At 42.1% G+C, this 144179-nt stretch overlaps 3 protein-coding genes across 3 annotated transcripts; all 3 read right to left on the reverse strand.

Moving 5' to 3' along the window:
- Positions 1–9466: 9466 nt before the first annotated feature.
- On the reverse strand, positions 9467–11068 carry LOC127214459 (speckle-type POZ protein-like). The gene is given in 2 exon segments (XM_051174851.1): positions 9467–10589; positions 11007–11068. Coding segments are annotated over 2 exon segments (1185 nt in total).
- Positions 11069–14355: 3287 nt separating this feature from the next.
- LOC127214460 (speckle-type POZ protein-like) lies at positions 14356–15942 on the reverse strand. The gene is given in 3 exon segments (XM_051174852.1): positions 14356–14834; positions 14837–15477; positions 15881–15942. Coding segments are annotated over 3 exon segments (1182 nt in total).
- Positions 15943–19227: 3285 nt separating this feature from the next.
- Positions 19228–102245, reverse strand: LOC127214461 (speckle-type POZ protein-like). The gene is made up of 4 exons (XM_051174853.1): positions 102161–102245; positions 101806–101964; positions 22189–22471; positions 19228–20350 (listed from the first exon to the last, which is right to left on the reverse strand). Exons 1-4 carry the CDS (start codon positions 102243–102245, stop codon positions 19228–19230), a joined length of 1650 nt encoding a protein of 549 aa, XP_051030810.1.
- Positions 102246–144179: the final 41934 nt, after the last annotated feature.

Raw genomic sequence — 144179 nt, forward strand, 5'->3', positions numbered from 1 at the left:
CTACATTCAGATGTGGTAAGGCTTTCCATGGGAATCAAGAAAGCATGACATATCAAACTGAGGCAGGAACAAGCTCCTTCACACTTCCTCAAGGCTAAAGAAGGTATCCTACTATAGGGAATAGGTTCTAAATTACCAGCTAATTCACCAGGAACAGGTCCAGTCTTGCTGCTAGTGGCCTTGCAAAAGATCAACCCAGATGCAGAGGGCATAGGATGGTCACACCTGGCTCCCTAGCTCTTCCTGCAGTTTCTGTGAGCTCCCACAGACTTTGATCCCCCTTGCTCATATATCCCCTATCCCAGACTCCCAGAGCTCAGCACCAGTCCTTGGCTATGGTTCTCTGTATCTGCTTCTATTAGGTTCAGGAGGAAGGCTTTACAATGACAATTTGAGTAGTCATGAATCTGATTATAGGTGAAGGCCAGTTCAGACACCCTCTCCACTAATGTTAGCAGTCTTAGCTAGGGTCATCTTTGTGGATCACGGGAACTGTCTGTGGCACCAGCTTTTTTTTTTTCTCTCCCAAACCCATAATAGCCTCCCTATCAAGATATCTCTTTCAACTCTTCGCCTTCATTCCATCCCTAAATGGACCATAATGATCCCTCATAGTCTCATTCTCCTGTCTCCTCCCTTATACTCCTCAACCCCTAGTTTACCCAGGAAGTCTCATATATTTTTTCTCTTTCCAGTGAGATCCATGTGTCAAGAGGCATCTATGTTGTTTCATGTTCTGGCTATTACAAATAATTATGCTATGAACATATTTGAGCAAGTGTCTTTTGGTCTGATTGAGCATCCTTTGGGTATATGCCCAAGAGTTGTATCACTGTGTCTTGAGTTATATTGATTCCCAATTTGTGAGAAAATGTCCATACCGATTTGCAAAGTAGCTGTATAAATTTGCCCTCCCACCAGCAGTGTAGTAGTGTTACTCTTACTCTATATCCTCTCCAACATAGGCTGTCATTAGCATTTTTTAATCTGTCAATTATGAGAGGTATAAAATGGAAACTCAGAGCCATTTTGATTTGCAATTTCATGACAACTAAGGATGTTAACACTTCTTTAAGTGTATCTTGGTCATTCATGATTCTTCTGTAGAAAATTATCTATTCACATCTGTGCCCCATATGTAACATGAATATTTGGTATTTTGATGTCTAGGTTCATGAATTCTTTATGTAGTTTGGATATCAGTCTTCTGTCAGGTGTGATGCTGTTTAAGATCCTTTCCCTTCTGTAGGCTGTTATTTTGTCTTACTAAGTGTGTCCTTTGCCTTATGGAGGTTTTTCGGATTCAGAGGCCTCACCAATGTGTTTCTGTAGGAAACACTTTGCTTGATTTTTTGCAGATTGTTATTCTTCCTGTCTGGAGTCCTCAAGCTGTGATTTGAAAGACTGAATAGATGTTCATATAGGACCTCAAAAATAAGCTTCAGTTATTAAACACACAGGTATTTGAAAATCAGCTCTCTAGTGGGCTTACTTTCTTCCTTCTGATTTTTTCATTTTATTTTATTTTTTATTTTCATGCATTGGTGATTTTCCTGCATGTATATCTGTATGAGGATGTTGGTACCCTGGAATTGGAGTGACAGGCAATTGTGAGCTGCCATATGGATTCAGGGAATTGAACCCAGACTGGTGCTCTTGAAGAACAGCATGTGCTCTTCACTGCTGATCATCCCTCTACCCCCTTTCTTTTACAGTTGTCATGTGTTTGTGTGTGTGCTCATATGTGTACATGGGTGAAGTTCTAAGGACAGGGATAGAAATCTGTTCTGTTCATTCACTGTGTGTCCCTGGAATCGAAGCCTTGTCATCAGTGTTGGCAGCAAGCACATTTACCCACTGTCTTTATTAGGGTTTCTATTGGTGTGATGAAACACTATGACCCAAAGCGACTTGTGCAGGCAAGGATTTATTTTTCTTATATGCAGATTCACAGTCCATTGAGGGAAGCCAAGGCAGGAACTCTAACTGGGAAGAACTCTTGAGTCAACAAGTGAGGCAGAGGCCATGGAGGAGTGATGCTTACTGATTTACCCCTCATTCTTGTTCTTTCTGTGTTCTTACAGAACCTGGGACAAAAAGCCCAGGAGTGACATCAGGCACAATGAGCTGGGCCCTCCGATATCAATAACTACTTAAGAAAATGTTCTGCATATTTGCCTTCAACCTGACCTTCTGGAGGTATTTTATTGATTGGCACCTCACTTTCCCCTGCTCTCAGTTAACTTTAACTCATGTCAAGGTGACAGAAAACTAGCCAATGCGCCTACAGACACATCTCGCTGCCATGACATCATGTCTACAGAAACAAGGACAGTATTCTCGCAGTGGAAGTGTGTGGCTGTGGCAATTCATGTCATGGCTGAGCAGGAAAAACCGACTGGCAAGACCTATGTGTGGGCTATAAACTTAAATGCCACTCCAAATTATTCACTCTGCCAAGATGTCTGAACTATTTGCAGGTATCATAGCCTTCCAAATAGTACCACAAATTAGGGAACAATTGCTCAAAGGCTGAGCCTGTTTTGCAGATTGCAGATTCAAATCATGTGTTCCATTAAATGAACGAGATCCATTTGACTAATGAATTCTGGTGACAGTGGGAATTACTTTATTTTCTACTGGAGTTCCCTGTTATGAACACTTTCTATGTATTAGATATAAAGCTGTTGGTCTGTTACTGGCCGTTCTTATTGGCTAGTTATGTTTTAAATATTAACCAATTTCTATGAATCTAAGTATTTCCATGTGGTCTTATCCTACCAGAGAGTGGATCTGGAGTTCTACCCTGTTTGATCCTACATGTTGAAACTCCTACAACCTCTGCCTGAAACCTCCCTGTCTTCTAGTCCTGCCTTTATTGCTTTCTTATTGGGCAGCAGTGTTTTATTCATTAAGCAATAAGGGGAACATATTTCCAGAATGACATATCTCATCAATTTCCTGTCACCACTTACAAAATTACTTGTTAGAATGGAATCATCTCCAAGTCTGCAATTAGAACCAAAGGGGTGATGAGAGTTGTACTCTACTAAGTTTTATCACTCTTTTATTTCATTCGTTGTATGAAAGGTGTAAACACACATGCACACATGTTCCACAGTCTGTGCAGTGAAGGGATTATAAGAGATCACTACCAGTCCAGTTCTGGTACTTTTCAATGGATACATGGATGTGAGAGATGCAGGTCATTTTTTTTTCCCACAAGAGAGCTCTGTGTATAACAACATGAGAACAGCAGAGGGTGAGTATGTCTTATCTTATCCAAAAAGATTGGGCATGGTTTTTTTGATTGAACAATCCTAATGTAAAAACTTAAAGCTGGAATTGATCGGATCTGAAGGTTTTTCTGGTTGTTTTGTTTCCTTTCTTTTTTTTTTTTTTTTTTTTTTTTTTTTTTGAGACAAGATTTTTCTGTGGTTTCAGAGGCTGTTCTGGAACTAGCTATTGGTGATCAGGCTGGACTTGAACTCATAGAGATCCTCTTGCTTCTGCTTTCTGAGTGATGGGATAAAGTTGTGCACCACCAATGCCTGTCCTGCAAGATTTCAAGACACTTTGGATTCTGTTTTTTTTTTTTTTTTTTTTCAGATCTTGGAGTGTGGATTCTCCTGTGCTTGCTTCACACGATGACTTTGAGTACTTCACAAGATAGCACTGCTTAACAGATGATACCAGCTTCATCCCTGCCCTCAAAAATACAAGACACAGATTATGAACTTTTTGGCTGTGATTTTGCACTAGATTCAAACACTGGCCTCAGAACAGAGAGGACTGGTGAGCAGAGCTGGAGGAATTTGATTGAGGAGAACATGGATACAGTGGCAGCAGCATCTGTCAGGTTGGTTGGTTTAATTAATGTGTTTGGGTATATGCATTTGTTGTAACCATGTCATGTATTTGGAGGTCAGAAGAGAACTTGTAATAGTTGCTTCTTTCCATCTCTCATTGAGTTTAAGACATTAAGCTCTGGTTATCAATCTTTGTGCCTAGCTCCCTTACCCACTCACTCATTGTGCTGTCTCCATTCTTTTACTTTAGCAATGACACCAGAAGCCATTTGAAAACAGAGTCTGACATGAGAACTTATTTCCCTCAATTTATTTTATTATGCCCCACAATGTTGTGGATGGAACCCAGGTTTCCCACTTGATGGGCAACAGATGTACTGTTGAGATTGAGCTCTCCTGCAGCTCAATACTGGGCAGTCTACTGGGAAAACCCTTCCAGCATTGAAGAAGTAGACACACAGGGAATAGAAATTGCATGCTAGGTCACATGCATTGCTTTGGTCAGTAGGTGACACTACATTTAGTATTTAGAGTCATCAAAAGTAGAGGCTTTTACATATGTAATGCATAGCCTAAGGTCCGTTTTTCTAATTCTGTAGCCTTTAAACCTGAGGAAGTCACTTTTCAGGCTGTCCTGAACCCATGTTGTCTACAAAAGAGCTTCATGAGATTGTTTTTTCCTAGACTGTGTCTCATTATATGGTTCAGATTGTCCTGGATCTCACTATGTGTAGACCGGAATAGTTTGAACTCAAAGCGATCCACCTGACTCTACCACAATACCAGTTTTTTTTTTTTAAGTCAATATTTTAAATTACCTGGTATCTTTCTTTGGGTTGACCCTATTGAGTGAAATTGGTTTTGTTTTCTATGATAGGCTCACATAAATTTGAATCTTTTTGGCTTTGGTAGTCATTCCTGAGACACCAGAGTAGTTTCCAAGGGGTCTCATATAGGCTGCAAGGGCATGCATTCATTTCATTCTTGTATCCCTATTTCTGAGAAGCTCAGTTTCAGAGAAGTAGATGCTGGCTGCAGGCCTCACATTTCCCTGTGCATCCTTTCTTGGTGGTTAATGATATTGGCAAATGAGAGAGAAAGGAGTAGAAGCACAAACTAAACTTTTCCTGTGTTGCTTGGGTCCTGACACCTAGCTGTAATGAAGATAGATAGGCACCCCCTTTCAGGTTCAGAAGACCAGGAGCTACTTTAGTCCACCTCTGTTCGGAAAAGAGGCCTCAGCACAGGTGCTTGCAACAGTTTATAAGGCACATGCTTTCTGAGAGGCAGGGATAATTTTGGATTCTCCTACACTCCCTGTCCTTTAATGTGGAACATGCAAACTACTATATAACAAGGATTATAGAACATATCCAAAAGCAATATAGATGAAAATGTACAGATGCAGGAAACTTCATGCTAGACTAGGAGAAGACAGTACCATGAGAGTCAGGATACTGCAGATTAGACCAGGATGGGACAAGCTATGAGACACAGGAAACCACAGATTGGACAAAGGGAGAACAGAATCATCAGATGCAGGAAACTGCAGTCTAGACCAGGAGAGACAGAACCATAAAATGTGGGAAACTTCAGGTTAGATCAGGAGAGGACAGAACTGTGGATGACCTAGCTTTCTGACCTTGAATAAAGTCCCATAAGTTTCTATGACAGACACTTCAAACTACTTAGAGGAAAAAAATGGCTCAGTGGGTGAACACACGATCCTCAAAATGGGCTAAAACCATGGTCTTTCTTTTTACTGGGAGCCACAAAAATAAAGGAAGCACATGATGATTGCTGAGCATAAAACCACCCCAGTATCACAGCAAACGTCCTGCTTAGTTGTCTAATAAGCAGTGGACTGTGAGATTAACTCTAGCAACTTTCAATGTACTAGGAATGTGTTCTGTCACAAGCTCACTTCCTTCTCTCCTTTTTGCCTTTTATTTGGAGGCCAGAGTAGGGTGTCCAGTCTAGCCTTGAAGTTGAAATCTCCCTGCCTCTGTCTATCATGTAGGTGGCATATCAGGTCTACTTCACCAGGCCTCGCAGCAATTATCTTCCAGCAGCTCTGAGATCTTTCCCCGAAGATGTTGCACATGGAAGTTGCCACCTCTGAGTAATACTAACCATCAAAGCTTCAAGGGTCTTAAGGATGATACTTCAGTAGACTACTAGAGGGCAATGTAGAATCAAAACTGACCGAGTGGTTGGTGCCTTCTTCCTGAGTCAGGGATAACTTCCCTGCCTGTTCATATCAGGATGACCCACTATTATTGAGCATCACAGCTGGTTCTTGTGAGAAGGAGATTTTGATTTAATGCCTCAATAGAACCAGATGGCTTGAATGAGACATAGGGAAAAAGGAGAGGGAAAGGAGAATAGATATGGTTATAGATAATATATGATGGGAGATGTCATTCTGTATATATGTTTCTCATACTGGTAAATGAATAAAGCACTGTTGGCCAATAGGAAAGGAAGATAGGAGGGGCTAGGAGACAAGAAGGAAATAGGAAGTAGAGAGAAGAGCCAAGATGGAGAGTCTGGAGTAAGCAGTATGCTGGCAGGCTCCCCGATAAGAGAAATACATAGATCAGCAGAAATGGGTTAATACTTAAGATAGAGCTAGTCGATAAGAAACTAGTAATGGGCCAACAGATTATATCAAATACAGAGTCTCAGTGTGTGTTAATTGGGGCAGGCATGGCAGTGGGACAAGACCAGGTGGCAGGCAGGAAAAACCCATACTCGTCACAATATTCAGGAATTTGTGGCTGCTCAAGAGAGTGGGAAGACAGTCGGCAAGCCACCAGAGGAGACGATGCACATGTAGATTTTAGTGAATCCAGCAAAGGGCTGCTCTGATGAACACAAGTGGCTTGTCTTGGCATTACTCAGTAAGGTAGGATAGACCTACCTTGTCTGCTGGTCTTCAGTATTAGCAGGAATTCAGAAAATTAGTAGCTAATGCCAGTGAAGGAACAGACTTACTTCAAGGCGAAGTCCAGTGGGCAAAGAGGAAGACTTTTCTCATGTGTACGTGCCTTTATTGGCTCCTGCCAGAGGGTGTGGCCTCACTAGAGATCAAGGAGAGGACTGAAGGTGTGTTGGTCTTCTGGCCTCAAGGTCAGGGTTAGGGTGGGTCCATCCCTCTGTCTCCAATGTTCCTGCTGCAAGTTGAGCTAAGTAGTTCAAGTGGAGCGGAATATTTCCCACTGCAGTGTTCTGAATGTCAAGATGTTTTTTTACAACACAAGAAGCAGGTCAGGAACCAGGATTGTCTTGTGCTTATTGTGCTAAGAGAAGAAGAGATTATCCGAAATTCTTATCGTTCCGGTCACGCTGACAGAGTAGATTCCCAGTTTCTCAATTACTGGCCAATTACTTGGCTTTTTCTCGTTTTCCTCTAATTTATTGCTCTCGTTTCATCTTTAAAATTGTTACAGTGACATGATTTTACATCCCAATCCCAGTTCCCTTTCAATCTGGCGGGAATGCCCACATTCTGCCAACCCCACTCCCAATTCACTCATCAGGATGACAAACTCCCATGTGGGGAATCAGCATAGTAAGTGACATCACTTGAGACCAGATAAAAAGCTTCCCTACTGTACCTAGGCTTAGCAAGGGATCTCTCCACAGGAGATGGCCTCTGTTTCTGCTGGTTGTGGTCCCCAAAACTGCCCAAGCCACCCGACTGTCACCCACAGTCCCTGAGGCCGAGTTCAGTCTCATGAAGCTCTCCAGCTGTCAGCCTTTAGGCACTGAGCTCCCACTCGAATCTTGCTTGGGTCTGCTGTTTCTGTGGGTTTCCCCACCAAGGTCTTTACCTCCTTGCTCACTTTCTCACTCTTCCTCCTTCTGTAAGACTGGGTGACTGCAGGAGATTGGCCAGTGCTTAGCTGTGCGTCCATCTCTTCATCAGATTCCATCAGGTACTGGATGAAGATTCGACATTGACAATGAAGCTGATGGCATCAAGGTGATGACAAGGCAAGGGTAGTTAACACACCCCCTCTCCCCTGAGGCTTAGGTTCTGAGCAGGGCTCTCCATGTTGGATTCACTGGAACTTTCCTAGAGCCTGGGCTCGGTTTTCCCTGAAACAACTCCCTCTATCAAGGTATCCCTTCCCTTGCTCAGTTTCCTTTCCCCCAAGTTAACCTTCCCAGAACCCTCCTGGTCTACACTCAGTTTCCCCTTTCCCCTGTGCCCTCCCATAACACCCAGGAGCCTAATTCACTCAGGAGATCTTGTCCATTTCCACATTCTGGACAGGGCCTGTCCAAGTAGCGCTGTCTTAATGCCCTCCTACTTTCCTGGGGTCTCTTGACTTTGTGGAGGACAAGCTGCTTGCTTGACCTTGGCTTTATGTGGAATGTCCTCTTGTGAGTGAATTCACGAGATACAGAGCTAAGCAGAGAATTCCAAGACAAGGACCTCAGAGGGCCACTAGGCCAATAAGGAAGCGATCAAGATCCAAGATCCTGAGCCATCAGAGAAATTCAAATCCAAAGTCCTCTCAGATATCATCTTCCACTTATGGTGGAGAGGTTTTGGAGTAAGGGGAGCACTGCTCCAGGGCTGGTGGGAGCACAAACAAACTTGTACTGCCACTGTGGAAGTCTGGATAAGCATTTCTCAGAAAAAGTGGAAGTGGATCCACCTCAAGGCATAGCAGGAACACTCTCAGGCATATACCCACAGGATGCACAGACATGCCAGAGGGCAAGGGCATTTGCCAAAGCCAGAAGCCGAAAACGACCTAGTTGCCCCTCGGGTGAAGAACGGATTGGGAAAATGTGGTACATGTAAACGATGGAGTAAGCCTCAGTGGGAAACTTTAAGTGCAACGGAAGGGGAATGGGGACTATGGGGCCTTGGGTGGCCCTGAGGATGCTGCCCAATCCGCCACTGCCTACCAGAATAGGAAGGACTAACATGGCCTTCTTCTAACAGAAACAGCACGGGATCCACATACTGATTGTACAATTTTTATTCACAAAGTCTATTGCCTTTGATGAACAGAGATGCAAGCACCCACACAGATAGAAAGAGGGCTTCCATCCTCTGGGTCTCCAGGTGGAGACCATTGAGAAGTCACCCATGTATACTGAGAGCTGAACTCATGAACTGTTCCTCTGAAGGAGCAACAATTGTTTGGCCCACTGACTCAACCCTCTAGTCCCATCACCTGAATTTAAATGAGAACAAAAACAAACCAACCAACAAACAAAATGTCTTCTTGCTCGTCCAGGTCTGTTGTAAGCAAGCATTCACGTGTGCTTCCTCCTTTTCTCTAAATCCTTGATCATATGTTCTCTCCAGTGTAGGCCTCACAGGTGTATTCCCAGGACACAGATTGGCATGGGTGTGGGTTCAGGAACTCAACAAAAGCCCAGTATCCAAATGATGGAGAAAAAGAAAGGCGGTACAGCCAGTGTGTAGAATATGCCAGAATACTGTGCTTCCCCCTTACCCAACCTGCTATTCGAATCACGGAGGGCCAGTATTGACGGCCTGAGCCCCCAAGCTGTTTTTCCCGAGATCCTCAGTAAATGCTCCAGATGTCCCAGGGTCAACCCGGTTGCCCTTGGTACCGATGCTGGCTGCTGCTTCTGGAATGCACCTGTGGGTCACTGCTGAGAGGATCCTAAGTTTGCTTGAGGCGTTTCGGAGGGGGTTCCAGTGAAGAACAGTGAGCAGAAGCCAGGGAGCTGTATGCTTCAGCCACCAAGTGGGGAAATGAGCCCACCAATGTCTTCCAGCTTGACGTCTCAGAGACCTCGGAAGCATGCGCTGTAATGAAATCCAGTGCCTGGGTTTTCAGCTGCCCTGCAGTGTGCAGGTCAGCCAGGACGAGAGTGTGGGCAGCATTCTCCACACAGAGGTCCCTGCACAAGGCATCCTCGCACATGACCTTCAAACGCGCCAGGCCGTACTTGTCAGCAGCTGGCAGCACAGCATCTGCCATGCTGTGGAGGGCTGGTGCCTTCCCGGTGTAAATGAAGCCCATCATTGCCTCGAAGACTTGGGGCTCCAGATCATGGATCTCAAGGCGGTTTGTTCTACTCTCCTCCGAGTCACGTTGAAGCATGGCTCTGAAAACCGCAGAGCGAGCTGCTAAGATGGCCTTGTGAGCCCGGAACTCCTGGCCAGCTACCACCAGGCAGCAGTCTGTGAAGAGGGACTTCTCCCACAGCTCTCCTAGCTCTTCTGCCAAGGTGCACCTCGGCATCTGGACCTCTGGCTTCGTGCCCTCGCCAGGGATGTCGAAGGAGTCTTGGACCACAGTCACCTGGCATCAGAGGCTCAGCTCATTGTCTTCAAGGAGCCAAGGCTCCCAGGACAGGAGGAAATCTCGAAGGATGAACTTTTTGAATCCCCAGTGTTGATTTTGCAGGAACCTCAAGAATCTTGGGCTCTTCATGCCTTGGGTTTGCTCTCCTGCAGAATTGATGATCCAGAAGTGGAATTTTGCCCATACGGGGCTCTTTGGGCAGCTGAGCAATGCTAGGTAAACCGACAAGTATCCCTCGCTTTCTTCATCGACCCCGTTCAGGTGTAATTTCAGACACCATCGCTCTTTGTCACTGGCCGCCGGTGAGAAGGTTGGGCTTTTAACGGCTTCGATGTTTTCCCGCAAGAAAGAATGGAAGTTGCTTATGGTCCAACTGTAGCAGAATTCCTGGAAGCTGATTTCTGTGTAGCCCCAGCTCTGGCACTGGGCTGCCATGTCCCCGGACCTCTCTGCTTGTGGTCCTTTGAAGGTTAACCTGCATCAAAAATGAAAAGGAAGGACATTTGTCTTCCAGCTGGGGGATCACAATTACAGATATCAATAACAACACACACACACACACACACACAAGCACACACAAACACACAGACAGACACACGAAATAAATAAATAAATAAATAAATAAATAAATAAATAAATAAAATACAGGAGCGAGACACTGATATTGGGGTATGAACTTCAAGCTGAAAACAGGAGAGACAAAGCCACCAAGCCGCTATCTCTTGCATACCCCAGTGCCCATGAGCTCTCCCCAAGCATCAGAAGGCTTCCTCTCCTCAGCTCCTGGAGATAATCCTGAGACTGAGACGGAGACTCTTACTGACTACACAAGACCTGGCTCCTATCTTTTCTACATCTCTAGTTCTAAGATCAAGCCCAAGATCTCGCTTACCCTTTTAGACTCCTTCCTTCTCGGGTGTAGCCCTGCTTGTACTTGAATATAGAGAGAACCATGTGTGTTTGTCACCCCAGTGCACAGATGAAAAGTTGTCTGCTTGGCTTCCATGTATCACTAGTACTGCTGATTTGCCATTTGGATGGCTCTAGGATATCTTAAACTATTTACAAGGCTTTAATAAATCTGAAACTATGTATCACCACAGATAGATTTCAGACTTCTATTTTCTGCTTTCCTCTTTCTCCCCACCACTATGGGGCTAGAGACTCTGCCGTCTCCGAAATTTTCTCTCCGGATGCCAATATTTTTTTCTAGAGAAGACATTTTAAGATACTTGGGAGGGTTACATCCCTCCATTTTCTTGTCTAGCTTGAATCTTAGGTCATACACTCAGCTGTTGAATGGTTTCCAGCATGTTATAAATCAAATTTGTTGTACGGAGCTTCTCTATAGCAGAAATATATATATATATGTATGTATGTATGTATGTATGTATGTATATGTATATATCCAACCTCTCCTGTATGAAGGAAAGGGATTTATGAGAAGGACTCTGGGATACAAGTCTAAAATGCAATACTTACTCAGAAAGGTGGCATAGACCTACCTTGTCTGCTGGTCTTCAGTATTAGCAGGAATTCAGACAATTAGGAGCTAATGCCAGTGAAGGAACAGACTTACTTCAAGGCGAAGTCCAGTGGGCAAAGAGGAAGACTTTTCTCATGTGTTCGTGCCTTTATTGGCTCCTGCCAGAGGGTGTGGCCTCACTAGAGATCAAGGAGAGGACTGAAGGTGTGTTGGTCTTCTGGCCTCAAGGTCAGGGTTAGGGTGGGTCCATCCCTCTGTCTCCAATGTTCCTCCTGCAAGTTGAGCTAAGTAGTTCAAGTGGAGCGGAATATTTCCCACTGCAGTGCTCTGAATGTCAAGATGTTTTTTTACAACACAAGAAGTCAGGTCAGGAACCAGGATTGTCTTGTGCTTATTGTGCTAAGAGAAGAAGAGATTATCCGAAATTCTTATCGTTCCGGTCACGCTGACAGAGTAGATTCCCAGTTTCTCAATTACTGGCCAATTACTTGGCTTTTTCTCGTTTTCCTCTAATTTATTGCTCTTGTTTCATCTTTAAAATTGTTACAGCGAGATGATTTTACATCCCAATCCCAGTTCCCTTTCAATCTGGCGGGAATGCCCACATTCTGCCAACCCCACTCCCAATTCACTCATCAGGATGACAAACTCCCCATGTGGGGAATCAGCATAGTAAGTGACATCACTTGAGACCAGATAAAGAGCTTCCCTACTGTACCTAGGCTTAGCAAGGGATCTCTCCACAGGAGATACCCTCTGTTTCTGCTGGTTGTGGTCCCCAAAACTGCCCAAGCCACCCGACTGTCACCCACAGTCCCTGAGGCCGAGTTCAGTCTCATGAAGCTCTCCAGCTGTCAGCCTTTAGGCACTGAGCTCCCACTCGAATCTTGCTTGGGTCTGCTGTTTCTGTGGGTTTCCCCACCAAGGTCTTTACCTCCTTGCTCACTTTCTCACTCCTCCTCCTTCTGTAAGACTGGGTGACTGCAGGAGATTGGCCAGTGCTTAGCTGTGCGTCCATCTCTTCATCAGATTCCATCAGGTACTGGATGAAGATTCGACATTGACAATGAAGCTGATGGCATCAAGCTGATGACAAGGCAAGGGTAGTTAACACACCCCCTCTCCCCTGAGGCTTAGGTTCTGAGCAGGGCTCTCCATGTTGGATTCACTGGAACTTTCCTAGAGCCTGGGCTCGGTTTTCCCTGAAACAACTCCCTCTATCAAGGTATCCCTTCCCTTGCTCAGTTTCCTTTCCCCCAAGTTAACCTTCCCAGAACCCTCCTGGTCTACACTCAGTTTCCCCTTTCCCCTGTGCCCTCCCATAACACCCAGGAGCCTAATTCACTCAGGAGATCTTGTCCATTTCCACATTCTGGACAGGGCCTGTCCAAGTAGCGCTGTCTTAATGCCCTCCTACTTTCCTGGGGTCTCTTGACTTTGTGGAGGACAAGCTGCTTGCTTGACCTTGGCTTTATGTGGAATGTCCTCTTGTGAGTGAATTCACGAGATACAGAGCTAAGCAGAGAATTCCAAGACAAGGACCTCAGAGGGCCACTAGGCCAATAAGGAAGCGATCAAGATCCAAGATCCTGAGCCATCAGAGAAATTCAAATCCAAAGTCCTCTCAGATATCATCTTCCACTTATGGTGGAGAGGTTTTGGAGTAAGGGGAGCACTGCTCCAGGGCTGGTGGGAGCACAAACAAACTTGTACTGCCACTGTGGAAGTCTGGATAAGCATTTCTCAGAAAAAGTGGAAGTGGATCCACCTCAAGGCATAGCAGGAACACTCTCGGGCATATACCCACAGGATGCACAGACATGCCAGAGGGCAAGGGCATTTGCCAAAGCCAGAAGCCGAAAACGACCTAGTTGCCCCTCGGGTGAAGAACGGATTGGGAAAATGTGGTACATGTAAACGATGGAGTAAGCCTCAGTGGGAAACTTTAAGTGCAACGGAAGGGGAATGGGGACTATGGGGCCTTGGGTGGCCCTGAGGATGCTGCCCAAACCGCCACTGCCTACCAGAGTAGGATGGACTAACATGGCCTTCTTCTAACAGAAACAGCACGGGATCCACATACTGATTGTACAATTTTTATTCACAAAGTCTATTGCCTTTGGTGAACAGAGATGCAAGCACCCACACAGATAGAAAGAGGGCTTCCATCCTCTGGGTCTCCAGGTGGAGACCATTGAGAAGTCACCCATGTATACTGAGAGCTGAACTCATGAACTGTTCCTCTGAAGGAGCAACAATTGTTTGGCCCACTGACTCAACACTCTAGTCCCATCACCTGAATTTAAATGAGAACAAAAACAAACCAACCAACAAACAAAATGTCTTCTTGCTCGTCCAGGTCTGTTGTAAGCAAACATTCACGTGTGCTTCCTCCTTTTCTCTAAATCCTTGATCATATGTTCTGTCCAGTGTAGGCCTCACAGGTGTATTCCCAGGATACACATTGGCATGGGTGTGGGTTCAGGAACTCAACAAAAGCCCAGTATCCAAATGATGGAGAAAAAGAAAGGCGGTACAGCCAGTGTGTAGAATATGCCAGAATACTGTGCTTCCCCCTTACCCAACCTGCTATTCGAATCACGGAGGGCCGGTATTGACGGCCTGAGCCCCCAAGCTGTTTTTCCCGAGATCCTCAGTAAATGCTCCAGATGTCCCAGGTTCAACCCGGTTGCCCTTGGTACCGATGCTGGCTGCTGCTTCTGGAATGCACCTGTGGGTCACTGCTGAGAGGATCCTAAGTTTGCTTGAGGCGTTTCAGAGGGGGTTCCAGTGAAGAACAGTGAGCAGAAGCCAGGGAGCTGTATGCTTCAGCCACCAAGTGGGGAAATGAGCCCACCAATGTCTTCCAGCTTGACGTCTCAGAGACCTCGGAAGCATGCGCTGTAATGAAATCCAGTGCCTGGGTTTTCAGCTGCCCTGCAGTGTGCAGGTCAGCCAGGACGAGAGTGTGGGCAGCATTCTCCACACAGAGGTCCCTGCACAAGGCATCCTCGCACATGACCTTCAAACGCGCCAGGCCGTACTTGTCAGCAGCTGGCAGCACAGCATCTGCCATGCTGTGGAGGGCTGGTGCCTTCCCGGTGTAAATGAAGCCCATCATTGCCTCGAAGACTTGGGGCTCCAGATCATGGATCTCAAGGCGGTTTGTTCTACTCTCCTCCGAGTCACGTTGAAGCATGGCACTGAAAACCGCAGAGCGAGCTGCTAAGATGGCTTGTGAGCCCGGAACTCCTGGCCAGCTACCACCAGGCAGCAGTCTGTGAAGAGGGACTTCTCCCTCAGCTCTCCTAGCTCATCTGCCAACGTGCACCTCGGCATCTGGACCTCTGGCTTCGTGCCCTCGCCAGGGATGTCGAAGGAGTCTTGGACCACAGTCACCTGGCATCGGAGGCTCAGCTCATTGTCTTCAAGGAGCCAAGGCTCCCAGGACAGGAGGAAATCTCGAAGGATGAACTTTTTGAATCCCCAGTGTTGATTTTGCAGGAACCTCAAGAATCTTGGGCTCTTCATGCCTTGGGTTTGCTCTCCTTCGGAATTGATGATCCAGAAGTAGAATTTTGCCCATACGGGGCTCTTTGGGCAGCTGAGCAATGCTAGGTAAACCGACAAGTATCTCTCGCTTTCTTCATCGACCCCGTTCAGGTGTAATTTCAGACACCATCGCTCTTTGTCACTGGCCGCCGGTGAGAAGGTTGGGCTTTTAACGGCTTCGATGCTTTCCCGGAGGAAAGAAGGGAAGTTGCTTATGGTCCAACTGTAGCAGAATTCCTGGAAGCTGATTTCTGTGTAGCCCCAGCTCTGGCACTGGGCTGCCATGTCCCCGGACCTCTCTGCTTGTGGTCCTTTGAAGGTTAACCTGCATCCAAAATGAAAAAGAAGGACATTTGTCTTCCAGCTGGGGGATCACAATTACAGATATCAATAACAACAACAACACACACACACAAACACACAGACACACGAAATAAATAAATAAATAAATAAATATATAAATAAATATATAAATAAAATACAGGAGCTAGACACTGATATTGGGGTATGAACTTCAAGCTGAAAACAGGAGAGACAAAGCCACCAAGCCGCTATCTCTTGCATACCCCAGTGCCCATGAGCTCTCCCCAAGCATCAGAAGGCTTCCTCTCCTCAGCTCCTGGAGATAATCCTGAGACTGAGACTGAGACTCTTACTGACTACACAAGACCTGGCTCCTATCTTTTCTACAACTCTAGTTCTAAGATCAAGCCCAAGATCTCGCTTACCCTTTTAGACTCCTTCCTTCTCGGGTGTAGCCCTGCTTGTACTTGAATATAGAGAGAACCATGTGTGTTTGTCTCCCCAGTTTACAGATGAAAAGTTGTCTGCTTGGCTTCCATGTATCACTAGTACTGCTGATTTGCCATTTGGATGGCTCTAGGATATCTTAAACTATTTACAAGGCTTTAATAAATCTGAAACTATGTATCACCACAGATAGATTTCAGACTTCTATTTTCTGCTTTCCTCTTTCTCCCCACCACTATGGGGCTAGAGACTCTGCCATCTCCGAAATTTTCTCTCCGGATGCCAATATTTTTTTCTAGAGAAGACATTTTAAGATACTTGGGAGGGTTACATCCCTCCATTTTCTTGTCTAGCTTGAATCTTAGGTCATACACTCAGCTGTTGAATGGTTTCCAGCATGTTATAAATCAAATTTGTTGTACGGAGCTTCTCTATAGCAGAAATATATATATATGTATGTATTATGTATGTATGTATGTATGTATGTATATATCCAACCTCTCCTGTATGAAGGAAAGGGATTTATGAGAAGGACTCTGGGATACAAGTCTAAAATGCAATACTTACTCAGAAAGGTGGCATAGACCTACCTTGTCTGCTGGTCTTCAGTATTAGCAGGAATTCAGAAAATTAGTAGCTAATGCCAGTGAAGGAACAGACTTGATTCAAGGCGAAGTCCAGTGGGCAAAGAGGAAGACCTTTCTCATGTGTATGTGCCTTTATTGGCTCCTGCCAGAGGGTGTGGCCTCACTAGATTTCAAGGAGAGGACTGAAGGTGTGTTGGTCTTCTGGCCTCAAGGTCAGGGTTAGGGTGGGTCCATCCCTCTGTCTCCAATGTTCCTGCTGCAAGTTGAGCTACCTAGTTCAAGTGGAGCGGAATATTTCCCACTGCAGTGCTCTGAATGTCAAGATGTTTTTTTACAACACAAGAAGTCAGGTCAGGAACCAGGATTGTCTTGTGCTTATTGTGCTAAGAGAAGAAGAGATTATCCGAAATTCTTATCGTTCCGGTCACGCTGACAGAGTAGATTCCCAGTTTCTCAATTACTGGCCAATTACTTGGCTTTTTCTCGTTTTCCTCTAATTTATTGAACTCGTTTTATCTTTAAAATTGTTACACCGACATGATTTTACATCCCAATCCCAGTTCCCTTTCAATCTGGCGGGAATGCCCACATTCTGCCAATCCCACTCCCAATTCACTCATCAGGATGACAAACTCCCATGTGGGGAATCAGCATTGTAAGTGACATCACTTGAGACCAGATAATGAGCTTCCCTACTGTACCTAGGCTTAGCAAGGGATCTCTCCACAGGAGATGGACTCTGTTTCTGCTGGTTGTGGTCCCCAAAACTGCCCAAGCCACCCGACTGTCACCCACAGTCCCTGAGGCCGAGTTCAGTCTCATGAAGCTCTCCAGCTGTCAGCCTTTAGGCACTGAGCTCCCACTCGAATCTTGCTTGGGTCTGCTGTTTCTGTGGGTTTCCCCACCAAGGTCTTTACCTCCTTGCTCACTTTCTCACTCCTCCTCCTCCTGTAAGACTGGGTGACTGCAGGAGATTGGCCAGTGCTTAGCTGTGCGTCCATCTCTTCATCAGATTCCATCAGGTACTGGATGAAGATTCGACATTGACAATGAAGCTGATGGCATCAAGCTGATGACAAGGCAAGGGTAGTTAACACACCCCCTCTCCCCTGAGGCTTAGGTTCTGAGCAGGGCTCTCCATGTTGGATTCACTGGAACTTTCCTAGAGCCTGGGCTCGGTTTTCCCTGAAACAACTCCCTCTATCAAGGTATCCCTTCCCTTGCTCAGTTTCCTTTCCCCCAAGTTAACCTTCCCAGAACCCTCCTGGTCTACACTCAGTTTCCCCTTTCCCCTGTGCCCTCCCATAACACCCAGGAGCCTAATTCACTCAGGAGATCTTGTCCATTTCCACATTCTGGACAGGGCCTGTCCAAGTAGCGCTGTCTTAATGCCCTCCTACTTTACTGGGGTCTCTTGACTTTGTGGAGGACAAGCTGCTTGCTTGACCTTGGCTTTATGTGGAATGTCCTCTTGTGAGTGAATTCACGAGATACAGAGCTAAGCAGAGAATTCCAAGACAAGGACCTCAGAGGGCCACTAGGCCAATAAGGAAGCGATCAAGATCCAAGATCCTGAGCCATCAGAGAAATTCAAATCCAAAGTCCTCTCAGATATCATCTTCCACTTATGGTGGAGAGGTTTTGGAGTAAGGGGAGCACTGCTCCAGGGCTGGTGGGAGCACAAACAAACTTGTACTGCCACTGTGGAAGTCTGGATAAGCATTTCTCAGAAAAAGTGGAAGTGGATCCACCTCAAGGCATAGCAGGAACACTCTCGGGCATATACCCACAGGATGCACAGACATGCCAGAGGGCAAGGGCATTTGCCAAAGCCAGAAGCCGAAAACGACCTAGTTGCCCCTCGGGTGAAGAACGGATTGGGAAAATGTGGTACATGTAAACGATGGAGTAAGCCTCAGTGGGAAACTTTAAGTGCAACGGAAGGGGAATGGGGACTATGGGGCCTTGGGTGGCCCTGAGGATGCTGCCCAAACCGCCACTGCCTACCAGAGTAGGATGGACTAACATGGCCTTCTTCTAACAGAAACAGCACGGGATCCACATACTGATTGTACAATTTTTATTCACAAAGTCTATTGCCTTTGGTGAACAGAGATGCAAGCACCCACACAGATAGAAAGAGGGCTTCCATCCTCTGGGTCTCCAGGTGGAGAACATTGAGAAGTCACCCATGTATACTGAGAGCTGAACTCATGAACTGTTCCTCTGAAGGAGCAACAATTGTTTGGCCCACTGACTCAACACTCTAGTCCCATCACCTGAATTTAAATGAGAACAAAAACAAACCAACCAACAAACAAAATGTCTTCTTGCTCGTCCAGGTCTGTTGTAAGCAAACATTCACGTGTGCTTCCTCCTTTTCTCTAAATCCTTGATCATATGTTCTGTCCAGTGTAGGCCTCACAGGTGTATTCCCAGGACACACATTGGCATGGGTGTGGGTTCAGGAACTCAACAAAAGCCCAGTATCCAAATGATGGAGAAAAAGAAAGGCGGTACAGCCAGTGTGTAGAATATGCCAGAATACTGTGCTTCCCCCTTACCCAACCTGCTATTCGAATCACGGAGGGCCGGTATTGACGGCCTGAGCCCCCAAGCTGTCTTTCCCGAGATCCTCAGTAAATGCTCCAGATGTCCCAGGGTCAACCCGGTTGCCCTTGGTACCGACGCTGGCTGCTGCTTCTGGAATGCACCTGTGGGTCACTGCTGAGAGGATCCTAAGTTTGCTTGAGGCGTTTCGGAGGGGGTTCCAGTGAAGAACAGTGAGCAGAAGCCAGGGAGCTGTATGCTTCAGCCACCAAGTGGGGAAATGAGCCCACCAATGTCTTCCAGCTTGACGTCTCAGAGACCTCGGAAGCATGCGCTGTAATGAAATCCAGTGCCTGGGTTTTCAGCTGCCCTGCAGTGTGCAGGTCAGCCAGGACGAGAGTGTGGGCAGCATTCTCCACACAGAGGTCCCTGCACAAGGCATCCTCGCACATGACCTTCAAACGCGCCAGGCCGTACTTGTCAGCAGCTGGCAGCACAGCATCTGCCATGCTGTGGAGGGCTGGTGCCTTCCCGGTGTAAATGAAGCCCATCATTGCCTCGAAGACTTGGGGCCCCAGATCATGGATCTCAAGGCGGTTTGTTCTACTCTCCTCCGAGTCACATTGAAGCATGGCTCTGAAAACTGCAGAGCGAGCTGCTAAGATGGCCTTGTGAGCCCGGAACTCCTGGCCAGCTACCACCAGGCAGCAGTCTGTGAAGAGGGACTTCTCCCACAGCTCTCCTAGCTCTTCTGCCAAGGTGCACCTCGGCATCTGGACCTCTGGCTTCGTGCCCTCGCCAGGGATGTCGAAGGAGTCTTGGACCACAGTCACCTGGCATCGGAGGCTCAGCTCATTGTCTTCAAGGAGCCAAGGCTCCCAGGACAGGAGGAAATCTCGAAGGATGAACTTTTTGAATCCCCAGTGTTGATTTTGCAGGAACCTCAAGAATTTTGGGCTCTTCATGCCTTGGCTTTGCTCTCCTTCGGAATTGATGATCCAGAAGTGGAATTTTGCCCATATGGGGCTCTTTGGGCAGCTGAGCAATGCTAGGTAAACCGACAAGTATCCCTCGCTTTCTTCATCGACCCCGTTCAGGTGTAATTTCAGACACCATCGCTCTTTGTCACTGGCCGCAGGTGAGAAGGTTGGGCTTTTTACGGCTTCGATGCTTTCCCGGAGGAAAGAAGGGAAGTTGCTTATGGTCCAACTGTAGCAGAATTCCTGGAAGCTGATTTCTGTGTAGCCCCAGCTCTGGCACTGGGCTGCCATGTCCCCGGACCTCTCTGCTTGTGGTCCTTTGAAGGTTAACCTGCATCAAAAATGAAAAAGAAGGACATTTGTCTTCCAGCTGGGGCATCACAATTACAGATATCAATAACAACAACACACACACACACAAGCACACACAAACACACAGACAGACACACGAAATAAGTAAATAAATAAATAAATAAATAAGTAAATAAATAAATAAAATGCAGGAGCTAGACACTGATATTGGGGTATGAACTTCAAGCTGAAAACAGGAGAGACAAAGCCACCAAGCCGCTATCTCTTGCATACCCCAGTGCCCATGAGCTCTCCCCAAGCATCAGAAGGCTTCCTCTCCTCAGCTCCTGGAGATAATCCTGAGACTGAGACAGAGACTCTTACTGACTACACAAGACCTGGCTCCTATCTTTTCTACATCTCTAGTTCTAAGATCAAGCCCAAGATATTAATTACCCTTTTAGACTCCTTCGGTCTAACCATGTGTGTTTGTCTCCCCAGTGCTCAGAAGAAAAGTTGTCTGCTTGGCTTCCATGTATCACTAGTACTGCTGATTTGCCATTTGGATGGCTCTAGGATATCTTAAACTATTTACAAGGCTTTAATAAATCTGAAACTATGTATCACCACAGATAGATTTCAGACTTCTATTTTCTGCTTTCCTCTTTCTCCCCACCACTATGGGGCTAGAGACTCTGCCGTCTCCGAAATTTTCTCTCCGGATGCCAATATTTTTTTCTAGAGAAGACATTTTAAGATACTTGGGAGGGTTACATCCCTCCATTTTCTTGTCTAGCTTGAATCTTAAGTCATACACTCAGCTGTTGAATGGTTTCCAGCATTTTATAAATCAAATTTGTTGTATGGAGCTTCACTAGAGAAGAAATATATATATATATATATATATATATATATATATATATATATATATATCTCCAACCTCTGCCTGTATGAAGGAAAGGGATTCATGAGAAGGCTCTGGGATACAAGTCTAAAATACAGTACTTACTTAGTAAGGTGGGATAGACCTACCTTGTCTGCTGGTCTTCAGTATTAGCAGGAATTCAGAAAATAAGTAGCTAATGCCAGTGAAGGAACAGACTTGCTTCAAGGCAAGGCCTGTGGGCAAAGAGGAAGACCTTTCTCTGTGTATGTGCATTTATTGGCTCATCCTTGAGGGTGTGGCCTCACTAAAGATCAAGGAGAGGACTAAGGTGTGTTGGTCTTCTGGCCTCAAGGTCAGGGTTAGGGTGGGTCCATCCCTCTGTCTCAAATGTTCCTGCTGCAAGTTGAGCTACCTAATTCAACTGGAGCAGAATATTTCCCACTGCAGTGCTCTGAATGTCAAGATGTTAGTTTACAACACAAGAAGTCAGGTCAGGAACCAGGATTGTCTTGTGCTTATTGTGCTAAGAGAAGAAAAGAGGATCCTAAATTCTTCTCGCTCCAGTCATGCTGACAGAGTAGATTCCCTGTTTCTCAATTACTGGCCAATTACTTGGCTTTTTCTCGTTTTCCTCTAATTTATTGCTCTTGTTTTATCTTTAAAATTTTTACACCGACATGATTTTACATCCCAATCCCAGTTCCCTTTCAATCTGGCGGGAATGCCCACATTCTGCCAACCCCACTCCCAATTCACTCCTCAGGATGACAAACTCCCACATGGGGAATCAGCATAGTAAGTGACATCACTTGAGACCAGATAATGAGCTTCCCTACTGTACCTAGGCTTAGCAAGGGATCTCTCCACAGGAGATGGACTCTGTTTCTGCTGGTTGTGGTCCCCACAACTGCCCAAGCCACCCGAATGTCAGCCACAGTCCCTGAGGCCGAGTTCAGTCTCATGAATCTCTCCAGCTGTCAGCCTTTAGGCACTGAGCTCCTACTCGAATCTTGCTTGGGTCTGCTGTTTCTGTGGGTTTCCCCACCAAGGTCTTTACCTCCTTGCTCACTTTCTCACTCCTCCTCCTTCTGTAAGACTGGGTGACTGCAGGAGATTGGCCAGTGCTCAGCTGTGCATCTATCTCTACATCAGATTCCATCAAGTACTGGATGAAGATTCGACAGTGACAATGAACCAGAAAGCACATGAGGAAGCGCCACACTTTGTTTCGTGTAGGGGTTTCCTTTCCAGGCTGGTCCCACTGCCAAAACACCCCTAAATACCACAAAGTGACACTCTGTTAGATATAAAGCTGTAGGCCAGTTAATGTTGGTTATCAGCTAGATCTGTCTTAAATAATAACATATTTATATCAATCTTTGTATTTCCATGTAGTCTCATTTTACTGGAAAGGGAGGCTCGTGTTTTCTCTCTATCCTCTACTTTGGATCTCCTCCCCTTTGCTACCTCTTTCCTCCTTGTCTCCTAGTCCCACCTATCTGTCTTTCCTATTGTCCAACAGTGCTCTATTCATTTAAATGTAGGAGAAACATATTTGCAGAATGACATCTCCCATTATCTCCTCTTTTCTGTCTAAAATAAAAAGAAGGGTTTTAACCTTAGCATAGCAAAGTACATCATACAACATTTGTCACATAAGAATCACAGTTAACAATATTTTGTACATTAACATTTAGCAAGATTTATATATTTTATCATCTATCCTATCTTTGTTAATCTACAGTCCTATATGTAAATTAACTCTTTTCTCAAATGAAGGAATCTATAACCATAAATATCTCTCTCCAAGTCCATCAAAGATCACAGAACGATAATGCATAAACTCTAGAAATGACAGAGTCAACTTGCTTCCTGGTTAGTCACCTGAATTTCTTCTGTAATGTTCTATCTTCAGCCTATCGGCCACAGTGTGTCTGGCAGACTCCTCAGCAAAGCAGAAAACTTTATACAGTCCACCTGTATTGGCAGTTTGTCTGTCATTTTTCTCTTTGTTCTGCAATGTGTCTGGCAGAATCTTCCATGAAGCAGGAACCCTGAGGCACTGTCCACCTTCTATCAACAGTCACTTTCCTGTGGGTCCTGCATGTCTGTTTATACAGGATAAATATGAACAGTTCAGACAGGAGCAGTATTTTGCCCAAATGGCAAAACTTGCCATTTGGGAGTAAACACCATAATGATTTACTTTGATGTCCATCTGTAGGTCTTTGAAAGTTTTGAAGAATTCCTATTTATCTTAGATACATCTCTGTATATCTAGAAATCCTAACTCACATAAGTTTTGACAATTATAGTTTACTGAAAGACTTTCAGTTGCAGAGCAATGATGTAGGAAATGGACAAAAGAGTAGTTCTTGCAAACAGAATATAGAAAATCACAAGGAAAGGATGTTGCCATGGGTGGAAAGATCAGGATGTATGAAAACCCAATGCACTAAGAGCCCAAGATTCTTTAGATTCATTCAAAATCAAAGCAGAGAACTAAAAAAAAAATAAAAATAAAAATAAAAATATCATTCTTTGTTATTTCCACTTGTTCCAGGAGCCTCGGCTTCTCCCAAAAAATGAGCACACTCTCCTCTGTAATGTGGCCTTGATCAAACATTCCTTCACTCTCACTGAATAGAGAACGATGACAGAGATCCAGGTTCCAATATGCATGATGGCAGATGAGCTAGGAGAGATGTGGGACAATTCCCTCTTCACTGACATCTGCCTAATGGTAGCTGGCCAGGAATTCCATGATGACAACACCATTATAGCAACTCTGAGGAGAGCAGAACAAATTGTGTTGAGATCAATGATCAGGAATTGCAAGGTTTCAAGGAAATGATGGGATTCATTTACACCAGAAAGGCACCAAACCTCCACAGCATGGCAGACACTGTGCTGGCAGCTGCTGACAAGTATGGCCTGGAGCCTTTAAAGATCATGTGTGTGGATAGCCTGTGCAGGGACCTCTCCATGGAGAATTCTGCCAACACTCTCATCCTGGCTAACATGCTCAATGCATGGCAGCTGAAAACCCAGGCATTGGATTTCGTTACACCTCATGTTTCAGAGGTCTCTGAAACTTCATGTTGGAAGACAATGGTGGGCTCAGATTTCCATTTGGTGGCTAAAGCATACAGATCCCTGGCTTCTACTCACTGCTCTTTACTGGAGCCCTATTCCAAATGCCTGAGGCAATTTTCGGACTCTCTCAGCTCTGACCTACAGGTATATTCAAGAAGCATCAGCTACAATTGTTACCAAGGACACCTTGATAGAATGGGGGGCTTATTTAGCATTTACAGAGAATCTAGAAAGATACCCTGGGGACTCAGGACTTTAATACCACTGTAAATGAGTTGAATGACATTTAGGGATAGGGGGAGTACTATATTTTTATCATAAAATACTCAGTTGGTGTACTCTTTTGCTTTCTGTCCAATTATTTAAATAGTGGGATTTTGCTTAGTTCTTGACCCCATGCTGCTCATCACAACAGGGTTCTTGGGGGAACCAATGTGGACTAAACTAAGGAGAACATATGATCAAGGATTTAGAGAAAAGGAGGACACAAACATAAATTTGCTTACAAGAGACTCACACAAGAATGAACACATTTTGATTCCTCCAAACTCAGTGTGTTGGAATTGGAGGGCTGACTCATTTTTCCGAAGCAATTGTTATTACTGTAGAGAACCAGTTTAAGAGTTCAGATCCCAGTGTATGTGGGTGACTTATCTATTATCACTAACTGGAGATCCAGAGGATCAAAACCTCTTATTATCTTTGTGGGTACATTCATCTCTGTTAAGCAAAGATAATATGAAGTGAAGAAAAAATTTACAGTCAATTTGGTGATTCTGTGGTGTTTCTGTTTGAATAAAAACATTGTAGTCCATTAACCTCTGCTCAGATGTGGTTGTTTGGGCAGCTCAGTCCTCAGGCCTACCACAGTCCCAAAAGCCCTCACCCCTCTTTCTTTGCACTTATGCTTGCAGAGCAGATGACATAACTGTCATGCTTTCGTGGAAAATGAGATGAGGATTCCAAAAGGGAAAAAGACAGCTGCATCTGGCAGAGTCTTTTGATAGTCTTGTCTTTGCAAAAGACTTTGTTGGTTATGAAAAAGGAGAATGATGTAGATTAACTGAGAATCCTTACTTTTTCCACCTGTACTATTGGTCTGTCTTTACATATTGGGAAAATAATTCTTCCTACCACACAATGGTCAAAATTGTATTATTTCTCTGGAGATAGATTCAATGGTTGTGTCTTTGCTCTTATCACTTGTCCTCCTCTGTTGATTTTTGTTTGTCCTTGACAACTCTTTCCTAATTAGACTGGAGTCATATAGGTACAGGTTAATCCCAACCAAGCTCCCCATTGCATGAGGTTTCAAAGATTGAATATAACATATCCATGTATATGTTGTAGCCAGGATTTGGCTACCCCACTTTGCAGAAAGAAATTGTTTTCCTTTTGCTATATTGGTAAGTTGCTTTATGGGAGATCAAGATTATTTATTTCTAAAATGTTCAGTTAAACCAAAATCAGAGATTTGTGTAAATTGTTTTCTTTTAAAAAGCAAAAAGAAATTATATCATTATACCCTTGTGACAGACAATTCACTTCCTACAATCTACAACTCCAGAGAACCTATTATACATGGAGGTCTTTAAGAGAGACATAAATGTATCATCCATGAAGGACAAAGGAACAAATTCTTCTGAGTCATTTGGGAGCTTTGGGAAAAGGTGATAGAGGTAGGAGAAAGTACTGGAGGTGGGGAGGGGAAAAAGAAATTGAGGGTTCAGAGAAGATGAGGTGGAGAGGAACAGTGTAAGAGACCCAGGAAAGGGGTACTTAATAGAGATACCCTTTATGAACATAAATAGAAGTATGGCACTTAGCAAATGTTCAGGAATCCACAAGGAAAAACAAAACTAAGAAACTACATAACAGTAGAGAGCCTACCTTAAAAGCCCTTCCTGTAATGATATTGATGCCTACCTTAAATGCCATCCTAGAGCCTTCTTCCAGTAGCTGATGAAAGTAGAAGCAGAGAAGTACTGAAGTGAACTGTGGAATCCAGTTGTAGGGAGGGAGGAATGATGAGCAAAGGGATCAAGGCCATTCTGGGGAAACACACAGAAACAGTTGATTTTAGCAAGTCAGAGCTCATGAATCCCAGTCTGACAGATGGGGCACCTGCATAAGATTAAACCAGGACCTCTGAACATGGGTGCCATTTGGAGGGCTGTAGCACTCTATGTAACCTCTTGCAGTGTCACCAGTATTTCCCTCCAGTGCATGAATGGACTTTGAGAGCCTACTCCCTATGTAGGGCTACTCTCTCAACCTATATTCTCAGAAGAAGAGCCTGCTCCAAATGTTGTGACAAATTTTGATGACCTTCCATGGAAGATCTCAGCCTCATTGAGAAGTAGATGGAGGGGTAGGCTCAGCAAAGGTGGGGGCAGTGGGAGGACAGAAGGGAGGAAAAGGAAAATGGAATTGCTATGTAAAATAATATTTTTTTAAATTAAATAAAAGTTTAATTTTAAAAAGAAGAACTTTCTGAGACATCCCTTTAGGGGGACTGAGCAAGAACAGGAGAAACTTGCTGGGATGTTTTCTTATGTGGACCTTGCAAAGCTGTAGCAGAGAAAAGAAGAACTTTTCAACAGAGCAGGGTGGGAGGTTGTTTTTAGAAGACTGTACCTGAAGAAGTGATGAGCCAAGGAAAAAAATCAGTTGGCTCTACTGGGATGCTCCGTTGAAGGGACAGAGCAGAACTCAGCTTCAACGGCTCTCAGGGAGAGGTCCAGGATTGCTATATCCTTCAGGGAGATCATACCCTACCTCACCCCATATTCAGGTGGTCTGAAAATTCAGAACACATTACTTTTCAGGGCTGAGCTGACCTGGGTTGCCTGGATTCCCTAAAATTAGGTCACTTTTCCTATCATGGCTGAGCAGAGCTCTTCTTGGTAGCCTGAATTCCCCATAAGTCAGGACACTTTTACAGCTCCAGAGCTGAAATGCTCACATTTTGATGCCAATACCTGGTACTCACATTGGCTTACAAGTAGAACCTTCAGAAATGTAGGGTAGCGAACAGAGATTAATGCTGAGACATAGATTTGAACCAATAGAAACTCTGTCTTACTAGGCTGACAATTGTACTGGATGTTCAGAAACCCAGTATAACATGGAACATTTCTGGGGTGAGCAGTTAATCACAGATACCATATGCTGGGTTCACATTATTCTCTTAATAAGAAGTGTTATCCAGAAGCCAAAGTATGATGCCAAACAATAAAGGTAGAACATTTACACTTTCCTCATCACTATGGACATGGTGTTTTGTTTTATTTTTTGGTGGCTGGTGCTATAAGAGTTTTGGATATTTTTGGACTGAGTGGTACTTCCACCATGGAATCTGGTGACATTTCACAATATTCTGGACATGGACGTGCCAGGGCCAACTTCTCCTATATTTCCAAACAGAATGTTTCAATCTTATTACTCATGCAGAGCTGAAACAACAAGCATAGGTGTCATATTCCTCCATAGCATTAGGAAGAAACCAATCAGAGGGACTCTTTGGGATCCAGAATGCATGTTGTGTTATTTCTAGACTTCATTGACAACACATTCTTTCTTCTGACTTCCTCCAAGAATCTTACTTCTTGAATCTCAGTGGAAACTGCAAAACTATTGTAGGGTACCTTGAAAATTTCAGGTGTTGAAGGTACTTTAAAGGTCAAAAGAAACTATACAGACGTGAAGCAAATCCTAATAGATCACACATGTATACACAGAATAATATAACCAACAAAACTTTCAATTATTAACATATTCCAAAATAAAACATAGTTTAAGCAATATCCATTGTCAAATCCAGGCCTAAAGAAAGTGTTTGATGGAAAACTCCAAACTAAGGAGATTCACTACACCCATAAATAATACAAGGAATAAATAATCTCAATGTAATTAAGGCAAAACTAGGGAAACACGCACTAATACCACTAATATCAAACCATTAACAACACAACATAAGAATCAATCATCATTGTTCATTGATATACCTCATTAACTGTGGTCTTGGTTACCTAGTGAAAGATTAAGAGTGGATGTGAAGAGTTTCCATTATTTGCTGCAACCAGGAACCCACATGATCAAAATTAGTAAGGATTAGCTCACAATAAACGATTTGAAATTTATATTCCAAACATAAAAAATGTATACTCACATATATATCAAAAATATTTTCACCCTAAAGCTATTCCGAAGGAAAAGCTATTCAAACCTATTCAAAGGAACAGGGCACCTAGACTCAGAAAATCAGAAACAATAGTTCTCACTTACCAAAAAGAAATAAAGAGCAGATAAATATTTTAAGCAGTTATACACCCTAGAAAAAAAAAAGCATAATCACTGAAGTCTCCCTATCAAAAAGTAACCCAAATGTCAGACAGTTTTGGACAGCAATCTAGCTGCCATTTAAAGAGGAGTTAATGTCCATACTCTTCAAAATATTCCAGAAATGTACAGTAATGCATTATTTTTGATTTAATAAAACTTGCCTGAGAATTCAGATGGCAATGTCAGCCACAAGCCACAGAAGCTAAACACATAATTTTAATTCCTGCAGCCAGAAGGTAGGAAGTGGGGATATACACCTTTAATCCTAGGACTCAGGATCTTATTTATTTATTTGCATGTGAATAAATGTTGTTTTACATGTCAATCCCAGTTCCCCCATCCTCCCATCCTCCCCTACCACCCACACAAACCCCAGCCCATCCCCTTTCTGCTCCCCAGGGAGGGTAATCTTCCATGGGGAGTCCACAGTGTCTGTCAGATCATTTGGGGCAGGGAACCCTACAAGGTCACATCTAACAATATGAGCAACAGTGGAGAGGCTACCTTAAATGTCATTTCCTGATAATGAGTTTGATAATTAAGTTATATGCCATCCTAGAGCCATCATCTAGTGGCTGATGGGAGGAAAAGTAGATACCCACAGCTACACAATGAGCCAAACTCCTGAAATCCAGTTGCAAGGAGGTGGGAGTGATAAGCAAAGGGGTCAAGAACAGACTACAGAAAACAAAGTGACAGCTGACCTGAACAAGGGGGAGCTTATGGATCCCTACACTGATAGCTGGGGTACTCTCTCATTGCTTTTAATCATAGGACAATGTGGAACCAAAGTAATCTTAAAGTACTTCCTGACCAACAGCCATAAACTTTCTTTCCTCTATTGTGGAGGGGCAATCCAAATTCCTGTTGGTTACCTTGAACTTTCTCTCCTCATTGCACTGTTATTTCCTTCTCAAACTGTTGTATTAAGGACATAAGCTCAAAGTGGTCTGGGAGAACTCTCAGATTCCACTTCAATGGAATATTTGTTGTGGCTTCAGTCAGGAGTACTGACCTCACACCAGCAGTCACCCTGGAACCAAAATGTCTTTGCTTGAAGAACTTAAGTTAATGGGAACAGGAAACCAATTTTTCCCACAGGAAGTCACTAGGCATGACAGAGGGAGGCACAATTCCCTTTTCTACCACTTGGTGCCTGAACCTATGCATCTGTGCTATAGATAAAGCAGGCTCCTGGAGAACACTGCCACAGTCGTCCTGGCTGATGACATGTCATTGGCTTTTTAACCGTGTCCTCGAAAGTCCAGCCTATCTTTCGGTCATGACAGCTGCTTCAGAATGTTAGTGAATATGGTAAGAGCAGTGAACTACAAGATGTGTGAGGCAGTTGCAGCTCTCTGTGAATTTATTGCCATGGACAGAAGGTATACTGTGTGGAATACCATGATGGTTGACAAGGCATTCTGTTAGTCCTTTTATAATATATTTGATAAATCACTGCATGCAAGAAAGGCAAATCCATAACTAGAAAATATATAATTGGGTAAGAACAAAGCATTGTCCCTTATGCAGTTGAAGTGGTTTAATATAGTATTCCTATCACCAAGTTGTTGGCTGATCAGCCAGGGGGATGGTGAAATACAGGTTTCTTTATTGGTCACTGTTGTAAGATCTGGCATTCAATAGCACCTAAAATCAGGGGAGTCTCGAGTAGATGTCCATGTTATTGTTCCCATTGATAACCCGCATCTCAGCTACCATGGCTACATTGAGCTTAGACCCATCACGCAATAATAAGCATGAATTGGGAAAAGAGCTGATTGTCCACAGAATGTATAATCCTATCTACTTGATACTGACCTCCTCTGCTGGAATTACCTTTTCATGGGCATTTACATGGAAAACAGGGATCTTCATATTTTTGTTCCTTTGTATATCTGTCCAAATATTTCATCAAACGTTTTCCCAGTTATTCTTTATTTTTTTTTCCATGTTTCTTTTTATTTATCTTTCTCTTATAGTCTTCCCTCCTTCCACTCTACCTAGATGTACTTACTTCTTTTTCCTTTCAAAAAGGAGCAGGCCCTTTGGGCAAATTAAATAAATATAGCATAATGAGATGCAATAAGAATTAGCACAATCCCTCCAGAAGGGAATGTGCTATCAAGGCAGGAGCCAACCCAGTAGGAAGATAAAGTTCACAAGATCAGACATATAAATCAGAGTCTCATCACACTCCCACTATTAGCGGTCTCTCTCTCTCTCTCTCTCTCTCTCTCTCTCTCTCTCTCTCTCACACACACACACACACACACACACACACACACACACACACACGTATGTTAAACACACACAGCATATATAGAGCATAGTACAGATCAAGAAGGCCCATTGATAGCCCCTTAAGGTTATGTGATTCACCATTAGCTCCCTTTGGTTGATTCTGTGGGCTCTTTTCTCCTGATATAGTTGATGTCCCTACAATCCTTCCTCCCTTCTCCTTTGGGCTTCCTTAGATCTTTCTAATGTTCAACTGTGGATCTCACTATCTGCTCCCATCAGCTGCTGGAGAAAGTCTAACTAATGAAGACTGCTGGGCTGGACAGCAGTCTCTGAGTGGAACAGAATTTCATTACTGTCATTTCATTGACTTTTGTGTATGATGGTGAGAACCCTGCCCAAATATCCACATATGAGAGAATCTGGCTGAACTAATGGGGTGTTCTTCAATAAGAAACACCACTGGAATCCACAGAATTGAACGAAGTCCAATGCAAGAGCAACAAATGTGTTTGCCACCTGAGTCAATGCTCCAGTTCCTACATACCGAGTTTAGAAGAAAAATGTCTTCTTTCTCTTTCCACTTCTCTTATAAGGAAACATTCATTTTTTTTTTTTTTTTTTTTTTTTTTTTTTTGCTTTTGTTCTGAGCCCTTGATGATATGTTCTGCTTATTTAAATTCAGAAAGGCTTTATCTGAGGAAACACTGTTGATATATGCTTCATGCAATAACTAAACTGAATTCCAGTAAACAAACCAAACCAGTATAGCAACAGGGTAGAAGTTGGGAAGAATATGTCAAAATCCAGCTTTCCCGTTCCCCAATATGCCATTCAACTCGCTTATGATGGTATAAAAGGCCTAAGCCCCAGGTTGTTTTTCCCCAGATTCTTTGTAAATGCTACACATGTCCCGATCTACCAGGAATCCTTGGTAACAACACTGGCTACTGCTTCTAGACTATAACTGTAGGTCACAGCTGAGAGAATTCTAAGACTGCCTCAGTCATTACAGAGTGCAATCAAGTAAGAATGGTGAGCAGAACCCAGGGAGCTGTATGCTTCAGCCACCAAGTAAGGATGTGAGCCCACCATTGTCTTCCAACTTGAGAACTCAGAGACGTCTGAAGCATGAGGTGTAATGAAATCCAATGTCTGGTGTTTCAGCTGCTCTACTCTGAACAGGTCAACCAGGATGAGAGTTTGGGTGGTATTATCCACAGAGATGTTACTTCAGAGGGCTCTCTGGCTCATGACTATCAAACTTATAAGGCCATACTTGTTTTCAGCTGCCATCACAGCATTTGCCATGGTGTAGATTTCTAGTCCTGCCCTATAAATGAATCCTATCATTCCTTTGAAGATTTTGGGATGCAGATCACATCTCAACGTGGTTTGGTTTGCACTGCTCTCCTTCATGTCATGTTCAAACATGGCACTGAAAACTGAAAGTGAGCTGCTAAGATGTCCTTGTGAACCCAGAACTCCTAGCCAGCTACCAACCGGCAGCAGACTGTGAAGAGGGAATTCTCCCACAACTCTCCTTGATCATCTGCCATCGTGGACCTTGGAAGCTATATCCATGGAATCATGCTCAGGTCAGACATGCTGAAGAAGTCTTGGGACATGATCCCCATGTTGAGGGTTGTGAACATGTTTTCTGGGATAATCTGATGAGCATTGGACAAGATGAAATCTGGAAGGATGACCCTTCTGAAAACTTTCCCATAGACTGGCAGGGAGGTAAAAGCTTTTGGGCTTATTCCAGTTTCAGGTTTTTCTACGTGGGTGTTGATGATCCAAAACTGGAACTGTGCCCCAATGCAACATTTTAGAGAGCTGAGCAACTCTAGGTTAACTGACAAATAATCTCTGCTTCATTCTTCTACCCTGTTATGGTGTAATCTCAAATGCCACTTGTCATTATCCTTTGTTGAGAAAGTTGGGCTTTTAATGCTGTCCCGCATTTCCTCTATAGAAAATGGAAGATGCTGATGGGCCACTTGTAGAAGAAATTCTGAGCTCGGAAATGTTTGCAGACCCAGCTCTGGGCCACCTTGTCCTTTGACATTTCTCCTGGAGGTACTATGAATGTAAACTGGCTCAAAAATGGAGAACAATGATTAGTTTTCTTGACCCTGTGAGAAACAACTATAGTAATGGTTTAGACATTTAGTTTTTGTCTCTCCAATGTTCCCTCTTCTATGAGGCTGGAAATGTGGATCTCTGAAATTCTTTATCCAGATTTCATTAGTAGCCTCAGTGTAGATACTCAAGGATACTAGGGACTGTTACATCACGTCATTTTTTTTTTTTTGTAGATGGATTTTTCGGTCAATAGGTGACTAATTTTGACAATCATACACAAGTGTTGAAAATTTGGAACATTTTCTACATTTTATATAAAAAATGTTGTTCTCTAGAGTAACAGAACATACACAATGACTCTCTATCTCTCTGTTTATGAACGAAGGGTAATCATGAGAATGACTTTGAGCTGCAGTCTTGCTAAATCCACAAGGTCTAGCTTGTTTAAGGGCGAGTCCAAATATTCTGTGCTTACTCAGTCCAGGATGTTGAACATTTTGGCTGGTCTTCAGTAGATACTGGAATTACAGAAACTATTCTCTAGCTCTAGTGAAGGTATGAACTTGCTGCAAGGTGAGGGCAAGCAGTCAGAGAGCAAAATCTTCCTTCTTCCATGTTCTTTTAATGCTCCCAGCAGAAGGTGTGTCCAAATTTAGGGTGTGTCTCCTAGCATCAATATCTAGATTAAAGTTGTGTACATTTGGGCCTTGATATGTAGCTTAAATGTTTTTGTCTTTCTGCCTCCCAAGTCTGTATTTGAAGTGGATCTACCCTACCTTCTTCAACTTATGTAAAACATTTCTCAGAGACAAATCTCTGTGAGTCAGAGCCTGTCCAGTCTATACAGGTAGTTCCACGACAGCCAGAATTGTTACCAGAAAAACCCTGTCTTTAAAAAAAAATGAAGTGAAACAGAACAACAACAGCACAAAGGAGTATTCCTTTCATTAACAAGGTCAAGGAAGAGGTGTTTTTCTCCCCTCAGGAGTCTCAGTTTTTAAATATGTAGGACAATGTGGAAGAATTCATATATGGTGGCAGGAAGCAGTGGCCGACAGGATGCTCTGAAAGTGGCTGTCTTCTTTCTGGCCTTTTATTCCTTCCAGACTCACAGTCCCAGATATGGCTCCACCAAATTTCCTTGGCGGTCTTACCCCTCCTCCTCTGTCAATACTCCTTGAACACATTCTTAATGCTGCACTTAAGGTTGTGCATCATTCCATCATGCTGACTACAATGATTCAACTTCTCATTGGCTCATTATCTTTAATCATTAATTGGTGAGTTCTTTTCTCATTAAACTTTTTATTTCCATGTGCACTCTGCTGGGCTTAAAAATGAGGAATCATTCTTGCTTTGAAAGGGTGCAGAATATGTTCAAGAGTTAGTGATTGGGGGGAGGGCTTTTGAGATGATTGATTGTCCTTAGGATGTGATCTGTAAATGCTCCACTTCTATCATCTCCTTATATTTTATGATGTCTTCAGGGATTCACTAGGGCTAGAGGACATGAAAATAATGTCTGTGATTCAATCCACTCAGTAATCCCCAGACTAGCTCTCCTGAAATTCTGGTTCCAATGGTGTTCCTCCCTCCATACACATAAATCAATCAATTGGTTTGGATCTCTGAATGTTTTGTTCCTCACTTAGGATAGGAATCTATTATAGGTGGCTCTCTAGTATCATCAGTGACTCTTCTCTATGCGGGATTACAGTCAGCATGACTGAAGAGACCACACCATCATCCAGCCTCCTGATGTAGCAGTCATGATAGGGAGCAAAAAAGACATATAGGACTCTGATTCAGAACATGTCACAAAGAAACTCCAGGACTGACTAAACTCAACATGCTTAGTTCCTGGTTAATATTTGGAATATGCCACCTGCAAGAGATATACAAAACCACAGTAACCACTCCCTTCTATAGCCAGCCCATTAAATTACCGGGAATATGTATTTCATGCCAAACAGAAAATTTTTTAAATTTCCCTTAATTTTTCCCAAATGTCAACCAATCAGAAACTTACTCATTCCTCTCCCCACCCATTGATGTAACCCTGCCTTTTTGCCTTCAATACCCAGCCGTAGACACTGTGGTGGATGGGGTCACTTTCTCTCATGGCTCCCTCCTCAGTTAACTAATCAAGGTTTCTGCCAAGCCAGATAGAGCAGTAATCTTTGCTTCTGCTGTTTAGTGAGTCTGTCTCCCTGGTTGTCTTTGAGGGTCCTTGGAACTTGGCATAGCATGGCAGGTACCCATTCCCTCAATTGTGTCATTTGAAATGAACATCAATAGACAATGGAGGACCCATCATTTGCAATAGTAACGCTTTACATTGCTAGCTCAGAGCTCCCATGAGCAAGATCCTGGAAAATAAAGCAGCTTTTTCTGGGGGAACTGGACCTCCCCCAAGTCTGCAATACAGAAAAAGTTCATAGAGTCTGCCATTCCTGGAATGGGACAGGTAGAGCTTTAATTTCAGGGAGGTGGTTCTCTGGGGGAACTGGCACAGAGAAAAGGATCCAGGTTTACAACAGGAGGACAAACAAGTCTTAATTAGCACAAGTGTCCACATTACCAGGGAAAGTCATTGCTTATTACAGGAAAACAAAGTGATTGAAACACATACAAACATACACAAATGCAAAAGAACATGTAACAGAGAGAGGGGAGAGAGAGTAAGAAAGTCAGACAGAAAGACAGAGTAAATGGTTTGCTGCTTGACCACTGATTTAAGCCAATATAAAGTCTTTATTAGACAGCTGCCAACTAAATGGGGTGTTTTGGATTCTAGTGAAGTAACTATTCTTCCTCAGGGTGAGCTTTTAAGACAAAAAAAAAAAAAAAACATATTCTGGGTTGACATACTCCGGTTAACAGGAACAGTTAGCCAGAAGTGGCACTACAAAAGCCAAAATATTAGTACATGTTGAGTAATATTTGAGCATTTAGAGATATTCACAGAGATATGGACTTTGGTGGATTAAGCTTTTGTTTTTGTTATGTCAGGGTTTCCTATTTTGTGCACAAGGGCTGGGTACTAACATCATGGAGACATTCGTGCTTAGGTATGGATTCCTACTAATGTGTACCTCTGTTACACAGCTTAGTGTATGCATCAGGAGCCTATGGTGCAGAGGCAGAAAAGGGTTTTGGATGCCCTGGATAACTGGAAATATTGATGATGTCAGCTGTCCGGTGAATGCAGAGCATTGGATGCAAGTCCTCTGGAAAGGTATACATCACATTTCTAAAAACTAAAACACTTCTGATTTTGTTGATTTGAATGTTCTCTCTCTCTCTGCCTTTTAGTTAGTTTGGATAAAGGTTTGTATATCTTATCAATAATCTCAAAGAAGCAACTCTTTGTTTCATTTATTCTTTGTCTTGTTTTCCTTTTATCTACTTTATTGATTTCAATTTAGTTATTTCCTGGCCTCTATGCCTCTGATGATGGGAGATGTCATTCTGTTTATGTTCCTCATACTCGATAATGAATAAAGCACTGTTGGCCAATAGAAAAGGAAGATATGAGGGACTAGGAGACAAGGATGAAATAGGAAGGAGGAGCCAAGATGGAGAGTCTGGAGTGACCAGAACTGCCATACCTCCGCTCTCGGTAAGACCACGTGGAAATACATAGAAATGGGTTAATAATTAAGACAGAGCTAGCCGATAAGAAACTAGTAATGGGCCAACAGAGTTATATCAAATTCAGAGTCTCAGTGTGTTAATTGGGGCTGGCTTGGTGGCAGGAACAGACCAGCAGTGTGAGGAAAAACCGTACTCGTTACAAATGGCACCCAACATGGGGCTACTAAGAACTTCCCCTTAAAATTTAAAAAAAGCTTAAAAAAGGGGTGTTACAAAGCAAAGAACAGAGACAAGGAAGGCTTCTTACTAACAGCATTTTTCTCGGTTGGACTCTGATTTGGAAGAGACAAGCAGATATTTGCTAGGCTCCTTTAAGGGAATTCTCCTGACTCAGCATAAGCGGCAAAAAACTATACAGCTTTTAAATAACTCTGCTAACAATTTATTGGTGTGTATGAGAGCTTGCAATGGCAGTGACCACATCAGACTGAGGCAGTGAGCACAGCTTTCAGTGCTGGTGGTAAAATAGCCACCGCCATCTTTTATAAACTGCTGAAGATACAACAAAGACTTTCATTTTAGCAATGTTGTTGTTTACCAGATAAAAGACTTGGGGCCAGAAAAAGATAAAGATTTACAGGAAAGACAGATTCATATTAAGAAAAACTTCTAAAGGTTTACAGTGTGCTTTAAAATATACGTAGACATGGAAAAAAATAAAATGGTTTTAAAGATACAAAGAGGAACTGGGTGTGGTGGCACACACCTTTAATCCCAACACTCAGGAGACAGAGGCAAGCAGATCTCTGTGATTTCAAAGTAAACCTGGTATACAAAGTGAATTCCAGGACAGATAAGAGTTACACAGAGAAACCCTGTCTCAAAAAAATAAAAAATAAAAAGTAAAATAAACAGAGTAATAATAAAGCCACTTAAAGATGAAAAGCTCAGAGAGAATCTGGTTACTGTAGGCTATTGTGTTGTCTCTGCATTTTTTGCCTACTGATAAAATAACAACAACTGATAAAGGAAATACTGCTGCATTAATTCAATTTATATATTTTAAAAATGCTTTGACTCCAAAATTTAAGTCTAAGGACAAGTTACTGGGGAAAAGGATTTCTATTTTTGTTTCCACAGAAAGTAAAAAGCTGTGGATTCCTTCCAGACTAATGTGGTTTGAGCAAGCCAGACCCCCTGAAATAGAGTACCAGGTGATCCTACATTCAAAACAGCTGAACAAAGCAGCCTTGCAGACACAGCCAAGATTTCTGCGTCTTCTCAGGATCTCTAATGACAGCACCCCCTATCAGCAGGAAGTAGTTTGGAAAGAATGACGCCCAAATTCCCAAATATTGTTTATAAATGTTTGTTTTCATTTAAATTGACTTGGTTATAAATGGTTAATGATCACAGCCAATTCTTTGTAAAGGTAAAAAGGGGATTATGGTATAGATATGAATACATTGTTTTGGAATGTATTTTAATTTATTGATACAATTTAAGGTCAATTTTATGATATGTATATTTCTCCTGTTATTTAGGTATTGTGTTTCTATAGCTCAGAAAAGTAATGTATAATTTAATGCATATTATAGATAGTTACCAATAATAGTCAAAACTTATAGTTAAGTTAGCTAAGGTTTCTAGATATATAGACATGTATTTGAGATAAACAGGCATTCTTCAAACCTTTCAAAAATCTACAGAATATGGCATTTAAAATGGTTTAGGGTTTTTCTTGACAGTGAGACATAAATGCTCCTGGCAACACAACCTGAGTCAGAAAGGAAGATGAAGATGAACATCGAAGAAACGTGTTATGAAGTTTGCTTTCAATATAGCAAGACTGGCCATTTGGACAAGATACTGCTCTTGTCTGGACTGTTTGACTTTGTGATATATAAACTGGACATGCAGGACCCACAGAAAAGTGACTGCTGATTCAAGATGGACATTGCTACAGAGTTCCTGCTTCTTGAAAGAGTCTGCCAGACAGTCTGCAGGACACAGAGAAAAGTGACTGACAAACTGCCAATACAAGAAGTCAGTTTAACGTTTCCTGCTTTGCTGAAGAGTCTGCCAGACACACTATGGCCTATGGGCTGAAGATGGAAGATTACAAAAGAACCTCGGGTGACCAGGCAGTGAGATGTCTCTGACATTTCTAGAGTTTATATGTTGAAGACAGATAGTTATAGTTTGTTTTCCTTAGTTAAGCTTAAAGGTAAGTTACATATAGGACATTAGACTCACAAATATAAGATAGATAATAGAATAGTTTCTTTTAATCTTGCTAAATGTTAATGGACTAAATATTGTTAACTGTGATACTTACTTGATAACTATTGTGTGATATATTTTGCTATGTTAAGGTTAAAACCCTTCTTTTTATTTAGACAGAAAAAAAGGAGATGATGGGAGATGTCATCTTGTATATGTTTCTCATACTGGTTAATGAATAAAGCACTGTTGGCCAATAGGAAAGGAAGATAGGAGGGACTAGGAGAAAAGGAGGAAATAGGAAGGAGGAGCCAAGATGGAGAGTCTGGAGTGAAGAGAACTGCCATTTCTCCACTCTCAGTAAGACCACATGGGAATACATAGAATGGGTTAATAATTAAGACAGATCTAGCCGATAAGAAATTAGTAACAGGCCAACAGAGTTATATCAAATACAGTCTCAGTGTGTTAATTGCGGCTGGCTTGGTGGCAGGAACAGACAAGCAGTGGGAGGAAAAACTCCTTACAATCTGAGGTGAGTTTTTTTTTTTTTTTTTTTTGTTCTAGAGCTTTCAGTCTTTCAGTTGTGCTGTTAAGTCACTAGTATAACTATTTTCCAGTTTCTTCATGTGAGCACTTAGTGCTTTGAATTTTCCTCTTAGCACAGCTTTCCAAGTGTCCCATAATTATGGGTATTCTGTGTTTTCATTCTCATTGAATTCTAGGAAGTCTTTAATTTCTTCATTTCTTCCATGACTTAGGAATGGTGGAATAGCATGTTGCTCGATTTCCATGAGTTCATAAACTTTCTGTAATTTGTGTTGTTGTTGAATTCTAACTTTAAAACTGAGGGAGGGAGAAAAGGAGGTAGGGAGAGGGAACTTCAATCAATGTTAAAAAAATAAATAAAAATAAACCTTGGTGAGCCAATAAGATAGAAGGGGTATTCCATTTCTTTCTTTCTTTCTTCATTTCTGTTAAGGCTTGCTATATTGCCAAATATGTGGTCCATTTTATAGAAGGTTCCATGTGGCACTTAGACAAAGGTATATTCTTTTGTGTTTGGATGGAAAGTTTTATAGATGTCTGTTAAGCCTAATTGGGTCATAATTTTTGTTAGTTCCTTTGTTTCTTTGTTAAGTTTCTATCTTGTGGTCATTTCTAGTGGTGAGAATGTGATGCTGAAGTCTCCCAATCTAAGTGTATGAGATTTTATGTGAAACTTCAATTTTAGCCATGTTTCTGTTACCAGTGTGGGTGGCTTTTGTTGGGGCATAGATGTTCAGAATTCAGACTTCGTCCTGATGGATTTTTCCTGTGATGAATACAAAATGACCTTCTTCATATATTTTGATTGATTTTAGTTTGAAGTCTAATATTTTTAGATATTGGGATAGCTACACTTGCTTATACCATGGGTGCATTTGATTGGAAAATCTCTTCCAAAGCCTTTACTCTGAGGTAGTATCTGTCCTTGATGTTATAGTGGTTGTGTGTGTGTGTGTGTGTGTGTGTGTGTGTGTGTGTGTGTATGTGTGTGTGTTTGTGCAGCAGAGGGATGGGTTCTGTCTTCATATTCATTGTTAGCCTGTGTCATATATATATATATATATATATATATGTGTGTGTGTGTGTGTGTGTGTGTGTGTTTGTATGTATGTGTATGGATATATATATATATATATATACATATATATATATATATATAATTTTACAAGATTCCATTGGGTTTTTTTTTCTGCTGAATTGTATTTCATGGTGTAAATATCCCACATCTTCTTTATCCATTCTTAGGTTGAGGGGCATCTATGTTGCTCCCAGCTTCTTGTTATTACACATAATGCTGCTATGAACATAGTTAAACACATGTCTTTGTTACATGGATGTGGATCATATGGGTATATGCCTAAGAGTGAAATTGCCAAGTCCTGTGGTAGATTGATTCCCATTTTCCTGAGGAACCACCATACAGATCTCAAAAATAGCTGTACGAGTTTGCACTCCCACCAGCAGTGGAGGAGTGTTCCCCTTTCTCTACATCCTCTCCAGCATGAGTCGTCATTGGTGTTTCTAATTTTAGCTATTCTGGCAGGAGTAAGATTGTATCTCAGAGGTGTTTGATTTGATGGATAAGGTTTTCTTTTATGGATAAGGATGTTGATCACTTTCTTAAGGATCTTTTAGCCATGTTGGATTCCTCTATTGAGATTTCTCTATTCAGTTATGTAACCTAATTTTTAATATGTTTATTTAGTGTTTTGGTGAAGCGTTTCTGGGGTTCTTTTTATATTTTGGAGATCAGCCTTCTGTCAAATGTTGGGTTCGTGAAGAATTGTTCTTGTCAGTTGTGTATTTTGTGTTCCAGAAGCGTCTCAATCTCAGGAGATCTCATGTATTACTTTTTGATCTATGTGTCTATGCTACTGGTGTTATGTACAGGAAGCAGTCTCTGTACCAATCTGTTCAAGGGTACCCCAACTTTCTCTTCTAAGAGGTTCATTGTATCTGGATTTATGTTGAGCTTTGATCCATTTGGACTTTGTGCATGGATATAGACATGAGTCTATCTACAGTCTTCTACACACCATCATCCAATAGTGCCAGCACCATTTGTTAAAGATACTTTCCTTCTTCCATTGCATACTTTTACCTGTTTTGTCAAAAAATAAGGTGTTTGTAGGTGTGTGTATTAATATCAGGATTTTCGATTCAATTCCATTTATCTACCTGTTTATTTTTGTGCCAATACCAATCTGTTTTCAGTACTATAGCTCTATAGTAGAACTTGAAGCCAGGGATGGTGATGCATATCACATTTCCTTTATTGTACAGGGTTGTTTTGTCTATCTTGGCTTTTTTGTTTTTCCATATAAAGTTGAGTATTATTTTTTAAAGGTCAGTGAAAAATAGTGCTGAGATTTTAATTAGGATTTCCTTAGTGTCCGTTGTTATATCACCCTTATCATTTCTGATTATATTGATTTGCATGTTCTCTCTTCTGTTTGGTTAGTTTAGATAAAGGTTTGCCTATATCATTGATTTTCCCAAAGAACTAACTCTTTGTTACATATAATTCTTTGTACTGTTTTCCTAGTCTCTATATTATTGATTTCAGACCTCAAATTGATTATTTCCTGGTGTCTTCACTACTGTGGTGAGTTTGATTCTTTTTGTTATAGAGCTTTCAGTTGCACTGTTAATTATTTATTGTGTTTATTCTCCAGCTTATTCATGTGGGCACTGAGTGCAATAAACTTTCCTCATACCACTGCTTTCAATGTGTCCCACAAGTTTTGGTATACTGTTTCTTCATTCTCTATAAACTCTAGGAAGCTTTTCATTTCTTTCTTTATTCCTTGATGGAGGAATGGTGCAATTGCTCATTGTTCCGTTTCCATGAAATTATAGGGTTTCTGAAATTCGTTGTTGAATTCCATTTTTCCATCTTTAAATCATGATGGTCAGATAAGATACATGGGGCAGATATATATATATATATATGTTGAGATTTGCTATGTTGCCAAGTATGTGGTCGATTTTACAGGAGATTGTATGTGGAGCTGTGAAGGAGTTATATTTGTTTGTTTTTGGATGAAATATTCTATAGATGTCATTAAACCCAATTGGGACATAACTTTAGTTAGTTATTTTGTTTCTTTCTTAAGTATTTTCCTGGTGGCCCTGTGTAGTGGTGAGAGTGGGGTGTTGAAGTCCTCCAGTATGAGTGTGTTAGGTTTTATGTGAACTTTAAATTTTAGTAACATTTCTTTTACGAATGTATGTGCCTATGCGTTTGGGAAATACATGTTCAGAACTGTGACTTTATTCTGTTGGGTTAATCCTGTGATGTATATGACCTGACCTACTTCATTTCTTTCTCCTTCTTCCTGTCTTAGGGGCTATAGGGGTAGGAAAATCTCTGTCTCTCCTCTTTGCCCGTCATTGGAAAATCAGCCCTGATCACCAAGGACAGGATGACTCCATTTTGTCAACACACAGGTTACCTGTGTATTGGCTAGAGTTTATCATAGCTGTCTCCCATATCAGCCATTTCAAGGTGATGATAATGTACCTGTATGGGTTGCATTTTTATAGCATTTGATTTTTAATGAGGCACATTAGTTTGTTAACAGAAAAGGTCCTAGCGATAAAAGACTAAGTAGGCTAAGGATGGGACCTAGCAGGGGAAGGAGGTAAAGCAGGAGTCCGTTCTAGGTATTCCAGATGGTTGATCAAACAGCCATCTGCAAAGTTTCTCCGGCTCTTCTTGATGTTCCTTGATTCTGCATAGAACTATTCCGGATTTGTTAGCATAAAGCAGAATTTAGCTGCAAAGTCAAATAACTCATTTGTCAGCAGTGAATAAGTCTAGCCCTCTTCTATTTTGTAGGTACACCACTGCTAGAGAGTCAACTTGGTCCTGGAGGTCCTGGACTGACACTTAGATGGTCTGTACATCATCAGTAGCTGTTGAGACAGCTTGGAGTATGATTTTATTGCTATTCCCATTGTTGTTCTTTTGATGCAACTTATGCCTAAGAAACACAAACACGAGACTCAACACCTACGTGGAGTTTATTGAGAGAGGGGAGAGAAAGAGGGGGTAGCTGGTGGCCAACCGAAAGCAGGAGAGAGAGAGGGAACAGAGAGAGAGGAATGAGAGAGCAAAGGAGCAGAGAGAGGCAGAGACAGAGAGAGGCAGAGCAGCAGAGAGTGAGAGGGGTGTGGGCCACTTGCTTTTAAAGGGGACTTGCTCATGCATAACTGAATCCTCTGGCTGCCAGGTAAAGCTGACATAGGGATGACACTGCCATGAGCCTCCTGCCCATCGTTGGGGCGGGGGTCAGCTGGCTGCTAGTTCCTAACACCCATACCTGCAGAACTGTGGCTAGGTCTCCTGAAATACCAAGTCCAACCAATATTGGAATGGATTAGACTGCTCTCTTGTGCCTCAGAGTGAAATAGTCTATGCTGCATACTGGGATGGGCACATCAGGTATTATTTCTATATCTGGAAGGAGGGTAGTCAGGACACCCAATCCTGTCCAATTAGCTGGAAGCAAGGAATAAGCTAAATCATTGCACAAAGTAGGACTTGTCCAGAACCAGCACATAGAGCTGTGGAGACATTAATCACTGAAAAGCAAGAGGTAAAGGAGGCTTGTCCTACATCTCTATCAAAGCTGTCATTCATTCTTAAAATGTTTGTAAAACCATGAGGATTTATCTGGATTTTAAAAGAGACTCTAAGTGTGAAGTTATCCTTCCGCATGAATTCATAATTAGGCAACAAGGAATCATTAAGCACAGGTAATGCTATGGACCAGGAGGTTCCCAAGGTCAAGCATAGCTGGCAGTCTTTTGCTAGGCTGGGGTTGGTAATGTTTAAAGCATAATGGGTAGCAGACTGAATATCTGACGTTTGTGAGTTGCTGTTTGTACCGCTGGGTTTGGGAAGTAATAATGTATAATAATCCATATGAGGAATCAGAGAGTCAATCATGGTTTGCATTTTTTCTGGACTATGATTTCTCTGCCCTGATCTCTCAGCCCACCATCAGAAACACGGATGGGTGCTATCTTATCACAACAGGCTGGTTTTCCAGGTGGAGCAAAGTGTGAAGCCTGAGCATATTTGTTGGAGTAGAGATCTTGAGGGATAGTTCCCTCGTCTCCTCCAAATTACCCTTCATAGTTTTAAAAGGGGAATGCTGTAAAGTATGATCGATTTTTATGAATGCACTCTTGAGAGGTGCCATAATACCTGGCATTTATTTTATCTACAAAGTTGCACTCCATTGGACAAAGGTCTGGCTCTCCATTAATGATGGGAAGGGACTAAGGTTTGTTAACACGTATCCAGTCTTGAGTGACTCCCCTGTTAAGGGCAGACTGCATGGATAGATAAGCAGTTTTATCTCCTCAATCAACATATCCAGTGAAGGAACCAGTAGTAAGGTACTTTCCTCCCCTGCAATCACATGGGGCTCCATATAATGCTTTTATCAATTCACTGTCATCAATGAGCTGATCAAATCCTTGCTCTGAGAAAGGGAGCAACAGGAAGGATGCCCAAAATATAAAGTATGTCTTCATCTCTGGAAAACAGAAAAGAATAAATATTCGAAAGCAGGATAATTCCAGTTGAAAGAATTCATGTTAACATCTATTTGTTTAACTAATCTCGCAGAGAGCCATTATCTGGCTGAGTTCATTTCTTTGAAGTAAACCTACACTGATCCTTGGCTCCACATTGGGAATGGGTTGGGGCCATGGCATGTGTTATTTGGGGGGGTCTATCCACATGAACGTGGTGAATGTTTTCTGCGTATTAGAGAGACAGAATAGCATGATAGCAGATTTTCCAACTTTATAACGATTTTAAAATTAATAATGAAGAATGCATGTGTTAGGATATTTCTTAGGATGCCTTTGGTGGGATACCAGGTTCTCCCCTTTTAATTTATTAACAGGGAAGTTAAGCATGAGTTTAGTTGCTGTGCAGCTGTGAGCTTTTCAGTGTTAAGAAGTATTAATCGACCCATGCTGCCTCATCGGACAACCATGTAATTGTGTTCTCTCTGCCTATTGCCTGTCATGTTTTCTGTCACACTGTGCACTTCTTGCCATGATGGCAGAAGCTATGAACTAAATAATGTCTTCCTCATAATATTCATGTCAGTTATTTTATCACAGGAACAAAAAGTCTAACATGTAGGATGGGGAGAATCTAATCCCAGCCAGGGTCTGAACCATCATATAGAACCCAGGAAATCAAAGCAAGGACTTGGAGGTCTGCCTACTGTGCTCCCTGCCATACAAAGACATGGTAAGGGTATTGGTCTCGAACCCATAAAAGATGCCTTGGGTTGCACCCACCTCATTGATGGGGAAGAGATGACAGGAACATGTAACTTTCTAAAGCACAGACCAGGATACAGAATTTTGATCTGTAGTGAGATAGTCCTTTTGTGGCACTGGCCACGCCCATTGGGGGTGGAGCCATGGCTGGAAGTAACCTGTGGAAGGAAGTCGGAGGAAGAGCCTGGAAAAGCTCTCTTGCTGGTGGGACTCGGACAGGAGAACATCCGGTGGAAATTGCTGGTGTTCATCTGTCTACTCTGTAAGTTATTTTTCCCTGAATAAACATCTGTTCGTCCTATTTGTTTATCCTGATCCTTATTTAACCGCAATATTGATCAGTTCATAATCACCTGTCAAGGGGGACATCCTGACAGGCTCTTAGATCAGGCTCCTGGGATTCCTGAACTGGATTGAACAGGCACATGTCACAGCAGTGGATCCAAGCTGTTCTTCAGCCATTCTGAGTAAGAATCCAGGAGGGGAACTCTTATCCAGTGTAAATATGTGGAGATGGGATGACACATTCCAGATGGAATCTAGGGCTCATTCATTCCTGATGCCTAATTTAGCATTCAGAATGCACAGGGTCCTAAGGGTTCAACATTCTGTGTGCCACAAAATTTTGACAAATATAGCACTCAGGAGCAAATGCCTCAGACTTTATATGCACTCACAGAAAATATTTCTGTATTTGTACTCCATTGGGCAGAGATCCCAGGAGGGGATAAGTGTGGAAGGGAAGAAGACAAGAACAAAGAAAGAGATTAAGAGAGAAAAGCATTAAAAATGAGCTGAGGGTTGTGACGTTGAGCTATGGACTGGACACTTTGGGACTGACTCCGATAAGGCGGTTTGGTTGGGATGGTGAATGGAATGGGATGAGATGTAAACACTACATTGTTTCTTCCTCCAGCAAGCAAACACCAACTCATGCTTTGATGCATCTTTGCAAAGCATAAGACTGACTTCATATTTATCTGTTTTGACATCCCTCCAGTCATCCTTAGCATGAGTAACAATTCCTCACCTCTATAACCCCCACCATGCTAACTTTCTAACCTTCCTGGTTAAGACATATGCATATTAATAAACAATAGACTTTTTTAATGCATCTGAAGCTTCACTATCAAGAAGAAGGAGGAGATGGTAGAAGAACAACAATAACCACAAGTAAGGCTTCTAATTGCAAGCTTAGCAGCTAGAAGAACCATGATTAAGGCTACTAGCCAGGAGGTAGTGGCCCAGTCCTCTAATCCCAGCATTTGGGAGGCAGAGGCAGGAAGACCTCTGTGGTGAGTGCATGGCCAGCATGGTCTACAAGAGTAAGTTCCAAGAGAGTTTCTAAAGCCACAGAGAAACCCTGTCTCAAAAAACCAAAGGGGGTGCGAGGAGGGGGCTACTAAATGCAAGCTTTGCAGTTATCTGAAGTAATGTGAGCATCACCCTAGTAATCTTATCCCACAAAAGAGGATCCAGACTACTAAGGGACTTTGCCTAAAAATGCAGTATGTTAACAAAAACAGTATTTTATTATCTCCTGCCACCTCATAAAACACCCCTTACAACTCTACCCTAGACCTTTGGAAAACAGGTGTGGTTGCCTTGAATCTGCTGGAACCCCTCATAGGTACAGCACAATTCAATGAGTAAGGCAGTGACTACTGTAAGAGTGATGTCAGATGTCTAAAATAGAGTAAGTCAGGCAAGAAAACTGGCATAGACTATGACCCAGGAGCTACCAAGATCAGTTGCATTTGGAAGCTATAGGCTATAAGTGGTCTGGGAAGATGTCAGGAAAAATGGGAAAGAGTGGAGGGGTAGACCAGAGAGACCAGGATAAGTACCATAAGACCAGTGAGGAGGTAGCCATGGCCTGTGAGGAAAATCTCTAGTCTAGACCAGGGTTATCTTTGCAGGTTGCCTTAGTTAGGGTTTGTTTTCTGTGATAAAACACCATGAACAAATGTCACTAGGGAAGGAAAGGGTAAATTTGGCTTATATTTCCACTTTGCTATTCATCACTGAAGGAAGTCAGGACAGGAATCAAACAGGGCAATTGCCTGCAGGCAGGAGCTGATGCAGACTCTTTAGACCTGTGCTGCTAACTGACCTCTTTTCTTAACAGAATCCTACTCCACAAGGCCAGGGACGGCCCCACACACAAAGGTCTGGGCCATCCCAAATTGATCCTAACTGAGAAAATGCTTTGGAGCCAGATTTCAAGGAGGCATTTTTCAGCCTAGGCCCCTTCCTCTCCAATGACTATCTTGTGTCAAGTTGACACACAAAACCAGCCTTTCCAGAAAGACACAAACATGGTTTTCTATGTTGTTTCCAATACTGGGAACTAAACCCCACCCTTGAACCAGCAAGGAGAACTCTGTACTGATGACCTATATTACCACACTTTTTAAAAGTTTTCCTTGTTTGCTTGGATGATTGGCTTTGATTATTATTTTTTTTCCTTACAATGTAATTTCAACCTTGATAGCTCAGCTGGTCGGGAAATGCCAGTTTTCTCTGCCTCAGCCTCACAAATGCTAACATTATAGACATAATATAGGCATGTTCCACCATGGCCTCTCAGAGAATTATTGGGCGTGAAAATACCACACATGAGAAAGGTTTAAGTAGCAGCCTCTGACACTTCAAACCTCTATGAACTCACAGCCAGGTCGACCAAAGAAGGATGGGCTAACAAGGACACACATGCATTGGAGGCTGGTTAGATGGAGAAGCTGGGTCCTGCTGCTAGCAGGACTAAACAGGTGGGGACCAGCCTGCAAGCACAGGCTCAGAGAAAAGGGAAGTGGGAAGGGAGGCGGGAGAAGCCTGTTAGCTCCCAAATAACAGAGGCAAGGTTGGCACAGTTGAGTACCAGAAATGTGGTTGCTTGCCTTCTTGGTTTTTTTGACCTTACATAAACCACCATCATCCTCCTGGTACCTCAGGGTCATTTTTAAAATAAAAATTATGAGTGAAATATATGAGGCATAAAGTTGTTATGTGTGGCTTCACCCAGAGTTGTGGATCTCTAGCACTGTCTTCCAAACCAGGTACCAGGCACTTCCCAAGGCTGTTCCTACCACAGCAAACTCCAGCTAGCCCTAAAAAGTATACACTGTCAGCCCATTGGCTAGCTGAGGACACAGTCCGACCTACCTAGAACTAATGCTTCTGTAGGTGGGTCACAAGGCTGGACCTCCCTCCTCCAAATTATTTGTGTCTTCTGAACTTAAAATCACCCTGAGCTTAAACCCACATGAAAAAGAAAGAAGCATGAATACTTTCTGCCAGGCAGGAACCCCTGCCAGTTCCACACTTCTTCCTGTGTTTCCTACAGGATTGAGAGACTGCAATAACCATCCAAAGCACTTTTATCTGAGTCCCACATTTTTCTCTGAAAACTTGGTTGTGGTGCTGTGATTTAATTTCTGTTGGTCTTAAGAGTTTTGAATATTTGCAATTATATTGTTAAAATAAACACCTTTATACCTTTATTTAGTTAAAAGACTGAAGCACACACCATCAACCCAAAGCCCTTCATCTCCCACACATCAGAGGCTCCCTCTGAGGTCCTGGCTGGCCTGAAACTATGTATGTAGCCCAGGTTATGATCATACCTCAATCTCCTCAGTGCTGGGATTACAGGTCTGAACCACCATTCCTAGATATTCTTTTACCCAACTGTGTCCTCATCACCACTTTAAGAGTTTTCCCTCCTGCTAGGAGGTGTTAGCACACACCTTCATCCCAGCACTCCTGGGGCAGAGGCACGCAAATCTTTGAGTACGAGGGCAGCCTGGTCTACAGGGTGAGCTCTATGACAGCCAGGATTACACTGAGAAACCTTGTCTAGAAAAACCAAAGAAATGATTTTCCTCTGGTAGTGGCTGTCCTGTGCATATCAGATGCACTATATGTAAAGTGAATAGACACAAGAGTAAGAGAATGTTAAATTGCATTCTCCACTCAAAAACTTCAAGGGAAAGAGGCACCATGCACAGTATGCCCATTTAAACTCAGAACCAAAGCACCTCATGAACGGAGCAAATATACATAAAACTTCAGGCAGAATTATCCTTGTTTGTATCAGAATATCATTCATTGACTAGCTCTCCTGTAATCCCAAATGGAAACTTAATTCAAATTTCATAAAACAGTTTCATAAACTATTATAATACTACGGGCATGCATAATGGGAACCAAACCAATGTCTGTCTGTTCTTCCGTTGCAGTCACAACAGTAGCTGAGCCAGAAAGAAAACTGTGATGCTGAGCAGTGGAGCGGTCACGGGCTCAGCCCTGGATGCTGTGGGAACATAAAGAACAGAAGTGTTTCTAACTGGCCTGTCAGACAAGAAACAACTTGGTAAGTGTAGAGAAGGCTGCCATTCCAGCCTTCTCGGCTGACAACTTGTCAACCGTGTATAAAATCCCTGAGAGGCAGCTTCAAAGCTGAGAAATGGGTGAGATTCTGAAAAAAAAGTTCATACATGCACCCCCGTTTAGTCAGGGGGAGCTATGCAATTGAGAACTTCTGTACCATGCACTAGGTAATATTCAGGGAAAATAGAAATGCAGTGAGATTTAGTATCTGGCCCTTAACCAAGTAGAACTGTCTGGAATGGGAATGGCAGAATAGGGAATTCAGGAGAGTTATAATACCTTCCCAGGACTCTTCCTCGGTGCAGGCACTCAGAAAAACCTACCTGTTTCTTCCTTTTTCCATCTTGTTTTCTTTCTGGTGCTGCCCACTGCCTTGGCATGGGTGGTAGTCTGAAGCCCATATAGAGTGGCACTCTTAGGACATCTGACTTTGTTGTAGTGGGTATGACTTGTTAGGGGAATTATCTCACTATGGGTTGCGCTCTGCTGCTTCCTATGCTCAAGATACTGCCCAGTGCATCTCAGTCAATTTCTTTTTTCCTGCAAGCCAAGATGTACCCAAGTACCATGTCTCCTTTCATGCCACCATGCTTCCCACAATGCTCCTTATCATTGTGATATTGGACTGAGCCTCTGAAAGTGTAAGTTACCACCTTGTTAAGAATTGATGTGGTCATGGTTTCTCTTCACAGTAATAGAAACCCTAACTAAGACAGTATGATTTCCTGGATACTTTGGGCTTTCTCACTCTTTTTCTTAGAATCCCCCTCCCTTCCCTCCACCCCCCATGCAGCTGTTTATTTCCCATGTCACTGCTTACGAACAATATGGCTCTCTTTCTTCCTCCTCTATTTCCCTTCACCAGGCAGTTGCCAAAATTTACAGCTTGCCTGTCCTGTTGTTTTCATTTCAAACTACATTAAAATTGTGCACAAGCTCGCCTCTGAGTCTATTTCTGAATTATTTTACTAACAAGACTAAAGACTGCAATGTGTAAGTCACAGTGTCGTAGTTAGGATTTCTATTGCTGTGACCAAACTCAATCTGGGTAAGAAAGGGTCAATTTCTCTGGTCACACTACTGAGGAAAGTCAGGGCATAGAGTCTAGCAACAACATGGAGACAGAACCTGAAGAAGCTGTGGAGTGGTACAGCTTACGGGTTCACTCATCATGGCTTTCTCAGCCTGCTATTTTATAAAGCCCAGGACCACCATCCTAGGGATGACCACAATCATTGTGGGCTGGGCCTGCCCCCATGAATACTTAACCAAGAAAATGCCCAACAGACTTTCCTACACACCAGATGGAGGTATTTTCTCAAGTCAAGTTCCTCTTCCCAAATAACTACATTGTGTTGACAATCTAACCAACTAGGATACTCAACTTCCCCAGTAACAAAAATCAATACCTTCACCCATTTTTCTACTTTTTGGTAATTAAAATGTATATGTGAGTTTTCTCCTTAGGTTTTCTTTTTGTTCTGCCAGTGTACACACACACACACACACACACACACACACACACACACACACACACACACACACACACACCATATGCATGCTTAGTGAATGAGTATTCCAAAAGCAGGCGTTAGAGCCCCTGGAACTGGATTACAGATGGTTGTTAGCCACCATGTGGGTGATGGGAATCTAACCTAGGTGCTCTGGAACAGTGACCAAAGCTCTTTACCACTCGCCATCTCTCTTGCCCCATGCAATCTTACTTCCTTGGATGCTTTCTTTGGAAAGAAGTTTTGGTTTCTTTGATTCATTACTTTGGTTTTCTTGATACAAGTCAAGTACAGTAGCCTCAAGCTCATGTCCTCTTGTCTGTGTCCTTATTATTCTGATCCCATGTATGAGCCCTGCTATGAAAGATTTGGCAAGCTATTTTGCCCTTGATATCATGTGAAAATATCTCTACCAACTCTGTGTTTCCTTTTGTTGGTTTTCCTTGATTACTTTTGGTGTGGAAGATTGGGAGTGGAACATTGTTTGGAAGGTATGTATTGTTTGAGGAGGTTTTTTTGTATGTTTGCCTTTGACTTTGCTGATTTGTTTATCTTACTTATTCATAGTTCTGATTGTTATGGTTTGTGGGAAGGGGACTCCAGTTATAGAAATTCTGCCTAGTAGCTTTGGAAAAGAAGGACATGCTTACCACCACTTAGTGAATAGAAGCAGGTAGATCTCAGTGAGTTCAAGGCCAGCCTGGTCTACAGAGCAAGTTCCAGAACAGAGAAACTCTGTCTCAAAAAAGAAAGAGAGAAGGAAGTAAGTGCTGACCCCTGCTGACTCAAGGTTGTTAAGGAATATCCCTAGGATAGACCAAGAAGAACTTTAGGTTTACAGCATGTGAGGAGAGACTTTCAAACAAGGAAAAACTGTGTTCTTTTATGGTGATATTGCCCCTCTCTTATCCATCACACTTCAGGACTCCTGAACTATGGACTTGAGTGTGAATGGAACTCTGTTTCTCTGAACAGTGTGACCCACAGAACAATCTCCTTTCTCTACTCTTCACAATTACTTGTCTCTCTAAACAGCCCACTGAGGAAAGATGGCTAACCTTTGCTTGTAAGGATTGTGATGAATTGAGATCTACAGACTGGATGACTTAGGAGGACTCTGTGACTACAAAGGGATGCAACCCAGTAGGCCAAAAACCAAATGATCTTGCTCTGACCATGACCAAAAGCAAGAAGAACATGTAAACTTATTTTTGCTTACAGTTCCAGAGAGAGCAAACCATAATGGCAGAGGCTGAATGGCAGCCAGTGGCTGGAGCATGAGGCTGAGAGACCACACTATACCCTCACATAGCAAGCAGACACTAAACTGGAATGGGTCAAGTTTGTAAATTATCAAAGCCCACCCCATGATATAATTTCTCTCTATAGCCTTGTCCCTATTAGTTTCATGACCTCTCCAAAACTGCTGCCAACTGGGAAAAAGTATTATAAGGAATGAGTCTATGGGAGAAGTCAATGTCATTTAAGCATTATGTAAGTCAAAGCACTTGCCACCAAATCTGAAGACCTGAGAATGATCCTTGAAACCTGTTCTGGAGGAGAAAATTGCTTCCTGCAAGTTATCGGCTAACCTCCACATGCTCATACACATGCACATGTGCAAACATACATATAATAAATATCTAAAAAAGAAAATGGTAGACAAAGCAATTTTGGAAAGCAGAGAGAAGAGATTTATTCAACATGGCTACACTAGGAAGAATAGATGAAGGGGTCCAGTAATGTAGCATCCATCTTTAGCATGTGAATGTGAGCCTTAGTCTTAAACACAGGAAGAACTGAGGGGGAGGATTAGAGATGCACATGATTAATTGGTCCAGGGAGGGTGCAGTCTGGTGGATCCTTGCCTCAGCTCTGTATATATTTAAGGTTGAAATGCGGAGGGATCACACTGAACAGAAACCTCCATCTTTAATCATACATAAACTATGTGCCAAAGATGATGAGAATCTCAATTAGTAACAATGTCCTTAAGGGATTTCAGCTCCCTCTCTCTGAATCCTACATGTCACAGGAAAATGATGCTTGCAACTTAAATTCCTGAGTATGTGGTCACATATAATGCACATTAGTGACCACATATATCATGTGTAGTGCACAGACACTCTGCAGATATGAATGCCCCCCCCCCCCTGAGAATAACAAGATAGCAGGAAAGAAAATTCTTTCAAAAATTAGGAAAAAATAATATCAAAAATAAGTAATGAATGGATAAGACAAAGCCAGAGTGCCAAGACAATCCCTTTGTGTTCATCAGGGCAGTCCTGTCCTGCACTCACTAAAATCAACATGTGCATCCTGTCCTCTGGGGTGGCTTGCCAACTGTCTTTCCACTCTCTTGAGCAGCCACAAATTCCTGAATATTGTAACGAGTATGGGTTTTTCCTGCCCACCACCTGGTCTTGTCCCGCCGCCATGCCTGCCCCAATTAACGCACACTGAGACTCTGTATTTGATATAATCTGTTGGCCCATTACTAGTTTCTTATCGACTAGCTCTATCTTAAGTATTAACCCATTTCTGCTGATCTATGTATTTCTCTTATCGGGGAGCCGGCCAGAATACTGCTTTCTCCAGACTCTCCATCTTGGCTCTTCTCTCTACTTCCTATTTCCTTCTTGTCTCCTAGCCCCTCCTTCTTCATTTCCTATTGGCCAACAATGCTTTATTCATTGACCAGTATGAGAAACATATATACAGAATGACATCTCCCATCATATATTATCTATAACCATATCTATTCTCCTTTCCCTCTCCTTTTTCCCTATGTCTCATTCAAGCCATCTGGTTCTTTGAGGCATTAAATCAAAATTCATCTGAAGTATTGACACAGAAATATCTGTGATCTGAAGTCCCACATCTCCTTCTCACAAGAACCAGCTGTGATGCTCAGAAATAGTGGGTCATCCTGATATGAACAGGCAGGGAAGTTATCCCTGACTCAGGAAGAAGGCACCAACCACTCAGTCATTTTTGATTCTACATTGTCCTCTAGTGGTCTACTGAAGTATCATCCTTAAGACCCTTGAAGCTTTGATGGTTAATATTACTCAGAGGTGGCAACTTCCATGTGCAACATCTTCAGGGAAAGATCTCAGAGCTGCCAGAAGATAATTATTGCTAGACCTGGTGATGCAGACCTGTTATGCCACCTACATGATAGACAGAGGCAGGGATATTTCATCTTCAAGGCTAGACTGGACACTCTACCCTGGCCTCCAAATAAAAGGCAAAAAGGAGAGAAGGAAGTGAGCTTGTGACAGAACACATTCCGAGTACATTGAAAGTTGCTAGAGTTAATCTCACAGACCACTGCTTATCTGGCAACTAAGCAGGACGTTTGCTTTGATACTGGGGTGGTTTTATGCACAGCAATTATCATGTGCTTCCTTTATATGTGTGGCCCCAAGTGAAAAGAAAGACCATGGTTTTAGCCGATTTTGAGGATCGTGTGTTCACCCACTGAGCCATTTTTTCCTCTAAGTAGTTTGAGGTGTCTGTCATAGAAACTTATGGGACTTTATTCCAGGTCAGAAAGCTAGGTCATCCACAGTTCTGTCCTCTCCTGATCTAACCTGAAAATTCCTATATTTTATGATTCTGTCTCTCCTGGTCTAGACTTCAGTTTCCTGCATCTAATGATTCTGTTCTCCCTTTGTCTAATCTGTGGTTTCCTGTGTCTCATAGCTTGTCCCATCCTGGTCTAATCTGCAGTATCCTGCCTCTCATCGTACTGTCTTCTCCTAGACTAGCATGAAGTTTCCTGCATCTGTATATTTTCATCTATATTGCTTTTGGATATGTTCTATAATCCTTGTTATATAGTAGGTTGCATGTTCCACATTAAAGGACAGGGAGTGTAGGAGAATCTAAAATTATCCCTGCCTCTCAGAAAGCATGTGCCTTATAAACTGTTGCAAGCAGCTGTGCTGAGGCCTCTTTTCCAAACAGAGGTAGACTAAAGAAGCTCCTGGTCTTCTGAACCTGAAGGGGGGGGGCTATCTGTCTTCATTCCAGCTAGGTGTCAGGACACAAGCAACACAGTAAAAGTTTAGTTTGTGCTTCTACTCCTTTCTCTCTCATTTGCCAATATCATGAACCACCAAGAAAGGATGCACAGGGAAATGTGAGGCCTGCAGCCAGCATCTACTTCTCTGAAACTGAGCTTCTCAGAAATGGGGATGCAAGTATGAAATGAGTGCATGCCCTTGCAGCCTATATGAGACCCCTTGGAAACTACTCTGGTGTCTCAGGAATGACTACCAAAGCCAAAAAGATTCAAATTTATGTGAGCCTATCGTAGAAAACAAAACCAATTTCACTCAATAGGGTCAACCAAAAGAAAGACACCAGGTAATTTAAAATATTGACTTTAAAAAAAAAAAAACCTGGTATTGTGGTAGAGGCAGGTGGATCGCTTTGAGTTCAAACTATTCCGGTCTACACATAGTGAGTTCCAGGACAATCTGAACTATATAATGAGACACAGTCTAGGAAAAAACAATCTCCTGAGAGACTGCAATAACCATCCAATGCACTATTTTCCAACAGCATAGTGAATGTAGCAGATACCTATCATCCTCTCACTGAAGCTGCCTCTTTCCAGGAGTTTTTTTTTTTTAACTGGCAGCCCCTCCTTGGATGTGTTGAGTGAGACATAAGCATAAATAATGGAAGCAGAGAGGCTCAGGGCTCCTGGAGTAGGACAGATGAATCTGAGTCTGGAATCTTGGGGAAGCTCAGTACTATGCTAGAACTTTCCTTTCTGATGCAGTCTCAGCTGCTGCTTAAAATACATGTGGCCATGTTCAGAGGCATCCGTGTGGGGCACACAAAGGAAGTGCTTATCCCTCAAATCCCACTATTTCCTCACACCTGCCTCTGTGCCTTCTCTGCCCTACTCATCCAGGGTTCCATTTGTGCTTTGGCTCATATGAAGCTGATGAACTGTTCAGTGTTACCAGAGTCCTGAATCAACCAGAGTGACTAGTCTCTGTACTTCAGCTTGTTTCCAGACATGAGCCTGGAATGTCTTCCTGCCATGGGTCTACATCATCACCTGTCCATGCTGCTGTCACAAAATCAACACACATCAGGAGTCTGCAATCACAAAACAACCTCACATCAGGTAACTTATAAAAGCCTTGAGAGGATTGGGTTTTGACATGCCAAAGTCAGAGTTTCAAAAGCTTTAATAATAAGTAGGGCATGATTCTACAAGATACCTGTCTGGCTGAGACATGGCCAAGAGTGAATTCATCTCTGGTGGTTCTTTCAAATGAGTCTATATTCTTTTATTACCACAGCCTTCACAAATCATTCAGCTCTGAAAGGCTGTGGTGAATGTAGGGCATCCTTATAATCCCAAAGCTTGATAGACTGAGACAGGAAGAACATGCATTCAAGGCCAGCCTAGGCTACATAGTGAGATGCTGTCTCTGAAAACCAAAGGTTGGAAATGTGCCAAGACTCTGGGTTCCACCCCCAGCACACAGGAAGATAAAGAGAGGAAGACTACTAGGGACAGGAAGGAAAGAGGGTCAAGCCCAAGTAAATGCTCATTATATTTTCTCTGTCTTGTTTCATGTTTTTTAATGGATTCCTTACTCCAAGACTTGAATTTTGAGAAGAGTCATGCTTTGCCATTTTATGTATGTCCCCTAGCTCCCCAAGATAACTGCAGCCACACACTGTGGAGGTGGCTAATCCAGCCCAGAGGTCGCTTTAAACAAATCCCAGATAGTAGGGGTTTAGATGTTTCATGACCTGCCATCAAATGTCCGAGACTTTGAACACTGAGAATTCTAACAGAGTCTTAGAGCTTAGAACAAAGGATAGTTCTGCTGGTGTTTAGTGGAAGTTCACAATGCTGGTATGATCACACACTTTTAGGTCACCTCACAGGCCACCATTTGGTCAATCTGTCCTTCAAAGAAGTTTCACTGATCATCCCACCAAAATCTGTCTGTCTAAGCAGTTCTTGATGTGAGAGTGTCATGGGCTAATGCCTCCAAACTAGGTATCCTGACTTCACCATGTCTTGTCATTAAGATAGCAGCGATGGGAGTTGGAGAGATGACTCCATGGTTAAGAGCACTTGCTGTTCTTTCAGAAGACTCAAGTCCAGTTTTCAGCATTCAGCTACTGAGTGTGTTACAACTACATGTGATTCCGTTTCCAGGGCATCGAACACCATTTTCTGACTTTATTTTTTTTTTCATGTATATACAAAACATAATTTCTTGAAGGTATACATGGAAAGCTTCAGAAATTAAAAAAACATTTTAAGTAAAAGATACCAGGGGCAACATCTTTTTTTTTTTTTTTTTTTTTTTTTTAGAAATGAGATAGACTATGTAATAAAATACCAAATTCCTGCCAGGCAGTGGTGGTACCCACCTTTAATCCCAGCAGAGAGGTGGCAGATGTAAGAAATACTGTATCTTCAGGGAAAGACCAGGCTTTTGTAAGGACACTAGAGTGTGGCCCAAGGAGAGGCACCCTCCCAAAAGTTGCCACCATAGCTGTCTTATACCTGCACCGGGTCTTGTGGAAGCAAAGATGTGGCCCCACTTACACACAAGGTCAACAGGAACTGTGGGTGCCAAGAACTCAGAGTTGCTACAATGGTGATTGCTTGCTTTTCAAACAGCTGCAGTCACAGATGAGCGGCAGTGGGCCATCCCAGGCATAGAGAGCCAAGGCAGTACTACAACTAAATGGCTCCTGCTTTAGGAGCTGCTGTGGAAAGACCCGTAGAGCGTGGACCTTCATGCTCCCACTCAGGAAAGGCGCCCCCCCCCAATCACTCATGAGAAGCCGTCTTGATGTAAAAGCATGAGGTCTTTATATTCCAAGTTCACTGGGGTCCATTGTCATGTGTCACACAGGGGCAGAGGACTATGGACCACGAGCAAGGAAGTAAGATAGCTTTTATAGAATTACAACAAAGCCCGAGCGTCTTAGACCAATCATCTCATAGCATCTAGACACTGCTCAGAGCAGACCAATCAACTTAAACCATACAAGCCCATGTTTTATAGACCAATGAGTTTCGTAATGCCCCAGAGGTTTGCATTCACACAGGTTCCTGGGTGGGATGACAAAGCTCATGTACTCACAGTTCCTGTGAGTACAGCAAACAATGTGACCTTTCGCCTATTTACTAGCTGAGGGCAAGGTCTGGAATTTAAGGTTTAAACTTCTAGCTTCCTGGGGTCATTGGGGGAGTTAGGCTGTATTTTTCCATTCTTACATAGCCATGGCTTACATCTAGCCAAGTGTATGAAAAAAAAAAAATGTAGCCTGTTAGAAAGTGTTTTAAGGACTCATTAAAAAAAAAAAAAAAAAAAAAAAAAAAAAACAGTGAAAAAAGGTGACATATATTGGGGTTTGTTCAGATTTTGGATGTTCATATTTCAAAGTTTAGCTTCAACAGCTGTATTACAAGAGATTTTAATCAAATATGTTCCATTCCAACAAACTAGTCTTGTTCTAAAAAAAAAGAGAGCTGAAAATGTATGTATGTTCTGTATGTATGATGTGGACACACATGAGTGTCTGAAATGTGATTGTGAATGTGTGAATTCCAACAATAGGTACTACTTAAATTGCTTGGGATATAGAAAGAAAAAGAAGAGAGAGAGAGAGAGAGAGAGAGAGAGAGAGAGAGAGATCAGGTCACTGTCTTAATTGAAAGGGTTGGAGCTCTGAGTCTCCCATGACCGTCTTGCAGAGTGAAACAGCAGGAAATGTTTAAAGCCAGAATGGCCTGAAAGCCATAGAAATCTGTATGTATGGTTCAAAAGAGTTTAGCAGAGGGGAGAATAACGAAATCTAAATTTTGGTGGTTAAAAAATGAATTGAAAGTATGGCGGTTAATATAAGATTTGAGAGAAGCTATTGAAAGGAGGCCTCAGGTAATTGCATCCCTGTTAGGCCCCACCTAAAAAGGTGTCAGTGAGGATGCAAATGAGAACATGTCAGCTATTGAGAAAAAGCTTCAGGGAACTACAGCCCTTTTAAGCCCCCACCTAAAAAGGTGTCAGTGAAAATTCAAATGATCTTATGATCATTGAATGATATTCAGATGTTATTAGGAAATGTTCCAATGATTATGTCCTGTTTTAAAAAGAACCTACTGGTGATTTGGAACCTTTAAGCAACATCCTGAAAGGAGATAGTGATCCCAATTCACCTAGACAACTAACTGAAGAGAGTAGACAAGTTCTCTTACAGTTGGAGAATGCAACCCAGCATCAGTAGATTTGCTATATTGACTATGCAAAACCATGGGAGGGTTATGTGCTTCTCACACAGCATAGTAGGACTTCGGTCTTATGGCAAGGAAGATCATTGTTATGGTTGCATTTACCTATTTCCCCAGCCAAAGTGCTAAATCCTTGTTTTGAAGCATTAGCTTATGTGGTACAAAATGCCATATGGAGTCTAGGAGATATTTTGGCATGGAACCAAATGTAATACATGTTTCCTATAACAAACAAAAAGTTGATTGATTATTTCAAAACAGTGATTCATGTACAATTGCTTTTACTCAGTTTTTGGGAAAAATTGATAATTAGTTTCCAGCTTATAGGCTGTTGCAATTTGTGATCATGCCTCCTTCTGTATATCCTAAAAATTGTAAGGAGTAATCCTGTTAAAAATGCTATATAAGTTTTTCTAATGGAAAAGAAGCTTATGTTACTGATGGAAAAAATATGTAGTACAGTCAGATCCAGCTTCAGCTCAGAGAGCTGAATAGCGAGCTGTTGTGGTGGTTTTTCGGCTTCTGGTGAATGATTCCTTTAACTCATATTCTGATAGTCATTATGTTTTCAGAGCTCTTCATGTTATAGAGACAGTTACATACATTGGAACTAATAATAATTATGTTAAATTACTGTTTGAGCAAATTCAAAGAGTCATTCATCAAAGGAAGGTACTGTGCTTTGACCCCAGGTAGTACACAGTCCTCTGGTCCCTGTGTAGCTAACTTCTTTCTTGACCAAACAATATGCTACAGGATTAAGAGAAGAGCAATCAGGTCTCTGCCATACATAGGAATAAGTCTGTGACTGGATGCCTGGCCAGAGATAGAGCAGTTGACACACATCAATGCAGACACATCCTCTTCACATGCCAACTCTTTCAACTAAAATGAGGGCCATGTGGAAACATGTTAATGAACTATCATGATTTCCCTTATTTGTGGTTCTCCTGTCTTTGAATAGCAAGGAAAATATTTGTGTGAGCCGCCATAAATCTGACTGAAAGACGTCTTTTCAAGCTCTGTAAAGTCAGCAGAGGTGAGAAGCATGAAGAGGAAGACAGGCTTATACCCTCTCAGCATGTGTTTGATGAGTCTGTGAAGGGCTCTCACCCACTGCAGAAGAAGAGTGAGCAGAAAACTGGCATCCCCTGAAACTTCAGCTGAACCAGCAGCTCCGTGCTTTAATAGTTCAGAGATTGTTACACTTTAGCCTCTGACATAATTGCCATTGACATTTTATAGGCTGATACATAGGGGATGGAATACAATTATTTATAAAATTTATTTATGAACTTACTTTTAGTTTCTTGAGGTGGGTCTCTCTCCATAGCTCTGAATGTTCTAGAACTATCTAAGTACACCAGGATAGCCTTGAACTCACAAAGATCTTCCCATCTGCCTATTCCTCAGCCTCTGCCTATGTCATTGCCTCAAGAGTCTGTGAACAAAGGGATGCTCCAACAACCAGGTGGAATCAAGTTTCTTTCTGTACAAATAAGATCCAATATTCTGAAAATCTGCTTTGTTACAGTTTAAGGAAGTCAAGCTCTGACATCATAGGAGGTGTGCTTAAGGTATCCAGGGAAGTTTCCTCTTGGTGGTAATGTTACCATTGCATTTCTACTTAAAGGAAATACAGCATCAGAATTTTACTGAGCGTTTGCATTCAAATTGCCATTAGATGTTTTATGTTATATCTCTTTAAACAATATGAAATCCCCCAACTACAGCCCATTATCACAAGGACTATTTGCAGTCCAGTGTCACACATCTAGAAAATGTTAACAAGCCCACCATGAAAAGATCCCACCACCTGCATCCAATGAGCCTCACAGGGACAAGTTTGAGTACAAGAGAAAGATGGAAAGCAATAGCTTGAAGAGGTCTCTGGTTTATCTCACTGTGTGTGCTGCTTTTGCTACAGATTTGGGCACTGCCCTGAGACAACTGTGTTTTACTTAACCCCTTGGGAGTGATATAAAGGTGTCTTGATGAATATTTTCTAACTTGGATATTATTATTTTAATCTTTATGTTTTCAAACTAAGTAACTAATTATTGCTTATTAAACAAAGCTCAGGAAATACATTTCTTATTAAAGCAATTAACAATATGTTATATTTGTATTGAATTCCCCTAGGACCATGTGGGTCTCTGAATTTTATTTATTTATTTATTTATTTATTTAATATAACTAAGTCCATTTAAATGAAAACATACATTTATAGGCAATATTTGGGAATTTGGGAGTCATTCTTTCCAAACTACTTCCTGCTGGCAAGGGGCGATGTCATGGGAGATTGGAAGAAGATTCAGAAATCCTGGCTGTAGTCTGTAAGGCTGCTTATTCCAGCTGTTTTGAATGTAGGATCACCTGGTACTCTGTTTCAGGTGGTCTGGCTTGGTCAAACCACATTAGTGTAGTAGGAATCCACATCTTTTCATTTTCTGTGGTAACAATAATAGAAATCCTTTTCCCCAGTAACTTGTCCTTAAACTTAAATTTTGGAGTCAAAGCATTTTTTTAATTTAATTTATTATTTTATGTAAGGTGTACGGTTTTTCTGCCTGCCGCCGCCCGGTCTTGTCCCGCCGCCATGCCGCCAGCCCCAAATAATACACAGAGACTCTGTATTTGATACAATACTGTTGGCCCGGTTACTTGTTACTTATCGGCTAGCTCTGCCTTTAATTATTAACCCATTTCTATGTATCTTCACATGGCCTTCTCTTACCGGGGAGGCGGCTGGCGTCCAGCTCTCTCCAGACTCTCCATCTTGACTCCTCCTTCCTACTTCCTATTTCCTCCTTGTCTCCTAGTCCCTCCTATCTTCCTTTCCTATTGGCCAACAGTGCTTTATTATTAACCAGTATGAGAAACATATACAGAATGACATCTCCCATCATCTCCTCTTTTCTGTCTAAATAAAAAGAAGGGTTTTAACCTTAGCATAGCAAAATATATAACACAACAGTTATCAAATAAGAATCACAGTTAACAATATTTAGTCCATTAACATTTATCAAGATTTAAGAAACTATTCCATCATCTATTCCATCTTTGTGAGTCTAAAGTCCTATATGTAACTTATCTTTAATCCTGACTAAGGAAAACTATAACCATAACTATCTGTCTTCAACTCCCTCAAAGACCACAGAAGGATAGTATATAAGCTCTAGAAATGACAGAGACAGCTCACTGCCTGGTCACCCAAGGTTCTTTTGTAATCTTCCATCTTCAGCCCATAGGCCATAGTGTGTCTAGCAGACTCTTCAGCAACGCAGGAAACTGTCTTCTTGTATTGGCAGTTTATCAGTCACTTTTCTCTGTTTCCTGCATACTGTCTCACAGACTCTTCCATGAAGCAGGAACTCTGTAGCAATGTCCATCTTGAATCAGCAGTCACTTTTCTATGGGTCCTGCATGTCCAGTTTATACAGCATAAAGTCAAACAGTCCAGACAAGAGCAGTATCTTGTCCAAATGGCTAGTCTTGCCGTATTGGAATTAAACTCCATAATGAGTTTCTTAAATGTCCATCTTCCTTTTTGACACAGGTGGAGTTACCAGGAGCATTTATGTCTCATTGTCAAGTAAAACCCTAAATCATTTTAAATGCCATATTCTGTAGGTCTTTGAAAGGTTTGAAGAATGCCTATTCATCTCAAATACATCTCTGTATATCTAGAAAACTTAACTAACTTAACTATAATATCTGACTATCATAGGTACTTATCTATAATCTGTACTACATTATACATTACATTTCTAAATAAGCTATACAAACAAGAGGAGAAATATACATATGACAAAATTGACCTTAAATTGTATCAATAAATGAAAATCCATTCCAAATCAAACTATGCATATCTATATCATAATTCCCTTTTTACCTTTAAAAAGAACTAGCTGTGATCATTAACCATTTATACCCAAGTCCATTTAAATGAAAACAAACATTTATAAATATTTGGGAATTTGGGCGTCGTTCTTTCCAAACTACTTCCTGCTGATAGGGGGCGCTGTTATGGGGATCCTAAGAAGTTGCAGAAATCTTGGCTGTAGTCTGCAAGTCTGCCTTGTTCAAGCTGTTTTGAATGTTGGATCATCAGGAACTCTGTTTCAGGGGGTCTGGCTTGCTCAAACCACATTAGTCTGCAAGGACTCCACAGCTTTTCATTTTCTGTGTAAACAAAAATAGAAATCCTTTTCCCCAATAACTTGTCCTTGAACTTAAATTTTGGAGTCAAAGCATTTTCAAAATATATACATTGAATTAATTCAGCAGCATTTGTTTTAACTGTTGTTGTTTCCTCAGCAGTCAAACAATACAAAGACAATATAATACCATACAGTATACAAATTTTCTCCATCTGTGGCTTTTTATTATTCTGTTTCTTTTCTATTTTTTGAGGCAGGGTTTCTCTGTGTAACTCTTAACTGTCCTGGAATTACTCTGCATACCAGGTTTACTTTGCAAATCACAGAGATCTGCTTGCCTCTGTCTCCTGAGTGCTGGGATTAAAGGCGTGTGCTACAACACCCAGTTCCTCTTTGTCTCTTTAAAACCATTTTTTTTTTCATGTCTACGTATATTTTAAAACACACTGTAAACCTTTAGAGGTTTTTCTTAATATGAATCTGCCTTTACTGTAAATCTTTATCTTCGTCTAGCCACAAGTCTTTTATCTGGTAAACAACAACATTGCTAAAATGAAAGTCATAGCTGTGTCAGCCGCGGTTTACCAAAGATGGTGGCGGGTACTTTTACCAGCACTGAGAGCTGCGCTCACTGCCTTGATCTGCATGCTGCCGGCTTGGAGATGTGGTCACTGCCATTGCCATCTCTCATACACACCAATAAATTGTTAGCTGTGTTTTGTAAAAGCCATGTCGTATTTTGCTCCTATGCTGAGTCAGGAACCTTCCCTTAAAGGAACCGCACAAATATCTGCTTATCTCTTGCAAAGCAGAGTCCAACAGAGAAAAATGCTGATACCAAGAAACCTTGCTTGTCTCTGTTCTTTTGTTTCTAAAATCCTTTTTTTAAGCTTTTGTTAAATTTTAAGTAAAAGTTCTTAGCCACGTTGGGTGCCATTTGTAAGGTGTACATGTTTTTCTGCCTGCCGCCGCCCGGTCTTGTCCTGCTGCTGCGCCAGCCCCAAATAATACACAGAGACTCTGTATTAGATATAATTCTGTTGGCCCTGTTACTTGTTTCTTATCGGCTAGCTCTGCCTTAATTATTAACCCATTTCTGCTGATCTATGTATTTCTCTTACCGGGGAGCCGGCGGCATACTGCTTTCTCCAGACTCTCCATCTTGACCCCTCCTTCCTACTTCCTATTTCCTCCTTGTCTCCTAGTCCCTCCTATCTTCCTTTCCTATTGGCCAACAGTGCTTTATTATTAACCAGTATGAGAAACATATACAGAATGACATCTCCCATCAATTTTACATGTGGATCCCAGTTCCCTCTTCCTCCCTCCCTCCTTCCCTCCCTCCCTTTCTCCCTCCTTCCCTCACTTTTACCCTCTCTGTCCTCTCACATGCACTCTAACCCCCCTCCCCTCCCATCCCCCAACACCAATTCCATATGTAGGGGAATGCCATCCAGTTGGGGACATAACTGCCTTAATCTAGAGACAGGAGGGTCTCTGAATCTTATGCCACTCGTTAGGACATGCTTCTTTCAAATGTATGATCATCTTCAACTTTGTTGTAATAACTATACATTATTTTGTCATTTTTGGTTGTTACCTCTTGAAAGTATGTTCGTTGAAAAAGATCAACAGAAAGGTATTAAGTGAGAAATTATATGGAGTAGAGGGTAAGAAAAATAAAATCAGTATAGGTAGATAGAGAAAATAAGTTCTTTTCAATAGAGGAAAACAATAAGCAAATATTTAATTTTTTTAAAACACACAAAAATGATGGGAACTGTAAACAGCAAATTGGGAGTATGCAGTGAGGGGAGAGGGAGTTAGGAGAAATAAAAGGGCAGAAGTGGACGGGAGAGGTGGGCTTGAGGGAACAAGAAGATTGAGTCATGTATGGAATGGAGGAGAGCAAGAAAAGAAATATAATAGACTGAGCCAGTATACGTTTAAAGATATATCTGGCACTAGGAAAATGTTCAGAGATCTACAAGGATCATCCCAAATAACAATCTAAGAAATAGTTGAGAGGCTACCTTCAATGCCCTTCCCCAATAATGAGATTGATGACTACCTTATATGCCATCTTAGAGCCTTCATCCAGTAACAGATGGAAGCAGAAGCAGATGCCCACAGCTAAACACTGAGATGAACTACTGGAATCCAGTTCGAGAGAAGAAGTGGTGGTGAGCAAAGGGGTCAAGACCAGGCTGAATTTCGAAACCTGCAGAAACTGTTGACCTGAACAAGGGGGTGTTTATGGGCCTCAGTCTGATAGCTGGGAAACCAGCATAGGACCAGCCTGGAACCCGTGAATGTGGGTTATCAGGAGGACTGGGAAGGCTGTGGGGTTTCTGGTAGTGGATCAATATTTATCCCTACAACATGAAGGACTTTTTAAATACAGGGAAACTCTCTCAGCCTAGACATGTATGGGAGGGACTAGACCCTGCTCCAAATGATATGACAGACTTTGAAGATCCCCTATGGAAGGCCTCATCATACATGGGGAGCAGAATGGGAATGGGATGGAGGTTGGGTGAGCAGAGGAGGATGGGAGCATGATAGAACTGAGATTGACATGTAAAACCTCAAACTAAACACAAATTATAAAAATTCAGAACACAGTTCTATTGATTGATCCATGCATCCACCCACCTACCCATCCATTCATCCTTCCATCCAATCATTTATGCAACTGTCCATCTATCCATCCATTCACCTATTCATCCATATACCCATGCATCCATCCATTCATTCATCCACCCACCCAACTTACGTGTATGCCTACTTACCCTCTGGTTTAGGTATTGTGATTATATAGCTCATTTAGAAACATAATGTATAATTTAGTACAGATTATAGAGAGCTATTTATAATAGGTAAAACGTATAGTGTCAGTTAGGTTTTCTAGATATATACATATATATTTGAATAAGATAGGTATTAATGAAACCTTTCAAAGACCTACAGAACATGGCATTTTAAATGGTTTAGAGGTTTTCTTAACTGTGAGGCACAACTGCTACTGGCAACACCACTATTAGAAAGGAAGATGGACATCGAAGAAACTCGTTATGGAGATTGATTTCAATATGGAAAGATTAGCCATTTGGGCAAGATACTACGCTTCTCTAGACTGTTTGACTTTATGGTGTATAAAGCAGGACCCACATAGAAGTGTCTGCTGATATAAGATTGACATTGCTACAGGGTTCCTATCTCAAGGAAGAGTCTCCCAGATATGCTGCAGGACACAGAAAAATGTGACGGAAAACTACCAACACAGGTGGGACATGTTGAAATTTCTTGCTTTGCTGAGAAGTCTGCCAGGCACACTATAGCCTATGGGCTGAATAGGGAACATTACAGAAGAACTTCAGGTGCCTGACCAAGTAGTGAGATGTTTCTGTCATTTCTAGAGTTTATACGTTATCCTTCTGTGGTCTTTGATGGATAGTTAAGGTTATGGTTTTCCTTAGTAAGCATTAAAGATAAGTTACATATAGAACTTTAGATTTCAAAGATAGGATATATGATGGAATATTTCCTTTAAATCTTGCTAAATGTTATTGGACTAATTATTGTTCACTGTGGTTCTTACTTGATAACTGTTTTCTTATATATTTTGCTATGTTAAAGTTAAAACCCTTCTTTTTATTTAGACAGAAAAGAGGAGATGATGGGAGTTGTCATACTGCAAATATATTTCTCTTATCTGTTAATGAATACAGCACTGTTGGTCAATAGGAAAGCAAGATAGGTGGGACTAGGACACAAGGAGGAGAGAGGAAGTAGTAGGGAGGAGATTCAAGATGTAGGACAAAGAGAAAAGAATGATGGGCACTTTCTCCTGTAATATAACACCTTCTAAATTGTCTACAACCAGGAGACTGAATGACCCATCCTAATTTCAGGCATTGCCACCAGGGATGTGTCACAGTATCTGAAACTTGGTGAGGTATGAGGGAATCTGGCAAGGTGAAAGACGGGATTTCTGCTCTGCTATGGAAAAGGATATTTTAATGGCAGAGTTTTGTGCAGCAGTACAAAACATTGCATTATCAGCATGGAGGAAGATTGCTGCTGAGCCCCAGTTGGATCTGCATACTACAAACAACAGAACTACTTTTTATATAAGGATGAAATCTTCACATTCTTGGTACATCAATGAGCTTCATCCATGACAAGGCATTTGGACACCATACTTGGTTCAATAATGTTCTGCACACTGTGATGCCATCAACATTGATGGGCAAGTACCTGTTTAATAAATATACTGAGTTCTTTGGCAAGGTATACATGAACCATATTTTAGAATAGGTTTTTCGCACCTGAGGACCCTCCATACTGATATTCAACCAAGCTTCAAACTGTCCCATACCTCCCAGCAGAGTATAAGTATAGCATTTGCTTCCAAAAACTCCCTCAGCTCTCTTTCATATTTATTTCTCATTGGCCTTGGTTGACAGCTACTGCAGGTTCAACACATATTTACCTGATGCCTCCTCAACTGATTGTCCATTGACAGTAATACTGTGAGGACTGCCATTTTCTTCTTCCTTTAGTATGTTTGTTTACTTCTTTCTCATGATTTACATATATTATGTAATTGTAAATTATCCAGATATTAAATCATCTAATTGAGGTGTCAATTGGAAAGATTTCAACCATTTCTTTACAAAATACTCTCAGGTAACTCTTTAGTTTGCTGGCAACTACTCACCCTGAGCTTAAACCCACATGAACAAGAAAGAACCACAAATTTTTTTTTTAGAGTTGGCTTTTCACTGTTAGATGAAGTATGACTCTATGGATCCCACAATTGAGGTTTCTTCAAGGTTTTGCACAGTGTTATTAGTCAACTTCCTGTTGCTGCTGTCTTAAGCTTTTAGGAGTATAACTTCCAGAACCGTAGCTGCTGCATGCTGCCATAATGATGATTAATTGAACCTCTGAAGTTTGAACTGAGACTCCTCAATTAAATGATTTTATTGTTTATTCTTGTTTTGTTTTTAAACGTTGTCAGGGCCCATGTTGTCTCTTCACAACAATACAAACCTCACAAAGACAGATGTTACTACCAGGGCCTGGGGTATTGCTGTGACAGGCTGGGCCTATGATACAGTTCCTCAGATGTGTTCTCAGTAGTGTTGTTCTGCAAGCTTTACTCTCCCTTTATGCCTCTTCATACTGATTTCTTTCTCAGGGCTATAAGCAATTTGAAGAGCTAAGAAGTGGTGCATGTTTCACTCCCATTCATTTCCCCCTAAAATGACTAGTTGAATACAGCATGGAGACCATGTCATGATGTAAGTGTGAGAAGCACCAGGATTTTATAACTCTATTGGAAAAGAAGAAGACGTTTCTAATGTGAGTAACACACTTACTCTTCCACACATGTATGGGTTATTTTAGGATGCAATGACCTATGATAATGTACACATCAATTTAACTCAGGAAGAGTGGGCTTTGCTGAATACTCCCCACAAAACAGTCTACAAGTATGTGATGCTGCACACTTACAGAAATCCCACTGCTAAAGATAAGATTGCATTTTCCTTCTTGTTTGAAAATAAGGGGACAGGTTTCCTTGCTCATTGATACTATTGTCTAATTTCAATTGAGTAAAGACAAAATTAGTTCTTAGAATTTTTTAATATATTAACTTACATTTTGTACTATTTCGATTAATAAATCATATATATTCTGGTGTTATACTTCAGGCTACATTTGGGAAGAATTTCCTACTGAAGAACATTGTCAACATTCTAGAAAAAAATGAATGGAAATACATTAATTTATACAAAATAACCTCTGAAACAATTTTAATTTTTCATGCAACTTTTACATAAAAACAACAGTGTAAATAAGCACAGCTTAAACTTTACTAATTTTTCTTAATTTCTCACAAACAAGTACCTCAATGTCACATAGCTATTCTGTGTTTTCAAGCTATTCTGTGTATTCTGTGCAAAAAAGACAAGGATACAATGACTAAACACATACCACTGTTTGAAATAGAGCCCCATGAAAGATATGCTGTTTTTTGCAAGACCTAGTTTCTCTGTATAGCAGTGCCTGTCCCTGGAATTTATTCCGTAGACCAGCTGGCCTTGAACTCAAACATTTACATGCCTCTGCCTCCTGAGGGCTGGGATTAAAGTTTCACCTTTGGGAAACATAAAACCATTTGGGATACATGAGGAATAGTTATTACAAATCGCGGAGGCTCTGAATAATCATATCAGGGTAAATTGAGTGGCACTGGTCTTTCTGCAGTGAAAACAAGAGGTACGGATGTTGCTGCCTTACTTGAGACAGCAGGCATACAGGCATTTAAGGGGCTTGGATAGGAAACTAAGTAGGTATAAGCATCTGCACCTCCATGATATATGCCTGAAGACATGAACTCAATCATCAGAACACATCAATGGGAGATATGTCTTATGGCATCTGCATTCCTCAAATGCACACCATGAGCAAACATAATGATAAATAGTAAGAATAATATTTAGTCATTCTTACTGGGGTAGCGCAGGCTCTTCCTGATTTTGATTATTTAGAGATCTTTCTGCAAAATTTGAGTTTATGTGAGTTTTGACATCCTAGGTAGTTTTGTTGTGTTGTCTTTTGTTTTATTCCCATTGGCTCCAGACCTTTACCAACCATTTTCTCTATCACAGGAAATTCTGGATAGGATTATTACTGAAGAGGAGGGAAGCCTCTTGAGACAGGTTATCAAAAGCATATATGTTGCAATCTTGGCATTGTGCTGACCTTGCCCCCAAACTATGTGCAGGACATGCATGCCCAACATGGCCACATCATGGATACCTCTTCTCTCCCTCTTCTGTGCTCTGTGTTGGCTAACTTTTTTCACCACCCTTCTTTTCCCTCCAACAATGAACTCCAGGTGGCCTCATTGAGTTTCTTGTTTGTGTTTCATTGCTATCTGCTGTAGCAAATGAACAACAATATCCATCTTTCAGGTAGAATTGAGTACCCTTTGTAGTGAGTTTATAAGTGAAACCAGATTTCAGGTGTGTCAGTTCATAGTGCTTGGGAGCTGGTGGGTATCTAAGACAGTGGAATATGTTGTCAGTTTAGCAATGCAAATGGAAAGCATTCTAGTTGGAGGAGGGATATATATAACAAATGTGGAAGGCAGTTAAACTATTCACCCTGCTTACAATATTTCTGTTTTACAGAGCATAATAATATTTTAACATTAGAGAAATGGGAGGCATTGATGTTTATTTGAAAGAGGGGGTATGGAAACATTGAATAAATGGATTAATTTGTAAAGTATTTCCCTCAAAGCCATGAAAACCTCAATTCAATCCTCACAATTCTTGCAAATTAAGCCAGATTGCCGGGTTGTGGTTTATACCTTTAGCACCAGTACTTTGGAGGCAGAGGCAGAAAGATCTCCATAGGCCAGCCTGTTCTACAGAGTAAGTTTCAAGACAGCCAGGGCATCACATAGGAAACTTGTCTGGAGTGAAAAAAAAAACATAATGGTTGCATATACTTCTAACTTCAACATTGAGAGGCAGAGATAGGTGGAATGAGAAACTTCATCTCCAAAATACCCAAAAAGAAGACAGCAGCTGAAGATAGGTTGAGCAGTTGCGAGCATTTTCTGCTCTTGCATAGGAGCAGGTTTCAGTTTCCAGCCCATGTGGTGACCTACAACTGTCCTGAACTGCTATTCCAGGGAATCCAGCACCGACTTGTGACTTCAGTGGTCACCGGGTTCACAAGCATCACACTTAAATACATGTAGGAAAGAATCTCATAGTCTTGTAAGTTAGTCTTTATATCAAAAAACAAGGTAGACAGTATCACCCCAAACTTGATTTCTGTCCTCCATTCATCCATTCATTCTTCATATATATATATATATATATATATATATATATATATATATATATATATGTCTGTGCTACCATCCACCGCCACAGAATAAAGTGGGTACGTAAGAGCCAAGTATATGTAGTGATACAAATAGTTATTACCAGACAAACTTTAAACTTTGTGGCTCTTTTAATGATCAAAGCTGTACACCACTCAGCCATCCAGAATGGTTCTGAAAATATGGGATACCCAGGAAGAGTTGAATGATAATGATGAGGTATCTCCTGTTCCAATTACTATTAAAGTAAAAGCCTACCACCCATGTCTGTAGATGGAGTAAGACTAGCAGTCAGACTGCCTTTCAAAGGTAAGGAAAATTGATGCCTGGATGTGAAGAACATTCAAGAAGACCATGACATTAGAGCATTTTCCTTAAGTTAATATAAATGATGTAAATTTGCCACGTAAAAAAGACTTTTTTTTTTCTTAAACACTCAATTTTACTCATGTGAATTTAGGCACATGAGAACCTTTGGAGTATACTATTAGATCTGTTTTCCCTGAATATAAGGCAATTTTTAAACAATGATAAGTGAAACTATATTTTTACAATATACAGCTAGTACTCACTCTACTGCCTTCGTTATCCTCTAGGAATCGAGCAGGATCTACTGTATTCATAGTAATTGGCAAAGAGGTGATCATGGGAATATTAGTGTAAGTATTGTGTAATTTGAGTACTGTATTAAAAGTGAAAAACTGGCTGCATCTATACTTGCAATATAGATTCTGCTGAGTACATATTGCTTTTGTCCCATTTGTGAGGATGGAATTTCATTAAGATTGTTGTTAACTTGGAGCAGGGCAATAATTCAGGGGTATTTTACTACAGTATAAATTGGAGCAATCTGTATTTACTACCAAAGATATTACATGTAGGGCTATAATTCAGGGGTATTTTACTACAGTATGAATTGTAAAAGGAAGTTGAACATGGTGACTGATACCTGTAATCGTAGCACCTGAAAATGAGGTTGGAGTATCAGGACCCTGAGGTATTTCTTTGCCACATAGTACAAGTCAAGCAAGAAACGAAGTCATAATTGTTCTTTCTTGCTGGAAGTATTAGGTGATCCTTTTTTCATTATTTTCTATTCGGCATAACCTACATTTTTGCCAGTTTATCTCTGTGTAATAGCCCTGCCCATCTTAGAACTTATTTTGTAATCAAGGGTGGCCTCCAACTCACAGATAACCACTGCTCTTCTGCCTCCCAAGTGCTAGAATTAAAAAGGTATACCACCAGCCTAGTCTTAAACTGCCTTGTATGTAAATTTAACCATTTGGCATTCCTATTATTTTGTAGTTCCATTACCATCCTTGCACCTTACTATAGTCATATCTGGTTTCATGAAAAAAGAAAGAGACAAGTCTCCATTAACTAGAAAAGAATTGGACACTCAAGTAGAATTTCTCAAAAAATGTAAAAAAAAGAGAGAAATCAGAAACATAAACTACGCTTATAACAATATGAGGAACTCTGTAAACCTCTTCATATGCCTGTGTATGATGTGGATATCACCTCTGACCCCACCATAGAGAAGTTGAACCTGTTCCAACAACATGTGGCAACTTGGAGGCAAACAAAGGTATGCTGCTGCATTCATTCCCCCATAAAATTTCATTGGACTTTTATGTATCTCATAATAATTTTATTTATATTAATTATTTATATTAATTAGGAATTAACAGTTTGTCAACATTCATAAACAAATCATATTGTATGTGAAAAAGTTGGAACTAACTTCTGATTCAAGGTTTGAAAAAGATGTAGTGTGTGAATTTCAAAGTGTATTTTCTTTGTCATTGCAGAGTATTTTGGCACTACATACGTCACTTTTGCAGGTAATATGTGCTCAGATTATGCAGTATCAATTCACTTGTATTTATCAATTTGAAAAACCTGACAGCTTTTGCCTTAATTCTAAATAAGGAGTCAGTGTGTATTAAGGGAGGCAGAGGTAGGCATCACTTCAGTTTTAGGCCAGCCTTGTATACAGAGTGAGTTTGGGGACAGGCATGGCTACACAGCGAAACCCTTTCTCGAGTAAACAAACAGAAAGGGCACAGTACAGGGACAGAAAAGTTGAAGACAACCAACCATAATACAATATGGAATATATCTGTTTGTTTAGTGTGTTTGTGTGTGTGTGTGTGTGTGTGTGTGTGTGTGTTACAGGGAGAGACAGAGAAGCAGAGAGAGAGACAGAGATAGAGCAAGAGAGAGATCATGTGTCAAAGTCAATTCAATTCCAAGTGTCCATCTTATTTATCACATTCTCATTTATGAAGGTAGACTTTACTGCCACTGAGACTTAACAGATCTCTCTCACCTTTTCAGTGCTAATATGTAGTTGGACTTTCTTGTCAGATTTTGTTGGAACAATCTGTCCCCAAATGATGACACAGACACTTCTAAATTATGAAAGATTGGCCTTTAACTTAACCTTGTTCCCAACGATTTCCTATAACTTAACATATGTCTATTGGTCTATTGTCTATTATTCTGTATTCACAGCTCCCTCCCTGTCTTCCTGGCATGGGTCCAGGCCTAGATTCATTCCCCTGAGTTTTTCTCTCAGCCTAGCAGTCCTGCCTAACCATTCCTTTTGAGCTATTGGCCATTTAGCTTTTTATTAAACCAATTAAGTGCCTTAGGCAGGCAAGGAAAAAAGCACCATATTTTCACATAATGATCAAATGTCCCACAAGTTTAGTTTTTAATCATCCCCTTCTAGATTCAGCATTTTGCTTGATCTCAGGTCCTTAGTGTTTGTACTTTATTGACTGAGATACCTACTCAGCCCCTATTTTGCTTTTTTGGTGATAGAGGCTAAACTTAAATCTTGTAGTATCAGGAATTCTAGACCCTAGCCAATGACCCCTAATTATAGCCCATAACTTACTACTTTTTAATTTAGAAACAAAATCTAACTAACCTTTTGTGTGAATAAGAAATGTAATAAAAATTAATGAATGTCTCAGAATGCATATCACTAGCCATTTTAACTAAACTAATGCTTATTTATGTTAACAATATAAAATTTTAATCCTGAGATGATCATGGTGTTACATGCCTTTGAACCCAGTACTCGGGAGCCAAAAGCATGACTCTCAATGAATTCCAGGCCAGTCACAGATATATAATGAGTCCTGTAGTGAGGTAGTCCTTCTGTAGCACTGACCACGCCCATTGGGGGGTGGAGCGATGGGCGGAGGTGACCTGAGGAAGGAGGTCAGAGGGGGCCAGGAAGGCGCTCTCTCTTTCTGGCTTGACTTGGACAGGAGAGGATAGGGTTGAATTTCCTGCTGTTCATCTGTCTAGGTTGTAAGTTATTTCTCCCTGAATAAACATCTATTCGGCCTATTTGTTTATCCTGATCCTTATTTACCGCAACAGAGGCCCTTTCCTAAAAACACAACAATGGAAGAGATAGATGACTAAAAGTTCAAGCACACTGACTGTACTTACAGAGGATATGAGTTAATTCCCAACAACCACATGGTAGCAAACAACCATCTACAATGAGATTTGGTGCCCTCTTCTTTTCTACCAGCAGACATTGAAGTAGGATACTACATGTGATAAATAACTTTTAAAAATGAAATAAAACGTCCTACTGGATACTTGAAACCCATCACTGGGCCTCTGATAGATTTCCCTCAGCTAAAGACCGCCAGATACTTACTTGTTAGATCCACATATCCTCTTGGGAACATCCCGAGTCCATGCATACCAGATATATTTTTTTTAATTAATTCATTATTTTTTACATGTAGATCCCTGTTCCCTATATCTCCCTCCATTCCCTCCCTTCCTCTTATCCTCTGTTGCCCCTCACATTCACCCTGACCACCCTCCCCTCCCATTCCCCCCCCCACTCAACACGTAGGGCTATATCATCCAGGTGGGGTCCTGTATTTCTGACAACTCATTTCAAGTGTTGACTAGAACATCTCTTCTATTTCTAGGTTTAGGGAGTATCCCTGGATGGGGGATGTGTCTGCAAGGTCCCTTTGTGCACCAGGAATACATCCTGGTTCTACTATCTGACCTCCATTATACAGCTCAGACCTTCTAGCTGATACCCATCTCAGGGGTCTGAGTCAGTCCCATGCTGGATTCACAGCTATCAGTCTGGGGGCCTATTAGCTCCTCCTTCATCAGGTCAGCTGTCTCAATGTGTTTCTGCAACTTGATCTTGTCCTCTCTCTCTCTCTGCATCTGGGTTCTAGTTAGACTCAGTGTTTAGTTATGGGTGTTTGCTTCTGTTTTCTACAGATACTAGATGAGTACTTCATGTAGTGTATAAGTTAGTTGTTGATCTCACTTTCAGGGAAGGTCATTTATGGAAACCTTTCCACTGTTGCTCAGATTGTTAGTTGGAGTCAGTCTTGTAGGTCTCTAGATATATCTTTAGGTTCATTTTTCTCTTCAAACCAATTATGGCTTGCTCTTTTATGTTCTCTCCCTCTCTACCATGTTCTACTTTTTTGTGCCTGGGTTACCTCATTTAGGATTGTTTCTCCAAGTACCATCCACATGCCTGTGCATTTCAAGATTCCATTTTTTTCTGTAGATTAGTAGTCCATTGTGTAGATGTGCCACAACTTCTTTATCCATTCTTCAGTTGAGAGGCATCTGGGTGGCTTCTAGGTTCTTGCTATTACAAATAATGCTGCTATGGATATAATTAAGAACTTGTCTTTGTTGTATGGATGTGGATAATTTGGGAATATGCCTATGAGGGGGATTGCCAGGTCCTGTGGTAAACCAATTCCCATCTTGCTGAGGAACCGCCATAGCTATCTCGAAAATGGCTGTACAAGTTTGCCCTCCCAAAAGCAGTAGAGGAGTGTTCCCCTTTCTACACATCCTCTCCAGCAGTACCCAGGAGCCAAAAGCATGAATCTCGATGAATTCCAGGCCAATCAAAATTACATAATGAAGCCTTTTCTTAAAACACAATGGAATAGAAAGGTGACTAAAAGTTCAAGCACACTGACTGTACTTACAGAGGATATGAGTTAATTCCCAACAACCACATGGTAGCTCATATCCATCTACAATGAGATTTGTTGCCCTCTTCTTTTCTACCAGCAGACATTCAAGTAGGATACTACATATGATAAATAACTTTTAAACATGAAATAAAATGTCCTACTGGATACTTGAAACCCATCACTGGGCCTGTGCTCGAGAGACCTCAGCTAAAGACAGCCAGACCTCTATTAGATCCACCAATTTTCTTGGGAACATTCTGAGTCCCTGCATACCAATTTTTTTTAATTAATTGATTATTTTTTTATGTTATATGTCGATTCCTATCCCTCCCTCCCTTCCCTCCCTCCCATGCACCCTGACCACCCTCCCCTCCCATTAACCCCCACTCCATATATAGGGCTATGCCATCCAGGTGGGGTCATGTATTTCTGACGATGAGAGTTCAGTTTAGGGTATGGTTAGGGTTAGGGTGAGTGTTATGGTTGGTGTTAGCATTAGGGTTGGGTTCCTGAAGCCCAAGAAAGGAGTGAGAGCCCATGCTGCAGTAAACTTCAGATAGGAGAGAGGTTCCCCTTAGCCATCTATGTAATTATTTGGGACCTTTGCTAAGCAATCAGTGGGATAAGAGATGTGGGAAGAAATATTTGAGACACACGGATATAATGTGACAATGAGCCTCAGGTCAACACCTCTACCAGAGATAATAAAGGAGCAGTGCCCTGCTGACATCTTGCACCTGGGTTTGCCCAAGGATCCAGAGCTCTTGGGGTTTGTACTGCAAAAGGAATGGGGGAAATGTGGGTAGGAGCAAGATGTGTAAACTGATGGATTACCTGTGAGGTCTAGACAGAGAGGGAAACTTTGGAAAAACAGGGAGAGCCAGAATCAGGGTTTGATGAGACAGCAGAACCTGGAGCCCATGAGACAGAAAGGTGGAACTGGAGCCCAGGTCTGATGAAGGCACATGAATTTCCCATCCTGTAGCGGTTGTTGCCTCAAGGGATTGAGTCACCTTTGATACATGTAACCTTCCTGGCAGAGAATGAGGAGCTGTAGCTCTGGAGAACCCTGACATGAGCTTGGTCAGCACCCAAAGAGGGATCAGAGGCGAGGAGAAAGTCTCATCCTTTTCTGAGGAAGCAGGGCAGAATGCAACTTAGGGCTCCATCCCACACAGCTGCCTGCAGTCTAGGCATAGAGAGGAATGCTGCATGGCAGGCATTATCAGTGAACTTCCAGGCCAGGACTGCCTAGTGGAAATTGTACAATGATGTTCTGTGTCTTTCCAGTCCACACACAGAAGCCAGTAGCTACAAGTGGCTAAATGATTGTCATAATTAACAGTAAATTACAGGCTGTTTCTTGACCAAAAATAAGCTTTGCTGCAAGTTTGTGGTGTTGCGGAATACTTGGCAAATGAAATTCCACATGATGATGCTATGCACACTAGTTACTGTAGTGAGGCTACCCTGGACGTAATATCAAAATCCTGGAGACTGTAAGGAAGTGGGCAGCTTCTGAAAAGGTCAGAGTACTTAGTGTGAGATACATGACCCAGGAAATATAGGAGGAGAGCCATTTTAAAATTCGTAATATCTATCTAAAAATACATAAGAAAAACAATAGCTTCATATACATAGTAGTATCAAAGTTTCAGTTTTACTTTCAAAAATAAATGTGCATGCATTTGTTCCTGAGTGACAGGAGCCTTCAGAACCCAGAAGAGGGTATCAGATCCCCTGTTAAAAGAATTACAGATAGTTGTGAACCACCATGTGGGTGCTAGGAATTGAACCTGGGGTCCTCTAAGTGCACTTAACCACTGAGCCAGATCTTGGTGCCCTAAGCCCTGCAGAGATGCATTTGTTCTGAAAAGTGAATTGTATGTGTTCTGTCAGGACTGTGGCTGATATGTGTGGTGTTCCTCGTCAACTGTGCCATCTGCATGTTGTTCAACATGGAGGCTGGGAACTACTTGTTTGACATCTTCGATGCCTATGCAGCAACGCTGTCCCTGCTGTTTATCATGCTGGTGGAGATCACAGCTGTGTGCTATGTGCATGGCCTAAAGAGGTTAGGAGACCCCAGATCCTGCCTGCTACAGTGGGCAGAAAAGCTACAGGGTCACATCTATAAGAAAATCATCATTCTTCTGTGCGCATGCCTGTTTTAGATACCAGAACTGGCAGTTTGTCCTCTGCCCTCAGATCTCAGCTATCTCTTGCTTCCTCAGTTTACCTGTATCCAACAGTTTCTTTTTTCTATCCTTTTTTTTTTTTTTTTTTTTTTTTTTCTTCTTTGGCCATTTTGTATCCTGGTGTGTTTCCCTGATGGCCCTACGATATTTGTGGCTTTCTGGGAGGGGACTCAGTCTCCATGACTAGATTCTGTGATCTTCCTACATCAGAGCTTTTCAAGAAGCCTGCCCAGAGTCCAGTTTGAAATGTTAGCCCAGGGACTTGTCAGAGTTTTACCTTGTTGCCTGGCCAGCAGTGGGTTATTTTTTTACCTTCCCAGGAATGGGATATATTTCTGTGTCTGATATTACTAATTAGGGCCCCCTCCAAGCCTGGGCGTTATCATATCATTTGGGGATCTTGGGAAAACTGGACAAGTGCCTGCTATAGGTTTTAGGTTAGGAGTCCTTGGTGTTCTCGGCCTACATGCTGAGACCCACTAGTGGGGGGGTTGGTTTACCAGTTTTCTGCCAAGCACTAGTAGCAGCAGTAACAAGGAACCCTAGGGAAACTCAAGTCCTCCAGTCACCCAGCCCTGCTGAGTGAGGTCATATAAGGGGATTCAGAGGTTGTTTGGGTGTGATCTGGGTCAAAGGGCTATGACATCCCTTCCTCTTCCTTAGATTATTCTGATGGTTTGGGCTTAGGTAAAAGTCAGACATGACACTCTAAACGGCAGGCTATCCATTGGAAAACCCTTCCCTCTGTCTGTTGAAGAAGCATTAGTGTCCCATGACATACTGAGGCATTTCCAGTACGTTTGGTAATCACAATGGTGCCCACCACAGCACAAGGATTCAGCCTTGAAAATGCTTGGGAAGCAAAGATAAGGATTATAATTGACTGCACTTCAAAAGTGACTTTTTTCATCCTCTACTCTTAGGCACTCCCTCAGCTTATCACATTTTCAAGATTTTAACGATCAGGAGACCCATTTCTGGATCACCCAAGGTTAAGAGGTTTAAATGGTCATCTAGAAAAAAAATGCCAGGTTTCAGGGAGAAAGTGACTGGCCAGGAAGTGGATTCTTAAGAGTAGAAGTAAGTTAAAGAGAGGCCAGGATCTTGGCTCCCTGGGGTGACAGAAGAAAGGACACAGTTACATCCTGGAAGTGATGGAAAGCAATGGCAAAGATGGAGGTACATGGGAATCTTGCAGTTCTTTTGTTGGTCCAGACAATAACAAGGAGGAAGCTTTGGCTCATTCAGGAGGCAGCGCCATCTAGTGGCCATCGGTAACAGAAGCCACCTTGATTCTACTTTAACTCGCTAACTCCATAGGTGTTGTGTGGAGTTGGAGGGCACAGGTGGACAAATAAGACAGAATCACTTTCCTAGATCTGAATTGGCTTCATTCTGTAGTTAGAAAACATACTGGGCAAAATAAGATTCAACATGTTCTACCCTCATATGTGCAGGATATCAAGAGAAGACAAAATTATATATAGAAAGTGGAAATGAGGGGGCTGGAGAGATGGCTCACTGGTTCAGAAAACTAGCTGTTTTTCCAGAGGACATGGGTTCAATTGTCAGCACCCACATGTCAGCTCACAGCTTCCTGTAACTCAAGCTCCTGAGGATCTCCCTCTCTGTCTCTCTCGGTCTCTCTCTCTGCTCTCTCTCTGCTCTCTCTCTCTTTGCTCTCTCTCTCTCTCTGTCTCTCTCTCTCTCGCTCACACACACACATACACACTGGGACACATATGCAAACATGCACTGGCATGCATGCGAGCAAAACACAAATGCATATAAAATAAAATTTTAAAAAGAAAATGTTAATGTAGTATACACAGTGTTTATTGGGTAAAACTTATATTTGGTTTCCTTGAACCTTGTTTTAAGCAGTTGGCTACCTGGCTCCCAGAGGCTGGCTGATGTGATTATCTGAGATTCAGCAGCTTGTTATAAGAATGAAGTTCATTTTATATCAAGTTAGATTAATGTTCACAGTATACAATGACACCATTAGTCCAATTTAAGTGCACCTTAGGTCAAACTACATTCGATTGAACGGAATTACCCTGAGAAAGAACTCCCTGTCCACTAATTCTCTCTTCAGGCATGTTTTCTCTAAGTCATTGATTCCAATTGCATAGGATGTGGTGCTTTTGGTTTTAGTCACGGGCAGGAAAGTGAGATCAGAGTACCCCAGTAGGGAGTATTTTAACACTGACATTGTTTAGAATGGATGGCTCCTGCTAATAATAGTGAAATAATTGTTGTGTGATATCTAATATTCACTTAAAAATTTCAGTGTCATGTTATCCTTATCTGCTCCTGAAGCCTATTGCCACTGTGCTTACACCATTGAGCTAATTGACATTTTTTTATCAGTCAATGCAAAATTGTGTTCCTATAACCAAATTCCTAACACGGTCATGAGTGAGGTACTTATTTTGCTTTCTGGAGTGACAGGTGCAATCTATCATGGTGGAGAAGGATTGTACAATTCATGACAATAGTCTCATGAGCCTAAGACTCTTAACTATTGATGGACAAGGAAGCAAGGAACAGACAGGAAGTGACAGCGGGCTATAAAATCTGAAGACACTTACCCAATGATCTACCATTTCCAGTGAGAGCTCAGCTCTGAATGATATATGTGGTGATAATATTATTTATGAATTATCAAAGCTTGCCTGAGGATTCAGAAAACACAACCATCCAAAAGCTATAGATATCAGGCAATGGTGATATACACCTTTAATCCAGGCAACCATACTAGCTAGCCAGTCAGTGGTGGCACATGCCTTTTAGTGGATTTCTGTGAGTTCGAGACCTCTCATGGACAGACTAGAATGAAGCAGTCTAAAAGCTTAACAGAGCGCATGGCTTTAATCCCAGCTCTAGAGAGGTATGTATATAAAAGTCAGGAACCCAATGTCTCAGGCTGTGTTGTGAGATTTAATCTCTACCCACCCTGAGGAGAGGCAGCAGTCTGAGGTTTGCTAGAGACCTTGCAGAGACAGGAACACCCCTTTTTGGACTGAGGTAGATGTAAGAGCTAGTGGCTCAGCTGCTTTGTTTCTCCGACCTTAAGCTTGAAACTTGAACAACAATATCAGTCTCTGGGTTTTTATTTTTGGTGTTACAGTTACACACCTCTAAGAGTGCAGCAAAACATGGAGGATAGACATTCCACATCTGAACTATGGGGTTCCACCCTTGTCCCCTCTGACTCACTCAGGTATCTGGTGTCTTTTAATGATCTGCAGGCTGTCCAGGGCACGGGCCTGGCCTTCATCATCTACACTGAGGCCATTTAAAAACATGGAAGTATCCGAATTGGAGTCAGTTCTCTACTTCTTCATGTTGCTGATATTGGGTATGGGGAACATGCTTGGAAACACCCCAGCCAACCTCACCCCTCTGACAGACAGGAAGGTCATCTCCAGCCACCTGCCCAAGGAGGCCATTTCAGGTAAGGACACCAGGCAGTGGAGTTAGGGCATGTGTGGATGGCAAAATCCAAGAAAATCAGTGGAGGGGACTAATTAGGGGCCATTTGCTTCTAAGACAATTCCAGAAGTGCTGGAGGGGTGTAGCTGTGCTCCTGCTAGTGTGATACTCAGCTCCGCTTGTGTTAGTTGTTCTAGGAGCTGTATGCACATGTAATATGCACCACAGAGACCCATTTTTAATTTCACCACCTTGCCACCAAGCCCGGATCATGAGAACCCTCCTGTGCCTCTGATGGCTCTATGTCTAGAATAGATGATGTCACGTCTGATCATATGTCCTAGTCATCATGTGGGAAGTGTTCTTCCCTGTTCCTCACAGCCTGATAGCACTTGAAATATTTTTTTTCTGAAATTGGGTCTCTGTGGTCCACAGTACAAATACACATAGCTCCCTATCCAGCACTTAATCGTCTCCTGTAGGATACTTTCAGTGGCTGACATTGTATGTTGTGGTAGTGGGAAGGGCTACTATGAATTGAGAGGCACTATGGAAAGCCTTAGGAAGTGATAAGAAAACCTGGAAAGAGTTAAATATTGACTCTGCCATGTTGTGCTACAGAGAGTTATCTGACAACACTAAGCCCTGGCACCCAGGTATGAAAGGGATCGCTGACTACCACCTTGGAGGCTTAATCTGGCCGGGAACATGACCAGAGCCTGGCAGGTGATAGCACCTACGTAAATTGTAGTTTCCTCCCAAACCAATCCACACTCCATTTAAATCCACATCTCATAGGGGCTACTTTATTGGTATCTTCAGCATTCCTAGATATTCAGCCATTATGACATCCCCCAATGAGCAACACCCTGACTGTTGTTTTCTGATCTGAAATCCCCTGCAAAGCAGCTCCTATAGCTGATGTGGGAACTCACCCTCCACAGCAGAACTAGAGATCTATGGCTCTTGTTGACATCCACTGTGGGATTACTCAGGGAGTCTCAGACCAGGACAAATGGCGCCCACGTGGCTAATAAGAACTTACACTTAAAATTTAACAAAAGCTTAAAAATGGGTTTTACAAACAAAAGAGACACAAGCAAGGTTTCTTGTTAACAGCATTTTTCTCGGTTGGACTCTGACTTGCAAGAGAGAAGCAGATTGCGCGGCTCCTTATTGGCCAATGGTGCTTTATTATTAACCAGTATGAGAAACATATACAGAATGACATCTCCCATCATCTCCTCTTTTCTGTCTATATACAAAGAAGGGTTTTAAGCTTAACATAGCAAAATATATTATACAACAGTTATCACGTAAGAATCACAGTTAACAATATTTAGTCCATTAACATTTAGCAAGATTTGAAGAAAATATTACATCATCTATTTTACCTTTGTGTGTCTAAACGTATCTTTAATCCTAACTAATGAACTATAACCATAACTATCTGTCTTCAACTCCTTCAAAGACCACAGAAGGATAGTATATAAACTCTAGAAATGCAGAGACATCTTGCCTTGTCAGTCACCTGAAGTTCTTCTGTAATCTTCCATCTTTAGACCACAGGCCATAGTGTGTCTGGCAGACTCTTCAACAAAGCAGTAAAGTTTAAACTGTCTTCTTGTTTTGGCAGTTTGTCAGTCACTTTTCTCTGTGTCCTGCAGACTGTGTGGCAGACTCTTCAATGAAGCAGGATCTTTGTAGCAATGTCCATTTTGAATCAGCAGTCACTTTTCGTTGTGTCCTGCATGTCCAGCTTATATTATATAGCATAAAGTCAAACAGTCCAGACAAGAGCAGTATCTTGTCCAAATGGCTAGTCTTGCCATATTGGAAGTAAATGCCAGAATGAATTTCTTCAATGTTTATCTTCCTTTCTGACGAAGGTGGTGTTGCCAGGAACAATTATGTCTCATTGTGAAGAAAAACCCTAAACCATTTTAAATGCCATATTCTGTAGGTCTTTGAAAGGTTTGAAGTATTTCTATCTATCTCAAATACATCTCTGTGTATCTTGAAAACCTAACTAACCTAACTATAAGCTTTGACTATCATAGGTAATTATCTATAATCTATACTACATTATACATTACATTTCTAACTGAGCTATATAAACACAATACCTATACAAGAGGAGAAATATACATATCGCAAAATTTACCTTAAATTGTATCAATAAATGAAAATCCATTCCAAAACAAAGTATTCATATCTATACCATAATCCCCTTTTTACCTTTAAAAAAAATTGGCTGTGATCATTAACCATTTATAACCAAGTCCATTTAAATGAAAACAAACATTTATAAACAATATTTTGGAATTTGGGTGTCGTTCTTTCCAAACTACTTCCTGCTGAAAGGGGGCATTGTCATTGGGGATTCTACGAAGACACAGACATCCTGGCTATAGTCTGCAAGGCTGTCATGTTCAAACTCTTGAATGTTGGATCACCAGGAACTCTGTTTCAGGGGGTCTGGCATGATCAAACCACATTAGTCTGGAAGGAATCCACAGCTTTTTATTTTCTGTGGAAACAAAAATAGAAATCCTTTTCCCCAGTAACTTGTCCTTGAACTTAAATTTTTGAGTCAAAGCATTTTTAAAATATATAAATTGAATTAATCCAGCAGCATTTCCTTTATCAGTTGTTATTTTCTCAGCAGTCAAACAATGCAGAGACAACACAATAGCAAACAGTAACCAGATTCTCTCTGAGCTTTTCATCTTTACGTGGCTTTATTATTACTCGGTTTATTTTACTTTTATTTTTTCATTTTTTGACACAGGGTTTCACTTTGTAACTCTTATCTGTCCTGGAATTTACTCTGCATACCAGGTTTACTTTGCAAATCACAGAGATCTGCTTGCCTTTGTCTCTTGAGTGCTGGGATTAAAGGCATGTGCCACCACACCCAGCTCCTCTCTTTTTAAAGCCTTTTTTTTTCTCTCCCAAGCCTACGTATTTTTTAAAACACACTGTAAACTTTTAGCACTTTTTCTTAATGTGAATCTGTCTTTACTGTAAATCTTTTTATAGCCATGAGTCTTTTATGAGGTAAACAACAACATTGCTAAAATGAAAGTCTTTATTGTTTCTGCCACGGTTTATAAAAGATGGCAGCTGCAATTTTCCCGCCAGCACTGAAAGCTGTGCACAATGCCTTGGTCTGCATGCTGTCGGCTTGGAGATGTGCTCACTACCATTGGAAGCTCTGATACACACCAATAAATTGTTAGCAGTGCTTCTTTAAAGCCATGAGCCCCACATGGGCGACATTTGTCCTGGTGTGGTGTTCCTCCTCAACTGTGCCATCTGCATGTTGTTCAAATGGAGGCTGGGAATTACTTGTTTGACATCTTTTGATGCCTATGCAGCAACGCTGTCCCTGCTGTTTATCATGCTGGTGGAGATCATAGCTGTCTGCCATGTGCATGGCCTAAAGAGGTTAGGAGACCCCAGATCCTGCCTGCTACAGTGGGCAGAAAAGCTGCAGGGTCACATCTATAAGAAAATCATCTTCCCTCTGTGCGCATGCCTGTTTTAGATACCAGAACTGGCAGTTTGTCCTCTGCCCTCAGATCTCAGCTATCTTTTGCTTCCTCAGTTTACCTGTATCCAACAGTTTCTTTTTTTCCTTATCCTTTTCCTTTTTTTTTTTTTTTTTTTTTTTTTTTTCTTCTTTGGCCATTTTGTATCCTGGTGTGTTTCCCTGATGGCCCTACGATATTTGTGGCTTTCTGGGAGGGGACTCAGTCTCCGTGACTAGATTCTGTGATCTTCCTACATCAGAGCTTTTAAAGAATCCTGCCCAGAGTCTAGTTTGAAATGTTAGCCCAAAACTTCTCAGAGTTTTAGCTTGTTGCCTGGCCAGGAGTGGGATATTTTTTACCTTCCCGGGGATGGGATAAATTTCTGTGTCTGATATTACTAATTAGGGCACCCTCCAAGCCTGGGCATGATAATATCATTTGGGGATCTTGGGAAAACTGGACAAGTGCCTCCAATAGGTTTTAGGATAGGAGATCTGCGTTGAGGTCCAAGCACCTCAGAAGTTCCTTGGTGTTCTCGGCCTACATACTGGGACCCACTAGTGGGGGGTTTGGTTTACCAGTTTTCTGCCAAGCACTAGCAGCAGCAGTAACAAGAAACCCTAGGGAAACTCAAGTCCTCCAGTCACCCAGCCCTGCTGAGTGAGGTCATATAAGGGGATTCAGAGGTTGTTTGGGTGTGATCTGGGTCAAAGGGCTGTGACATCCCTTCCTCTTCCTTAGATTATTCTGATGGTTTGGGCTTAGGTAAAAGTCAGACATGACACTCTAAACGGCAGGCTGTCCATTGAGAAACACTTCTCTCTGTCTCTTGAAGAAGCACTAGGGTCCCATGACATACTGAGCCATTTCCAGTAGGTTAGGTAATCAGAATGGTGCACACCACAGCGCAAGGATTCAGCCTTGAAAATGCTTGGGAAACAAAGAGAAGGGTTATAATTGACGGCACTTCCAAAGTGACTTTTTTCATCCTCTACTCTTATGCACGCCCTCAGCATATCACATTTTCAAGCCTTTAATGATCAGGCGACCAGTTTCTGGATCACCCAAGGTTAAGAGGTTTAAATGGTCATCTAGAAAAAAAATGCCAGGTTTCAGGGAGAAAGGGACTGGGCAGGAAGTGGATACTTCAGAGTAGAAGTAAGTTAAAAAGAGGCCAGGACCTCGGATCCCTGGGGTGACAGAAGAAAGGACACAGTTACATCCTGGAAGTGATGGAAACCAATGGCAAGTATAGAGGTACACAAGAATCTTGCAGTTCTTTTGGTGGTCCAGACAACAGCAAGGAGGAAGCTATGGCTCATTCAGGAGGCAGCGCCATCTAGTGGCCATCAGTAACAGAAGCCTCCTTGCTCTGCTTTGGCCAGCTAACACCATAGGGGTTGTGGGGAGGTGGAGGGCACAGATGGACAAATAAGACAGAATCACTTTCCTAGATCTGAATTGGCTTCATTCTGTAGTTAGAAAACATACTGCGCAAGACAAAATTCAGCATGTTCTACCCTCTATATGCAGGATATCAAGAGAAAAGGAAATTATATATAGAAAGTGGAAATGAGGGGGCTGGAGGGATGGCTCACTGGTTCAGATATCCAGCTGCTTTTCCAGAGGACATGGGTTCAACTGTCAGCACCCACATGTCAGCTCACAGCTGCCTATAACTCAAGCTCCTGAGGATCTCCCTCTCTTTCTCCCTCTGTCTCTGTCTCTGTCTCTCTCTCTCTCTCTCTCTCTCTCTCACACACACACACACACACACACACACACACACACACACACACACACACACTGGGACACATATGCAAACATGCACTGGCATGCATGCGAGCAAAACACAAATGCATATAAAATAAAACTTTAAAAAGGAAATGTTAATGAAGTATACAGAGTGCTCATTGGGTAAAACTTATATTTGGTTTCCTTGAACCTTGTTTTAAGCAGTTGGCTACCTGGCTCCCAGAGGCTGGCTGATGTGATTATCTGAGATTCAGCAGCTTGTTGTAAGAATGAAGTCCATTTTATATAAAGTTAGATTAAAGTTCACAGTGTACAATGACACCATTAGTCCAATTTAAGTGCACCTTAGATCAAACTACATTCGATTGAACGGAATTACCCTGAGAAAGAACTCCCTGTCCACTAATTCTCTCTTCAGGCATGTTTTTTCTAAGTCATTGATTCCAATTGTCTAGGATGTGGTGCTTTTGGTTTTAGTCACGGGCAGGAAAGTGAGATCAGAGTACCCCAGTAGGGAGTATTTTAACACTGACATTGTTTAGAATGGATGGCTCCTGCTAATAATAGTGAAATAATTGTTGTGTGATATCTAATATTCACTTAAAAATTTCAGTGTCATGTTATCCTTATCTGCTCCTGAAGCCTATTGCCACTGTGCTTACACCATTGAGCTAATTGACATTTTTTTATCAGTCAATGCAAAATTGTGTTCCTATAACCAAATTCCTAACACAGTCATGAGTGAGGTACTTATTTTGCTTTCTGGAGTGACAGGTGCAATCTATCATGGTGGAGAAGGATTGTACAATTCATGACAATAGTCTCATGAGCCTAAGACTCTTAACTATTGATGGACAAGGAAGCAAGGAACAGACAGGAAGTGACAGTGGGCTATAAAATCTGAAGACACTTACCCAATGATCTACCTTCTCCAGTGAGAGCTCAGCTCTGAAAGATATATGTGGTGATAATATTATTTATGAATTATCAAAGCTTGCCCAAGGATTCAGAAAGCACAACCATCCAAAAGCTATAGACATCAGGCAATGGTGATATACACCTTTCATCTCAGCATCTATACTAGCTAGCCAGTCAGTGGTGGCACATGCCTTTTAGTGGATTTCTGTGAGTTCGAGACCTCCCAGTGATAAACTAGAATGAAGCAGTCTAAAAGCTTAACAGAGCTCATGCCTTAATCCCAGCTCTAGAGAGGTATGTATATAAAAGTCAGGAACCCAATGCCTCAGGCTGCATTTTGAGATTTAATCTCTACCCACCCTGAGGAGAGGCAGCAGTCTGAGGTTTGCTAGAGACCTTGCAGAGACAGGAACACCCCTTTTTGGACTGAGGTAGATGTAAGAGCTAGTGGCTCAGCTGCTTTGTTTCTCTGACCTTCAGCTTGAAGCTTGAACAGCAACATCAGTCTCTGGGTTTTTATTTTTGGTGTTACAGTTACACACCAGTAAGAGTGCAGCAAAACAGGGAGGATAGACATTCCACATCTGAACTATGGTGTTCCACTCTTGTCCCCTCTGACTCACACAGGTATCTGGTGTCTTTTAATCATCTGCAGGCTGTCCAGGGCACGGGCCTGGTCTTCGTCATCTACACTTAGGCCATTTAAAAACATGGAAGTATCCCAGTTGGGGTTCTCTACTTCTTCATGTTGCTGATATTGGGTATGGGGAGCATGCTTGGAAACACAGCAGCCAACCTCACCCCTCTGACAGACAGCAAGATCATCTCCATCCACTTGCCCAAGGAGGCCATTTCATAAATAATATTATCACTGCAAGGTCTCTAGCAAACCTCAGACTGCTGCCTCTCATCAGGGTGGGTAGAGATTTAATCTCACAACGCAGCCTGAGACATTGGGTTCCTGACTTGTATATACAAACCTCTCTAGAGCTGCGACTAAAGGCATGAGCTCTGTTAACCTTTTAGACTGCTTCATTCTAATGTATCCCTGGGAGGTCTTGAACTCACAGAAATCCACTAAAAGGCGTGTGCCACCAATGACTGGCTAGCCTGTATGGTTGCTGGGATTAAAGTTGTTTATCAACATCGCCTGATATCTATAGCTTTTGGATGGTTGTGCTTTCTGAATCCACGGGCAAGCTTTGAAAATTCATAAATAATATTATCACCACATATATCATTCAGAGCTGAGCTCTCACTGGAAATGGTAGATCACTGGGTAAGTGTCTTCAGATTTTATAGCCCGCTGTCACTTCCTGTCTGTTCCTTGCTTCCTGGTCCATCAATTGTTAAGAGTCTTAGGCTCATGAGACTATTGTCATGAATTGTACAATCCTTCTCCACCATGATAGATTGCACCTGTCACTCCAGAAAGCAAAATAAGTACCTCACTCATGACCGTGTTAGAAATTTGGTTATAGGAACACAATTTTGTATTGACTGATACAAAAATGTCAATTAGCTCAATGGTGTAAGCACGTGGCAATAGGCTTCAGGAGCAGATAAGGATAACATGACACTGAAATTTTTAAGTGAATATTAGATATCACACAACAATTATTTCACTATTATTAGCAGGAGCCATCAATTCTAAACAATGTCAGTGTTAAAATACTCCCTACTGGGGTACTCTGATCTCACTTTCGTGCCCTTGACTAAAACCAAAAGCACCACATCCTAGACAATTAGAATCAATGACTTAGAAAAAACATGCCTGAAGAGAGAATTAGTGGACAGGGAGTTCTTTCTCAGGGTAATTCTGTTCAATCGAATGTAGTTTGACCTAAGGTGCACTTAAATTGGACTAATGGTGTCATTGTATACTGTGAACATTAAGCTAACTTGATATAAAATGAACTTCATTCTTATAACAAGCTGCTGAATCTCAGATAATCACATCAGCCAGCCTCTGGGAGCCAAGTAGCCAACTACTTAAAACAAGGTTCAAGGAAATCAAATATAAGTTTTACCCAATGAGCACTCTGTATAATTCATTAACATTTCCTTTTTAAAATTTTATTTTTTATGCATTTGTGTTTTGCTCGCATGCATGCCAGTGCATGCCTGCATATGTGTCCCAGTGTGTGTGTGTGTGTAAGAGAGAGAGAAAGAGTGAGAGAGAGACAGAGAGACAGAGAGACAGAGAAGGAGATCCTCAGGAGCTTGAGTTACAGGCAGCTGTGAGCTGACATGTGGGTGAGGACAATTGAACCCATGTCCTCTGGAAAAGCAGCTAGATTTCTGAACCATTGAGCCATCTCTGCAGCACCCACATTTCCACTTTCTATATATAATTTTATTTTCTCTTGATATCCTGCACATGTGATGGTAGAACATGCTGAATTTTGTCTTGCCAAGTATGTTTTCTAACCACAGAATGAAGCCAACTCAGATAAGGACAGTGATTCTGTCTTATTTGTCCATCTGTGCCCTCCACCTCCCCACAACCCCTATGGTGTTAGCTGGCCAAAGCAGTGCAAGGAGGCTTCTGTTACTGATAGCCAGTAGATGGCGCTGCCTCCTGAATAAGCCAAAGCTTGCTCTTTGGTGTTGTCTTGACCACCAAAAGAACTGCAAGATTCCCATGTACCTCCATCCTTGCCATTGGTTTCCATCACTTCCAGGATGTAACTGTGTCCTTTCTTCTGGTACCCCAGGGATCTGACGTCCTGGCCTCTCTTTAACTTACTTCTACTCTGAAGAATCCACTTCCTGGCCAGTCTCTTTGTTCCTGAAACCTGGCATTTTTTTTCTAGATGACCATTTAAACCTCTTATCCTTGGGTGATCCAGAAACTGGTCGCCTGATCCTTAAAGGCTTAAAAATGTGATAAGCTGAGGGAGTGCATAAGAGTAGAGGATGTAAAAAAGTCACTTTGGAAGTGCTGTGAATTATTATCCTTCTCTTTGATTCCCAAGCATTTTCAAGGCTGAATCATTGGGCTGTGGTGTGCACCATTCTGATTACCTAACCTACTGGAAATGGCTCAGTATGTCATGGGACCCTAGTGCTTGTTCAAGAAACAGAGGGAAGTGTTTCTCAATGGACAACCTGCCATGTAGAGTGTCATGTCTGACTTTTACCTAAGCCCAAACCATCAGAATAATCTACAGAAGAAGGGATGTCATAGCCCTTTGACCCAGATCACACCCAAACAACCTCTGAATCTCCTTATATGACCTCACTCAGCAGGGCTGGGTGACTGGAGGACTTGAGATTCCCTAGGGTTCCTTGTTGCTACAGCTGCTAGTGCTTGGCAGAAAACTGGTAAAACAACCCCCCCCACTAGTGGGTCTCAGCATGTAGGCCGAGAACACCAAGGAACTTCTGAGGGCTTGGACCTCAACCCAGATATCCTAACCTAAAACCTATAGCAGGCACTTGTCCAATTTTCCCAAGATCCCCAAATGATATGAAAACGCCCAGGCTTGGAGGGGGCCCTAATTAGTAATATCAAACCCAGAAAAATATCCATCCCCAGGAAGGTAAAAAATATCCTACTCCTAGCCAGGCAACAAGGTAAAACTATGACAAGTCCAGGGGCTAATATTTCAAACTGGAATATGGGCAGGCTTCTTGAAAAGCTCTGATGTAGGAAGATCACAAAATCTAGTCATGGAGACTAAGTCCCCTCCCAGAAAGCCACAAATATAGTAGGGCCATCAGGGAAACACACCAGGATACAAAACGGCCAAAAAAGAAAAAAAAGGAAAAGGAAAGAAAGAAAAGAAACTGTTTGATACAGGTAAACTGAGGAAGCAAGAGATAGCTGAGATCTGAGGGCAGATGACAAACTGCCAGTTCTGGTATCTAAAACAGGCATGCGCACAAGGAAAAATGATTTTCTTATAGATGTGACCCTGCAGCTTTTCTGCCTGCTTTAGCAGGCAGGATCTGGGTCTCCTAACCTCTTTAGGCCATGCACATGGCAGACAGCTATGATCTCCACCAGCATGATAAGCAGCAGGGACAGCGTTGCTGCATAGGCATCGAAGATGTCAAACAAGTAGTGCCCAGCCTCCATGTTGAACAACATGCAGAAAGCACAGTTGACAAGGAACACCACACCAGGAACACAAGGTCACTGCTCATCGGTCTGAGACTCCCTGAGTAATCCCACAGTGGATGTCAACAAGAGCCACAGATCCCTAGTTGTTCTGTGGAGGGTGAGTTCCCACATCAGCTATAGAAGCTGCTTTGCAGGGGATTTCAGAGCACAAAAACAACAACAGTCAGGGTGTTGCTCATTGGGGGATGTCATAATGCCTGAGTGTCTAGGAATGCTGAAGATACCAATAAAGTAGCCCCTGTGAAAACTGGATTAAAATGTAGTGTGGATTGGTTTGGGAGGAAACTACAATTTACCTAGGTGCTATCACATGCCAGTCTCTGGCCATGTACCCGGCCAGATTAAGCCTCCATGTTGGTAGTCAGCGATCCCTTTCATACCTGGGTGCCAGGGCTTAGTGTTGTCAGATAACTCTCTGTAGCACAACATGGCAGAGTCAATATTTAACCCTTTCCAGGTTTTCTTATCACTTCCTAAGGCTTTCCGTAGTGCCTCTCAATTCATAGTAGACCTTCCCACTACCACACCATACAGTGTCAGCCACTGGAAGGCTCACACAGCAGAGGATTAAGTGCTGGATAGGGAGCTACGTGTATTTGTACTGTGGACCACAGAGACCCAATTTCAGAAAAAAAATATTTCAAGTGCTATCAGGCTGTGAGGAACAGGGAAGAGGACACTTCCCACGTGATGACTAGGACATATGATCAGACGTGACATTATCTATTCTAGACATAGAGCCATCAGAGGCACAGGAGGGTTCTCATGATCCGGGCTTGGTGGCAAGGTGGTGAAATTAAAAATGGGTCTCTGTGGTGCATATTACATGTGCATACAGCTCCTAGAACAACTAACACAAGCGGAGCTGAGTATCACACTAGCAGGAGCACAGCTACACCCCTGCAGCACTACTGGAATTGTCTTAGAAGCAATTGGCCCCTAATTAGTCCCCTCCACTGATTTTCTTGGATTTTGCCATCCACACATGCCCTAACTCCACTGCCTGGTGTCCTCACCTGAAATGGCCTCCTTGGGCAGGTGGCTCGAGATGACCTTGCTGTCCGTCAGAGGGGTGAGGTTGGCTGCTGTGTTTCCAAGCATGCTCCCCGTACCCAATATCAGCAACATGAAGAAGTAGAGAACTGACCCCAATTGGGATACTTCCATGTTTTTAAATGGCCTTAGTGTAGATGATGAAGGCCAGGCCCGTGCCCTGGACAGCCTGCAGATGATTAAAAGACACCAGATACCTGTGTGAGTCAGAGGGGACAAGAGTGGAACCCCATAGTTCAGATGTGGAATGTCCTCCATGTTTTGCTGCACTCTTAGAGGTGTGTAACTGTAACACCAAAAATAAAAACCCAGAGACAGATATTGCTGTTCAAGCTTCAAGCTGAAGGTCAGAGAAGCAAAGCAGCTGAGCCACTAGCTCTTACATCTACCTCAGGCCAAAAAGGGGTGTTCCTGTCTCTGCAAGGTCTCTAGCAAACCTCAGGGTGGGTAGAGATTAAATCTCACAACGCAGGCAGCCTGAGACATTGGGTTCCTGACTTTTATGTACATACCACTCTATAGCTGCGATTAAAGGCATGAGCTCTGTTAAGCTCTTAGACTGCTTAAATCTAGTGTGAGATCTGAGGGCAGAGGACAAACTGCCAGGTCTGGTATCTAAAACAGGCATGCCCACAGAGGAAAGATGATTTTCTTATAGATGTGGTCACTGTAGCAGGCAGGATCTGTGGTCTCCTAACCTCTTTAGGCCATGCACATAGCAGACAGCTATGATCTCCACCAGCATGATAAGCAGCAGGGACAGCGTTGCTGCATAGGCATCGAAGATGTCAAACAAGTAGTGCCCAGCCTCCATGTTGAACAACATGCAGAAGGCACAGTTGACGAGGTACACCACACCAGGAACACAAGTTGACTGCTCATCGGTCTGAGACTCCCTGAGTAATCCCACAGTGGATGTCAACAAGAGCCACAGATCCCTAGTTGTTCTGTGGAGGGTGAGTTCCCACATCAGCTATAGGAGCTGCTTTGCAGGGGATTTCAGAGCACAAAAACAACAACAGTCAGGGTGTTGCTCATTGGGGGATGTCATAATGGCTAAATGTCTAGGAATGCTGAAGATACCAATAACGTAGCCCCTGTGAGAAGTGCATTTAAATGTAGTGTGGATTGGTTTGGGAGGAAACTACAATTTACCTAGGTGCTATCACATGCCAGGCTCTGGTCATGTACCCGGCCAGATTAAGCCTCCAAGGTGGTAGTCAGCGATCCCTTTCATACCTGGGTGGCAGGGCATAGTGTTGTCAGATAACTCTCTGTAGCACAACATGGCAGAGCAATATTTAACTCTTTCCAGGTTTTCTTAGCACTTCCCAAGGCTTTCCATGTCCTCTGGAAAAGCAGCTAGTTTTCTGAACCAGTGAGCCAACTCTCCAGTCCCCTCATTTCCACTTTCTATATATAATTTTCTTTTCTCTTGGTATCCTGCACATATGAGGGTTGAACACGCTGAAGTTTGTCTTGCCCAGTATGTTTTCTAACTACAGAATGAAGCCAATTCAGATCTGGGAAAGTGATTCTGTCTTATTTGTCCATCTGTGCCCTCCACCTCCCCACAACCACTATGGAGTTAGCTGGCCGAGGCAGAGCAAGAAGGCTTCTGTTATTGATGGCCACTAGATGGCGCTGTCTCCTGAGTGAGCCAAAGCTTCCTCCTTGCTGTTGTCTAGACCACCAAAAGAACTGCAAGATTCCTGTGTACCTCCATCCTTGCCATTGCTTTCCATCACTTCCAGGATGTAACTGTGTCCTTTTTCTGTCACCCCAGGGAGCCGAGGTCCTGGCCTCTCTTTAACTTACTTCTACTCTAAAGAATCCACTTCCTGGCCAGTCCCATTCTCCCTGAAACCTGGCATTTTTTTTTTCTAGATGACCATTTAAACCTCTTAACCTTGGGTGATCCAGAACTGGTCACATGATTGTTAAAGGCTTGAAAATGTGATAAGCTGAGGGAGTGCATAAGAGTAGAGGATGACAAAAAGTCATTTTGGAAGTGCTGTGAATTATAATCCTACTCTTTTGTTCCCAAGCATTTTCAAGGCTGAATCCTTGTGCTGTGGTGTGCACCATTCTGATTACCTAACCTACTGGAAATGGCTCAGTATGTTATGGGACCCTAGTGCATCTTCAAGAGACAGAGGGATGTGTTTCTCAATGGACAGCCTGCCGTTTAGAGTGTCATGTCTGACTTTTACCTAAGCCCAAACCATCAGAATAATCTAAGGAAGAAGGGATGCCATAGCCCTTGGACTCAGATCACACCCAAACAACCTCTGAATCCACTTATATGACCTCACTCAGCAGGGCTGGGTGACTAGAAGACCTGAGTGTCCCTAGGGTTCCTTGTTACTGCTGCTGCTTGTGCTTGGCAGAAAACTGGTAAACCAAACCCCCCACTAGTGGGTCTCAGCATGTAGGCCGAGAACACCAAGGAACTTCTGTGGTGCTTGGACCTCAACCCAGATCTCCTAACCTTAAACCTATAGCAGGCACTTGTCCAGTTTTCCCAAGATCCCCAAATGATATGATAACGCCCAGGCTTGGAGGGTGCCCTAATTAGTAATATCAGACACAGAAATTTATCCCATCCCCGGGAAGGTAAAAAATATCCTACTGCTGGCCAGGCAACAAGGTAAAACTCTGACAAGTCGATGGGCTAAGATTTCAAACTGGACTCTGTGCAGGATTCTTGAAATGCTCTGATGTAGGAAGATCACAGAATCTAGTCATGGAGAGTGAGTCCCTTTCCAGAAAGCCACAAATATAGTAGGGCTATCAGGGAAACACACCAGGATACAAAATGGCCAAAGAAGAAAAAAAAGGAAAAGGAAAGAAAAAAGAAACTGTTGGATACAGGTAAACTGAGGAAGCACGAGATAGCTGAGATCTGATGGCAGAGGACAAACTGCCAGTTCTGGTATCTAAAACAGGCTTGCCCACAGAGGAAAGATGATTTTCTTATAGATGTGACCCTGCAGCTTTTCTGCTCACTGTAGCAGGCAGGATCTGGGGTCTCCTAACCTCTTTAGGCCATGCACGTTGCACACACCTCTGATCTCCACCAGCATGATGAGCAGCAGTGTAGAGTTGCGTCATAGTCATTGAAGATGTCAAACAAATAGATCCCAGCCTCCATGGTGAACGCCATGCCAATGGTACTGTTGATGAGGCACACAAGACCAGGTACACAAGGTCACTGCTCATCTGTTTGATACTCCCTGAGTAATCACACATTGGATGTCAACAAGAGCCATTGATCCCTAGGTGTGCTGTGGAGGGTGAGTTCCCACATCAGCTCTAGAAGCTGCTTTCCAAGGGATTTCAGAGCAGGAAAACAACAACAACAGTCAGCTCTTTGGGGGATGTCATAATGGCTAGGAATGCTGAAGATACCAATAAAGTAGCCCCTGTGAGAAATGGCCACCTCAGGGTGGCTAGTGACTAAGTCTCACAATGCAGCCTGAGACATTGGGTTCCTGGCTTTTATATGCCTCTCTAGACCTGGGATTATAGGCATGAGCTCTGTTAATCTTTTAGACTGCTTCATTTTAGTGTATCCCTTGGAGGTCTCGAATTCACAGAATTCTTCCCAAAGGCGTGTGCCACCACTGCCAGGCTAGCTAGTATGGTCGCTGGGATTAAAGGTATGTATCACCATTGCCTGACCTCTATAGCGTTGGGAAGGTTCTGCTTTGTGAATCCTTGGGCAAGCTTTGATAAATCATAAATTATATATTGAAAGACCTGCGCAGGGCCTTGCATGCAGACTCAGGAATGGCGGCTCTCCAAATTATTCACGAGAAGCTGTCTTGATGCAAAAGCGTGAGGTTTTTATATTGCAGTGCACTGGGGTCTGCAGATATACTCCACGTGGGATAAAGGACTGGCAACACTTGTTAAAGGCTTCAGACCGCTTTTATAGGCTTACAACAAAGGCTGCACCATACAAACCTATCGTCTCATAACATCCAGTGTGGATGAATCAAATTGAACTATCTAAGCCCGAGCATTGCCCAGGAAGTCTGCTTTCGCTAGGGCTTCTGGGTAGTGTGGCACAGGTCATTTCCTGTTCTCATTCACTCACGGGTGCTGTCCATAAACTGCTCTGTCTTAAACAGTTAAGAATGACCTTTTGCCTACTCACTGCTAAGGGGCAGAGTCTGGGGGAAATTAGGCTAATTTTTTCCATCCTTCATTCCCCACGTCTTCTCTGGGTAAATTCTAATCTTAGAACTGGCAGGACTAAAAGGCCATAATTTGGACCGCACTCATTCGCTCCCTAACAAATATGACAGTCTACAGCAAACAGCAGGCAGATGGAAGCCGCACCCCCCCACACTGGAGTTACACCAAAGACTCACAGAACAAAAACGCATTAAACAGAAATTAACAGATTCAGACATGTGACGGAACTCGGGCCTGCCGACCAGCCAGAGCCAGAAACTAGAAGCCTCCCTGCTGGAGGTAGTGAAGTGATTCAGACACATATGTCGCCGGTGCACGACATTGAAATTGGACCTGCTGTCGAGCCAGAGCCAGAATCCAGAAGCCTCCCCTCCCCACAGGAGGTAACTAACAGATTCAGACACATGTGGCACAGGAGGGCCGCGTAAGAAGTTTCCATAGGCAGAAGCATACAAGTGGCCGTCCACAGGCTTTTTATATCCGCCCGGGTCTCCAGCAAACAGGCAGAAAACAGATACCAGAAAACACATATTCAGAACAGAGACGCCGGCCAACACAAACAAGTACACACATACACACACATCAGAGGGGATCCCCGTACCTCCATGTCCGGGTTCTCGGGTGAGATGGGTGGTCGTGGTTTCAGAGCTATTCCCGGCCAACACACCAAATGAAAGATCCATGGAGGGCTCGAACCCTCACGCCCCGACTCAGGAAAGGTGCCCCCCCCCCCATTCACTCAGGAGAAGCGGTATTGATTGCAAAAGCATGAGGTTTTTATATTCCAGTGCACTGGGGTCCACAGCCATACTCCACGTGGGGTAAAGGACTGGCAACATTTGTTAAATAATGTTTAAAATGGAAGAGAGGAACCAGGTCTGACACACGCCCATCATCCCAGCACTTGGGAGGCAGAGGTGGGAAGATCAGGATTTCAATATCATTCTTCTGTCTTTAAAAAAGTAAAGACAGGAAAGACAGGAGAAAGTGATCTAAAATTCTTACACTGTTTGAAAGGGAAGTCATTGAATACTCTCTAACATTAACCTGTGTTAAGTTAAATATTAAGAGATTTCAGGAAGGAGATATGAAAGTCCAAATTTCAAACAGTAGAGTATATATAGTAGAAAGGAAATAAGAGAGAGAGAATAGCAGGAGCAGGGGAAAGAAAGTAATTCTTAAAAAAAATAAAATAAAATAAAATCAGTAATTATAACATCTTGGACATAAAGCCAATCTCAAAAACAAGCGAGGAAAAACTAACTGTCATAACCAAAAGAAGGGAAATGAATGGATGCCAAAGCTTAGAACAGGCGCCATAGATGCCCAAGTGGGATCTAGATCTCGAAGCCTGAGTGCCAGCGTCTTGGTGTCTGAGTTGTGCAGAAATGCAGGGTCAGGCTATAGATCCTGTAGGCAGGGTTCAGAGCTTTACAACGGTGCTGGTTAGTTTTATGTCAACTTAACACAAACTAGAGTTACCTGAACGGAGGGGACCACAACTGAGAAGATGCTTCCATAAGCTGCAGGGCATTTTCTTAATTAGTGATGGGGAGGGGAGCAGCCCATTGTGGTTGGTGCCATCCTTGGCCTGGTGGTGCTGAGTTCTATAAGAACGTAGGCTGAACATGCCACGAGCAAGCCAGTAAGCAGCACCCCTCCGTGGCCTCTACATCAGTTCTTATCTACAGGAATCTACCTTGAGTTCCTGATGGAGGTGTAACCCAAATAAACCCTTTCTTCTCCAACTTGCTTCGGGTCATGGCCTTTCGTCATAGCAATTATAACCCTAAATAGAACAACAAGCAATGGGAGGAAAGTGTTGTATCTCTCCGTGGACTGACTTAGAATGGTAAACCCAGAAAACAAAAAAAAAAACCCAAACCAACCAACTACTCCCTAACCTCACCAATAAGCGAGGGCCATGGAAACTTTATCCTGGCCTTGAAAGTATTCTCTAAAAGCTGTCTGAAAAAGTCTTTATAGTAAATCTAAGAACTAGTCAGAGTGTTCACCTAACACTTGGAATTTCACTGTGTTCAAAGTACAGGAAAACAATTGTGCTTGAGACTCCAATAAAATCAATGATAATAGTGAAACAACAATAAAAAGGGCTGAAATACAGACACTGAAAAGAAATGTGCCAAATCATATCTGCAGGTTACAGGATAGTTTATAGAGAAAACAGAAGCAATCTGTAGTTGTGAGAATTCATGAGGAAATGCATCAAGATTTCAAGGTAGAAGACTAACATACAAAAATGTTTATGTGTCTTCTGCAACCAACATAAACAATGGTAGAAATAAGGAGAAAGACACTATTTACAATAGCAATGTAACAGAAGATATGCAAAGACATTCACAAAGGAAATTAGCTGACAGGGTTAGGTGAATGAGAGAAAGCATGTTCCTAAATCAAAACCCAATCCCCAAGAACAAAGATGGAGGGAGAGACAACACTCTTCCATATCCCTACCGAGTTTAAAGAAAATCCTGTTACAACTAAAGAGTGAGCCACAAGAGAAGGCCACAGTCAACAACAGAGAGTAAGAAAATATAAAAATCAAAAATACTTAGATTTACAGGGCCATCCAGGGCTACATGAGAAGTGAATCAGACTAAAAGAGAAAATAATTCTCTCCAAAGCCAGTTATGAAGCTTTAGAAGCATGCAGTGGCATATGTCCTCTATATACGCCGTATTTGATCACTTTAAATTATAATAAAGGAGACAGAGAATTAAGAATGAACTTTTTAAAAATCTATAGCTTAACCTTTTCTTGACTTGATTTTGGTCTGGCTAGATTAACAGGAGGAGGGAGGGTTAGATTTTTCTTAAACAGGTTAAGTTTTGTCATACTCCAGTTTAGCATCTTTCACAGTTCTGAGGGTGAGAAAGAAGTGCTGATTAATTCCCCCAGGTGCACACACACATGCTATTAGGTAAACAAGAACCACCAGGCAGCTTTAGAATACTTTTTTTAGTTCTCCTTTCCATGCATGCTTTTAAGCACAACTGCTTTAAAATGTTACCAGTTTTGAATCTGACTTCCTTTCTTTCCACTTAATAGATGATAAAATGTTAAGAGGAAATATTCTTAAAACTTTACCTCTAAGGCTGTCAAGGGCACCATTAGGTGAACGTTCCACAATTTATTGAACCAACCCCCTTTTCTGAAGGGCTTGGAATGTTTTTAACATTTTGATCTTATTCAAAGACAGTGAACACGTTATTTTCTGCCTCAGAACGCTGACTTGTCCTTTAGACAAGGCTTTAGAAAAATGGAGTTGGAGAGGAATTTTTTTTTTTTTTTTAATACATGCTGAGACTTACTTCCTTCATGCCATACTGGCTTCAGAAAGGTACTTGGCCTTAGGAAGGTCAGGGTCTGAGTCCCAGGAGTTCCCTGCTCTTTGTTCCACTAACAGGAATGCATGGTGAGTTTGCAGCTGTCTGTTCTACCCCTCACCCCTTGGACTCCCTGTCAGAGAAAACATTGTAAAAAACAAAACAACCTCAGGACCAAGAAACAAAGTATCCATGCGTGGGATTATTTGTTTTTCCTGCCTTCTATAATTGCAAACCCAAATCAAGTCTCCACAACCACAAACCAATCTTTTTCTTTATTAATAAAAAGTAAAGAAGCAACTCACGACCCTTTTGATTTGTGTTTCCACTTGTGGTAGGGGACTTAAATTTCCGATCTGTGGGTCGCTCACTTTTACACCTCAGTAGAGGGTGAGGCGCCTGTCCTGCCACACTGGGGCAGCAGGTTCCCTGCTGCTGCCAGGCACCTTCTGGAGCTGCAGCTCCTGCTCAGAACCGCTAGGCTCAGTATCTTAGGGTGAAAGTCCCTGCGCCTTGGGTTCTGGACTGTCCTAAGTACCTCTTGCCCTTGAAGCCCCTGGGACCAAGCACTTTCTTTCCTGAGCTGGGGTGCTCTGGACAGAAAGCCGCCGCCACCACCAGCTTCCAGGCACCTCCCATGTCCTGCTAGTGGGCACTCACCTCCGCCGTACATCTGGCACAGGTAGGGGAAGTGCCACACGTTGTCCACACGTAAGCCCACGGCATAGGAGATGCAAGCAAACATGAACTGCAGCCCCACTGAGGCTGTGCCTTCTCCAAGTCCCCAGCTGGCTCGAGGTCAGGTCCTGGTCTCTGGCCTCTGCTCGCCTGCCTTTTAATTGCTAATCATCTCATTAACAAGCGCCAGAGGGGCGAGGTCCAGAAGCTGGTAATGGCGAGCCCCACCCCGCCGAGCCTCTGCAGGAAAGGCGCCCCTCCTTGGCACCAGGTGTGGACTTCAGAGCACAGGGAAAGGATCACATTTCCTCAGCCTCTTAAGGATTCATCGATGACAATACTTATATACCAGGCACCACTGTGCAACAGGAAAACACAGCCCTCTCATGCCAGAGCTGACTTTCAGATGGCGGGAACATTTAAATGCTAAGGGATGATTTGTTCTTGCCTTCTTTTGATCTACTGGGGCAGTTTCATTTGGTACACACCACCTAGTTCACCTAAATCGGAGATGCAGGAACAATTTAAAGGGATAAGTCCTAGAACCTGATAGACAGGAACCCAGGGCGCTCCAGAGGAGAGATGACTTTTGCACAGAGAGTTTGAGTGTGGAGGCTCAGCGGCAGAGCACTGCCCTAGCACCTGTGAGGCCCTCAGTTTGACCCTAAGCTTCTCCATCTACTTGGCCTCTTCCTCACCTGTGGTGTGGCAGAATCAGGTTTTGAGCAACTGCTGTGAGGCCCTTGGAGCTAGAGAGTCTCATTCCCTAGGCTAGGTGGAAACCTAAGATTGTCATGCTTTTGCTGGACCTGACTCCACCAGTGAAGTTGGGTCTGTTTCTCCACTCAACCACTGGTTAAGCTCTCTGACTTGGGACAAGTCATTTAACACCTCTGACTGTTTCATCTGCAATAGAAAACAAAAACAAATCCCTGCTACTCCCACCCCCACCCCAACAAGCTTAAACTACCTATCCCAGAACTTTTCACCTTCAAACAGTAAAGAAAGCAGGCACATAACAGCAGAGAAGGCACTCTGGCTACTTAAGCTTCAGATTATAGGTTTAACTACCCCCACCCCCACCCACACCCACACCCACACCCCCACCCCTGTCTGCTTCCCCCCATGCCTATCACTGATGGATATTTGTCTTGTTCCAGTTTGAGGCTACTATGAACAGAACTAGTGTGCACATTCTAGCTGTTCCTCTCTCTCATTCTCTCTCTTTGTCTCTTTCTCTCTCTCTCTCTCTCTCTCTCTCTCTCTCTCTCTGTGAGTGTGTGTGTGTGTGTGTTTGTGTGTGTGTTTTAAACAAGCATTTATTGGGGGCAGGTGCCACAGAAGGAGTGGAAGTCAGAGACAATTTGTGAGAGCCAGGCAAGTGACCTTTACCATTACCATTTCACTGGCCCTGCAGTTCCGTTTTTAAATTTTTGTGTAGACTTATGACTGTGCAGAGATAGTTCCATTTGCCTGTAGATTTCCCTGACCACTGACAAGTCTGCAACCTTTCCACTTGCTCACTGGGCCATCAAAAGAGCCTGGGGTTTCTGAAATGTCTGCCTGAGCCCTTGATTGGTTTTTACTGGGCTATCTTTTTCTACTGGTTTGCATTTGTTTCCCTACTTTAGCTACAGGCCCTATGTCCACTTTATATACCAACAGTTTCATTTCTTACTGTGTTGGCTTTCTGGCCCATTTTAAGTGTCTTCTATTGGAGTGAATTCTTAACTTCCAGAAAGTTCAATTTGTGCTGGAGATGTATGTAGCTCAGTGTTTAGAGTGCTTGCCTAACATGCGTGAGACCCTGGGCTCTATTCCTACCTCTCCATAAACTGGGTATGTATGGTGGTGTATACCTATAATCCCAGTACTTGGGAGGTAGAGGCAGGAAGATCAGAGGTTCAAGGTCATCCTCAGCTACACAGCTACATAGCAAGTTCAAGGCTAGCCTGTTATTGGAGACCCTATCTCAAAAAGTAAACAAGTAAGCAGAAGGATTAGAGTTTAGTTTCCAGCATCCACATGGTGAGCTCACTACCATCTGTAACTCCAGGTGTAGTAGGGGATCTGATGGCTTCTTTTTTTATTTTTTTTTTTTTGAGGGCACCTATATGTGCTTGTACATACACACAAACATATACACACAAAATAAAAATAAATATTAAAAACAAACAAATCTATCAATCTTTTTAAAAAAGTTGTCTTCATGACCTTTTTTTTTTTTCTCATGTGTTACTTTACACAATCTTTACCTACCAGGAGAGTAGTAGATGCCTTTAATTCTAGCACTTGAGAGAGAGGAGAATCTGTGAGTTTGAGGAGACCAGTCTGGTTTAACATAGTGATTACAGAGAGATCCTGTCTCAAAAAACAAAAACAAAACAACAACAACAAAAAAAAAATGCAAACAACAACAAAAAGCCCAACTTCTTCCTTATCAAGTCCAAGGTCATGAAGCTATTCCTGAGGAGTCAACCCCTTAGCAAAGCTAATCTCAGCAGTGAATGAGTTACTGCCTAGAAATTGCCCTTCACTGAACCTGGATCTCAAGTATTCTGCTAGGCTGGCTGGTTAATGCACTGCAGGGATCCTCCTGTCTCCATATTTTCCCTCTCCTCAGTATTTGGAGAAATAGTCATGTGCCACTGTCCCTGACCTTTTACCCAATGAGCCATCTCCAGCCCCAGCTGTCCTGGTAGAGGGTCTATCTAATGGCATGGTGGTGAATAGTTTGGATAAAACAGTTCTTGCTGCCTCCAGCTATGTACTTATGTTTTGGGTATCACAAATTAGTTCTCCTATAGGGTTCTTAGCCACATAGTGACATTTAGGAACTGGATACCTCAGAAAGATACCCAGGACAGTTACCATGGGATTTGTTGGTACAATGGTGGCAGTGCCCTTCTTTTAGTCCTTACCCCAGGGACCAGGCCAGCATCTGGTCTTAGCTGCCTTGGGAAACCATCCCAATATGTGAGTCTCAGTAAGTGAAAATCTCTGCATTTGTGTGTCTGTGGTGTGTGTCTGTGTGTTTGTGTCTCTGTGGTGTGTGTGTGTGTGTGTGTGTGTGTGTGTGTGTGTGTGTGTGGTATAAAGTATCACCCAGTCCAAGTAAATGCAAATAAAGTAGTCAGATCACCACATCAACCCAAACATGCACTTGGTAACTTTTATCTGAGATGATTCTTTGAGTGATGGACTACTACAATTACAAAGAGTGTGGTCGTGGGGGACCTCTACATGGAGAGAGTGATGCAGTGTGTTAACATTAATGGTAGACTGACAGATGTATATTACCTTTTTGCAGAAAAATCTCTCATCTGCTTGTTAATTTCTGTGCAAATACCTCAACTTTAGGCTATTTTGAGCTTCCAACATATCACCGGGCTGGGTTGGGGAGAAGACATTTAGTGGCAAACCATCATGTTGAATTCTCACCATGCATGTACAGTGACATGGGTGGCCACAAGACCTTAGCTGATAGTAAAGAGTAGCAAATAACTGGAAATGATTTTTAACTTTTACTTCTGCTTTAGATAATTTATATAATAACTTAGTCCTCAGGAAGGACTGTACTTAATAAAACAAATTCTCAAAATCCCTCCATATGCCCTAACTGGTTACTCAGAGCTCTGTAGAGGATTGGGCGGTAGAGCCAACTCAGCTCTTTGAGGTGTTTGTTTCTCTTTCGGGTGCTTGGTGTCCCAGAAGCAGAGTTTTCAGACAAGCTTTAGTGCTCAGAGGAGCCTACTCTGGCTTGTGGGAGAACCCTTTCTTCAGACTTTACTTTCATAGCATCTATGACAATGGCAACACCGAAGTTCATGTTATGCACTTTCCTAAAGAGGAGAAGAGGGGGCCATGACTGCATGGGTGAGGGCCACTAAGTGCATCCCGGATTCTATATTCTTACCTTATTAATATGAAGGCCATGCAGCTTTCAATCATTTGCTCATCTTGGTGATTTCCATTGTTACCTAACTACCCTCTAGAGCTTCTAGTTCCCCACAAGATAAAGTCCAAACTCCTTAGTTTGTTTGGAAAGCTTTGAAGATTTTTTTTTTAATTCAGCCCTGAGGAATTTGACCCTTGCATACATGGGTTCTAGAAAACAGAGTTTTAACTCTGAAGTCTAAAAATACACAGCATTTTGCTGCAGGTGAGAAACCTACCTCTAAGGATGAATAGGACATATCAGCCATAGTCCCGATGGAACACATACAATTCACTTTTCAGAACAAATGCATCTCTGCAGGGCTTAGGGCACCAAGATCTGGCTCAGTGGTTAAGTGCACTTAGAGGACCCCAGGTTCAATTCCTAGCACCCACATGGTGGTTCACAACTATCTGTAATTCTTTTAACAGGGGATCTGATACCCTCTTCTGGGTTCTGAAGGCTCCTGTCACTCAGGAACAAATGCATGCACATTTATTTTTGAAAGTAAAACTGAAACTTTGATACTACTATGTATATGAAGCTATTGTTTTTCTTATGTATTTTTAGATAGATATTACAAATTTTAAAATGGCTCTTCTCCTATATTTCCTGGGTCATGTATCTCACACTAAGTACTCTGACCTTTTCAGAAGCTGTCCACATCCTTACAGTCTCCAGGATTTTGATATTACGTCCAGGGTAGCCTCACTACAGTAACTAGTGTGCATAGCATCATCATGTGGAATTTCATTTGCCAAGTATTCCGCAACACCACAAACTTGCAGCAAAGCCTATTTTTTGTCAAGAAACAGCCTGTAATTTACTGTTAATTATGACAATCATTTAGCCACTTGTAGCTAGTGGCTTCTGTGTGTGGACTGGAAAGACACAGAACATCATTGTACAATTTCCACTAGGCAGTCCTGGCCTGGAAGTTCAATGATAACGCCTGCCATGCAGCATTCCTCTCTATGCTTAGACTGCAGGCAGCTGTGTGGGATGGAGCCCTACGTTGCATTGTGCACTGCTTCCTCAGAAAAGGATGAGACTTTCTCCTCGCCTCTGATCCCTCTTTGGGTGCTGACCAAGCTCATGTCAGGGTTCTCCAGAGCTACAGCTCCTCATCCTCTGCCAGGAAGGTCACATGTATCAAAGGTGACTCCATCCCTTGAGGCAACAATCGCTACAGGATGGGAAATTCATGTGCCTTCATCAGACCTGGGCTCCAGTTCCACCTTTCTGTCTCATGGGCTCCAGGTTCTGCTGTCTCACCAAACCCTGATTCTGGCCCTCCCTGTTTTTCCAAAGTTTCCCTCTCTGTCTAGACCTCACAGGTAATCCATCAGTTTACACATCTTGCTCCTACCCATATTTCCTCCATTCCTTTTGCAGTACAAACCCCAAGAGCTCTGGATCCCTGGGCAAACCCAGGTGCAAGATGTCAGCAGGGCACTGCTCCTTTATTATCTCTAGTAGAGGTGTTGACCTGAGGCTCTGGGTCACATTATATCTGTGTGTCTCAAATGTTTCTTCCCACATCTCTTATCCCACTGATTGCTTAGCAAAGGTCCCAAATAATTACATAGATGGCTAAGGGGAACCTCTCTCCTATCTGAAATTTACTTCGGCATGGGCTCTCACTCCTTTCTTGGGCTTCAGGAATCCAACCCTAATGCTAACACCAACCATAACACTCACCCTAACCCTAACCATACCCTAAACTGAACTCTCATTGTCAGAAATACATGACCCCACCTGGATGGCATAGCCCTATATATGGAGTAGGGGTGAATGGGAGGGGAGGGTGGTCAGGGTGCATGGGAGGGAGGGAAGGAAGGGAGGGATAGGAATCGACATATAACATAAAAAATAATCAATTAATTAAAAAAAATTTGGTATGCAGGGACTCAGAATGATCCCAAGAGGATTGCTGGATCTAACAGAGGTCTGGCGGCCTTTAGCTGAGTTCTCTCAAGCACAGGCCCAGTGATGGGTTTCAAGTATCCAGTAGGACATTTTATTTCATGTTTAAAAGATATTTATCATATGTAGTATCCTACTTGAATGTCTGCTGGTAGAAAAGAAGAGGACAACAAATCTCACTGTAGATGGTTGTGAGCTACCATGTGGTTGTTGGGAATTAACTCATATCCTCTGTAAGTACAGTCAGTGTGCTTGAACTTTTAGTCACCTTTCTATTCCATTGTGTTTTAAGAAAAAGCTTCATTATGTAATTTTGACTGGCCTGGAATTCATCGAGATTCATGCTTTTGGCTCCTGAGTACTGCTGGAGAGGATGTGTAGAAAGGGGAACACTCCTCTACTGCTTTTGGGAGGGCAAACTTGTACAGCCATTTTCGAGATAGCTATGGCGGTTCCTCAGCAAGATGGGAATTGGTTTACCACAGGACCTGGCAATCCCCCTCATAGGCATATTCCCAAATTATCCACATTCATACAACAAAGACAAGTGCTTAATTATATCCATAGCAGCATTATTTGTAATAGCAAGAACCTAGAAGCCACCCAGATGCCTCTCAACTGAAGAATGGATAAAGAAGTTGTGGCACATCTACACAATGGACTACTAATCTACAGAAAAAAATGGAATCTTGAAATGCACAGGCAAGTGGATGGTACTTGGAGAAACAATCCTGAATGAGGTAACCCAGGCACAAAAAAGTAGAACATGGTAGAGAGGGAGAGAACATAAAAGAGCAAGCCATAATTGGTTTGAAGAGAAAGATGAACCTAAAGATATATCTAGAGACCTACAAGACTGACTCCAACTAACAATCTGAGCAACAGTGGAAAGGCTTCCATAAATGACCTTCCCTGAAAGTGAGATCAACAACTAACTTATACACTACATGAAGTACTCATCTAGTATCTGTAGAAAACAGAAGCAAACACCCATAACTAAACACTGAGTCTAACTAGAACCCAGATGCAGAGAGAGAGAGAGGACAAGATCAAGTTGCAGAAACACATTGAGACAGCTGACCTGATGAAGGAGGAGCTAATAGGCCCCCAGACTGATAGCTGTGAATCCAGCATGGGACTGACTCAGACCCCTGAGATGGGTATCAGCTAGAAGGTCTAAGCTGTATAATGGAGGTCAGATAGTAGAACCAGGATGTATTCCTGGTGCACAAAGGGACTTTGCAGACACATCCCCCATCCAGGGATACTCCCTAAACCTAGAAATAGAAGAGATGTTCTCGTCAACACTTGAAATGAGTTGTCAGAAATACAGGACCCCACCTGGATGATATAGCCCTACGTGTTGAGTGGGGGGGGGGGGGGAATGGGAGGGGAGGGTGGTCAGGGTGAATGTGAGGGGCAACAGAGGATAAGAGGAAGGGAGGGAATGGAGGGAGATATAGGGAACAGGGATCTACATGTAAGAAATAATGAATTAATTAAAAAAAATATATCTGGTATGCATGGACTCGGGATGTTCCCGAGAGGATATGTGGATCTAACAAGTAAGTATCTGGCGGTCTTTAGCTGAGGGAAATCTATCAGAGGCCCAGTGATGGGTTTCAAGTATCCAGTAGGACGTTTTATTTCATTTTTAAAAGTTATTTATCACATGTAGTATCCTACTTCAATGTCTGCTGGTAGAAAAGAAGAGGGCACCAAATCTCATTGTAGATGGTTGTTAGCTACCATGTGGTTGTTGGGAATTAACTCATATCCTCTGTAAGTACAGTCAGTGTGCTTGAACTTTTAATCATCTATCTCTTCCATTGTTGTGTTTTTAGGAAAGGGCCTCTGTTGCGGTAAATAAGGATCAGGATAAACAAATAGGCCGAATAGATGTTTATTCAGGGAGAAATAACTTACAACCTAGACAGATGAACACCAGGAAATTCAACCCGATCCTCTCCTGTCCAAGTCATGCCAGAAAGAGAGAGCACCTTCCTGGCCCCCTCCGACCTCCTTCCTCAGGTCACCTCCGCCCATCGCTCCACCCCCCAATGGGCGTGGTCAGTGCTACAGAAGGACTACCTCACTACAGGCCTCATTATATATCTGTGACTGGCCTGGAATTCATTGAGAGTCATGGTTTTGGCTCCCGAGTACTGGGTTCAAAGGCATGTAACACCATGATCATCTCAGGATTAAGATTTTATATTGTTAACATAAATAAGCATTAGTTTAGTTAAAATGGCTAGTGATATGCATTCTGAGACATTCATTAATTTTTATTACATTTCTTATTCACACAAAAGGTTAGTTAGATTTTGTTTCTAAATTAAAAAGTAGTAAGTTATGGGCTATAATTAGGGGTCATTGGCTAGGGTCTAGAATTCCTGATACTACAAGATTTAAGTTCAGCCTCTATCACCAAAAAAGCAAAATAGGGGCTGAGTAGGTATCTCAGTCAATAAAGTACAAACACTAAGGACCTGAGATCAAGCAAAATGCTGAATCTAGAAGGGGATGATTAAAAACTAAACTTGTGGGACATTTGATCATTATGTGAAAATATGGTGCTTTTTTCCTTGCCTGCCTAAGGCACTTAATTGGTTTAATAAAAAGCTAAATGGCCAATAGCTCAAAAGGAATGGTTAGGCAGGACTGCTAGGCTGAGAGAAAAACTCAGGGGAATGAATCTAGGCCTGGACCCATGCCAGGAAGACAGGGAGGGAGCTGTGAATACAGAATAATAGACAATAGACCAATAGACATATGTTAAGTTATAGGAAATCGTTGGGAACAAGGTTAAGTTAAAGGCCAATCTTTCATAATTTAGAAGTGTCTGTGTCATCATTTGGGGACAGATTGTTCCAACAAAATCTGACAAGAAAGTCCAACTACATATTAGCACTGGAAAGGTAAGAGAGATCTGTTAAGTCTCAGTGGCAGTAAAGTCTACCTTCATAAATGAGAACGTGATAAATAAGATGGACACTTGGAATTGAATTGACTTTGACACATGATCTCTCTCTTACTCTGTCTCTGTCTCTCTCTGCTTCTCTCTCTCTCTCCCTGTAACACACACACACACACACACACACACACACACACACACACACACACAAACACACTAAACAAACAGATATATTCCATATTGTATTATGGTTGGTTGTCTTCAACTTTTCTGTCCCTGTACTGTGCCCTTTCTGTTTGTTTACTCGAGAAAGGGTTTCGCTGTGTAGCCATGCCTGTCCCCAAACTCACTCTGTGTACAAGGCTGGCCTAAAACTGAAGTGATGCCTACCTCTGCCTCCCTTAATACACACTGGCTCCTTATTTAGAATTAAGGCAAAAGCTGTCAGGTTTTTCAAATTGATAAATACAAGTGAATTGATACTGCATAATCTGAGCACATATTACCTGCAAAAGCGACGTATGTAGTGCCAAAATACTCTGCAATGACAAAGAAAATACACTTTGAAATTCACACACTACATCTTTTTCAAACCTTGAATCAGAAGTTAGTTCCAACTTTTTCATATACAATATGATTTGTTTATTAATGTTGACAAACTGTTAATTCCTAAAGTCTTAATATAAATAAAATTATTATGAGATACATAAAAGTCCAATGAAATTTTATGGGGGAATGAATGCAGCAGCATACCTTTGTTTGCCTCCAAGTTGCCACATGTTGTTAGAACAGGTTCAGCTTCTCTATGGTGGGGTCAGAGGTGATATCCACATCATACACAGGCATATGAAGAGGTTTACAGAGTTCCTCATATTGTTATAAGAGTAGTTTATGTTTCTGATTTCTCTCTTTTTTTTTTTACATTTTTGAAGAAATTCTACTTGAGTGTCCAATTCTTTTCTAGTTAATGGAGACTTGTCTCTTTCTTTTTTCATGAAACCAGATATGACTATAGTAAGGTGCAAGGATGGTAATGGAACTACAAAATAATAGGAATGCCAAATGGTTAAATTTACATAAAAGGCAGTTTAAGCCTGGGCTGTTGGCATACCTTTTTAATTCTAGCACTTGGGAGGCATAAGAGCAGTGGTTATCTGTGAGTTGGAGGCCACCCTTGATTACAAAATAAGTTCTAAGATGGGCAGGGCTATTACACAGAGATAAACTGGCAAAAATGTAGGTTATGCCGAACAGAAAATAATGAAAAAAGGATCACCTAATACTTCTAGCAAGAAAGAACAATTATGACTTCGTTTCTTGCTTGACTTGTACTATGTGGCAAAGAAATACCTCAGGGTCCTGATACTCCAACCTCATTTTCAGGTGCTACAATTACAGGTAACAGTCACCATGTTCAACTTCCTTTTACAATTCATGCATGTAATATCTTTGGTAGTAAATACAGATTGCTCCAATTTATACTGTAGTAAAATACCCCTGAATTATTGCCCTGCTCCAAGTTAACAACAATCTTAATGAAATTCCATCCTCACAAATGGGACAAAAGCAATATGTACTCAGCAGAATCTATATTGCAAGTATAGATGCAGCCAGTTTTTCACTTTTAATACAGTACTCAAATTACACAATACTTACACTAATATTCCCATGATCACCTCTTTGCCAATTACTATGAATACAGTAGATCCTGCTCGTTTCCTAATGGATAAAGAAGGCAGTAGAGTGAGTACTAGCTGTATATTGTAAAAATATAGTTTCACTTATCATTGTTTAAAAATTGCCTTATATTCAGGGAAAACAGATCTAATAGTATACTCCAAAGGTTCTCATGTGCCTAAATTCACATGAGTAAAATGGAGTGTTTAAGAAAAAAAAAAGTCTTTTTTACGTGGCAAATTTACATCATTTATATTAACTTAAGGAAAATGCTCTAATGTCATGGTCTTCTTGAATGTTCTTCACATCCAGGGATCAATTTTCCTTACCTTTGAAAGGCAGTCTGACTGCTAGTCTTACTCCATCTACAGACATGGGTGGTAGGCTTTTACTTTAATAGTAATTGGAACAGGAGATACCTCATCATTATCATTCAACTCTTCCTGGGTGTCCCATATTTTCAGAACCATTCTGGATGGCTGAGTGGTGTACAGCTTTGATCATTAAAAGAGCCACAAAGTTTAAAGTTTGTCTGGTAATAACTATTTGTATCACTACATATACTTGGCTCTTACGTACCCACTTTATTGTGTGGCAGTGGATGGTAGCACAGACATATATATATATATATATATATATATATATATGAAGAATGAATGGAGGACAGAAATCAAGTTTGGGGTGATACTATCTACCTTGTTTTTTGATATAAAGACTAACTTACAAGACTATGAGATTCTTTCCTACATGTATTTAAGTGTGATGCTTGTGAACCCGGTGACCACTGAAGTCACAAGTCGGTGCTGGATTCCCTGGAATAGCAGTTCAGGACAGTTGTAGGTCACCACATGGGCTGGAAACTGAAACCTGCTCCTATGCAAGAGCAGAAAATGCTCACAACTGCTCAACCTATCTTCAGCTGCTGTCTTCTTTTTGGGCATTTTGGAGATGAAGTTTCTCATTCCACCTATCTCTGCCTCTCAATGTTGAAGTTAGAAGTATATGCAACCAATTTTTTTTTTTTTCACTCGAGACAAGGTTCCTATGTGATGCCCTGGCTGTCTTGAAACTTACTCTGTAGAACAGGCTGGCCTATGGAGATCTTTCTGCCTCTGCCTCCAAAGTACTGGTGCTAAAGGTATAAACCACAACCCGGCAATCTGGCTTAATTTGCAAGAATTGTGAGGATTGAATTGAGGTTTTCATGGCTTTGAGGGAAGTACTTTACAAATTAATCCATTTATTCAATGTTTCCATACCCCCTCTTTCAAATAAACATCAATGCCTCCCATTTCTCTAATGTTAAAATATTATTATGCTCTGTAAAACAGAAATATTGTAAGCAGGGTGAATAGGTTAACTGCCTTCCACATTTGTCATATATATCCCTCCTCCAACTAGAATGCTTTCCATTTGCATTGCTAAACTGACAACATATTCCTCTGTCTTAGATACCCACCAGCTCCCAAGCACTATGAACTGACACACCTGAAATCTGGTTTCACTTATAAACTCACTACAAAGGGTACTCAATTCTTCCTGAAAGATGGATATTGTTGTTCATTTGCTACAGCAGTTAGCAATGAAACACAAACAAGAAACTCAATGAGGCCACCTGGAGTTCATTGTTGGAGGGAAAAGAAGGGTGGTGAAAAAGTTAGCCAACACAGAGCACAGAAGAGGGAGAGAAGAGGTATCCATGATGTGGCCATGTTGGGCATGCATGTCCTGCCCATAGTTTGGGGGCAAGGTCAGCACAATGCCAAGATTGCAACATATATGCTTTTGATAAGCTGTCTCAAGAGGCTTCCCTCCTCTTCAGTAATAATCCTATCCAGAATTTCCTGTGATAGAGAAAATGGTTGGTAAAGGTCTGGAGCCAATGGGAATAAAACAAAAGACAACACAACAAAACTACCTAGGATGTCAAAACTCACATAAACTCAAATTTTGCAGAAAGATCTCTAAATAATCAAAATCAGGAAGAGCCTGCGCTACCCCAGTAAGAATGAGTAAATATTATTCTTACTATTTATCATTATGTTTGCTCATGGTGTGCATTTGAGGAATGCAGATGCCATAAGACATATCTCCCATTGATGTGTTCTGATGATTGAGTTCATGTCTTCAGGCATATATCATGGAGGTGCAGATGCTTATACCTACTTAGTTTCCTATCCAAGCCCCTTAAATGCCTGTATGCCTGCTGTCTCAAGTAAGGCAGCAACATCCGTACCTCTTGTTTTCACTGCAGAAAGACCAGTGCCACTCAATTTACCCTGATATGATTATTCAGAGCCTCCGCGATTTGTAATAACTATTCCTCATGTATCCCAAATGGTTTTATGTTTCCCAAAGGTGAAACTTTAATCCCAGCCCTCAGGAGGCAGAGGCATGTAAATGTTTGAGTTCAAGGCCAGCTGGTCTACGGAATAAATTCCAGGGACAGGCACTGCTATACAGAGAAACTAGGTCTTGCAAAAAACAGCATATCTTTCATGGGGCTCTAATTCAAACAGTGGTATGTGTTTAGTCATTGTATCCTTGTCTTTTTTGCACAGGAATTCCTTGAAAACACAGAATAGCTATGTGACATTGAGGTACTTGTTTGTGAGAAATTAAGAAAAATTAGTAAAGTTTAAGCTGTGCTTATTTACACTGTTGTTTTTATGTAAAAGTTGCATGAAAAATTAAAATTGTTTCAGAGGTTATTTTGTATAAATTAATGTATTTCCATTCATTTTTTTCTAGAATGTTGACAATGTTCTTCAATAGGAAAGTCTTCCCAAATGTAGCCTGAAATATAAGACCAGAATATATATGATTTATTAATCGAAATAGTACAAAATGTAAGTTAATATATTAAAAAATTCTAAGAACTAATTTTGTCTTTACTCAATTGAAATTAGACAATAGTATCAATGAGCAAGGAAACCTGTCCCCTTATTTTCAAACAAGATGGAAAATGCAATCTTATCTTTAGCAGTGAGATTTCTGTAAGTGTGCAGCATCACATACTTGTAAACTGTTTCGTGGGGAGTATTCAGCAAAGCCCACTCTTCCTGAGTTAAATTGATGTGTATATCATCATAGGTCATTGCATCCTAAAATAACCCATACATGTGTGGAAGAGTAAGTGTGTTACCCACATTAGAAACGTCTTCTTCTTTTCCAATAGAGTTATAAAATCCTGGTGCTTCTCACACTTACATCATGACATGGTCTCCATGCTGTATTCAACTAGTCATTTTAGAGGGAAATGAATGGGAGTGAAACATGCACCACTTCTTGGCTCTTCAAATTGCTTATAGCCCTGAGAAAGAAATCACTATGAAGAGGCATAAAGGGAGAGTAAAGCTTGCAGAACAACACTACTGAGAACACATCTGAGGAATTGTATCATAGGCCCAGCCTGTCACAGAAATACCCCAGGCCCTGGTAGTAACTTCTGTCTTTGTGAGGTTTGTATTGTTGTGAAGAGACAACATGGGCCCTGACAACGTTTAAAAACAAAACAAGAATAAATAATAAAATCATTTAATTGAGGAGTCTCAGTTCAAACTTCAGAGGTTCAATTAATCATCATTATGGCAGCATGTAGCAGCGATGGTTCTGGAAGTTATAGTCCTAAAAGCTTAAGAGAGCGGCAACAGGAAGTTGACTAATAACACTGTGCAACACCTTGAAGGTAAGAAACCTCAATTGTGTGACCCATAGAGTCATACTTCATCTAAGAGTGAAAAGCCAACTCTAAAAAAAAATAAAAATAAAAATAAAAAAAAGTAAAAGGTACAGTTCCTCCTCCTGTCACTCATATGATCACAGACTATGGACTGAGAGCTATGGAAAATTCATGGCACCAAACTGGACCCACTGAATGTGGGTGACACTTATGTGACTGATATGTTGAGGGGCCCCTGTCAGTGAAATCAGGACCCATTGCAGGTGCATGAACTGGCTTTTTCGAGGCCACTCCCTGTGGTGGGATAATTTGATCACTCTTGATACACGATGGAGTGCCTTACTGCTTTCTCAGCTTGGTTTGTCAGAGTTAGTAGACTATTGAAAATAAGCCTTTTCCCTTTGAGGAGCAGATGGGGGAACAGAAAAAGAAAAGATACTTTTGTAGATTAGGCCTTGCCTAGTATCTAACATTCAACCCTCTTTTATCCACCCCAGTTTTGAGATCACAGTGTCTAATGTCATGCATGGGCTTCTCAAATTTTTAGGAAGTTTTGAATGAAAAACCTAACTATACAGAAAAATTTTAAAAATTAACTCTTTAAAGAAACAACAAAATTGTTTTGAACATCACAAATTTAAGCCTAAACATATATCATATTTTACTTTTACAAAAAAGCCCCATACATTTAGGTAGCTATGTGTAGTGCAAGTTTATAATTGCAGCCCTTGGAAGCATGTACAGATGACTGCTATTACCTCCAAGCTAGTCTTGGCTGCAAAGCAAGACCCTGCCTCAAAACAAATAAATATAGATAAAGAAACTTAAATGTAACCATCTCATATTTAATTAGTGAAAATTACAAACCAGTGGGATAGTACATGCCTTCAGAACCTTGAGACGGGAGTCACAAGCTCAAGGCCAGAAAGGACTGTATTGCTAAGAGCCTAACTTGGAAAAAGAACAAATGAGATGAAAATAAACAATAAAACATACATTTACTTCACCACAGTTGAAAAGAAGAAAATCATATCTTACCATTCTGGTGTGCTTCTGTTGCTATGCTAAACACTGACCAAACACAATGCAGGCCAGAAAGGGGCTTACTTAGCTTACACTCCAGGTCACTGTCCCTAATGAGAATTACAGGGGCTACTCAAGCAGGGCAGTGGGAAGAAACTGTGGAGGAATGCAGTTGTCAGCTCATCTCTGGCTCTCTCACTTGCTCACAGTACCTTCTTTATGCAGCGTAGTTTAACCAGGTTCACCCTATGTTGATCAACATAATCTCATACAGATGTAACCAAAGCACAATGGATGAAAACTCAGCCATCAAGTTGACAGCTAATGTGAATTATGTGAATTAGGGCATATTGTAAATTTTGAGATGTCTGTTGGGAGCTGGCCTTGAGTCACATCCTCTTGCAGAATGACTTACACCTTAAAACTCTAATTGAGCCTTATCTTGGTAAAACAGAAAAGTGCTAAACAAGCAGTCTGTTCCACTCAACCCAGGAACTGAGATGAACCAGACACCAGGAACTGAATTAAGCAGACATTTATGGTCTGATGTTTATGGCCTGGGACATTACCATAGCCCCAGGGTCAGCACAGCTACCCCTCCCCATTTCCTCCCTGCTTTGCTTTAAAAAACCCCTCGTGGTGCCTAATAAAGTGAGACCTTCACAAAGATTGCTTGGTCTCCTTCCTTCTTTCTCTCCCATTATTTTCAAGTTCTAGCCCACCTCAACCCTCGAATAACTAGGCCCTGCTCTTGGGGGCAAGTGGCATCCAAGGTGATGCTCCAGGGAGGGTTTTTACCGAACCCCTATCCCTGAAGAAAGTCTGTAGCACACACCTAGAAGAGGGCCAGACCTGCAGACCTGTGAGCTGCAGCAAGGTGAGAAATTGGAATCTGTCCTCACTGCTTATGAGCACACTGAATTCCTGGTGACTTCTGAACGACACCCCCCTCCCCCCGCCGTTCCGTTCCATAATAATGGGTTAATCCTTGTCCAAGGAAGTTAAGTTCATTAGGAACTTCAAGTCTTCCTTTCGAGAAAGAGGAATTAGAGCTTCATATAAAGAGTTAGTAAGTTTCTTTTCTTTCCTTTCTAAAAATTGTCCTTAGGTAATTCAACCCCTGACATGGGAAAAGGTGGCTGAGGATCTTAATAGACTACTTAAAGAACAGGACCTACAGGCCCTAAGCCTTAGAACTGTGGTGGCTAACTCCCAGCCAAGTGTATGGAAAAATTAATGCAGCCGGTCAGAAACAGGTGAATTTATTGAAAATTGTTAAGATTTTGCCTGCTCATAATTTAAGGGTTGTGTATAACAGCCGCATTACAAGAGATTTCAATAAGGATGGTTTATTTCAACAAACTAATCTTGGTCTAAAGAAAGAGAGAGCTAAAATATGTATGCATGCTCTGTATGTATGGTGTGGCCACACATGGGAGTGTCTGAGTGTACGAAGTGTAATTGTGAATGTGTAAATGTGTGGATCCCAACAATAGGTACTACTTAAATTGCTTGGGATATAAAAAAATCAAAACAAAACATAATACAGAGAGAGAGACATCAGGTCATGTCTTAATTGAAAGGGTTGGAGATCTGCTCTCCCATGACTGTCTTGCAGAGTGAAACAATAGGAAATGGCCTGAAAGCCAGAGAAATCTGTACAGATGTCTCAAAGAGTTTATCAGAGGAGAGAATACAAAAGTCTTCCTAAATTTTGATGGTTAAAAAAGAAATTGAAAGGATGGAGGTTAATGTAAGATTTGAGAAAAGCTATTGAAAGGAGTCCTCAGGAAAGTGTTAGCACCACCTGGAGAGGTGTCAGCGAAAATGCAAATGAGACATCGTCAACAATTGAGAAAAAGCCTCAGGGGACTGCAAGCTCTGTTAGACCTCCCACCCCCCACCTAGAAAGGTGTCAGTGAAAATGCTAATGAAAGCTTTACAGGTCAAAGTAGAAAGTTTTCCAAAGTATTTGGGACTTTTGTTACATCCTGAAGAAATTAGGCCTCAATGACTAAAAAAAGATAGCTTATGATCATTGCATGATTTTCAAAAGTTACTAGGAAACATTCCAATGGCTACATCCTTTTTAAAAAGACACCTACTGGTGATTTCAAACCTTTAAGTATTCTGAAAGGAGGTAGTGATCCCAATTCACCTAGACAGCTAAATGAAGAGAGTAGACAAGTTCTCTTACAATCGGAGAATACAATACAGCATCAGCAGATATGCTATATTGAGTATGCAAAACCATGCAAGGCTTATGTACTTCCCACACAGCATAGTCCAAATTCTTTCTGTCTTATGGCAAAGGGGACCATTGTTAGCTGTTCCCACAGCCAAAGTGTTAAATCCTTATTTTAAAGCAGTAGCTTGTAGGGTACTAAATGCTGCCTAAGAGTTATTGTGCCAGAGAACCAAGCGTAATACACGTTCCATATACCAAATAGTAAGTTAATGCTTATTTCTAAATCTTTACAACCAGCAATTCACAGGCAAAGGAATGTTTACTTAGATGGTAAGAGGTTACCTCCCCTTTTCTGAGAGTGGGCTCAGGGGCCAGCCCTGGCACTCCTGACTTAAGGAGTTAATTTTCGTTTATCATTAGAAGTTTCCTTCCTCTGTATAGATGTAAGGCCTAAGTTTTCAAGCTTTAAATAATTATAATTTCTGGTCCATTAGCTTTTGCTCAGTTTTTGGAAAAAATTGGTAATCAGTTTATAGACATTACAATTTGTAGTAATACATCCTTTTGTATTCCCTAAAATTGTAAGGAGTAACCCTGTTAAAAAATTCTATGTCAGTTTTTACTGATGGTTATTCTGATGGAATAGCAGCTTATGTTATTTATTGTAGTAGTACAGACAGATCCAGCTTCAGCTCACATAGTTGAGCTGTAAGCTGCTGCAATAGTTTTTCAGTATCTAATGAAAGATTCATTTAGCTCATATACTGATCGACATTTTGTTTTCAGAGCTCTTCAAGTTTTAGAGGTATTTCCATGCATCGGAACTAGTAATAATCAGGTTAAATTACTGTTTGAGCAAATTCAAGATGCCATTCATCAAAGAAAGGCACTTTGCCTTGTGGGTCATATAAGAGCTCATTCAAACTTCCCGATCCACTGGCTAAAAGTAAAGGGTCAGCTGATAGGCTGACAAATATAGTCACTTTATCTCAGGTAGAATTAGCTCAGCAGTCACCAGCTTTTATCATCAAAATAGTAACAGTTTAAGAAAACAGTTTGGTTTAACTAGAGAGCCGCAGAAGGACATTAAGGTTACTTACAGCCTTATATCCTGGCTGGCAACTCCACTAATTTGTGGGGAAGATATCTCTTAGAAGAGATGGGAGTTGTCCTTACTAACCAAACCCTCCCCCAAGGCACTCTGGCTTTATGGCCACATTCCACAGGACACAGCTCAGTGGCCAGGTGGCATTATCCAGTGGGCCAAGGCTACTCTACTTAACACCAGGAGCCAGATCTGCACTCTAGGGAACTTATCCCATGAGACCCTGGCTCCCAGCAGGCCTCGCTAGTGGATGTGAGAGCCCTTTTGCAGGTTCCCACAGACTACCAACTGTCCTCATCTCCTTTGTTTTAGAGCAGTTTCTCTCCCCTGAGTGTGGAACATCAGAACCAGAAGTCCAATGAATGTTTGGAAGTATGCCTCCCCCTCAGGCTCCCTCCAGTTATAATCCACAATCGTCTGCATTCCTCCTGGAGGGGAGGCCAGCCCCCCTCTCCTCATTGTTGCTGGTTTCACTAGGCCTCTGCTCACCTGGAAGGAATTGAAGAGGTACCAGAGAGACGAGGTGTTGATGATATTGTAATACACAGGGATCAAGAAGGAGACCACCAAGTTCGCAATGCCTGAATGGAATAAGAAGGTCATGCTGAGAACCAGGTGTGGTAGCCCAACCCATAAGTACCCCTAGGACCCCTATACATGATGGGACTGCCCAGGACAGGAATACTTCCCCTCTATGTTTTTTTTTCTAACCATGACTTCACGTTTGTGACCCATTTCTGAGGTTTCTTCTCCCCCCCCCCACCCCCAACCTCTCATACATGTTTTAATTTCCAAGTGCTAGGTCCTGGGATCGATGCTTGGCATATGTCTCAGTGTTCTATTGCTGCAAAGACATCCTGATCACAGCAACTCTTATAAAAGCAAGCATTTTAATTGTGCCCTGCTTAGAGTTTCAGAGGTTTACTCCATTATTGTCATAGAAAGAAGCAGGGTGGCACACACAAAAAGACGGACAGACACACAGACAGACAGACATGGTAGCTGAGCATTCTACTCTGGACCTGGAGGCAGCAGGAAGAGAGAGACACAGAGACAGGCTTAGGCTTCTGAAACTCTAAAGACCACCACCCCCAGTAACACACTTCTTCCAACAAGGCCACACCTTCTGATTCTTTCAAATAGTGCCCCTCCCTATGGCCCGATGGCTCCCTGTGGGGGCCATTTTCATTCAAACAGCCACATGTGTCTCTGACATTTCCATTTCACAGAAAAGTAAGGTGAAGACCACCCAGCAGAACCAGGACATAAACCTCCTGAGAAATATGTCACCCATGTGCCTGGTAGGATACTTATTCCCTTTAGACCAGGTCACTTGGGCCACACTGGCCACTCTGTTATCGGGAGGGATGGAGGCTGGCATATGCATGAAGTGTGGAGGAGAGTCCCACTGCCTTCGGACAGGGGGAGAGTGTAGCACCAAGTTGCCATGGGGTGGTGATGTTGACCTTTAGGAGCACTGTTCCCAGGTCTTGCCATCCCTCATGTACCCAGGGACCGGTGGCCACATCAGAGGAGCAGCAGGTGACACTTGAATTCAGGAGCTCAGTCAGCACACCAGAATGGGAGGCACTGATGGGTGAATCCCAGATAGGCAAGGCCCTGAGGGCTTCGGCTGCAGAATGTCTCTAGCTGCCGTGCCTTTGCATGCATTTCTCAGGTATGTGGCATGGTGTGGGATTATTTCATGGAAATATGCAGTTCTACTGGGCATTTTTGGTTGTGAGCCTAGCCATTAAAAGCTGAGCCACTCCTGACCTCTACTGGGAGTAATAATCCTCTACTGTGGATTATTATGAACTTCCTCTTAAGTTGTACCCTTTAATTGAAGCAATGATTTTATACAACCAACAGTGTTAGTTTAAATAGAGTTGATGATTAAGGGTTTGTTTTTATAGGAATATTAAATAGTTAAAGATGGATATAGTGTTGTACCTGCCCCCTGATAAAGCAGGGGCTACAGAGGGTGGGACAATAAGGACAAGGAAGGGTCCTGCAGCTAGGACTTAGGATTCCTCTTGAGGAGCCATATTGACTGTGGCTTAGGTCAATGGTTAAGGAAAACAATAGAGTCCCAGAAGCTAGGCTAGCTCAACTTCTTTTAATCTTAATATTGGGAGATGTGTTCATGGGTTTTAGTGTGCATCATGGCTAAAACACAGCTTTAAGTCATGGCTTAAGGTTAGGATAAACTGTCTTTGTTAGTGACCTGGAGAATAATTTAAAGTTTAGAAAGGTACACTTTTGATAGTTGAATGAGGGACTCACTGAGGCCAGGAACAAAAGTGATGGCAGCCTAGCTATTACTGATTCACATACCTTTCTTGCTGGGATGGATTGGTGATCAAAGGTGATGATTAATTCCTTGTACCCATTTCTACCCTCAGCTTCCTGATATAAAAAACTGTTGGTGAATGCGTATGCACCCTGAGGACTGCATAATGTAGTCTGACAGTAAAAGAACTGTCTGAGAAAAATATCTTGCTTGCTTACACACTCTGTTAATCTAAAGCTGCTTGGACATGAATGTATGTATGTAAAATGTTTAATCATGTAAGGGATATGGAAAACATGTTAGGTTTTACTTGTATTCACTGTAATCATTCACTTAAAAAATAGAATGTAACCACACTAATTTTTATATTGCTTGAGAGATTCTGCTGGGGTATACAAGCTGTAAGGGAAATAAATAAATAAATAAATAAATAAATAAATAAAGCCACAGAAGGGATACATTTGAATAGAGGTAAGAAAAGAAATAAGGGAGAGATATTATAGAGACACCCTAAAGGAGTATGTGTGTGTTTCCCTTTTCCCCTGGCCCCAGAGTGTTAAACTTTGCCCCACTTGCCAGCCCTAGAAAACTAAGTTTTACCACCTCAGATAGGAAAGTCAAATTGAGCGGTTGGTCTGCCCATTCCATAGCTCCCCTTCTGAAGTCTAGTGTCCACATCAGCTCTCAGGTCTGTTGTTAAGCTGCTGACCTTAGTCATGCTGGGAGTATACTGGTATTGCCACCACCACAGGGAGACCTGGCCCTTAGGGATTCCAGTGCTTTCTTTCCCATTATACAGAGCTGACCCTTCCTCACTCCTGAACAATTGCTCTCCTTTCCGATTTGGGGAGGCATCCACCATTGATGGGCCTGGATCCCGGGCTTTTACAGAGGAGGTGAACCATATCTTGGATATACCAGTTGATAGCAACTGAAGGTCACTTTGAAAAGCTATGATGGGAAGCAAAGCCACCTAATATGCATAGGCGCCTCTGCTTTCAAACTCTGGGAACATTTGTGATGCCCCTAAGGTGTCCGGTGAAGATGAAATGACCTCACACGCGTGCATGCCATGTTAAGCACCAGGCACACATTAAGCAGGGGGTGGTGTTTGTGTACATCCCCAGAGGGTAGGTAGCTGGGACCAAATGAATTCTATGTCCAGCCAGTCAGAGAATCTCAAGCTGAGGTCCAGAGTGGAGATGCCCCAAGGTGGGAGTTTCCCTGGGGGTGGGATGGGGTTGTTGGGAGCTGGCCTTGAGTCACATACTCTTGCAGAATTACTTATACCTTAAAACTCTAATTGAGCCTTTAAAAAAAAAAAAAAAAGGCAGTCTGTTCCATTCAACCCAGGAACTGAGATGAACCAAGATGCCAGAAACTGAGATAAACAGACATTTATGGCCTGGGACAAAACCAGAGCTCCAGAGTCAGCACAGCTACCCCTCCCCATTTCCTCCCTGCTTTTCTTTAAAAACCCCTCCTTGTGCCTAATAAAGTTAGACCTTGACAAGCATTGCTTGGTCTATCCCATTATTTTCAGGTTCTAGCCCACCTCAACCCATGAATAACTAGGCCCCACTGGCCGGGGCATGGAGTTTCATGTGAGGGTCAGAATCTAGGGCCCTCTCTGACCCCGCTCCATGGTAGCCCTCTTGCGGGTCGTTTCACCCAGTTGCAGGTCCAGCCCATGCACACCGGTGATGCCCAGAAACCCACACGTCTCTGTCAGAGGAACTGAGAAGGGCCCCACGTACCAACACCACTGAGGTAGGGGCTGATGGTCCTCCAGGCACCAATGCTGGCCTGTTGCATGCGCTGCCCCACAGCCAGCTCTAGGTACAAGAGCGGAATCCCCTCTACAATAGGCATGACGATGTAGGGGACCAGAAAACTCCCTGTGGGAGGCCAGAGATGAGCATCAGCTCAGTGAGGAGAGATGAGATTTATGTCTCTGCAACTGTGCTTCAGTCACCTGCCTTTCCAGCAGCCTCTTCTGGCAGCCCTTCTACCCCCAGACCTTTCCGCTCAGAATCTATTCTTTCTGCCGTGGTTTCTTCTACCCCCCATGTCCATCCCCGAGTCACCCTCTCACCAACTGTCTTCTGCTCATCCTACCAATCTAACTTTTCATCATCTGTTCACCCACCATGCCTCTCCCACCAATGGTTTATCTGTTCACCTTTCCATGGATGACATACAGCCATCTCAGTTGTTTAAATCTTTAAATACTTCCATCCTGGCAGGGAAACTGCCCCTGGCCCTGGATTCTTGGGCATCATTTTCCATGGCTGTGCTGGCCCAGCTTCTGCCAGTAAAAGCTTCTCCCCTCTTTTTAAAAAACGTGTTGGGGAGGTTGGGAGGTCAGAGGGACAACTCCAGGAAGTTGGTTTTCTCCTTCTACCTGTAGGTGGGTTTTGGAGACTGAACTCAGGACACCAGGCTTGTGCGGTATCTTTATCTACTGGGTCATCGCATTAATCTCTATCTTCTCACTCAGTGCTTAAGGCTAGACCACCAAGTTACTAAATACTTTGAACTTCACTCCCGAGTGCTCCTGACTGTCTTCCTACAGCTCCAGTGGTGTCTGTAAGATGTGGTGTCTGAAACAGGCATTTTCTAAGCTCTGGTCACACCTGGTCTGTAGGGGGAGTGGAAAAGTCAGCAAACCTGCTTCCTGCCCTCGAGGATTCACCTAGGTTGAGGCATTTTGGGTGCTTTAGAGTTGCCTGGACCATAGAATGTTCATCCAGGCCCGATATGTTCAGAGTGCTTAGTAGCTTAGCAAATACGTGGGTGGGTCAACTAGTTGGACAGCTCAATACCCAAAGCTTCATACCACATCCTCCTTTCAAAGTGATCTCTGTGTGTCTGTTTTGAACAAGCACCTTCAGTGTGAAATTTCATTTTGGTACCAGTGACTTAAAAAGAAAAACCTTCAAATCCATAGATTCCTAAGGACAGATCTGTGAATGGAGCTGTAATCACCCTGCTAGATGAACATGTGCTAGACAAAAGTACAGAGGTAGTCAGGAATACAAGGATGCCCACCAAGTCTGTGGCATTGAGGCATGACCAAAGACTACTTTAGAATTTTCTTTTATTCACCCCATCTCTTGGCTCCTTGGCTGGGACCTGGGAAACTCCACAGGAAAAGGGCATACAAAAGCAAAATATCTGATAAGCAGTAGCAGGGATGGAGGGTGGCTTATACAGGGAACTGGCTCCATGGCATTAAGGAAAACAAGCATAGGCATACACAAACCCTAATAGTCATAAAATACCTCCATGGTACACAGGGTCTGCCTGTGTAGCAGGGGTGTTGATGGTCATCTATGGGACCAAGAACTGAGCTTCTATGAAGACCCAACTGCAAAGAAAGGGAAAGTAACAGCTTTCACCCTTCAGATTGGATGGGGCACTAAGACCTGCAGTCTTCTTGACTTGTGTGTTTTATAGGGCCCGTGCATCCTCCCCTTTTTCCCTCTGGTCCTGTTTTGATACCTGCCCTCATACCTTCCTGGCACTCCTCCCCACAATGTTTTCTGGGAACAAGAATCTACCATTTTAGGAAGCCAGCTGTGACTTCATTTGTCTACTTGTGTTGCTCTAACACCCCTGCAGTACTCCCCCAGCCCCACTCAGAGTCTGATGCCAGCTACAGTCAGGAGAAGGGGGTATGATGGCTCTGGCTGCTTCCTGTTGAGGTGGGCAGAGTCTGGGCTTCAAGGGAGACTCTTGCAAGGCAGGCTCTTAGGGCCCCACCACAGGGCTACAGCCCCATAGTTTCAGGAACAGACCGAGGTCTTCCACTGGGTCCATTCAGAGCTCCAGTCGCACCTTTCAAGAGACCTTACATTATTCCTGTTGGTATGGCTAAACTTGATTGTCAAATTGATTACCTATGGAATCACCTAAAGCCCAAAGAACTGGGCCCAGCTCTGGGGACTTTTCCTGATTGGATCATTTGAGGAGGGAAGACCCACACAAAGTCAAGGCCATACCTTGTGGAAGTTCTCACAAAAGGATATGGAAGGAGGAAGCTTGATGCCAAGTTCTGATGAGGAGGCATTCCTTTGCTGCCATTAAGAACTTACTTCTTCTGGCTCTAACAGATGTAAACCCATAGCCTTGTGGACTGAACAACTATAGGCTTTTGGCTTTTTCTTTCTTTCTTTCTTTCCTTCTTTCTTTCTTTCTTTCTGTCTTTCTTTCTTTCTTTTTTTCTTTCTATCTTTCTTCTTCTTTTTGTTAGGAGATAGCCATTGCTAGAGTATCTGACTATACAAGACATCTGATCAAACAAGACAGTCTTCATAGCGACCTACCATGACTACACTTTTAGTCTTGAATCACCATAAGTAGCTCATATCTCATGAAATAATGCCTTTAATCTTTGCCTGTTGTTCTTTATCCTTGTCACAGTGTCTGGTGGTTATTCTGACTCAGGAAAAGGAGCGTTGGAGACTATTATGGGGCAAACATGGTTGAATCTGAAGTGCAATGGCTCAATTCCACCTCCAGAGCCAGTTTCTTAGTGTGTTCAAACAGCACATGACAACTTACATAAAAGACATTGCCCCCCTGTAAAACAGAACCCAGAGGCTTATGCTTGGACAGGAGACATTCTGTTGGATCCAACGACACCTGGCTGAACCCACAGTACCTGTTTTCCTTATAACCAGTAGAGAACTATCCAGATGAGTGTCATTGGGTCATGCAATGGGAACAGAGATTGAAATGGGGATCCTTTTAGAGTTTTAAATTGTTATAAAGCCATGGGTGAGTGGCAGTGAGCCCCCATAATAAAGGAGGAAGTTATCTGCCTTTCTAATGAGCTACCTGAGACCCTCCCTATCTAGAATTGGGGTGACAAACTACTTGAAAGGCTCCACCCACAGTCACTTTGCATGTGGCTGCAAATGGAGGCAGATAACCTGGAACACTCAATAGCTTCTGCTTTTCTTTTGCTTCTGCCAAGTAGAAGGCTCTGTGAACATAGGTGGTCAGTAGAGTTCTCCCACAAAGCCTGATTCAGCTCACTGAGGAGGCAGCTGAGTTGTTGACTTTAGAAGAACCTTGGAAATCATTTGTCTCATTTACAAGGAGACGAAGAAAAAAGAGAAGTCTTGGTGACCCAAGACGGATTGCCCCTTTTCTATCCACATTCCCACATCCATCTTGATGGACATCTCCAGCTTGTCAAAAATCAGCAGCCAGGTAGTCCCTGGAAGAGGCTGACCCACCTAACCATGACTCAGGTCCCTGCCATCTCCCAGTTTTCCTTTTTAGTTTCTCTTACTGAAATATTGCTACCTTGTGCCTGGCCACAGGGAGTCAGGCTCAAGTCCCCTAATGTGCCATTTGTACGCAAGACATTTAATGCCACCATCCCTCAAAACACTTGATTTGGCTGGAAGGTGGCAGAAACACAGCCAGGTGGATCTCTGTGAGTGCAAGTCCAGCCTGGTCTACACAGCAAGTTTCAGGACAGCCAGAGAAACTTGGTCTCAAAAGAAACAAAACCGAACCAAACAAAAAACCAAACCCAAACCAAACAAAACAAAACTATTGATGTTCCATGAGTCACTTTCCATGTAAACCACATAAGCTCTGGAAGAGGTACTGGAGCCACATTTACTGAGTTCATTGAGCACATGCTGTGTGTGTTACAGGGCCTTCCCTGTTCCATCCTTTCAAGATCACAAAATCTACAATTATTTCCCATGAGCAGTAATTCACACAAGTTCACAGAGCCAGACAGACTGATTCAAAAAAAGGAGCTAGATAGATAGGTCCCATCCTGTGAGTCAACTGTCACACATGTCATGCGGTTATAAATAGCCAATACTCTACTAGGACTCTACTAGCCTAGGGGACAATATTCATCATGGATAGCTTCTAAGAAGTCCAATGTTTAAGATTCTATCTCCTTTTGGGACATATCAACCCACCAACTGAGAAACTTGCTAAAAGTCAATTGAATAAATCTCAGAAAAACAACTAGAATTTCCAGCCCATTATCAGCCTTGGCTGACAAGCAGGGTTACTCACATTCCTATTTGGTCCCCAGATGTGCAGTCTTTTGGGAGATAACTCCAAGTTATGTAAACTCTGTGACTGTGACTTTGTTTTCAGATTGGCCAGCAAGGTCTCAGACATGTATTAGGTATGTACTGGTCACTGATATTTGCCTGGTTTTCAACAGGATCTGGCTATTTGTACCCATCCTATTCCCTATTGCATCACACTACCCAACCATGAGGCTAAGGATTTGAGGCCGCAACAGGTTAACACCTGTTACACAGAAAACAATTGCAGTGAAGGTGGATCCTTAATAGGGAGAGGCATAAAGCATTCCAGGTGGGGTATGGGGTTATATAATTGGAAGGAAAAGTCATCATAGACCCACAAAATATCAAGAAAACATCAAGATAAAAGAGGGTTTCTATGAATTGGAAGCCAGCCAGGTCTACAGAGCTAGTTCCAGGACAGCCAAGGGTACAGAAAGACCCCTCCCCCCCCCCCCGTCTCAAAATAAAACAAAAGATAAAAAAGGGTTCACAGCACAAGAGGACATCTGCAAGGGCACTCTTGGAAACTAGTTAACAATATCTTCCAACCTCTGAAGATCCCCTGATAATAGCAACCAGGTCAGACTGAGGAGGTAATATCCCAGGTGGAAAAATAGAACTATACATTACACCCCCTGTGAACCACGGGAACCAAGAGGCTGGAGGGAGAATCTCCAGGTGCTCAGAACACTGCAGTCTGTCTTCAGAGCCCCAGATCTTAACCCCTTTTTGTTCTCCTGACCTCACAACAGTGAATGGCTTCTGATGCATCTAATGCATCCTTCTGTTGCTTCTGGGAGCATCCCTGAAGGTGCTTTCTTTATGGACAACACTTAGAAGAAATTGTGACATGCGAGATAAGAAATGCAAGGAGCCTGAAACAGCCTCTTATACTTGGAGCAGTAAGAAACCAGTCCACGCAGCTTTAAAACCCACAGTAGGTCCAGCTCATAGCTGTGGAGATTTGCTTATGCTTTTGTTTTTATTATCTGATATTCCCCATTTCAGGGTTTTAAAATCCTACCAGGTGTGCCTTACTTAAGGCCAGTGGATAAAAGAGATCCAAATGGGCAAGGACACTGTCTAGAGGGTCTCTTCTGACCACCATGCATGATAAAAGAGACACAGGATCTGTGTTCTGAGCCACAGTAATCTCCCCTCCCCCTTTCTGTCTCTCTTTATCTCTCCCCTGCCCTCCTCCCTCCCTCCCTCCCTCCCTCCCTCCCTCCCTCTCTCTCTCTCTTCTCATTTTTTGTTTGAGAGAGTTTTCTTTGTATAGTCCTGGCTGTTTTGGAACTCTGTAGAGCAGGCTGACCTCAAACTCAGAGATCTGCCTGTCTCTGCTTCCCAAATAGTGGGATCAACCTGAGTGCTGGGACTAAAGGTATATGGCGGGAGATGTCATTCTGTATATATGTTTCTCATACTGGTTAATGAAGAAAACTCTGTAGGCCAATAGGAAAGGAAGATAGGAGGGCCTAGGAGACAAGGAGGAAGGAGGAAGTAAGGAGAAGTTAAGATGAAAGACTGAGGGAGCTGGACGCCAGTGGGCTCTCTCTCTGGTAAGATAAGACCATGTGGAGATTAATAGAAATGGGTTAATACTTAACACAGAGCTAAATGATACGAAACTAGAAACTGGCCAACAGCATTATATCAAATACAGAGTCTCAATGTGTTATTTGGGGCTGGTGCGGCAGTGGGACAAAACCTTACTCCTTACAGGGCATATTATTTGCTCTTACAATTGGCTCTTTAGTAACTTGTGACTTTAATGAATTCCTAGTCTTATAAGACCCACCATTCAAAACAACCTGAAGTAAATATTCCCTTTGACCTATTTCCCCCTTCAAATTAATAATCCATAAGCAAACAGCCTAAGCACTCAAAGCAAATAATTTACCACATGTACCCATAATAAGAGAATATGGACTACTTTCCTTTTTGTCACACAACTGGAGAGTGGGGGGGGGGGTATCTGTGCCCATATCACAATGGACCTTTCAAAGACCTACAGAATATGGCATTTAAAATGGTTTAGGGTTTTTCTTGACAATGAGCCATAATTGTTCCTGGCAACACCACCTGCATCAGAATAGAAGATGGACATTGAAGAAATTCGTTATAGAGTTTGCTTCCAATATGGCAAGACTAGCCATTTGGACAAGATACTGCTCTTGTCTGGACTGTTTGACTTTTGCTGTATAAACTGGACATGCAGGACCCACAGAAAAGTGACTGCTGATTCAAGATGGACATTGCTACTGAGTTCCTGCTTCATGGAAGAGTCTGCCAGACAGTCTCCAGGACACAAAGAAAAATGACTGACAAGCTGCCAATAAAAGAAGACAGTTTAAATTTTCCTGCTTTGCTGAAGAGTCTGCCAGACACACTATGGCCTATGGGCTGAAGATGGAAGATACACAAGAACTTCAGGTGACTAAAAAGGCAAGATGTCTCTGTCATTTCTAGAGTTTATATACTATCCTTCTGTGGTCTTTGAAGGAGTTGAAGACAGATAGTTATGGTTATAGTTTTCCTTAGTTAGGATTCAATGATAAGGTACATATAGGACTTTAGACTCACAAGATAAAATAGATGATGGAATATTTTATTCAAATCTTACTAAATGTTAATGGACTAAATATTGTTAACTGTGATTCTTACTTGATAACCGTTGTGTTATATATTTTGCTATGTTAAGCTTAAAACCCTTCTTTTTATTTAGACAGAAAAGAGGAGATGATGGGAGAAGTCATTTTGTATATGTTTCTCATACTGGTTAATGAGTAAAGCACTATTGGCCAATAGGAAAGGAAGATAGGAGGGACTAGGAGACAAGGAGGAAATAGGAAGGAGGTGGAGGGGTCAAGATGGAGAGTCTGGAGAGAATAGAACAGCCAGCCGCCTCTCCCTGGTAAGACCACATGGAAATACATAGAAATGGGTTAATAATTAACACAGAGCTAGCCGATAAGAAACTAGCACATGGCCAACAGTATAATATCAAATACAGTGTCTCTGTGTGTTATTTGGCAGGACAAGACTAGACGGTGGGCGGAAAAACCATACTCCTTACACTCTCCTTTAGCTTCAAGGATTGATAGTTACTGCACTGGGAATGCAAGCCTGTGACTCACGAATGTTTAAAGCAATTATCATGTGCTTCCTTTATATGTGTGGCTCCCAGTGAAAAGAAAGACCATGGTTTTAGCCCATTTTGAGGATCTTGTGTACACCCAATGAGCCATTTTTTCCTCTAAGTAGTTTGAGGTGTCTGTCATAGAAACTTATGGGACTTTATTCCAGGTCAGAAAGCTAGGTCATCCACAGTTCTGTCCTCTCCTGATCTAACCTGAAGTTTCCTACATTTTATGGTTCTGTCTCTCCTGGTCTAGACTGCAGTTTCCTGCATCTGATGATTCTGTTCTCCCTTTGTCCAATCTGTGGTATCCTGTGTCTCATAGCTTGTCCCATCCTGGTCCAATCTGCAGTATCCTGCCACTCATGGTACTGTCTTCTCGTAGTCTAGCATGAAGTTTCCTGCATCTGTACATTTTCATCTATATTGCTTTTGGATATGTTCTATAACCCTTGTTATATAGTAGGTTGCATGTTCCACATTAAAGGACAGGGAGTATAGGAGAATCTAAAATTATCCCTGCCTCTCAGAAAGCATGTGCCTTATAAACTGTTGCAAGCAGCTGTGCTGAGGCCTCTTTTCCAAACAGAGGTGGACTAAAGTAGCTCCTGGTCTTCTGAACCTGAAAGGGGGTGGCTATCTATCTTCATTCCAGCTAGGTGTCAGGACACAAGCAACACAGGAAAAGTTTAGTTTGTGCTTCTACTCCTTTCTCTCTCATTTGCCAATATCATGAACCACCAAGAAAGGATGCACAGGGAAATGTGAGGCCTGCAGCCATCATCTACTTCTCTGAAACTGAGCTTCTCAGAAATGGGGATGCAAGTATGAAATGAGTGCATGCCCTTGCAGCCTATATGAGACCCCTTGGAAACTACTCTGGTGTCTCAGGAATGACTACCAAAGCCAAAAAGATTCGAATTTATGTGAGCCTATCATAGAAAACAAAACCAATTTCACTCAATAGGGTCAACCCAAAGAAAGACACCAGGTAATTTAAAATATTGACTTAAAAAAAAAACCTGGTATTGTGGTAGAGGCAGGTGGATCGCTTTGAGTTCAAACTATTCCGGTCTACACATAGTGAGTTCCAGGACAATCTGAACTATATAATGAGACACAGTCTAGGAAAAAACAGTCTCATGAAGCTCTTTTGTAGACAACATGGGTTCAGGACAGCCTGAAAAGTGACTTCCTCAGGTTTAAAGGCTACAGAATTAGAAAAACGGACCTTAGGCTACACATTATATATGTAAAAGCCTCTACTCTTGATGATTCTAAATACTAAATGTAGTGTCACCTACTGACCAAAGCGATGCATGTGACCTAGCATGCGATTTCTATTCCCGGTGTGTCTACTTCTTCAATGCAGGAAGGGTTTGCCCAGTAGACTGCCCAGTATTGAGCTGCAGGAGAGCTCAATCTCAATAGTACATCTGTTGCCCATCAAGTGGGAAACCTGGGTTCCATCCACAACATTGTGGGGCATAACAAAATAAATTGAGGGAAATAAGTTCTGATGTCAGACTCTGTTCTCAAATGGCTTCTGGTGTCATTGCTAAAGTAAAGGAATGGAGACAGCACAATGAGTGAGTGGGTAGGGGAGCTAGGCACAAAGACTGACAACCAGAGCTTAATATCCTAAACTCAAAGAGAGATGGAAAGAAGCAACTATTACAAGTTCTCTTCTGACCTCCACATACATGACATGGTGACAACACATGCATACACCCAAACACATTAATTAAACCAACCAACCTGACAGATGCTGCTGCCACTGTATCCATGTTCTCCTCAATCAAATTCCTCCAGCTCTGCTCACCAGTCCTCTCTGTTCTGAGGCCAGTGTTTGAATCAAGTGCAAAATCACAGCCAAAAAGTTCATAATCTGTGTCTTGTATTTTTGAGGGCAGAGATGAAGCTGGGTATCATCTGTTAAGCAGCGCTGTCTTGCAGAGTACTCAAAGTCATTGTGTGAAGCAAGCACAGGAGAATCCACACTCCAAGATCTGAAAAAAAAAAATAAAATAAAATAAACAGAATCCAAAGTGTCTTGAAAAACTTGCAGGACAGGCATTGGTGGTGCACAACTTTATCCCATCACTCAGAAAGCAGAAGCAAGAGGATCTCTATGACTTCAAGTCCAGCCTGATCACCAAAAGCTAGTTCCAGAACAGCCTCTGAAACAAATTTGTATGATAATAAAATGAACAATAAACACATACCTCCATAGATATACCTATCACACCCCATGCCCCAAGCCTCAGGGGTCTTCTTGGAGTAGGGTGCAGAAAAAATGTAAGTGGTAGAGGTGGTGGATCACATGAAGAAAAGAATTTTCCAGACTCAGCACAGATGTTGTACAGTTGAACTCAGAGCAATTGTGAAAGTGTGAATAAGAACCATTCAAGCTCAAATAACACAAAATCCTAGCATGGAGCGGTGAGGTAGGCACAAAATCCAATCCCTAGATGAGAAGTTATTGGCTGCTACGAGAGGGTCAGTTCTCTTCAATGACATGAATGCTCTTTAAACAAAGTCAAGGGCAGATGCCATTCCCAATAGTAGTTGCTCAAACATTCTGGACTTGATGAAGGGGAAAAGAAGAAGAAGAAGAAGAAGAAGAAGAAGAAGAGGAGGAGGAGGAGGAGGAGGAGGAGGAGGAGGAGGAGGAAGAAGAAGACGACGACGACGAAATCTATAAGTTGGGTAAGTAGGGAGGTGAGAGTGGAGTTAATGATGAGGTGTGAATATGATCAAAATTCTCAAACAATTAGTTACACTGTTGTAAATAAAGAAAATATTCATGTGAAGAGCTCTTCTGAATGTCTAGGTAAGAACTCACTTTCTTGACATGTTTTTATCATAGCAAAGAGCGGGGGCAGGAAAGATGGTTCAGAAGTTAAGAGCACTGGCTGATCTTTCAAAAGACTTAGGATCAACTCCCAGATATCACCTGTTGCATAACAACAATCTATAACTCCAGTTCTAGGTGAACTGAAAATCTCTTCTGAACTACATCGGCACAAGACATGCATTTGGTTCATATACAAACAACCAGAAAAAATACACATGAAAGAAAAAGAAATTAGAAGAGAAGGAAGGAGGCTGGGTGGAAAGAGTGGTCCTATGGGAAGTGAAATTTGAGTCTAGAATGGCTGAGGAATCCAGTACATAATCACTGCAGAAAACAATGTCTATCTCAAGGAAGTCAGAACAGAAAGAGGGGCTGGTTTTATATGAAGCTGGTTTTATATTTGCATCAGGAAAATGCAAATCAAAGCCACTCTGAGATACCATCTTACCCCTGTCAGAATGGCTTAAATAAAAAAAGACCAATGGCAGTTTTAGTTGGAAAGGATTTGGACAAAGGCACCATACCTACATTGCTGGTGGGACTGAAAGCATATACCGCCAACTAGGAAGGAAAATGGGCATCAGTCTACCTTGAGATTCAGTAATTCCACTGTAAGGCTTATACTCAAAGATTGCACATTCATACCAACAGCTGGTGCATTTTGACTGCCTGCTTATGCGAGCTGAGAGACTTGTGCAGCCATCAAGTTTCTCCCTGAGTCTAAGAAAAGTGCACAAAGGCAAAGCCAACACATTTGTTCCCAGATCTCCACAAACTGGTGAGGTTTACAAATTAAGCTCAAGGAAACTAAGCACTCATTAGGGGATGCGAAATGAACAAGAATGCAGGGAAAGTTTCACTAGGATTCCCACATGGAGAAGCTTAAGATGACAGAGGGACATTAAAACCTGAATAATGAAATAAATGGTCATAAAACAACAACAAAAAGCCACGAAAGTTCACAAATCTGTACTGAACAGGGGTAGAAGATAATTTGAATTGTACAATGGACAGCATTGTCTTACAGATCCTATTGTGAAAAAAAATTAAAGAAAGCACTGCCAAAACCAAAATTGGGCAGGAAAGGTCTTTCAATTTAGAGCCCATCATTAAGGGAAGCTAATGCAAGTACTCAAGGCAGAAACTGATGTGGAAATCATGGAGGAATACCTCTTACTGGCTTACTTCCCAACACTGTTTCAGCCTGCTTTCTTATAGAAACCAGGGCCAGCAGTGCAGTGATGTCATCATTCCCTGTGGTATAGGCCCACCAATGTTAATCATTAATGAAAAAATGCTCTACATACTTGCAAAAAGGAAAATATGATGGGGGGCAATTTTGTCAGTTGTCCTTGCTCACAGGTGGCTGTGTCAAGTTGATATTAAAAACAAACCAGCACAGACCTGTATACTCTGTGTGTTTCCTTGTTCACATGAATGTGTACCTCTCCCCACCCTGTATATCTGAGCAACTTTGTGTGCTGATCTGTGTATGAAATGAGAGAGGGGGAGAGACAGAATGCAAAGCAACATGATTTGACCATTCTATAAAAGAGCGAATAAATTAATTCTTCAGCTTCCAATTTGACTTCATTCATAGTTCAGAAACTCAGAGCTAGATTTCCTTAAACCTTCTGACATAGAGCACCACTTAGTGAAGTGGGTCAGCAGACAACACTACAAAAGGAAATGACGGAATAGATAATTAAATAAGAGTGGGTGGTAGGATGGTTGTTGACATCAAGGATATTTGTTAAAATCTGGTTAAAAAGGAGATCCCACCTCACCCTGGTCTGTGTATTCTAAATGGAATATAAAGGGCTTGAGGCAAGGGCACTGGGAGTTCTAAACCAGGTCTCACCAATTGTGACTAGGAGTGTTGGATGAGGAAAAGTCAGAGCTACAGGAGTTTGAGGGTGCTGGTCCTTTGCACCACAGTCAGGAAACAGAAAAAGTTTAAACCACTGCTCAGAACTTTTTCTCCTTGTCTGCAGTCCTGCACGGCTTCAGGGAAGAGTGGGAACCAAAATGGGCAGGTCTTCCCAGATCAATTAAAGTAATCAAGAGGGTTTCTCATTGGAATGCACATCATCCAGGTGATCCTAGACTCAAGTTCATAATTAGCACTGTGGTAGTTTGAATATATTTGAGCCCATAATCACGAAGGAAGTGGCACCATTTTGGGGAATCTTTTGTTTGTGGGGGTTTGGCCTTGTTACAGAAAGTGTGTCACTGGAGGGGGTTGGCTGGTTTAAGGCTTCTTGTGCTCGGGATACTGCCTGTTGTGTTAGATTGGCTTCCTGTGCTGCAAAATGTATTATGCTCAGATCCTGCAGGGCCATGTCTGCTTGCACACCGCCATGATTCTTACAATAATGCTAATGGATTGAATGTCCAAGACTGTAAGCCAGCCCATCCAATTGTATGGTTTCCTTATTGGACTTGCCATGGACATGGTGTCATTACACAGTAATAGTAAACCATAAGACAAACATTAACCAAGAGAAGAATTTTGCTTGTATATGAACATCTCCCAAGTTTACAAACGTATTCCTTTACAAGGGCTTGTTGGCCAGCCACAACTTTGGAGCAATACTCCTTATGTTGACATTAACGTCAGTGGATTCTGATTGCTTCCAGTTTTCTACTTTTTCTTTACTAAATAAAACCTCAATCTATTATTAATCCAAAGTAGAGTTCTCTCATCATTCATTCATTCATTCATGCTCTTTGAATCAGTTTCTCTGATGTCCTGGAATTTCCTCTGTAAACTAAGTTACCTTGAATCTCACAGACTTCTGCCTGCATATTTCTCCTGCTTACAATTGTTAAAGGCATGTTCCACCTCAGCCCAGCTTCAAATTGACTTCTCATAGTCTTGGGTCTTCTCTGAGGTTTGTATTCTTGAAAATCATATATGTTCCAACCATTCCCAGCTAAGCCAGTATTTTTAACTTCCCTTCCTGGTTAGCTTCCTATGAGTGTCCTCATTGAGGATGGAATGAATGCCCCACAGAGTCAATAGTGTAATGTTGGGATTGGGTAAATGATTTTGTAAAGGGAGGTCACCTTAGAATGGAGTTGTTATGTTATGTCATTGTTATGTTCTACCTAGAGTGTTGATTTTCTCACTTGTTCTGAGACAAAGCGTTGCTGTATTTAAGCTTGATAGATTTACACTCTAGTGTGTATCCCAGGGATGCTTCACACATAATAGCCCTTCTGTCTCAGCCTCCTCAGTGTTGGGATTGAAAGCATGTGTTACTGTACCTGGATCCACATTTGAAAAACAGAGGGATCTATCCAACACTTACTTCATGAGTCCTGCGATCCTTTCTCCAACCCTACTGCACTCACCTTCTCTAACATATAAACATTTCCTCATGAAGGAGAACAGCAAGTGCATTCACATAAATATGTCAAATGTCATGTTTCATTTATACCTGTTGAATGAGGTTTGGTGTTACATCAGAATTTCAGTGGGTGCATTTTCAAAACACACAAATGCAATGATGTTTAGATTGTTAAGCACAGTCGTCTTCTTTTCACATTATTGACAGCACCGTGGACAGTGACTGACTCCCAGATGTTGGTCCTTTGGGAGTGATGATGAGCTATGGACAAGACTGTAGAAAATACAAGAGGGACTCTGGGAATATTTGCGAGGATAAATGATTCCAGTTTCATCATCTGAACACAACCAGATAAGGTTGGATTTACAAGAACTTACACAGACCCCATGGAACCATATAATTAAGATATTTTAGTATGAAATACAGAAAGACAGAAGTTTAAATATTTAATTTCTAAATGGGCATGACTTTCTGAGGCCTAAGGAATCTCATATGTATATGTATATATGTAATATATACATACATAGGTATGTACGATGTTCATTTAATACCATTAGTCACTGGAGAAATTTGGATTACACCCTCAGTTCCTAACTAAGATTTATTTAATAGTGTGTAAGTTGATACCACAAACTTTTAATATTAAAAATGCTGACATTTGCCAAAATAATGAGTGGGTATGTCATATATTTTTGTTATGTGTTTATATAATCAATTCATGACATATTAGAGAAAATTCATCCAATTAATAATACATGCATCCTCAGATTCACCAATTTTACTCCTGGTATGTGCCCATAAGTAGTCATACATATCTATGCTAATAGAATATGCAAAATTACTATAGCTGTCTCATATAAGGGCTATTTCCAGTGCCCCCAAAAGGCTAATACTCACCAAATAGTTTGCTCATGTACCAAGCAGAGGATGTAAATCAATAGGATTTCAGTTTGTACCTTTAAGCTAATGATTACAAGGACATGACTTGGGAAATAGAGTTATTTCATTAATGTGTTTTAAAATAGAGAAACATGCCAGGGAAGATGACGATGACTAAGTCAATAAAATTGTTCCGGGAGCCAGATTGTGGTGGCAAACAACTTTATTCACAATACTTAGGAGGCAGTAGCAGGTATTTCTCTGTGAGTACCAGGCCAGCCTGGTCTGAAGATGTACTTCCAGAAGAATCTGTGCTACAAAGAGAGATCCTGTCTCTACACTAAATAAATGTATTTATTTACTTTAAAATGATAACTTTAAAATCATTCTTAAAATTTAAGTAAACACAGTGATCTGAATTCTGTCCCATAAATCTAGAAAAAAGCCAGCACAGTGGAAGAGGCATCTTATTCCAGAGCCAAGAAGGTAAAAACAAAAGGATCTTTGGGTTTCCCTGACTCACAAGGGAGAGTATAGTATATCTGCAAGAACGAGATTCAGGGAAAGACCTTGTCTCAAAGGCTAAGATGGAGTAGAAGTGAGGCAGAAACATGGACAAGATTGAGAGAGGCAAGGGAGGGGGACCCTCTACAGATGGAGCCAGCACAATACCTATTTTTATAGTTGGTGTTATGTGGGGGAACATTCTAGTGTGCACTGGAGGAATGGGTGAATATACATACATACATACATATACATATACATATACATACATACATACATACATACATACATACATATATATATATATATATCACTGGGAAGTGTTTTCCTGAGAGTATACCTTCTGTCAGTGTTATACTAGCTCAGCAACTACAAATTTCCCTGTATAATTTTATGTGAGCGGCAGTTCAATCAAAAAGTAGAAACAAGAAATAACATTTTAACAAAGAAGACAATATGTAAACAGGGGAAATTTAATTCACTGTGGTGCATGAAGAATGTAGGGACAGCAGCTAAAAAATTAGTCCTGAAACATCAGCCCAGAATCAACTTCAGACTAAGAGCACCAGTAGCACAGACTGACAGCAACAGTAATAAATGATACCTCATGAAACTGAGAAGCATCTGCAAAGAAAAATACATCTTCAACAAGATAATACAGTTTCCTATAGAATGGGCAAGATCTTCACCAACCCCACATCTGATAGAGTGCTAATCTCCAAATTATACAAAGAACTGAAGAAACTAGGCATCAAAACACCAAATAATCTAATTTTTAAAAATGGGTAGAGATATAAACAGAACATTCTCACCAGAATAATCTCAGAAAGGCTGAGACCTAAAACACTGATGACAGCTTATGCTGGAGAAGATGAAAAGAAAGTGTAACAGTCCTCCATTGCTGGCAAGAATGCAAACTCTTACAACTGGTATGGAAATCAGTGTGGAGATTTCCCAGAAAGCTAGAGATCAACCTACCTCTAGATATGCATTATCACTTTTGGGCATGTTCCCAAAGGCGGCACATCCCCATAAAAAGGACAACTACTCAACTATGCTCATAGCAACATTATTCATAATTGCCATACCCTGGAAACAACCTAGATGTTTGTCAATCGAATAAAGTATAAGGAAAGTGTGGTACATTTAACTGTGGACTACTTATCAATGTTAAGAAACAAAATTATCCAAAATTGGCAGGCAAGTGACCAAAACTAGAAAAAATCATTTGTTTCCCCTCTCACTCATGAGAAGATACCAGACAAAGCAAATGATACACAGGCTACAATCCACAATCCCAGAGAAACTACAACCCTAATCTAGAAACAGATGGAAAGAGATGCATAAATCCACACCTAATTATTGTGCACAAATTCTGACTCCAAAAATCACCAAGAGAACTGATCTGATGCAAAAGCAAAGAGTTTTAGTTAATTAATAAGTTAACTATATTAATTTCTGTCCTCTGTCCATCTGACACATTGGGTGGATTGAGAAGCAGCCAGAGGGATGATAGGGCAGGGGATTTTTTGGGGTAGACCAAGGGGAGTGTCTGGGGTCTGCAACAGTCTGAGGATTTGTGTGACTCCAGGCTTGGGCAACTTGTCCTGTGTTGATTGGCCAACTACCCCTGCAGAAATGGTTGCCATGTTTAGAGGCCTCCCATGGAGTCTGCTATGCTCTGTACTTCACATACTATAAAGCACATTCAGACCCACCCAGCTAACTTGCCTCAAGGCTTCCTAGTGACTGGGGCAAGGTTCAGCAAGGTCAGGCAATGTCAGAAGCTGGACAAAAGCTCAGTACATGCTGGTTAATCAGAGGCCTACACCATGGTGGGTCTTCTGCAGCCTCTCATGGCTGGGTGAGGCTCTGGTCACTTCAATATCATTGGTTCAAGCACCTGAGTACAATTGAATTGAGGGAAGAGAAATAATATGAACAAAGGAGTCAAGACTGAGAAGGGGAAACTCATAGAATCAGCTGATACAAGATAGTGAGTGATCACTGACTGTGGTCTGACAAAGGGGAATCTGCTTAAGACCCAACTACACTCCCTTAACAAAGGTGGCAATGGTGTGGATGGGACACATATGAGGTTACTGGCTGTGGTTCCCAGATCCAATCTAATACACAAACAGACTTAGCGGAGCCCATTCTATGGAGAGATCAGTTGTTCAGACGAGACACAGGTGTGTGGATGGTATGGAGGTGCCATTTTCATGCCTCAGTGAGATGAATTAGCAGGTTTACTAGGGGAGGTGTTACCCTCTGAGGAGCAGATGTGAATTGTGAGAGAGATGGGGGGAGGTAATGGCATTGGAATGTAAAAGATAAATAAAAAAATGTAAAAAGGTCATGCAGAGGTGCCACATGCCTTTAATCCCAGCACATGGAAGGGAGAGACTGGCAGAACTCTTGACTTAGAATCAAGCCTGGTATCCAAGTTCCACAAAGAAACCCCCTCTTTAAAAAAATACATATTGTTTAAAAAATTATCACTGGATGATATATCATAGTCTATTTAAATTGGAATTCAGTAGAGAAAAGGGAAATAGCAAAACTTAAGCAAGGCTGAGATTTTCAGCCGTGTTGGGAAACACACATACACACAAGAACATACATGGAAACATAAGATTACAAATGCAAACAAATATATACATATATATACATGTATACATATATGCATAAACACATATAAGATTATACACACACAGACAGACACAAACATATAAGATAGTACACACACACACACACATATATGTATCTTCCAAGCAATGAGGAAGATGGAAGAACAAAGATGATGATGAGTATGAAGACATTTTAATCTAAAACATTAGTAAAATAAAGGGAAAATGAAAACATAATTTACTCAGTCAGTTAATTAGGAAACAACCAGATTATGTTTGGCTCTTCTCAGATGACAACATAACAAATGCCTAGCTGTAAAGGCCAGGAGAAAAGAAAGTACAATAATGAGGTAAATGGGGACACTGACATCATCACTGTGATCAGTCTCATCCAGATATGGGTGGACATGTTGGAGATCTATGTCACTGGAGGGAGACTGTCTTGGATACTTTGTTACTGAACAGTTCTATGTATCTCTTCCACTGACACCTCCACCCTAGCTGGTCCTCCAGTTTCCATTGGCTCCTTGGATCAAAATTCTCTGCATCACTGGTCCTCCTGGCCCCATCAGCTCTCTGCATCCATTGCTTCTTCATGGCTCGTCCTCCTGGCTCCATCTGCTACCAGTATGCATCTACTCTGCATGGCTGGGCCTCCTCTCTCCAGCAACTCCAAGGAACCTGTACACGAGGTCAAGAAAAGACCTTCTGACTCCATCATCATCTGGTTCATGACCTTTATACACAGAACAGTATCCATGATGCCCTTCCTTCATTCCACCACTCCTGCCTTCCTACTCCCCTCTTCCTCCCTTTCCCACTTTCTGTAGCATGAAAAATAAAAGGACCAGAGACTGATATTGGGGTTACAATTCAATTGAAGATCAGAAAAGCAAAGCAGCTGAACACTACTTCTTTTCTACCTCAGAATGGAAGGCTATTCTGGCTCACACCAACCCTAAGACTATTTATAACTTATCCACAGTGTGGCTAGAGAATATGGAGACTTCAGGGTCTTCCTATCCTCATTGTGGCTGGAGAATAAATCCATGATAGTCTACTAAAAACCCTACTTCTATCCTTTATACCACTCTAGTGCTGGGTTTAAAGGCATATGATTCCTGGTGCTGAGATTGTGTCAATTGTTCCTCTTTAGGACTGGATCAAGCTTGTATAGATCTTGGTAGCCTTGGATTCACAGAAACCCATCTATCTCTTAATCTTGAGTCCTGGGATTGAAGATCTGTGCCTGACTTCTATGGCTTGTGACTTAGCTTTCTGAATACTCTGGCAAACTTTAATAAATCTAAATAAAGTATCAGCCCATCTTATTTTATTCTCTTATTGTGTGACCGTGTCAGAGATTATATAATAAATTTTAGATATTACTATCACTGCCCACTGTCATACTTCTCCCCCTCTTGCTGAAACCACCATTCCTTTCCACTTTCATGTCTTCTGTAATATAATAATGCTGAGTCTAATTGTAGTTTCTTGCCTAAGTATCTAGTATGACATTTCCTGAGAAAAGAGCATTTATGTCAGGAACTGCACCACTAAAGAAAATGCTAACCATTTCTGAACAATCACTAAGTGACTACTGTCCCTCAGGTTGGGTCCCATATCATCCATGAGGAACATTGACAAGAAAAGTTCTGTGCAGGTCTTGTGCAGGTCACATTTGCTCTGTCATTTCTAAAAATGTTTGCTATTGCTGTTACCCTTGTCTACAGTCTCAGCTCTTACACACGTCCTAACCTTCTTCCAAAATGGTTTCTGAATCTCAATGGTTTGTGATACCAAATCATTCAAGG

Source organism: Phodopus roborovskii, unplaced genomic scaffold (assembly GCF_943737965.1).
Source record: "Phodopus roborovskii unplaced genomic scaffold, PHOROB, whole genome shotgun sequence".
Taxonomy (NCBI): Eukaryota; Metazoa; Chordata; class Mammalia; order Rodentia; family Cricetidae; genus Phodopus; species Phodopus roborovskii.

What these genes read in the sequence shown, in the direction of transcription:
- LOC127214461 (XM_051174853.1), bottom strand. Translation starts at nt 102,245, where the DNA reads ATGTTTGCTTGCATCTCCTATGCCGTGGGCTTACGTGTGGACAACGTG. An exon ending in GTGCCAGATGTACGGCGGAG is followed by an intron (nt 101,965 to 102,160) that starts GTGAGTGCCCAC and finishes GGTTCTGAGCAG; the next exon opens with GAGCTGCAGCTCCAGAAGGT. An exon ending in AAGATTCGAGTAGGAGCTCA is followed by an intron (nt 20,351 to 22,188) that starts GTGCCTAAAGGC and finishes TTTTTGATGCAG; the next exon opens with GTTAACCTTCAAAGGACCAC.